Source organism: Cnephaeus nilssonii, assembly GCF_951640355.1.
Source record: "Cnephaeus nilssonii genome assembly, chromosome: 10".
Lineage (NCBI taxonomy): Eukaryota > Metazoa > Chordata > Mammalia > Chiroptera > Vespertilionidae > Cnephaeus > Cnephaeus nilssonii.
Genome location: NC_137081.1, coordinates 10,440,530 through 10,543,208, shown reverse-complemented (window position 1 = coordinate 10,543,208; position 102,679 = coordinate 10,440,530). Strand labels below are relative to the sequence as shown.

Genomic DNA, 102,679 nt, shown 5'->3' with positions numbered 1-102,679 from the left:
ATATTTTATTGATTTCAGAGAGAGAGGGAGAAAGAGATAGAAACATTGATGAGAGAGAATCATTGACTGGCTCCCTCCTGCAAACCCCACACTGGGGATCTAGCCTGCAACGTGGGCATGTACCCTGACTGAAAACGAACCTGACCTCCTGGTTCATAGGTCGATGCCCAACCACTGAGCCACACCAGCCGGGCAAGCACTGGTTTCTAATTTTGAATAGAGTGAAGGTGAGCAACATAGAGTTTCACAGGCATTTCTCTTTACACAGCATTAAAGCTGTAACTTGATGCTTGTGAATGTCTGTATTTGAATAGGCATCTGTATTTGAATAACTGGGAGCTAGTTACTGAACAGACTGGCCTATGGAAGATTTCCTATGAAAAACAATAGGTTTTGTGTATATAATATATTTTATATGTTTATTCATAAAGACCTGCTTGTAATAAAGGTAAGTTTTTAAAAACCTGCCTGTATCAGTCACCTCTTCTGTCCTGCCTCACATTTTCTCAGTCCATTTCCCCCTCAGCGACAGCAAGGCAACAGCCCTGAACTTGAGCTGCACTGGAGTCTTGTGCATTGTGTCCTAAGGCTTTTACATGACGTGGTCGGACACCTGTGAGAAGGGATTATCAGGTGTGGGTGCTCAAAACTGCACATGTGGGGCATTAACACCTCAGTGACAGACCTTGACTTTGTGGAGTGCGGATCATTGAACATTTTTGTGCGTGTATACTGATAACATACACATTCATTTCTCATAGGAATATACATAGAAATGGAATTGCTGGGTCACAGGAGGGACATGTTTTTACACTTAATAGAAACAGGTTTTCACCGTGCTTCTACCAGTCTCCCTTTCATCTTCTCCACAAACTCACTCATATTTGATACTAGAGGCCTGATGCACAAAATTCGTGCAAAATTAGGCTTTCCTTCCCCAGGTGGCCAGCACCGGCTTCCCTCTGGCATCTGAGACCCGGCTTTCCCTCACAGCCCTGGCTTCGTTCAGAAGGATGTCTGGTCTAATTAGCATATTACACTTTTATTATTATAGATTACTAACCCCTTTAATTTTAGCCATTCTTGTGTGGGTATTTTTGGTTATCTAATTGTTGTTTATGGTTTGTATTTTCCTGTCGACCAGTTTAAATTTTTAGCTATTTGCGTGTGCGTGTGTGTTTGAGTGTGTGTGTGTGTGTGTATGTGGTGAGGAAGGATGTCGGTCTTTTTCTTATTGAGTTGAAGTTCTATATAACGTCTGTGTACTAGTCCTTTGCTGAATATATGTATGGTGAATATTTTCTACCAGTCTCTGGTTTACATTTTACTCTCTTAAACTTGTATTGTGATGGGAAGAATTTTTAATGGGATACAATGATTAATATTTTTTGTTATGATGATTGTTATTTACTCCCGTAAATTATTTACTCCTTCTCCAAGGTCATGAGATATTCTCCTTAAACTGTGGTATTCAAACTTGAGTGGAAATCAGCATCATCATGGAGCTGTTTTTTCTTTTTTTTATTCTTTAAAAAGAAATGTTTTTACATATCTCCAGAATGTCTAGTTCTTTAGGTCAGCAAAGAGGCCTAAGAATTTGCATTTTTTAACAACTTTCAGATGATGCTGATTCTGGTGGTCTGAGGATCACACTTTGAAAACCACTTTGTCTTTGAGAAGCTTACTTTTTACATTTAGATTACAATAAGCCTGGACTTTATTTTGGTGTGTGCTATGAAATGGGGATAAAAGTTAATTTTTTCCATGTTAGTCCATTGACTAATAACAATGATATGCGGCACCAATTATGTTGTAATTTAAGTGCCTATATGTATACTGACCTGTTGCTGAACTCCTTATTTTGTTCCATTCTTCTGTGAGTCTATCCTTGTGCCAATGGAATGTTATGGAGTAATCTTAATTACTTTAGATTTAATAAATGTGGATAACCACTACTCTTCCTACTATGTTGTTGTTGTTGTTTTTCAAGTGTATCTTCTAAAAGAAGAGGAAAAATTGTAAGAAAACAATACAGAAGTACAGGCTTTTAGTAAGCTAAGGGTTACTTACTGTCTCTGAAGTCTAAATATCTGTGAGACACCTCTGTTAAAAAGAAAACACACTTGCAAGTCAAGAGGATTTTGAAAAGTAAAGAAGATTTTGAAAAGTGAAACATCCAGTGTATGGGCTGAATTTGTTCTTCCTAAAATCTAATGCTGAAGTCCTAACTCCCAGTATCTCAGAATGGGACTGTATTTTGACAAAAGGCCTTCATGGAAATCATTCAGTTAACACCAGGCCTTTATGATGAGCCCTAATCCATTCGAATACTATCCTTCTAAGAACACATTGGACACACAGACACCAGGACCAGGGATGGGTGTGCACAGCGGAACGGTGATGTGAGCACACAGCAAGGACATGGCCGTCCAAACGCCAGAGAGAGCGGCCTCAGGAGAAACAAACCTGCTGACACCTTGACCTTAAACTCTGTCCCCTCAGACTCTCAGGAATACGTTTGTGGTGTCTGAGTCACTCAGTCTGTGAGTAGCTATGGCAACCCTCACAAACCAGCACCTCTGGCGTTGGCAAAGTTTTCTTCAAGATGATAAGTCATTAAGCAAAGTGGGAACAAGTGTGTACCAGGCATTGCAGGATAATAACTAAATATTTAGGCAGCATTTTCAGAACATATTAGGGAAATATCAAAATCACCTTAAATACATATAACAAATAGTTTCTTCACCTACTTTCTATCTGTTAATAAGAGCCTTGACAAAATAAATTAGAAAAAGAAAAAATTTTAAATGCAATCTCCCAAAACAGGCACCTGGCAGGTATGTGAATTTTTATGTCTCTAGTGATTGCTAGAACAGGTGAGCACTATTAAGCAGTATAACCAATAAATATTCATGGACCAAGAATTCTCATCAGTTTTTATTTGAGGAGTTAGGTTATATCTAACTCACAGGTGTTGTGTATTGTTGCTTGTTGTATAGGTTTAGTTTTAATACTTTAGGTATCTTTATAAATTAAAAACCAGGTGAAATATTTTCATGGATATACGGGTCTCACTGCCCAGGTCTGACATAATCATTGTAGCCAATATTCTGGTGCTCAGATTGAGCAAAGCCACATAAGTAGTGAAAATATACACTGAGTGGCCAGATTATTATGACCACTTGACATTTGTAGGCAAATCTGCTATAATTTCGCGCTGAATTTGCTAGAGGGCCAGACCATTATAAATTGGGAAGCAGGTTGTTTATCACGACAGTAAAAGTGATTTTTTTCTGAAGATATTGGTAAACAAGGTGATTTAACAGCCTTTAACCTGGGATGATTGTTGGTGCTCTGAGCCATGGAGTATCAACAAAACAGCTGAATTCGTTAAATGTTCAAGAGTATCTGTTGTTAAAGTGTTTAAAGAGTGGACTGTCAGCCAAAAATCTAGGTCTGAACATGCCATATGTGGCCATCAGGGACTAGTCAATGTTAGGTCAGAACAGAGAGTGGCAAGACTGGTATAAGACAACAGAAGGGCAAGTGTGCATCAAATTACTGCAGATCTTAATCAGGGATCCTCTCAAATGATCTCTGAAAGCACAATAATAATCTGTCCACTCAGTGTATAGTAGATAAAACAGATTTTTTTAAAATATGTTTTCACTGATTTTTTTTAGAGAAAGAGGAAGCGAGGTGAGAGCAAGATAGAAACATCAATGAGAGAGACTTCGATCAATAGCCTCCGAATGGGGACTGAGGCTGTAACCTGGGCATGTGCCCTGACTAGGAATTGAACCTGAGACCTCTAGGTTCATGGGTCGGTGCTCAACCACTGAGCCACACTGGCTTGGAAAGAGAAAACATTTGAGACTCATTCCATCCCTGTACTTTCCCTCACATGAGAATTATCACAGTCTTCCCAAGTTATGTTTTATTCCAGAAATAAAATCCATAACTGTGATTTACATATAACACACAGGAATTTAAGGGTCAGGCAATAAAACAATGCTTTAGCGTTGAAAGTGAGTGAGGAAGGAGACTGAGATGATAGAGATGATATTGAATGGACAGGGACTGTGAGAGAATGGAGAGGAGGCTGGGACTGTGCTGGAGGCTAAATGGAGAATGCCTGCTAAGACATGCAGAAGGAGAAACAAGGAGGGACCAGGATATGGAACCAAGTTCAGGGCCCATCAACAGAGGAGTGGATGAGAAAGTGGTAGTACAGGTATACGGTGGAATATTACTCAGCCATGAAAAAGAACAAAATGTTACCATTTGTGACAGCATGGGTGGGTCTAGAAGGTATTATGCTAAGTGAAATAGCCAGTCAGAGAAAAATAAAGACCACATGACTTCACTTATACAAGAATCTAAAGAACAAAATGGAAACAAACTCATAGATACAGGGAACTGACTGACAGTTGTCAGAGGGGAGGAGGATTGGATGAGTGGGTGAAAAAAGTAAAGAGATTAAGAAGTAAAATTGATCCCATCTGTCAAGGCTCAGTGATTGAGCAACAACCTATGAACCAGGAGGTCATGGTTCGATTACGGTCAGGGCACATGCCAGGGTTTTGGGCTCGCTCCCCAGTGTGGGGCATACAGGAGGCAGCCGATCCATGATTCTCTCGCATCATAGATGTTTCTATCTTTCTCTCCATCTTCGTAACTCACTGAAATCAATCAATATATATATTTTTAAAAAGAAGTAAAATTGACAGTTACAAAATAGTCACAGGGATGTAAAGCACAACACAGGGAATATAGTTAATAATACTGTAGCAACTATATAGGGTGCCAGGTGGATACTGAAAATACTGGTAGGAATACTTTGTGAGGACATAATTGTCTCATCACTGCTGTACACCTGAAACTAATACTACTAAACAGAAACACCTCATAAGGATATGATGGTCTTACCACTATGTTATACACCTAAAACTAATACTAAATAATATTTAACATAAACTAATTGAAAAGTAAAGTTTACAAAAATGAGGGAAAAGCAAAATGGGGAGGAGGAGCACATGAATGGTTAGAAATGGGAGCCCAGTAGGACGCACAGAATGCTAGAGGGAAAGCTGACAAGATTAGAAAACATTTACTTCTTTGAACCCAGTTATTTTACAGATAAGAAAACTGAGGCCAGAATGCTGATGTGTTTTTTCCAATTCACTGCATCCAGCAGGTGTCTCATCCAGGAATGTATCTTAACTCTCAGTTCTAAGATCCTTTTAGGGCAAGAGACTTGCTGTGAAAGGCAAGAAGCACTCACATCAGATACACAGAGAGGCTGGAAGACAGAAACAGGATAGAAAAACGTGAAGCCAAGCGGGAAGAAAAAGAAGAAGCCCAGTAAAAGGCACATGGTTGTAAGGGGCAGTGGATTTCTCTAGCAGGGAAGTTGAGGTTACTACTGCTGGGGAGTGGGAATTCAGATGAGTGTGGGAGACTGTGTGGGAGGGGAGGTCCGGTCTGGGTTCTGAGGAAAGCTTTAGAGGACAGAGAAATTCCAGAGCTCTGGTGGTGTTTGAGGAAGCACCAGGTAAGAGCTGTTAGAACATGAGCATGCCTGTAGCCTGAGCACCAGTGGATCAAGAGGAGCGATTTCCGGGGAGGTGTGAGGGCACAGGGGAACATGGGCGTCCTGCCCTGGCCAGTGTGGCTCAGTTCATGGTGTGTAATCTCCAGCACCAAACAGGGGGGCGGGACGGTTAACAAGATGATGTGCTCCGTGAGGTGGTCACACCTGAGAGGGGCTGGAAAAGAGTACTTCTGACATTTCAGAGGTGTGTTAACCCAGATGCACAAGAACAACGCACAGAGCTTGCTTAAGGCCAAGATACACCTTTAGACCTGGAGCATGACTGCCCATTGGGACCTGCCTAGTTAGCAAGTTAGGATCAGGCCACCCTGTGAGGTTACTTTCTGTCACTGAACTTGTCAGACTGACCACATGGCACTTTCTGAAACTGAGGTATGAGAGGCAAGTCTGAGGTAAAGATGAGGTAGGGAAGCGTGGGGCTTCAAAGGTTGGTAATAAGAGGTGTGCAGTAACTAGCAGTCTGCCCTGCCCTGTAGATTGGTTTAAAATGTTTCTGCTGAAAGCTTACTATGGGCAAGTCCCCTCATTTAAATTCTTTAAGGGAGAAGTAGAAGTTTCTCATAAGCCTGCAGGGTCTTAATTGTCTTTGGCTCAACATAATTCAAACGCTAAGGCTCAAAATAAGACAAATGCTAAAGTGGCCCATTCTGGGGAGGCCTGTTTTGAACCCCTACAATAGCTAGGAGTAATTTAGCTTATCAGTTTGTTAGCACCAACAGAAGTTTGTTTGTTTTTTGTATTCATGCAATTATCCCATCCTTTTCTCCTAAAATTCCCTTCCTCTCACCCTGTAATCAGAACACTATGTGGTTTCTGCTTGAATCTGTGCTTCCCAAATTGCAATACAAATAAACCCTTATTGCCCCACTATTGGCTTTTTAATTTTAGTTTAAGATAATCTTAACTTTTTTCCAAAATATTTTAAGAATTAGCCTTAGATAATTTGTTTACTTGTATACAAATAAATAACAAAATGGCCAGAGCACATTTATCTAGAAGTTACAAAGGAAAACAACATTTCAAGAGCCTTTAAACACTCTAAGAATGAAAGAACAGGGTCAGCATGGCCAGCAAAGACCAGTGTATGATCAAATAAGCTGGAAGATCCCAGCAGGGCCAATAAGAAGGAAAACTTGGATAAAGAACTCCAGAATATTCTATTAATTTAATTTCCCACAAATTATCACTGTTTTTTAAAAATTATAATAGATTTACAGCATAACCCTCCATGTAAACTTCATGCTTCTTAGCATACATTTTAATCCTAAATAAATCTGTGTAAGATTGTCATTTCACCAAGTAGAAATACAAGCAAAGATTTCTGATACCTTAAACAATAATATTAAAAATCTGTCTAATGAAAAAATAATTGGATGCCTGAACCCAATTATTCAATCATTCAAACCTACTCATTGAGCACCTTGCCAGGAGGCATTCTGCTAGAGTTGGGGACCCAGTACAGCAGAGGTATACGGACCTAACACCCTGAGCAAATCACTGGAGCCAAGATTCTGAGTGGACAACACCAGTTAAGGGTTGGGACTTTGTTTCAAGAGGCTTGTTTTCTCTAGTCTGTACATTAAAATAAAACCCAGCACACCAAGCTTATAGTCCTCAGTTTGTGTGCTTCCTTCTTAAGTAGAACAAAAGCTCCTGAATAAAGTGATTGCCTTTTAGACCACTAGATATTCACGAGTGTTGTAAGATGCTTGTATCCAGGCAGGTGCTGAGTGACTTTTGGGTCAGTATTCATTTGGGTATATAGCAATGCAAGTCAGAGGACATTTTTCTTTTTTTAATATATTTTATTGATTTTTTACAGAGAGGAATGGAGAGGGATAGAGAGAAACATCAATGAGAGAGAAACATCAATCAGCTGTCTCCTGCACACTCTCTACTGGGTAAGTGCCCGCAACCAAGTTGCATGCCCTTGACAGGAATTGAACCTGGAACCCTTGAGTCTACAGACCGATGCTCTATCCACTGGGCCAAACAGGCTAGGGTGAGATTTTTCTTTATGTTTCCAGGTTCCTGTGGTCTCTGTGATGGCTACTGGTACTTCCCTAAGGATAATGGAGTAGTAGTTTATACTGTTACACAGGGCAATCATAGGAGATTCTGAAAATCAAATAAAGCAGCCAAGGAGATGTCAGAGATATGAATGTGGTGGGGTGGGGCTTAGTTAGAAGAAGAGTATTTGAATTTGGCAAGAGAAGGACAGAGTGACAGGGAAGAGCAGGGACAACAGAACATCAGGTAGGAATTGGAAAGCCATTTGGCTTTAAGCTTTCATTGTCTGAGTGAGAAGGAAATGTCCCCAGAGGTAAACTGACTTTTCAATGCCACATAAGACTTAGTCCACAGAGGCTGAGTTAGAGAAAGATGAACAGAATGAAGGCTGGTAACAAGGGGAGAAGTTGAAAGTCAGAAGTGGAGGGAAATGAGAGGCTGAATCAGTGCCTCAAGTTTAGGGAAGGAACACTTTTTTTCCCCCCTGGCCTGTTGGTAGAAGAAGGAAGACAGAATAGAGGTAGTGTGGAGCAGTTTTATTTAAAGCAGAAGCCAAAGACAAACTTTCCTGAGAAAGAAATAACATCTGTAAATGAAATGCTGCTTCTGCACATTCCATTGCTAGCTGTTCTCCTCGCAGCTGGTGACAACGAAGATGGTAAGAACTCTGGCCACTGCCCTCCACATTCATATCTCTGACATCTCATTGGCTGCTTTTTTTGTTGGGTACAAAAGGGTGTGTGTGTGTGTGTGTGTGTGTGTGTGTGTGTGTGTGTGTGTGTGTGTTGTGATTGTGTGTGTGTGTGTGTGTGTGTGTTTCTGTGTGGGGTGGCGTCCTCAGAACACACCTGGAGAGGAGAATGTCAGCACAGACCTGAGTATCCCGTACTCTGGGACCCTGTGCCCTTCTGAAGGTTGTTTGTAGAGCATGGGCCCTGGGCAGCTGAATGCTGCTGAGGTAGCCATGGCTTCCCTTATGTCCAGATTCTGAGTGTTTCCTTCCTGGCACCTTTCTTCATTCTCTCTCCTTCCCGATGCCTTTTCTTCTCCTCATTCTATCTGTTCTGTTGCCACAGCCTTCCAGGAGGAGATCTTCAAAATTATCTACAGTTCATCCTTCTACAACCGTTCCTGGGTGAAAACTCGGCGCTCTGCTTGGTTGGATGACTTGCAGACTCATGGCTGGGACAGCAACTCTAACAGAATTATTTTCCTGCGTCCTTGGTCCAAGGGCAACTTGAGCAAGAAAGAGATAAAAGAACTAGAAGAATTATTCCATGTGTTCTGCATTTACATGCCTCAACTAATTCAAAGGCATGCCAGTCAATGGAAGTTTACATGTAAGTTCAATTCCCAAAATGGGTAGATGCAATGTGCTGGGTGAGGGGTGTGTGTGGGTCTCAATGAGTTCCTTATTCCAATCTCCCCCCACATTCGATCTCTTCAGCATTCTATGTACATTTATTGTAACCTATTGCATTTCATTCACCCTGGGTTATTATAATCACAACTCTTTCACACTAAGTGCTTCCTTATTCTCTTGCTCTCACCATTTATGTCACCTTCTTTCAACAATTTGTTCACTTCTATTTTCAAAAAGTCATTCATTTTTTCCTCCACCTTCAATTACCACCAATTACACTTTTTCTGAACTTCTTATCAAACCAAAGTTTGTTCCATTATCTCAAAGCCCCCAAACTACTTATATTTTATTTTTTTGCTTCCACTAATTCCCTCTTTTCTCTAATTTACAATCCCTCTTTCCTAGATCCCTTTGAGATTCAGCTAACAGTTGGCTGTGAGCTGCACCCTGGAGGAGCCATGGTAGACTTTTATCGATTTGCTTATCAAGGATCAGAGCTCCTGCATTTCCAGAACAATTCATTTCTGCCATCTCCAAAGGGTGGAACAAGAGCTCAGGATGTGTGCAGAGTATCCAATCAATACCATAGCACCAAAATAATAATACAGAGGCTGCTCAGTGACACCTGCCCACGTTTTCTCTTGAGTGTTCTTGATGCATGGAAGGCAGATCTTCAGAGAGGTCAGTCCCATATCCTTCCTCCAAAGAATTTTCTAAAATTATACCTTCCCACCATCCCTTTAAATTGAGGATAAGGGGTCAAGAGGGAGAAGGATAATGCAGGAATTCCCAGCATGGGATAGATGTGTCCGTCTAAGTTGATATGAAGATATGAACCTCCAAGTCGGTGTTAGAGTCCTTATATGAGTATCTTTCCTGTCCTCTGCAGTAAAACCAGAGGCCTGGCTGTCCAATGGTCCCAATCCTGGTCCTGACCGTCAGATGCTGGTTTGCCATGTCTCTGGCTTCCATCCAAAGCCAATTTGGGTAAAGTGGATGCGAGGTGAACAGGTACAGCAGCGCACTCAACAGAGTGATACCTTGCCCAATGCTGATGGGACATGGTACCTTCAGGTTTTCTTGGAGGTGGAAGCCACTGAGACATCTGGCCTATATTGCCGGGTGAGACATAGCAGCCTAGGAGGCCAGGACATCATCCTCTACTTGGGTAAGAAGAAACTGGGGCCCACACTGGGAATGGGAGTGGATGGTCCACAAGCAGAGCAGGAGAGCCAAGTAGAACATTTGGGACTTATGGCCTCCAAACCCCCCACAAATGAAGAGAATTAATCCAATAAATAGAAGAGTTAAAAATGAGAGACCGGAGGAAGTAGGAAGATGTTGAGGGTTAGATGAAAGATTCAACTCTGAAGAGGGAGGAGAGAGGAAACAAGAACAAAGATTAGTGAGGCGAATGCTCTAATAAAGAAGGCCGACCAGGGAAATGCAGTAAACGGGGTGGGTTTGAAATGACACCTGTGTGCACCCAAACCCACAGAACGTCACCGTAGCTCCAGGGGCTGGATCATCGTGGCAGTGATGGTGCCCCTGGTGCTCCTGACAGCTCTTGCATTTTGGCTTAGGAAGCGCTGGTGAGTTTTTGTGCCCCTCTTTCCTGTTCTTTCACCCCCTCCCTGTCTTCCCACCTTTCTTCTCTCTCTCTCTCTCTCTTAGTTCTTCTTTCCTCAGCCCCCTTCCTTTTACCCTTCAATTCTCACCTCCACCTCATGCAGAGTGACTTTCCTCCCTCTTCTTATCAGGTCACACTGTGAGCCTCCTGCCAGTCTTTTTCCTTTGGAGTGAGATGCCAGCAGCCCTGGGGTCCCAGACATATTTAAACGCAGCGTGGTGACAATGTCCGTTCAGCTCTCCATGTACAACGTCGGTTGTTTATGTGTTGTTATTTGTGTGTTTAATGATTAGTTATTAATATAATCTAAAGGTAATTTTGCAGGACTTGCTTTCTGAACTGGTTCTGAGATTATAAAACTCTTATTTTGACTCTGGATAAAATGAGATCCTTGCAACGGCGACATATTGAAAAACTGATGAATCTCAGGCCCATTTCAGCTGTCACTTCTTTATGGGGACCTTCCCTGATTCACAAGTGGAAGCAGTGTCTGATCTCCCACCATACTTTTCAGTGAACTTTGCTGAATCTACTTCTCACTTTTTATCCGTTGTTGTAGTTATGTAGGCCCCTTTTCACCTTCTAATTTTTAAGCTTGAGAACAAAGTCTATGTCTTTTTAAAATTTGTATCACCTACAAAGTGTGTAACTGTATGTAATATGCTTTCATTAAAAGCCTGTGTTAACTGGGTCCCGGGTCTGGATGGGGCTGCGCCCCTGGGTCTGGGGGAGGCCACGCGCCCCTGGGTCCGGGTGAGGCCATGGGCCCCTGGGTCCGGGTGTAGCTGGATCCCGGGTCCAGGTAGGGCCGTACGCCCCTGGATCTGGGTGAGGCTGGGTCATGGGTCCGGGTGAGGCCGCGCCCCTGGGTCCGGGAGAGGCCACGCGCCCGTGGGTCCGGGCGTAGCTGGATCCCGAGTTCGGGTGAGGCCGTTCGCCCCTGGATCCGGGTGAGGCTGGGTCCCGGGTCCGGGTGAGTCCATGCGCCCCTGGATCCGGGTGAGGCTGGGTCCCGGGTCCAGGTGAGGCCGCGCCCCTGGGTCCGGGAGAGGCCACGCGCCCCTGGGTTTGGGTGAGGCCATGCACCCCTGGGTTCAGGTGGGGCCACGCACCCCTGGTCCGGGTGTAGCTGGATCCCGGGTCCGGGTGAGGGGGTGCGCCCCTGGGTTCGGATGAGGCTGGGTCCCAAGTCCGGGTGAGGCTGTGCGCCCCTGGATCTGTGTGGGGCTGGGTCCCGGGTCCGGGTGAGGCCGCGCGCCCCCGGGTCTGGGCGAGGCCGTGTGCTCCTGGGTCTGGGTGAAGCTGGATCCCGGGTCCGGGTGAGGCCGTGCGCCCCTGGATCCGGGTGAGGCTGGGTCCTGGGTCCGGGTGAGGCCGTGCGCCCCTGGATCCAGGTGAGGCTGCATCCTGGGTCCGGGTGAGGCCACGCCCCTGGGTCCGGGAGAGGCCACGTGCCCCTGGGTCCAGGTGTAGCTGGATCCCGGGTCTGGGTGAGGCCGTGCGCCCCTGGATCCGGGTAAGGCTGGGTCCCGGGTCTGGGTGAAGCTGGAGGCCGCGCACCCCTGAGTCTGGGTGAAGCCGCGCCCCTGCGTCCAGTCGTGACCAAACCAGAGGGAGTGGGACCTGCATCACCACCATTTGTCCACCATCCAGAGCTGAAAAGTCAGTGCTGACATATACACATAAGGAACTGGTGGACATTGAAATTGGGTCTCAAAAGAACTGTTGGTCCAGAAAGAAACTCACTACAGACTGATTCATTTGCCTGTCAGCATAACTATTATTGCTCTTCTCACATTCGGTTCTTATAAGTATATTTCTAGTAACACATGATCTCACTCATCTAGGGGAAATGATGAACAACATAGACTGATGAACAAGAACAGACCCAGAAACGAGGAGGCATCGATCAGACTGTCGGGCCTCAGAGGGAGGGTAGGGGAGGGTGGGGGTAGGGGGGAGAGATCAACCAAAGGAATTGTGTGCATGCATACAAGCCTAACCAATGGTTAAGGACAACAGGGGGGTGGGGGCATCCGTGGGGAGTGGTGGGGGATGGGAATGGGAGGATGAGGACAAATATGTGACACCTTAATCAATAAAGAAATTAAAAAAAAAAAGCCTGTGTTAAGTTTTCTTAGCATTTACCACAAAGATCAGGTACCTGAAGCTTTAGAGCAAGGAAGGAGAAAACAAGGAAGTAACAAATGTATTTGGATATGCTGCTCTTAAGAGGATACACTCCTCTAATTTTCCTATCTGACAGTTTGTTTTTTTCTTTTTCTTTTTTTAATCCTCATTAGAGGGTATTTTTCCATTGATTTTTAGAGAGAGAGTGGAAGAGAGAGGGAAAGACAGGAAGGAACATCAATATGAAAGAAACACATTGACTGGTTGCCTCCTGCATGCATGAGCCCTGACCAGGGTCAGGGCAGGGGAAGAGCCTGCAACCAAGATAGTGCCCTTGAGTGGAATCGAACCCAGGACCCTTCAGTCTATAGGCCAATGCTCTATCCACTGAACCAAACCAGGTAGGGCTAGTTTTCTTTTTTAATATTAATTAATTTTTTTACTTTAGAGAGGAAGAAAGAGGGAGAGAGAGACAGAATCATCAATAATGAGAGAGAATCACTGATCAGCTGCCTCCTATATGCACTGTACTGGGGATGGAGCCCGCAACCCAGGCATGTGCCCTGACAAGGATCAAAGGTCGATGCTCAACCAGTGAGTCACACCAGCTGGGTGAGTCCTCGGTTTTTAATTATTTAATTTGTTTGAAGCTATCTTCTTTTAAAATTGTATATATATTTTTAAAAATTGATTTTAAGAATGGTAGTGGGAGAGAGAGAGAAGGAAGGAGAAAGAGGGGGAGAAACATCGATGTGAGGAAGAAACACTGTTTAGTTGCTTTGCACCCTGATCATGGCCTGAACCTGCAACCTGCATGTGCCCTGACCAGAACTGAACCGCCACCTTTTTGGTGTATGGGACGGTGCTCCAACCACTGAGTATAACTGGCTAGGGCGACAGTTATTACTTTTGAAAAGAAATAACTGATGATATAATTACTGGATAGTACTTGGTTTCTTGACAAATTACTCCAAATAAAATATAAGACAAAAATTGCAGTCCGGCCAGGTGGCTCAGGGGTTGAGCATCGACCTGTGAACCAGGAGGTCATGGTTAGGTTCCTGGTCAGGGCACAGGCCTGGGTTGCCGTCTCGATCTTCTGTGGGGGGTACGCAGGAGGTAGCCGATCCATAATTCTCTCTCATCATTGATGTTTCTGTCTCTCTGTCCCTCTCCCTTCCTCTCTGAGACCAATAAAAATATATATTTTTTAAAAATTGCAAAGGCCCTGGCCAGATGACTCAGCTGCTTGGAGCACTGTCCCATACACTGAAAGGATTCAGGTTTGATCACGGTCAGGGCACATACCGAGGCTGCGGGTTCGAAACCCAGTCAGGCCAATGCAGGAGGCAGCAATCAATGTTTCTCTCTCTCTAAAGCCAATAAAAATATATCCTCAGGTGAGGATTTTAAAAACAGAATTGCAAAGACACATCCATATAAAATTATTTATCTGATTGATATTATAAAAAGTATGGCAAGTGCTGGTGAGGATGTGGAGAAAGGAACCCTAGTGCACTGCTGCTGGGAATGCAGACTGTTGCAGCCACTACGGAAAACAACATGGAGTTTCCTCAAAAAATTAAATATGGAACTGCCATTTGACCTAGTGATCCCACTTCTAGGAATATATCCTAAGAAACCAGAAACACCAATCAGAAAGAATAGATGCACCCCTATGTTCACAGGAGGGCAATTTACAATAGCTAACCTCTGGAAACAGCCCACGTGCCATCAGTAGATGAGTGGATAAAAAAGCTGGGGTACATTTACACCATAGAATACCAGGCAGCAGGTCCCTCCATACTGTCTCTTACTCTTTGAGACAGCATGGAGGGACCCAGAGAGTATTATGCTAAGTGAAATAAGCCAGTCAGAGAAAGACAAGTATCACATGATCTCACTCATGTGTGGAATCTAATGAATAAAATAAATTGATGAACAATATAGATCCAGAGATATAGAAGCATAGAACAGACTGCAGAATCTCAGAGGAAGAGATCAACCAAAGAACTTTATGCATATATTGCCAAAACCGGTTTGGCTCAGTGGATAGAGCGTCGGTCTGCGGACTGAAGGGTCCCAGGTTCGATTCCGGTCAAGGGCATGTACATTGGTTGCGAACACATCCCCGGTGGGGGGTGTGCAGGAGGCAGCTGGTCGATGTTTCTCTCTCATCGATGTTTCTAGCTCTCTATCCCTCTCCCTTCCTCTCTGTGGAAATCAATAAAATATATTTAAAAAAAAAAAAAAAAAGAACTTTATGCATATATGCATACCCTGTGGACACAGACAATAGGGTGATGAAGGCCTGGGGTGGGGGGGCGTGGGCGGGAGAAGGGATGGTGGTCTACAAGGGGTCACTGGGGGGAAATGTGGGACATATGTAATACTTTCATTAATAAAGATTTGTTTTTAAAAGTTCCTTAAAACAGAGTTTTAACTGAGGACAGAGGATAACATCTGATTAGGTTGGTATTAATAAAATCCTACATAATAAAAGAGTAATATGCAAATTGACCATACCTTCGTCACACCCATAAGCCACACCCATCGGCCAATCAGGAGCAAGTATGCAAATTAACCCAACCAAGATGGCTGCAGCCACAGAAAGAGCAGGAGGCTTGGAGGAAGAGCAGGTAGCCCCAGGAAATGGAGGAAGCCAAGATTTCTGTCTGCCCTGGCCTGCCTTGGCCTCCGCTTAAGGCTACAAAGTTTCAATTATAGAACATAAATAAATCCCAACAAAAATGGTGGCAGCCACGAAGCTGGAGAGAGCAGGAGGCTTGGGTTGCTCCCGGCAATGGAGGAAGCCAAGCTTTCCACACACCCTGGCCGGCCCAGGCCTCCACTCAAGGCTACAAAGTTTCAATTAGAGAAGATAAATAAATCCCAGATACCAGGGCCTCCGCTTGGGTCGCCGAGGGGCGTGGCTGGCCTGCAAACCACCACAGGCCCCTCGCCCAGGCCGCCCCATGCCCCAAGGGAACCCCCATCCTGATCCGGGACACCCTTCAGGGCAAACCAGCTGGCCCCCACTCATGCACCAGGCCACTATCCTATCTAATCCTATATAATAAAAGTATAATATGCAAATTGACCATCACTCCAACACACTAGATGGCTGCCCCCATGTGGTCAAAGATGACTGCCCCCATGTGGACACAAGATGGCCGCCACAAGATAGCCAGCAGGGGAAGGCAGTTGGGAGGGACCAGGCCTGCAAGGGAGGGCAGTTGTTGGCGATCCGGCCAGCAGGGGAAGGTAGTTGGGAGGGACCAGACATGCAAGGGAGGGCAGTTGGGGGCAATCAAGCCTACAGGGGAGGGAAATTAGGGGTGACCAGGCTGGCAGAGGAGGGAAGTTGGGGGCGACCGGGCCTGCAGGGAAGGGCAATTTGGGGGGACCCAGGCCTGCAGGGGATAGCAGTTAAGGGAGACCAGGTCTGCAGGGGAGGGCAGTTAGGGGCAAACAGGCTGGCAGGGGAGTGGTTAGGGGGTGATCAGGCTGGCAGGCAGAAGCGGTTAGGGGCAATCAGGAAGACAGGCAGGTGAGCAGTTGGGAGCCAGCAGTCCTGGATTGTGAGAGGGGTCCCAGATTGGAGAGGGTGCACGATGGGCTGAGACACACACATCCCCAAGCACAAATTTTGTGCACCGGGCCTCTAGTATGTAATATAATTGTTAAATATCATATATAAAATATAGTGGACAAACATAAATAATAATAAATATTACAATAATTTGTTATTAAAACTCTCCCACAAAGAAAACCTGTGGCTCAGAAAGATTATTGAATTCACACATTTAAAGAAGAAATACCTGCCTTACATTAAAACCTTTCAGAAAACGAAGAAGGCATTCCTAATTTACTTTATGAGGTCAGCATATTTCTACCACTAAAAACTTACAAGATAATTGCAAGAAAATCAAACTATACACCAATATTTCTTATAAACATAGATACAAAATTCCTAACAAAATGTAATAGAATCTAGCAGTGATTATTACATGATGACTATTTGGGTTTATACCAGACAAGGAAGATATTTTTAAATTTAAAAATCAATCATTATAATTCACCATGGTAACAGAATAGAGGGGAATAATCATATTTTATCTCTATAGGTAGAAATAAAACATTGGAAACACTGAGCACCTTCTCATGTCAAAATCTTCCAGTAAACTAGGAATGAAAGGGCACCTTCTCAATTTCATAAAGGGGAAAAAAAAACAACCAGCTAACATCCTACTAAATGGTGACATTTTTGGCTTCTCGTCTAAGGCCATTTGTATTCATCATAGTAGTGAATGGCCCAATCTTATTAATTAAGAATTAATATGACAAAATAAGAAATTAAAGCCATAAGATTATAAACCAAAAAGCTTAACCATCTTCATTTGTAGAGGACATGACAGTCTATATAACAGAGAACACTTACTCCTATCCTATATGCTCTTTCATCAGTTCAGAGTCTGCATAGTTAGTACAGTTTGCAAAGTTTGTTGGAGAACCTAATTAGCAATGTAATAAACTAATCCAAAACAAAGAACTATTTTTGTTTTATCTACATCTTAAAATAAATATAAATAAGCAGCAAAACCAAACAAAGTCAAATACTTAGTGGATACAACTACATATAGTTCTATTTAGATCTATAGAAGTCAATCAGGGGAAACTGAATTTTTGCAGAAAAAAATGTCTAAAAAAGATAACTTTCAAAAGCAAACCTTTTACAGGTAAAATTCAAGATTTGATTTGCCAATTAGTTTTTACCGTGTATAATTTTTATATGAATAAGAACTGATCTGTCTGAAAATACTTTAATTAAAATATAATGCAAGTTGGATCAGTAGAAATTATGTAATTAAAATTATGGGGTTTTAGAATAATGAAATTAAATTGTTCACAGGAATTTACTTGGTATAATTTCTTTTTTAAAAAAATGTTTTATTTATTTATTTATTTATTTATTTTGGTGTTCACTTGTTTTGTTTTGTTTTTGTTTTTTTTTTTCCCATACAATTTCTTATACATACTTAAATTTGGAGATTAGAGGAGATAACTAACAAAAACGGGAGAAATTAAGAGTTTCATGTTACAGTGCAATATAGAGATTTCATGTGAGGCTGTCTGTAACTATGGGGAACATACATGGGGTAAGTACACCAGAGTCAAGTTTCCCACATCAATAGTTTACTTGCAAGGTACCAGACTGAGTGTGCCTTATCTTCTCAAAGTGGTGGGTTAGGGTAACGGTCCCAACAGATGAACAGCTGTTACTGCAGGTGAACAGCGGCACATCAGGCAAAGGGTGTTTTGTTTTGTTTTGTTTTTAACTCACTGTCCTTATTTTTTTTACATATATTTTTATTGGCTGAAACCGGTTTGGCTCAGTGGATAGAGCGTCGGTCTGCGGACTGAAGGGTCCCAGGTTCGATTCCAGTCAAGGGCATGTACCTTGGTTGTGGGCACATCCCCAGTAGGGGGTGTGCAGGAGGCAGCTGGTCGATGTTTCTCTCTCATCGATGTTTCTAGCTCTCTATCCCTCTCCCTTCCTCTCTGTAAAAATCAATAAAATATATTTTATATCTATATATCTATATCTATATCTATATCTATATCTATATCTATATCTATATCTATATCTATATCTATATCTATATCTATATCTATATAGATATTATTGATTTCAGAGAGAGGGAGAGATAGAAACATTGATGAGAGAGAATCATTGACTGGCTGTCTCCTGCAAACCCCACACTGGGATCCAGCCTGCAACCTGGGCATGTGCCCTGACTGAAAACGAACCCGACCTCCTGGTTCATAGGTCGATGCTCAACCACTGAGCCACACCAGCTGGGCAGACATTGGTCTTTAATATCGAATAGAGTGAAGGGGAGAAACAGAGTTTCACAGGAATTTCTCTTTAGACAGCATGAAAGAGCTGTAACTTGATGCTTGTGAATGTCTGTATTTGAATATGCGTCTGTATATGAATAACTGGGAGTTAAACAGTTACTGAACAGACCGGCCTATGGAAGATTTCCTATGAAAAATAATTGGTTTTGTGTATATATTATATTTTATATGTTTATTCATAAAGACCTGCTTGTAATAAAGGTAACATTTTTAAAAAAGCTGCTAGTATCAGTCACCTCTTCTGTCCTGCCTCACATTTTCTCAGTCCATTCCCCCTCAACCCTCGCCCCTGGCAACTGCAAGGCAACAGCCCTGAACTTGAGCTGCACTGGAGTCTTGTGCATTGTGTCCTAAGGTTTTTACATGACGTGGTCGGACACCTGTGAGAAGGGATTATCAGGTGTGGGTGCTCAAAACGGCAGATGTGGGGCATTAACACCTCAAGGACAGTCCTTGACTTTGTGGAGTGTGGATCATAGAACATTTTTGTGCGTGTATACTGATAACATACACATTCATTTCTCATAGGAATATACATAGAAATGGAATTGCTGGGTCACAGGAGGGACATGTTTTTACACTTAATAGAAACAGGTTTTCACCATGCTTATAGCAGTCTCCCTTTCATCTTCTCCACACACTCACTCATATTTGAGACTAGAGGCCCGATGCACGAAATTAGCCTAAGAGTAGGCCTTCCTCCCCCAGGTGGCCAGCACCAGCTTCCCTCTGGCACCTGAGACCTGGGCTTCCCTCACAGCCCTGGCTTCGTCCAGAAGGACATCTGGTCTAATTAGCATATTACACTTTTATTATTATTAACCCCTTTAATTTTAGCCATTCTTATGTGGGTATTTATGGTTATCTAAATGTTTATGGTTTGTATTTTCCTGTTGACTAATGGTACTTAACGTATGCCATTAGCCATTTAGATACACTCTTTTGTGAAGGACCAGTTTAAATTTTTAGCTATTTGTGTGTGCGTGTGTGTTTGAGTGTGTGTGTGTTTGTGTGTGTGTGTGTGGTGAAGAAGGACATCAGTCTTTTTCTTACTGATTTGAAGTTCTATATAATGTCTGTGTACTAGTTCTTTGCTGAATATACGTATTGTGAATATTTTCTACCATTCTTTGGTTTACATTTTATTCTCTTAAACTTTATTGTGATGGAAAGAATTTTTAATGGGATACAATGATTAATATTGTTCTTTATAATGATTGTTATTTACTCCTGTAAATTATTTACTCCTTCTCCAAGGTCATGAGATAGTCTCCTTAAACTGTGGTGCTCAAATGTGAGTAGAAATCAGCATCATCATGGAGCTGTTTTTTCTTTTTTTTTATTCTTTAAAAAGAAATGTTTTTACATTCCTCCAGAATGTCTAGTTCTTTAGGTCAGCAAAGAGGCCTAAGAATTTGCATTTTTTTACAACTTTCAGATGCTGCTGATTATGGTGGTCTGAGGATCACACTTTGAAAACCACTTTATTTTTGAGAAGCTTGATTTTTACATTTAGATATACAATAAGCCTGGACTTGATTTTTGTGTGTGCAATGAAATGGGGATAAAGTTAATTTTTTCCATGTTAGTCAATTGACTAATAACAATGATATGCGGCACCAATTATGTTGTAATTTAAGTGCCTATATGTATACTGACCTGTTGCTGAACTCCTTATTTTGTTCCAATCTTCTGTGAGTCTATCCTTGTGCCAATGGAATGTAATAGAGTAATCTTAATTACTTTAGATTTAATAAATCTTGATAACCACTACTCTTCCTACTATGTTGTTGTTTTTCTTCAAGTGTATCTTGTAAAAGAAGAGTAAATTGTAAGAAAACAATATAGAAGTACAGGCTTTTTGGAAGCTAAGTGTTACTCACTGTCTCTGAAGTCTAAATATCTGTGAGACACCTCTGTTAAAAAGAAAACACACTTGCAAGTCAAGAGGATTTTGAAAAGTAAAGAAGATTTTGAAAAGTGAAACCATCCCGTGTATGGGCTGAATTTGTTCTTCCTAAAACTTAATCCTGAAGTCCTAACCCCAGGATCTCAGAATGGGACTGTGTTTTGACAAAAGGCCTTTATGGAGATCATTCAGTTAACACCGGGCCTTCATGATGAGCCCCAATCCATTCTGAATGCTATCCTTCTGAGAACACATTGGACACACAGACACCAGGACCAGGGATGGGTGTGCACAGCGGAACGGTGATGGGAGCACACAGCAAGGACATGGCCGTCCAAAAGCCAAAGAGAGCGGCCTCAGGAGAAACAAACCTGCTGACACCTTGACCTTAAACTCTGTCCCCTCAGACTCTCAGGAATACGTTTGTGGTGTTTGAGTTGCTCAGTCTGTGAGTAGCTATGGCAACCCTCGCAAACCAGCACCTCTGGTGTTGGCAAAGTTTTCTTCGAGATGATGAGTCATTAAGCAAAGTGGGAACAAGTGTGTACCCGGCATTGCAGGATATTAACTAAATATTTAGGCGGCATTTTCAGAACAGTTTAGGGAAATATCAAAATCGGCTTAAAAACATGTAACAAAGAGTATTTCCACCTACTTTCTATCCTCTCTAATAAAATGGTAATATGCAAATTAACCATCACTCTGCTACATAAGCCACGCCCACCAGCCAAGCCACGCCCACCAGCCAATCAGGGCGGGTATGCAAATTAACCCCAATCCAAGATGGCTACAGCCACAGTGAGCAAGTTTTCCCAGGTAACAGAGCAAGCCAAGCTTTCCATAGCCGTTGCAGGCCTAAGCCTCCACTCAAGCTACAAAGTTTCAATTATAGAAGGTAAACAAATTCAAACAAATGGCGGCAGAATGGAGCTTGAGAGAGCAGGCCAGGGTTGCCGCCGGCAACAGGGGAAGCAAAGCTTTCGCACACCCTGGCTGGGCTCACCCGCTTAAGGCTACAAAGTTTCAATTGTAGAAGGTGAATTAACTGCCACAGAGATGGCTGCCACCCCGGAGGGAACAGCAGGCTTGGCTCCGCCCCAGGCTACAAAGTTTCAATTGTAGAAGGAAAATAAATTCCAGACACCAGGCCTCCTCTTGGGTTGCCAGGGGGCGTGGCCGGCCTGCAAACCACCACAGGCCCCTCGCTCAGGCCGCTCCATGCCCCAAGGGAACCCCACCCTGATCCGGGACACCCTTCAGGGCAAACCAGCTGGCCCCCACCCCTGTACCAGGCCTCTATCCTATCTAATAAAAGAGTAATATACAGATTGGTCATCACTGCAACACACAATATAGCTGCCCCCATGTGGTCAAAGATCCTGCCCCCATGTGGACACAAGATGGCCACCACAAGATGGCCAGCAGGAGAGGGCAGTTGGGAGGCACCCGGCCTGCAAGGGAGGGCAGTTGTGAGGGACCAGGCCTGCAAGGGAGGGCAGTTGAGAGGGAACAGGCTTGCAAGGGAGGGCAGTTGGAGGTGATCAACCCTGCAGGAGAGGGCAGTTAGGGGTGACCAGGCCGGCAGAGGAGGGAAGTTGGGGGCAAACAGGCTGGCAGGGGAGCAGTTAAGCATCAACCAGGCTGGCAGCGGAGTGGTTAGGGGGTGATCAGGCTGGCAGGCAGAAGCGGTTAGGGGCAATCAGGAAGGCAGGCAGGCAAGCAGTTAGGAGCCAGCAGTCCTGGATTGTGAGAGGGATGTCCGACTGCCCGTTTAGGCCCGGTGGGATTGGGCCTAAACGGGCAGTCGGACATCCCTCCAGGAGTCCCAGATTGGAGAGGGTACAGGCTGGGCTGAGGGACAACCCCCCGCCGTGCACGAATTTCATGCACCGGGCTTCTAGTCTGATAATAAGAGCCTTGACAAAATAAATTAGAAAAAGAAAAAATTTTAAATGCAATCTCCCAAAAGAGGTACCTGACAGGTATGTGAATTTTTATCACTCTGTAGTGATTGCTAGAACAGGTGAGCTCTATTAAGCAGTATAACCAATAAATGTTCATGGACCAAGAATTCTCATCCGTTTTTAATTGAGGAGTTAGGTGTTGTGTATTGTTGCTTGTTGTATAGGTTTAGTTCTAATACTTTAGGTATCTTTACAAATTAAGAAACAGGTGAAATATTTTCATGGATATACGGGTCTCACTGCCCAGGTCTGACATAATCATTGTAGCCAATATTCTGGTGCTCAGATTGAGCAAAGCCACATAAGTAGTGCAAATATACACTGAGTGGCCAGATTATTATGACCACCTGACATTTGTAGGCAAATTTGCTATAATTTCGCACTGAATTTGCTAGAGGGCCAGACCATTATAAATAGGGAAGCAGATTGTTTACCACGACAGTAAAAGTAATTTTTTTCTGAAGATAAGGGTAAACAAGGCGATTTAACAGCCTTTAACGTGGGATGATTGTTGGTGCTCTGAGCCATGGAGTATCAACAAAAAGGCTGCATTCATTAAATGTTCAAGAGCATCTGTTGTTACAGTGTTTAAAGCAGGAGTCCTCAAACTTTTTAAACAGGAGGCCAGTTCACTTTCCCTCAGACCATTGGAGGGCCAAACTATAGTTTTAAAAAAACTATGAACAAATTCCTATGCACACTGTACATATCTTATTTTGAAGTAAAAAAAAACAAAACGGCAAAAACACCCGCATGTGGCCCGAGGGCCGTAGTTTGAGGACGCATGGTTTAAAGACTGGACTGTCAGCCGAAAATCTGGGTCTAAACATTCGAATTGTGGCCATCAGCGATTAGTCAATGTTAGGTCAGAACAGAGAGTGGCAAGACTGGTACAAGACAACAGAAGGGCAAGAGTGCATCAAAGTACTGCAGATCTTAATCAGGGATCCTCTCAAATGATCTCTGAAAGCACAATAATAATCTGGCCACTCAGTGTATAGTAGATAAAACAGATTTTAAAAAAAATATGTTTTCACTGACTGTTTTAGAGAGAGAGGAAGGGAGGGGAGAGCAAGATAGAAACATCAATGATAGAGAATTTGATCAACAGCCTCCTGCAGTCCTTCGAATGGGGACTGAGACTGTAACGTGGACATGTGCCCCGACCAGGAATTGAACCTGGGACCTCTAGGTTCATGGGTCGGTGCTCAAACACCCAGCAACACTGGCTGGAAAGAGAAAACATTTGAGACTCATTCCGTCCCTGTACTTTCCCTCACATGAGAATTATCACAGTCTTCCCAAGTTATGTTTTATTCCAGAAATAAAATCTATAACTGTGATTTACATATAACACACAGGAATTTAAGGGTCAGGCAATAAAACAGTGCTTTAGCGTTGAAAGTGAGTGAGGAAGGAGACTGAGATGATAGAGATGATATTGAATGGACAGGGACTATGAGAGAATGGAGAGGAGGCTGGGACTGTGCTGGAGGCTAAATGGAGAATGCCTGCTAAGACATGCAGAAGGAGAAACAAGGAAGGACCAGGATATGGAACCAAGTCCAGGGCCCATCAACAGAGGAGTGGATGAGAAAGTGGTAGTACAGGTATACAGTGGAATATTACTCAGCCATGAAAAAGAACAAAATCTTACCATTTGTGACAGCATGGGTGGGTCTAGAAGGTATTATGCTAAGTGAAATAAGCCAGTCAGAGAAAAATAAATGCCACATGACTTCACTTATCCATGGAATCTAAAGAACAAAATTGAAACAAACTCATAGATACAGGGAACAGACTGACAGTTGCCAGAGGAGAGGAGGACTGGATGAGTGGGGGAAAAAAGTAGAGAGATTAAGAAATAAAATTGATCCCAGCTGGTGAGGCTCATTGATTGAGGAAGGACCTATTAACCAGGAGGTCATGGTTCGATTACGGTTAGGGCACATCCTGGGGTTGTGGTCTCGCTCCCCAGTGTGGGGCATGCAGGAGGCAGCCGATCCATGATTCTCTCACATCATTGATGTTTCTATCTTTCTCTCCATCTCCCTACCTCACTGAAATCAATCAATATATATATATATTTTAAAAAGAAGTAAAATTGACAGTTACAAAATAGTCACAGGGATGTAAAGCACAACACAGGGAATATAGTTAATAATACTGTAGCAACTATATAAGGTGCCAGGTGGATACTGAAAATACTTAGGGAACACTTTGTGAGGACATAATTGTCTCATCACTATGCTGTACACCTGAAACTAATACTAATAAATAGAAACACCTCATAAAGATATGATGGTCTTACCACTATGTTATACACCTAAAACTAATACTAAATAATATTTGACATAAACTAATTGAAAAGTAACGTTTTAAAAAATGAGGGAAAAGCAAAATGAGGAGGAGAAGCACATCAATGGTTAGAAATGGGAGCCCAGTAGGACGCACAGAATGCTAGAGGGAAAGCTGACAAGATTAGAAAACATTTACTTCTTTGAACCCAGTTATTTTACAGATAAGAAAACTGAGGCCAGAATGCTGATGTGCTTTTTCCAATTCACTGCATCCAGCAGGTGTCTCATCCAGGAATGTATCTTAACTCTCAGTCCTAAGATCCTTTTAGGGCAAGAGACTTGCTGTGAAAGGCAAGAAGCACTCACATCAGATACACAGAGAGGCTGGAAGACAGAAACAGGATAGAAAAACGTGAAGCCAAGCGGGAAGGAAAGGAAGAAGCCCAGTAAAAGGCACAGGCCTGTAAGGGGCAGTGGATTTCTCTAGCAGGGAAGTTGAGGTTACTGCTGCCGGGGAGTGTGAATTCAGATGAGTGTGGGAGACTGTGTGGGAGGGGAGGTCCGGTCTGGGTTCTGAGGAAAGCTTTAGAGGACAGAGAAATTCCAGAGCTCTGGTGGTGTTTGAGGAAGCACCAGGTCACAGCTGTTAGAACATGAGCATGCCTGTAGCCTGAGCACCAATCCAGGCGTCCTCAAACTATGGCCCGCGGGCCACATGAGGGTGTTTTTGCCATTTTGTTTTCTTACTTCAAAATAAGATATGTGCAGTGTGCATAGGAATTTGTTCATAGTTTTTTTAAACTATAGTCCGGTCCTCCAACGGTCTGAGGGACAGTGAACTGGCCCCTGTTTAAAAAGTTTGAGGACCCCTGCACCAGTGGATCAAGAGGAGGGATTTCCAGGGAGGTGAGAGGGCACAGGGGAACATGGGCGTCCTGCCCTGGCCAGTGTGGCTCAGTTCATGGAGTGCAGTCCCCAGCACCAAACAGGGGGGCGGGACAGTTAACAAGATGATGTGCTCCGTGAGGTGGTCACACCTGAGAGGGGCTGGAAAAGAGTACCTCTGACATTTCAGAGGTGTGTTAACCCAGATGCACAAGAACAACGCACAGAGCTTGCTTAAGGCCAAGATACACCTTTAGACCTGGAGCATGACTGCCCATTGGGACCTGCCTAGTTAGCAAGTTAGGATCAGGCCACCCTGTGAGGTTACTTTCTGTCACTGAACTTGTCAGATTGACCACATGGCACTTTCTAAAACTGAGGTATGAGAGGCAAGTCTGAGGTAAAGATGAGGTAGGGAAGCGAGGGGCTTCAAAAGCTTGGTAATAAGAGGTATGCAGTAACTAGTAGTCTGCCCTGCCATGTAGATTGGTTTAAAAATGTTTCTGCTGAAAGCTTATTATGGGCAAGTCCCCTCATTTAAATTCTTTAAGGGAGAAGTAAAAGTTTATCATAAGCCTGCAGGGTCTTAATTGTCTTTGGCTCAACATAATTCAAACGCTAAGGCTCAAAATAAGACAAATGCTAAAGTGGCCCATTCTGGGGAGGCCTTTTCTGAACCCCTACAATAGCTATGGAGCAATTTAGCTTATCAGCTTCTTAGCACCAATAGAAGTTTTTGTGTGTTTGTGGGGTTTTTTTGTACGCATGCAATTATCCCATTCTTTTCTCCTAAAATTCCCTTCCTCTCACCCTGTAATCAGAACACAATGTGGTTTCTGCTTGAATCTGTGCTTCCCAAATTGCAATACAAATAAACCCTTATTGCTTCGAGTTTTGGCTTTTTAATTTTAGGTTAATATAATCTTAACATTTTTCCAAAGTATTTTAAGAATTAGGCTTAGATAATTTGTTTACTTGTATACAAATAAATAACAAAATGGCCAGAGCACATTTATCTAGAAGTTCCAAAGGAAAACAACATTTTAAGAGCCTTTTGAACACAATAAGCATGAAAGAGCAGGGTCAGCATGGCCAGCAAATACCCGTGTATGATCAAATAAGCTGGAAGATCCCAGCAGGGCCAATAAGAAGGAAAACTTGGATAAAGAACTCCAGAATATTCTATTAATTTAATTTCCCACAAATTATCACTGTTTTTTAAAACTTATAATAGGAGATTTACAGCATACCCCTCTGTGTAAACTTCATGCTTCTTAGCATATATTTTAATCCTAAATAAAACTGTGTAAGTTTCTCATTTCACCAATTAGAAATACAAGCAAAAATTTCTGATACCTTAAACAATAATGTTAAAAATCTGTGTAATGAAAAAAATAATTGGATGCCTGAACCCAATTATTCAATCATTCAAACTTACTCATTGAGCACCTTGCCCGGAGGCATTCTGCTAGAGTTGGGGATCCAGTACAGCAGAGGTATACGGACCTAACACCCTGAGCAAATCAATGGAGCCAAGATTCTGACTGGGCAACGTCAGTTAACGGCTGGGACTTTGTTTCAAGAAGGCTTGTTTTCTCTAGTCTGTACATTATAATAAAACCCGGCACACCAAGGCTTATAGTCCTCAGTTTGTGTGCTTCCTTCTTAAGTAGAATAAAAGCTCCTGAATAAAGAGATTTCCTTATAGACCACTAGATATTCACGAGTGTCGTAAGATGCTTGTATGCAGGCAGGTGCTGAGTGACTCTTGGGTAAATGAATATATGTCACTGCAAGTCAAACAGAGATTTTTATGTTTCCAGGTTCCTGTGGTCTCTGTGATGGCTACTGGTTCTTCCCTAAGGATAATGGAGTAGTAGTTTATACTGTTACACAGGGCAACCATAGGAGATTCTGAAAATCAAATAAAGCAGCCAGTGAGATGTCAGAGACATGACACAATGGGGTGGCGCTTAGACAGAAGAAGAGACTATTTGAAGAAAAACTATTGGCACGAAAAGTTCAGACTGACAGGGAAGAGCAGGGACAACAAAACATCAGGTAGGAATTGGAAAACCATTTTTTTTATGCTTTCACTAGCATTCCTGTTGCAGGAAGAATCCTGCAATAGGGTTTCCTGCTGCACTCTACCCCGCCCCGCCTGCTCTCCTCCCTTCTCCCCCGCCCCGCCTTCTCCGCCAGCCCCCCTGCTTTTCTCCCTTCTCCGCCAGCCCGCCCGCTCTCCTTCCTTCTCCCCCGGCCCCGCCTCCGCTCCTCCCTTCTCCTCTCCCTGGCTTGCTTGCTTCTCTGTAGCTTTGCTCCCTTCTGCAGCTCTTCGCTTCTTTCTACGCTGTCTTGATATGCAAATTAACCGCCATCTTGGTTGGGGTAATTTGCATAGTCATCCTGATTGGCTGGTGGGCATGGCAAAGGTGCAGTCAATTTGCATATTTGTCTATTATTAGGTTGGATTGTCTGAGTGAGAAGGAAATATCTCCAGAGGTAATATGAGTTTTCAATGCCACATAAGACTTATTTCATAGAGGCTGAATTAGAGAAAGATGAACAGAATGAAGGCTGAACAAGGAAGATGCTGAAAGCCAGGTAAGAGTCAGAAGTGGAGGAGAAATGAGAGGCTGAATTGGTGTCTAGAATTTAGGGAAGGACACTGGGTGAAGTATGGTAGCAACCATACTTAGGTAAAAACTGCTGTTTGAATTTTAACCCTGCTATTCTGGCTTCTGCACGCACTTGCTTGCTTGGACAATAGGGTGGTTACCTCAGCTTCCAGACTGAGACCTGGAGACTCACAGAGGTAATGTTCCTGAGCCTGTGGACCAGGACTACAGGAGATTGATTCCACTGACTCAGTAGCTCTAGGAGTAGAAACTGTAGATAACCTTTAGAGATTACCGAGTCCGCTTGGTTCTGTTCTGTGAAAACCTGCTTTCCCAAGACAGGGCCACATTCCAATAATGTCCAGCAGGAGGTGGCTGGGAGCGGCCCTGCGGGCTGTTCCCAGCCTTTAGAATTTAGAATTTAGAACAAAGGAAAATTTTTGTCGTTTGGACCTTTAAAAAGTCTGGCTAGACCTGAAACGGCGCGGTCGTGAGGGTGGCCACCTGCGTGTGGTGCTCTCGCGGCCGTCCTGGCCAGTTCAAGAAATCCTTGCCTGCTTTTTTTAATCAATCAGCAGCCTCCGGTGGTCTTATTCTGACTCCAGGGTTCGACCCACAACACTGGGTTTTTGTTTTCTTTGGTCTGTTGTTAGACGAAGAAAGACAGAACAGAGGTAGTGTGGAGTAGTTTTATTTAAAACAGAAGCCAAAGACAAACTGTCCTGAGAAAGAAATAACATCTGTAAAGGAAATGCTGTTTCTGCAAATTCCATTGCTAGCTGTTCTCCTCGCACCAGGTGACAATAAAGATGGTAAGAACTCTGGCCACTGTCCTGTTGGGTACAAATGGGTGTGTGTGTGTGTGTGTGTGTGTGTGTGTGTGTGTGTGTGTGTGTTTCTGTGTGGGGTGGCGTCCTCAGAACACACCTGGAGAGGAGAATGTCAGCACAGACCTGAGTATCCCGTACTCTGGGACCCTGTGCCCTTCTGAAGGTTGTTTGTAAAGCATGGGGCCCTGGGCAGCTGAATGCTGCTGAGGTAGCCATGGCTTCCCTTATGTCCAGATTCTGAGTGTTTCCTTCCTGGCACCTTTCTTCATTCTCTCTCCTTCCCGATGCCTTTTCTTCTCCTCATTCTATCTGTTCTGTTGCCACAGCCTTCCAGGAGGAGATCTCCTTCAAAATGATCCACAGCTCATCCTTCTACAACCGTTCCTGCGTGAAAAGTCGGAGCTCTGCTTGGGTGGGTGACTTGCAGACTCTTAGGGTGGACAACTCTGGCAGTATTGTTTTCCTGCGGCCTTGGTCCACGGGCAACTTGACCCAGAAAGAGATAAAAGAGCTGGAGGAGTACCACCACGCGCTCTCCATTGAAATGCCGAACGAACTTCATAGACATGCCCGTCAATGGCAGCTTAAATGTAAGTTCAATTCCCAAAATGGGAGGTGCAATGTGCTGGGTGAGGGGTGTCTTAATGAATTCCTTAACCCAGTTTCCCCCCACATTCAATCTCTTCAGCATTCTCTGCCTGTACAGTTATTGTAACCTATTGCATTTCATTCAACCTGGGTTATTATAATCACGACTCTCACACTACCTGCTTCCTTATTCTCTTGCTCTCACCATTTATGTCACCTTCTTTCAACAATTTGCTCACTTCTATTTCCAAAAAAATAAGTCATTCATTTTTTTCCTTCCACTTTCTACCACCACCGATTACAATTTCTGATCAAACCAAACTTTGTTCCATTACCTCAAATCGCCCAAACTACTTTTATTTCCTTTTTTTGCTTCCACTAATTTCATCTTTTCTCCCTCTTTCCTTTAACTTACAATCCTTCTCCCCTAGATCCCTTTGAGGTACAGGCAACAGGAGGCTGTGAACTGCACCCTGGGGGAGCCATAGTAGCCTTCTATCAATTTGCTTATCAAGGATCAGAGCTCCTGCACTTCCAGAACACTTCCTGGTTGCCATCTGTAAAGGATGAAATTACAGCTCAGCCTATGAGCAGAGTATTCAGTCAGTACCATGTAGCCAACAAAATAACACAGAGGATGCTCAGTGACACCTGCCCACGCTTACTCTTGAGTATCCTTGATGCAGGGAAGGCAGATCTCCAGAGAGAAGGTCAGTCCCATATCCTTCCTCTAAGCATTTTCTATTCTAAAATTGTATCTTCACACCATCCCTTTAAATTGAGGATAAGGGGACAGGAGAGAGAATGATAATGCGTGAATTCCCAGCATGGGATAGATGTGTCCATTTACACTGATGTGAAGATATGAACCTCCAAGTCTGTGTTAGTCCTTATCTGAGTATCTTTCCTGTCCTCTGCAGTAAAACCAGAGGCCTGGCTGTCCACTGGCCCCAATCCCGGTCCTGACCGTCAGATGCTGGTTTGCCATGTCTCTGGCTTCCATCCAAAGCCAATTTGGGTAAAGTGGATGCGAGGTGAACAGGTACAGCAGGGCAAACAACAGAGTGGTATCTTGCCCAATGCTGATGGGACATGGTACCTTCAGGTTTTCTTGGAGGTGGAAGCCACTGAGACATCTGGCCTATATTGCCGCGTGAGACATAGCAGCCTAGGAGGCCAGGACATCATCCTCTACTTGGGTAAGAAGAACCTGGGGCCCACACTGGGAATGGGAGTGGATGGTCCACAAGCAGAGCAGGAGAGCCAAGTAGAACATTTGGGACTTATGGCCTCCAAACCCCAAAATGAAGAGAATTAATCCAATAAATAGAAGAGTTGAAAATGAGAGACCGGAGGAAGTAGGAAGATGTTGAGGGTTAGATGAAAGATTCAACTCTGAATGGGGAGGAGAGAGGAAACAAGAACAAAGATTAGTGAGGCGAACACTCTAATAAAGAAGGCCGACCAGGGAAATGCAGTAAACGGGGTGGGTTTGAAATGACACCTGTGTGCACCCAAACCCACAGAACGTCACCGTAGCTCCAGGGGCTGGATCATCGTGGCAGTGATGGTGCCCCTCGTGCTCCTGACAGCTCTTGCATTTGGGCTTAGGAAGCGCTGGTGAGTTTTTGTGCCCCCCTTTCCTGTTCTTTCACCCCCTCCCTGTCTTCCCACCTTTCTTTCTCCCTCTCTCTCTCTCTTTCTCTCTTAGTTCTTCTTTCCTCAGCCCCTTCCTTTTACTTTCAGTTCTCACCTCCACCTCATGCAGAGTGACTTTCCTCTCTCTTCTTATCAGGTCACACTGTGAGCCTCCTGCCACTCTTCTTCCTTTGGAGTGAGATGCCAGCAGCCCTGGGGTTCCACACATATTTAAACGCAGCGTGGCGATAATGTCCGATCAGCTCTCCATGTACAACTTAGGTTGTTTATGTGTTGTTATTTGTGTGTTTAATGATTAGTTATTAATATAAGCTAAAGGTAATCTTGCAGGACTTGCTTTCTGACCTGGTTCTGAGATTATAAAACTCTTATTTTAACTCTGGATAAATGAGACCCTAGCAACCTGTACATATTGAAAAACTGATGAATCTCAGGCCCATTTCACATGTCACTTCTTTATGGGGGCCTTCCCTGATTCACAAGTGGAAACAGCACCTGAACTCCCACACACTTTTCAGTGAACTTTGCTTAATCTACTTCTCACTTTTTATCCGTTGTTGCAGTTATGTAGGCCCCTTTTCACCTTCTAATTTTTAAGCTTGAGAGCAACGTCTATGTCTTTTTAAATTCTACGAAGTGTGCAACTGTATGTAGTATGCTTTCAATAAAAGCCTGTGTTAAGTTTGCTTAGCATTTACCACAAACATCAGGTACCTGAAGTTCTAGAGAAAGGAAGGAGGAAGCGAGGACGTAACAAGTGACAATCCTATCTAAGAAAGAGAAAACATGCTACTTGACCTTCTCGACACTGCAGACGGCAGCGCGCACAGTCAATAAGGAGGGAAAATGCTAATTGACTGCCAGGTCCTTAAAGATGGCAGTGCCCACAGACACATGCTGGCGGTTCCCAGTCTCCTCAGACCTGCCTTGCCACACGCCTGCCTCCAGAGTACCCCTGTCCCCTCAGCCCCCCAGGGTAGGCCCAAGGGGCCGGCTGGCCTTGGCTATCGGCTGCCCAGCCACCCAGGGCTGGCCCAAGGCACACACAAGCCTTGGATGGCGGCTGCCCAGCAGCCCAGGGCCACCCGAGGCTCAGGTAACCAGGGCCGGCCAATGCTAGTGCTGCCGGCAGTGGCAGCAGCAGAGGTGTGATGGGGGCGTCGCCTTCCCCTGATCGCCGGGTCACCTCCCACCCCTGAGGGCTCCCAGATTGTGAGAGGGGGCAGGCCAGGGGATGGGACCTGCCCCTCCAGTGCATGAATTTTCATGCACTGGGCCTCTAGTATTATATATCCTGCTACTTAACACAAACGCAATTTTCTATCAATTTGTGAAAAAGAATATACTATCTCTAAGTAAATTCAGGCTCGCGATGTATGAAAAGAAAATTTGAGGCTATATTCATAAAAGTACACAGGAAAAAACTCAAGAAGAACAGACTTTATTTTTAACATAAAAGTTCTATTTTCTTGTGAGGCAGCAACAAGTGTTCCGATACAGGGAATACATAAGTACATAGTAACAATATTTATCACCATTGGAAATGCTGTTTTGGGGGAGAATTTTATTAGAAAAACAAAATTTTAAAAAACTGCATTTAAAAAAGATTTAAACAGCTTCAACAGATGAAAAATACAAACTTTAAAAAAAACATAAATTATATTCTTCAACAGGATTGCATAAACAAAATATATTGTTCAGGGCTGCTCTGCCTATCATTAATGTAAGGCAGAGTAAAACTTAAACCTTAAAGTGCGGAGTTAAGTATTCTTAGCTTAATGCAAATTCAGCACTTCCACTGGTCCAGTTCACGCCACTGGTCCAAGCATCAAGGAATGAATCTTAAGTTTAGAATAGTACAGTAAATTCAGTAGTGGCAATTTCCTTTTTCAAAAGAAAATCTTGACAACCCAGTCCTAATCTTGGACATACCCAAGGCTACAAATTCTGCCATTTTTTTTAGTACCTTTGAGTAAAAGCCAACCATTGAAAAGAAAAAGCCTGTCTTGTTGCCAGTTATTCCACAGGTAGCAATAGCACCTTCTAAAAGGCGGATTTGGCTTGTCATAAGTGTAAGAAACATTTTAAACAAAATGAAGAATCTAGAACAAAAATAATTTTGGCATCCAGGCTCACCATATTAACCAAAAAGGAAAACAGATATTTTAAAAAACATAACTGCTCACAAAAAACATGACAAGCAACAGACTCAGTCATGATCAAAACCAGTAAATTCACATGTTGTTATCACAACAATTTCTTTAAGGGAAAAAAAAATAACTTAAGAATGATAAAGTTAATAACCACAGAATAGCTCCAATTGCCAAAATATACATGCCACCTATTTCTTTTACTGCAATGGAAACACATTTACTTAAAATTTAAAAAAAATGTAAATTATATTCCCATTGAAGTTATTCTAATTTACTTACTTCCTGTACAGTTTTCTATAAAATAACAATTATAGAATGTAATTTTATAAAACAATATTGAGACCCATTAAAAAAAATCAACCACTTGTGAACTAAGGTTTAAATAAAGTAGAATGGACCTAAGATTAGTACTTTTTCAAGACTGTGATAAAGTTCCTATGTTTAAAATTAGCCCTTTGGCACTGGCAGTTAAAGTTGTTTGTACCTTGTACCTTTTTCTTCTTCTTCAAATCTCAGGCTCTATTTCTCCCAAATCCACAGAATATGCTTGGTTGTCATACAATTCATTTACCTACAAATTCACATTGTCCTTACAACCAGACAGTACAAGTTCCATTTACAAGACTATGTAAAGAATAAAGTTATCCCATTACTATTTTAAATTACTTAGATTAAGAATATATGAACTCTACAGAAAAATGTGAATTCGACAAACATGCACAACAGAGTAAAAGAAAAAACTTTACAAAGTGGCATTCTAGCTGTAAAATTATAACTTGTAGGGATGGAGACACAAGAAAGTTAAGTGTGAGGCAAAGAAAAGAACGCGGATTTAATAGGACTCAAGTCATCCAAAAACAGGCCTGTGTGTTTTTCAACCTTGTCTCTAACTTCTTCTTCCTGCCTTTTAGACTAACTCACCTGACTTCAGTTTTACCGTTCCTGTACTTCTGATAGAGCAGTTCTCTGGTGAAATGGCAAAGTCAAAGGCAAAGAATCCAAGTTCTCAGTAAACCAACCAGAACATTTAGATCCTGAATAACTGGGCTATTACTGACTTAGAAGCCACATGGACTAATTCCAAGTAAATTAGTTTTGAACAAAAAGGTACCAAAATTCATCCGTCTCACCAACTCACCTGACAGACTTGTTTGAATTTATCTAAATTCCCTAAATACATCTCCATTTTAATTTGAACAGGGCATGCTTTTGATTACTTAGATATTTTAAAGTTGCATGAGTATAAGAAGTCCTTTCAGAAGATGTATTGCTACCACTAGGTCTTCCTTGATGGGATATGTCTGGATAAACTGACATAGTAACCCTCTAAACTGTACCCCTTTAACAAGTATTTAAATTTTTTCTCCCTTTAATATGTATAAGAACATTAAATCATTGCATCGTAAGGTAGTATATGAAGACCTCAGAAGGATGCTTGTTACCAACACAGTTTGCTGAAAGTCACTTTTTAAAAGAGCTGCTCCTTCATTTTACTCCCACATACCCAGACGTGACGTACTGTCGACACATGACATTGGCAGTAACTGTACTAGGATGAGCCTAACTCCAAACTGGATGGATTTTTCAAAGGTTCCTGATGCTCATTCCCCAAAGCTCTCCTCTGCCTGTTTTCCCCGCTGTGTGGAATGTTGAACAGACAACTAGCAAAACCTGTAGGTAACATCTCAGTGCCAACTACATAAAGAAAATGTCAGTCGCAAGATTCTGTGACTACGGATTGTTATTCAATGGATTCTGCTCGTGGCAAACTACTAACCCGGACCAAGTCCACAAGACAACAACATCACAAAAGCAAAGGAGGAAACCCATGCACCGTCGTTTTAGGATCTCTGGGACTATGATACAGTGATGATGAAAGGAAGGATGATACCTGTGGTAAAGGGAGATCATGTGACAAATACTGTGCAGAAAACCAAAGGGCTCCTCACTGCTAGCTAGCAATCAACACTGGGTAGCTTCCTATTGGCTCACTGACTTTCAAACCAACTTCCGATGATGGGTGAGGACTTAGTAAGCACTCCTCTCCAGACTACAATTTTTTCTGAGCACATGGTGGAATGTATACAGGAGTAGTGAAGAAAACAGCAGTTTTACAAATATTTCACTTAAAGCACAAACTTCTGACATCATAAAACATAAATCACATCATGTACTAATATTGCTTTTTATTTCTTTTTTTATATACTTGGTCAATGCATTTACTTATCAATTCTTGTTTGGGAGAAGAATACAGTCATGAGAATAAGATTGCTGGGAAAATGTCAACAATCCCTTTGGTCCCAAAGCTGAAAACAGCTGAGAAAAGCACACATTTAGAAAGGGAGACAAGAAACAGAGGCCACCAAAGAATCTTTTCAACATCTGTTTGCTACGTTTCAGAAAATGTAACATCGGTATTATAAAATAGTCAGTATCATATAAAAGATGGTTCTTGCAGCATCATTCACGTCTCCAGGAATCATTTGCAGGGGTCAGTGTTTTGTTGTGGTTTTGTTTCTAAAGAAGTTTACTTTGAGAACAAAACAACAAAAACAGTGGTATCAGCCACCGAAAGTAAAGAACGAGACCTTTCTGGTTCAGCGGGCGCTTCAGGAGAAAGCAGGCTGAGCACTGGGCGGGCCTTCCCAGCGAGCAGGCCACCAGGGGCGCTCTTCCAGAAGCTGTGCTGGGAGTCACCGTGGCCAGCCCGAGCACGGCACAGCCAACTGGGGCGCACGGTGCCATCACAGTCCAGAGATCCGAGGGAACAGTGGCTGCGCAGCACTGGGACCTACCCTTCAGCCTCCTCAATGGGTTCGGGCGGTGCGAGCAGAGAGGACGACGGCATGACTGTACTTGTTCCTCGGGAGACTCGGTCTTGCTCTGCAGACAGGGAGGCCATAGCGATGGGCTGCAGCAGCGTGGTCGTCATGCCAGTGGTGACTGTCAGACTGTGGCCAGAGCCCTTGAGGGTAAGATCTGGCGTGGGAAGGAGTGGCTTGAGGATGCTGACGAGGCAGAAAGCAGAGCCGCTTTTAGGAATGAAATTCACCTTGTTTTTGTCAGGACAGTAAAAGGCTGGGATTTCGTGAAGTTGCTTTGGCCTAGATATAGAACAGACAACCCAATGCATTTAAGTCACAGAACAATGGAAATAAATTATTTTATTTTTTTAAAAACAAATAGACACATAAAAGGAATACAAAATTCAAGCTATGTCAAAAGCTTCAAATGCTATGGACCAAAGCGGGATTAGACGCATGATTCAAAATATGTATTTCAGAACGCCGGAAGGACACCATTCACATTGCTGCTGTCAGTTCCCTGGCAAGCCCTGTGCACCATAAGCTTTACCAGGCTGCCAAAAGTGTCCATAGCACCAAAAAGGTAAAGAGCTCCTGCCAGAGGGTCTGAGAGATGTGATAAAATGGCTTGTAAAGGTTTACTGGTAGCACGGGGGTGATAACCAGTGGCAAAAAGGAAGAGGGAGAGTTTGGGAAGCAGCAGCCTCCAAAGGAAGTCACATCTGAGCTGGGTTTTAAAGAATAAATAAATAGACCTTGGGAGTGGGTGCAAAATGAAAAGAGTTTCAAGCAGACAATGCTTTGGGTGGCAGATTTTATTAACAGTGAATACTATCCATGAATAGCTTTGACAAATGTAATAATTTACGAATAAAGAAATTACACGAGGGAGTAGGCTCATGAAGACAGACCCAGCTCCAGCTGCCACCTCGTTGGTCCTCTCGTGGCCCACGCCTCCACCTGAGGCCTGGGGCAGCGGACCTTGGTTCCAGCCACTGTGTGACGTCACCCCTCTGAGCCTCAGTTGTCTCAGCTATGAGATGGGTTGAACACCCCCTAACCCCAAGCCTTGTCGTTGGGACTTGATGAGATAAATCCCTGTGCCTGGCACACAGTACGTGTTCAATAGATGGCAATGCCTCTCTCTGGGTGGGACCTATGGCGATACTAGCCCCACACGTCGCCTGGAAGGGTCTAGATCTGCTCTGTCCACCAGAAAAGTCATGAACCCCATGTGACTACTGAACACTGGAAATGTGGCCAGTCAGAATTGAGACGTGCCATCAGTGTGAAATATACACCGCATTCTGGCAACCTGGTACATAACAGGAATGCAAAATACCTCATGAATAATGTTTTATATTGACTACATGTTGAAATGACACATGTCTGGTACACTGGGTTACATGAAACATATTATTACATTTAAAAATTACATCATTTAAGTTGTTTCTTGAATAAAATAGAAACTTAACTCATGGAGTACTTTTAGGCCCACAAATGTATTTGGATATGCTGCTGTTAAGAGGACACACTCCTCTATTTTTACTATCTGAGAGTATGTTTTTCTTTTTCTTTTTTTTTAATCCTCATTCGAGAATATTTTTCCATTGTTTTTCAGAGAGCGAGAGTGGGAGAGAGAGGGAAAGACAGGGAGGAACATCAATATGAGAGAAACACATCAACTGGTTGCCTCCTGCATGCATGAGTCCTGGCCAGGGCCAGGGCAGGGGAGGAGCCTGCATCCAAGGTACGTGCCCTTAACCGGAATCGAACCCAGGACCATTCAGTCCACAGGCCAATGCTCTATACACTGAATCAAACTGGGTAGGGCTAGTTGTTTTTTGTTTGTTTTTTAATATGTATTTTTTTACGTTAGAGAGGAAGGGAGAGGGAGAAAGAGATAGAAACATCAATAATGAGAGAGAATTACTGATCAGCTGCCTCCTACATGCCCTCTACTAGGGATTGAGCCCAAAACCCGGCCATGTGCCCTGACAGAGATCATAGGTCGATGTTCAACCACTGAGTCACACCAGCTGGGTGAGTCCTAGGTTTTTAATTATTTATTTTGTTTGAAGCTATCTTCTTTTAAACTTTAAATTCGGGCCTCAGAGGGAGGATAGGGGAGGGTGGGGGGAGGGGGGAGAGATCAACCAAAGGTCTTGTGTGCATGCATATGAGCCTAACCAATGCTTAAGTTCAACAGAGGGTTGGGGCATCCAAGGGGAGGGGTGTGGGATGGGAATGGGGGGATGAGGACAAATATGTGACACCTTAATCAATAAAGAAATTAAAAAAAAAAAAAACATAAAAAAAATTAATTTTACAGATGGGGGAGAGAGAGAGAGAGAGAGAGAAGGAGAGCGAGGAGAAAGGAAGAAACATCGATGTGAGAAACAAACAGTCTGCTAAGTGAAATAAGCCAGACAGAGACATAAATATCACATGATCTCACTCATTTGTGGAATAAAATGAACAACATAAACTGATGAACAAAAATAGAACCAGAGACAGAGAAGCATTGAATATGTTGTCCAACCTATGAGGGAAGGTGGAAGGTGAGGGGGTAAGAGATCAACCAAAGGACTTGAATGCATGCATCTGAGCATAACCAATGGACACAGATGGGCGGGGGGCCGGCCGGGGAGAGGTCAATGGGGGAAAAAGGAGACTTATGTAATACTTTAAACACCCACTCTAACCTCTAGTTCAAGTCAGTTACTTCCCTTAAACTAAAAGTAAGACTTGGAGAGAATATTCTTTAAAGAATAATTAAAAAAGCAAAACATTTTTAATTGGGGCCAATAATTGACCTTTGCTTTAATGCCAGTGAATCCAGTGCATTTGCTCTAATTTTGACATAGCTAGTGCAAAAAGAGACTAATTTTTAAACTCTGAGTTGTTTATTTTTTAAAGAAATATTTTTATTGATTTTTAGAGAGAGGAAGGGAGAGGGAGAGAAACTTCAATTTGAGAGTGTAACAACAATTACCTGCCGCCTGCACACTCCCTACTGGAGAATGAGCCTACAAACCAAGCATGTGGCCTGACCAACAAGCAATTTAATGTAATCAGCTGAGCCAGCCAACCTGCTCTGACCAGCTGATCCAATCAACTCAATCCAATTCACACTGTCTAAACAGCTTAATCCAACCAATGTGATCTGATCAATCCTCATTCTCTCAATTTTCTCAGACCTCTGGTTTCTCTCCTCATTCACTCATCTCTCATTTCTCATTTCTCTCCTCATTCTCTCATAAAGGAACAAAAGGATACAATATTTCAAAATGATTCCAAGATGTTCTTAATGGAGGAAAAAGATAAATTGTGCGAATCGGACAAGGTTGGATATTATCCACAATGTATTTTAGGTTTCATAGCGAGAACAGCCACAAGAGAGCCTCTTAGACTAGCAGCCATAGTGTGATTGGAAGGTGAGGGCTAAGTACTATCACCAATTCCCAAATAATGTTCATCACCGATTTGCTCAGTCTCATTTACACTTACAACCCCGCAGCCATCACTTATAAAGCAAAGAACATTTCAGCTACTGAAAACCCAAGGCTGTAATACTTTCTGAGCAACTTTTGAGTCTAATTGGAGTACTTGACGAGTGCCAGTCAACAGAATAGGAGCATAGGTGATCACACACCAAAAGTACCAGACACTGTTGAAAATTTTACTTCTTACTGTCTTCCTCACAGTAACATGATTCGGCTAAGTAACAGAATCCTGTTTCCTATATTGGCGGACAAAATGTTTTTTAAAACTGTTTAACAAACTGAAGACCAAGAGTCGATAAAAACCAAAGGGAACTGAAGCCTTGAAAGAGGGAAAGCACACTGGGTAAGATCTATGGTGTATCTTGAATAAATGTTACTGCTAAATTCAAAGTGTGATGTTGACTGCATACAGGTTCAAAAATAACAGCCACAAATGATACAGTAGAAAGAAGTGAGAAAAGGTGAATAACAACTGGATATTAAACATTACCGTTAATTTTCTTTGGTGTGATAATGGTATTGTGGTTATGACGGAGTCCTGTGGTTACTTTTAGGAAACACATATTAAATTGTATTTAAGGTTTACTGTCATGGTGCCTGCAAATTACTTTCAAGCAGTTTAGCAAAAACACTACCACAAACAAAGCAAATACAACAAAATTTTATTATAGAACATAGGGAGTGGTTATATGGGTGATCACTGTACTATTCTTCAATTTTTGTAATAAAAATCTCACAATAAAAGCTTGACTCTGGGGGGAGGGGTGTACTTACGAGCATTCCTCAAAGACTTTGACCCTTTCACAGCCCTCTGGAGGTTCCCTTTTGAACATGTAACTGTTGTTGGGTTTTGGTGAAGTTGCATATTTGGGCAAAGGAGAGTTGTTCCCATTCTCTGCAAAAAACGACATGCTGGATTACTAAGAAATACTACTACATAAATGCTTAGTCATACTGTAATTAATTGTTCTTGCCTTCTCCCTACCCCATGAGCTACTTGAGGGTAGAAATAGTGTTTTACTCATCAACATCATCCCAATATCTAATTCCTGGTAAAGAGAAGATAATGTTTGTTAAATAAATGCATAAACAAATCGAAGATTTTTATGTCTTTTCCACTTATAATCACTGCCTCCGAGGCCTGTCTCTGATTTGTTTTTAATCCATACACAGCACACAGACTCCAATCGCACTACCATTCTTCCCAGTACAAGTAACTGGTTGATTATCATTCTCTCCTGTGCTGCCCTTCAGAATTTCTCACTTGATTTCCCGGCTCCTCCAGTTACCATCTCTGCTCCAGGAAGTCAGAGCCATCTGCACTGTACGCCAAAGACTTCCTTTTGCCTATGAACTTCTCCATGCCTAAGAGATCCTCCTCTGCTGATTTTCCAAAACTGCCTTCAAAGTCTGGCTCAAAGTTTTTAAAATCTTTCCAAATTAATTATATCAAAGGGAACACCTTACTCTGGTATTCCTGTTCAGTGCTGATGTCCTCAGTTTATATATATTAACTTAAAAATTCTTGATATGTTACATAAGTGTTCTGAATTTTCAGCCTGTGTTAGCTAAGCTACAAATTCCTTGCCAAGAGTAGCACGGTGGCTCTGTTTTCTTACAAAAGAAATTCAGAGCAGCTAGTCAGTCACTAATCTCCTAAAATCAAATACAGTAGGACACAAAATTTATGACATGCTGTCAAAGGGCAGATTTTAATGGCCACGATTTTTTAAATATTGGAGTACATGTGATTGAACACTAATCACATGTATTCCTGGTACTAAGTACCAGGAGTAAGCTAAATGGTTTTCATTCACTACCCAATTTAATCCTCATAATAAACATAAGAATTAATTATGCAGATCCCTGACAAGAAACACATGGCCCAATCAAAGGATTTGACTGAGTAGGTGTCAAGCTTGTGTGCACACTGGAATCACGGAGCATCTCCTAGTACCTATTCCTACAACCCCCAGGGGCTGTGACTTAATTGGTCTGGGTGTGGGCCTGGAACAGTCATACTTTATTTAACCTAGAAGTTGGGCATAAAGGGTTCAAATAATAACATTTTACAATGGCCCATAGTTTGAAGTGACTTCTTCAGAAAACTTTACGTTCTCTGCATGTGCTACAGTCTCAGTAACTTAGGTGTTTGGTAGTAACGGTCAGCTGTAACAATGAAACATTTCAGGATGTTCAGCACACTGTGAGTATGAGGTCCTAAATAAATGACTACTGAACTGAGCTGTAGAATCCTATATAATAGAAACCTAATATGCAAATTGCCCCCTCGGACGGTCATTCGACCAAAGAGAGTTTGACGCTCGCTATGATGTGCACTGACCATGAGAGGTAGGCGTGAACATGGCGGGGTCAGCAATGCAGCGCTGCCGACCCCAATGGGCCCTGACAAGAATGGGACTGCGACGGGACGGTGGAGCAGGTGAGCAGGCGGCGCCAGGCCAAGGCAGGGTGCCGGGCAGACTGCGAGGCTGCAAGCTTGGGGGCACGAGCTGGGGCCCTACCTCGGCAGGCCACCCCGAGGGACCCCACCCATGCACGAGCATCGGGCCTCTAGTTTACAAATAAATATCTTGCTATTGCTCTGAAGCACATTCAGTAACTAAGGTTAGGCTAACAAAATATTGCCCTGATACAGACATATGAAAGGTCCTATTTGTTTTAAAAGGTAAGAATACTAGTAATTAATATTCAAACTGCTGAGGTCACCACGTTATTTTTCAAGTTGCATTAAGTAGTTTAATACTGTAAGTAGCCCTCCAGTCTTCCCTTGAATAGTAATTTTGCATGATATAAATCAGCTCTATTCTTTCTAGAAATATCACAAGTATAGATCCTAAAAACGTTTCACATTTAATTAAAAAGTAGTGGGTAGTAAAAACATGACTACTAAATGACAGAATAAAGTGCTCTTCAGGACCAATGTTCATCTCATTTATACCCAAAAGAATGTTTCTCGCTAATAAGACACTTGTATTAACAAGCACAAAAAAGAAGGAAAAAAAAAGGAACAAATAAAAACCCATAAACCCACCCAACGTGACCATCACCCGAGCACACCACAATAAAACCTACTGTTCTGTACTCCAATTTTTAAAAATCTGTTTTTGAAACACCTCAAACTAATTACCTTAGTGCAGCTTTAAGTGTGTGTGTTCTGCTAGAAAATAAATAGAATAAATGATAACATAGGTGGTATTCCCTTATCATCTGGTAACCAATTCCTCCTGCACTGTACCTTTATCCCTGGGATCAACGAGCAGGTCATCAGCTGAACAAGGGCTCTCTTCGCTACCTTCATTGGAGATGGTGAGGAAGGACGCGGGGGACACAGACTGAGAGCGGCTGCTGTTGTTGCTCCCCCTGTCCGCCCCACCAGGGGTCTGTGTGTCAATGCTGCGTGTGCTGCTACTTCTCTGTACAAGGGGAGGAGGTGCACGATGGCCGTCTGGAATGTCTTGTGGCTGTTATAAAAGTTTTAAACATACGCATATTTATCACTGATTTTGAAACTCACCCAGAAATGCACCCAATGTTGACCTTGCCCTGTTGTTTTCTCAGAAGACTCCTAAATCAGAAATCCCCTACTTATAAGCTTAATGAGAAAGAAGCCTTTGTGTTGCTCCATTAGTGACATCCCTGCCTAATCTGACTGCCCCACTGGACATCAAGCAGCCTGGGCAAAGACTCTCTCTTTCTAGGGACTGGCACCTGACAGGTGGTCAATGCTTACTGAATGATAAATTGCACTGAATTACTTATCATGTGCCAGATAGTACTTTAAAATTTATAAAGAAGGGCCATGGTAAAATGAGAATTCTATTATTCATGGTAAAACTCGATTCCATTATTAGAAGAAAAGGTTACCATTGTGGGAACTTGAGGTACGTGATGTTAGGCCCTGTTACCTTCTCCCCCTGCCAATTCTGAGTTTTTTCAAAGAAACTTTGCTACATGAGGAAAAAGTTAACCACAACAGTGCTACTTACAGGGGGGAATCAAGGGAAACAATTTGAAAAAAGCTTGTGGGGCTCACTTACCAGGGAAACCAGGAACCTGTTTACCTGTGCTTCATTTACATTCATTACATGAGGGAAAGATTCCCTATCACGCAGTATGGAGGAGAGAGTGTGGGGAGTTGGGTTTTCTCTAATCTAAGCAAACCTTTAATCTTAAGCATCAATGAAATACTACTTAAAACTCCTCAATTTGTTCACTGAAGAAAAAAAGCTTAGTATACTGTGACATGGTTTTAAATACAAACAGGAAATTTTCTCACTGTGTCTTACGTATGAATCATTCTTATGTGTATTAAAGTTAGCAGAACAGTACACAGTCTTATGTGCACGATAGGTAAGAACTGCACTTCATGATGTTATCATTAATTTTTGAAAAGGTAAGTGACAAACAATAAGGGACAGATAGCCCTGGCCGGATGGCTTGGATGGAGCATTGTCTAGTGCCGTAGTCGGCAAACTGAGGCTCTCGAGCCACATGCGGCTCTTTGGCCCCTTGAGTGTGGCTCTTCCACAAAATACCACGGCCTGGGCAAGTCTATTTTGAAGAAGTGGCATTAGAAGAAGTTTAAGTTTAAAAAATTTGGCTCTCAAAAGAAATTTCAATCGTTGTACTGTTGATATTTGGCTCTGTTGACTGAGTTTGCCGACTACTGGTCTAGTGCATCAAAAGTTTATGTATTGGATCGATTACAGGTCAGGGCACACACCTAGGTTGTGGGTTTGATTCCCAGTCCATGGGAGGCAACTGATCAATGTCAGTCTTTCCTTCTCTGTCTCTCTCTCTCTCTTTCTCAATATATCCTAGAGTATTTAGAAAAAAGAAGAAGAAACAGTTCCCGCTTAGAATTTGATGTCATATCCCTCTCTCCCCAACAAATTAGTAGCCTAATCTTTTCTTAAATGGAGTTATAATAATTAGAAGTATATTACCTGTCTGGTGCTTTTCAAATACAGATAAATAAATAAAAAATAGTTTCTGTTCAAAGATCCAAATTTAAGTCACATCAGTTGTCTCTATGACATGCAAAGAAATGAAAACTTTTCACTCACTTGCTAAGGTTAAAGTTTTTCAAAAGATAAAAATTATAATTGTCTCTCAACAAGAAGGAAGAAACCTAAGTAAATATGAAAAACAAAACTGTAAATGTTTTAATAGGTAGAAGACTTAATGAGTAAGGTTTACTTACTATAAGTTGTTCTTCCTTTTCCCCTGTCTCTTTAATTATTATTTCAATCTCCTGATTCAAACCTTCCACACTGTTCCGGAACCGGGAGCCTGTTGATTTGGTGATGGGAATTACTGGAATAAGAGTACTCTTTGGAATAGGAGCCTTGAGGAAATAAAGCAGGGAGAAGAGAGGTTTAACACTCATTTGAAACATACTTTTAGTTGACATGAGTAACTCTAAAATAAACAAAAAAGTCTATAGGCCTCGTAAAAACTGTGAGTGACCAAACCTTCTTCTCGGTATACTGTACATGAAATGCAATCTATATAATAAAGAGGTGATATGCAAATTGACCGTCACGCCATCACACAAGATGGCCACCCCCATGTGGTCACAAGATGGCCGCCCCCATGTCGTCACAAGATGACCAGCAGGGGAGGGCAGTTAGGGGCGACCAGGCCAGCAGGGGAGGGTAGTTGGGGGTGACCAGGCCAGCAGGGGAGGGCAGTTGGGGGTGACCAGGCCTGCAGGGGAGGGAGGGCAGTTGGGAGGGGCCAGGTCTGCAGGGGAGGGCAGTTAGGGGCAACCAGACAGGCAGGGGAGGGCAGTTAGGGGCAACCGAGCCAGCAGGGGAGGGCAGTTGGGGATGACTGGGCCAGCAGGGGAGGGCAGTTGGGGGCAATCAGGCCGACAGGGGAGGGCAGTTGGGGGCAATCGGGCTGGCAGGGGAGCTGTTAGGTATCAATCAGGCTGGCAGGGGAGTGGTTAGGGGTGATCAGGCTGGCAGGCAGAAGCAGTTAGGGGATATCAGACAGACAGGCAGGTGAGCGGTTGGGAGCCAGCAGTCCCGGATTGTGAGAGGGATGTCCGACTCCCGGTATAGGCCCCGATCCCTGTGGGCCTAAACTGGCATTCGGACATCCCCCGAGGGGTCCCAGATTGAAGAGGATGCCGGCTGGGCTGAGGGACACCCCCCCCCCCCGTGCATGAATTTCATGCACCGGGCCTCTAGTTTAAAGATAAAAATCCAGACAAGCAAGATAGACTTGCAGAAGCATATTCACATCTCTGAGGAACTCTAAAGGGAAAACGGATAAAAGAATACTAAAAGAATTTCAATCTCAGAAATTATTTTATGATTATAACAGAATTCTAATTTCAGACATAACTTTAAAGTCCTCTAGTGACACAATTAATTATATTTATAGCAAGAATGAGATGAGAATAAGGTCCTGTAAAATTTAATTACTTATACTTCCATTGTAATGATTTTAATGTTTTGTTCAGGAATGAAAATGATATGATTCATTTTCTTTTTTTTCAAAGCCTATATCTAACTTTAGAAAACATTTTTTTTCACTGACAGTTATTACTTATGAAAAGAAATAACTGATAACATAATTACAGGATATTACTTTGTTTCTTGACAAAATACTCAAAATAAAATATGAAACAAGAATTGCGAAGGCCCTGACTGGATAGCTCAGCTGCTTGGAGTGTTGTCCCATACACTGAAAAGTTGTGGGTTCGATTCCCAGTCAGGGAACATATTTAGGTTGCGGGTTCAAAACCCAGTGGGGGAGAGTACAGGAGGCAACCAATCAATGTTCCTCGCTCTCTAAAATCAACAAAAACATATCCTTGGGTGAGGATTAAAAAAAAAAAAAAAAAGAAGAATTGCAAAAATATCCTCCAAAGTTAATGGCAACAGTGTATCTGAGATCTCTTGTACATTGTCCTGCTGCCTGGTAAAGAAATGTGATTAACCCACCATTCATTGGAGGTTTCTTTGAAAAACTTGTCTTTCCGAGGAAGGTGGGTAAGCAAAAAGGTAACAGGGCCTTTGATCGATTATCACTAGTTTCATTCAATGAAAAACCCTGTCCTCTGACATAGAACTTAGTGTTAAACCTGTATTCCTCCTCTTTTATTCCTGCTCACCGTTATATTTGATATATTTTTTAAATTAAGCGTAACACGCCGAAACCGGTTTGGCTCAGTGGATAGAGCGTCGGTCTGCGGACTCAAGGGTCCCAGGTTCGATTCCGGTCAAGGGCATGTACCTTGGTTGCGGGCACATCCCCAGTAGGGGGTGTGCAAGAGGCAGCTGATCAATGTTTCTCTCTCATCGATGTTTCTAACTCTCTATGCCTCTCTCTTCCTCTCTGTAGAAAATCAATAAAATATATTTTTAAAAAAATTAAGCGTAACACAATAACAATCCTTGGAACAGGCAAGGAACCGGGAGAAAGATCCAAGGGGAAGCTTCAATCTGGAGTGCTGGGGCTGCATTTCTCCGCTGCTTACTGCTGGGCCCCTGATTGTAACGTGTTTATTTTTTTTCATTTCCTCTATCTCTAACATCTTTCTATGCTTTCAAATTATTATTTACCAAATAACACTCATAGCTGAATGGTATTTTGTTGTATAAATGTATTAAGAAATAAATGCTTTGCTATTGGACAAATAGTTTCCAACTTTTCACTACTCAAAAAAAAAATGCCACTATGAACATCCTCTTAAATAAATATTGCATACAAATATAAATATTTCCTTAGGATAAATTCTTGGGACAGAGGGACTACTGACTCAATGTAGAGGAAAGATTTTCAGGACTTTGATTCATACTGCTAAATTAATTAGCAAAAACATTTTTTACTCCTCACAGTATCTGCACTTCGTGTTCACTGTAGCATTATTTCTGCCAGCCAAGACATGTTAACAACCTAAGTGTCCGCTAACAAATAAATGGATAAAAAATAGGATTATACACACAAACAGTGAAATATTATTCAACCATGAAAGAGGAAATCCTGCCAATTGCAACAACATGGATGAACCTAGAGGACATTAGGCTTAGTGAAATAAGCTGGAGAAAGACAAATACTATGTGATGTTACTTATATGTGGAATCTTAAAAAAAAAACGAAAAAAAAAAACACCTCATAGAAACAGGAGTAGATGGATGGTTGCCAGGAACAGATAGGTAGAAGAAATGGGTGAACATGGTCAAAGAATACAAACTTCTAGTTATAAGGTGAACATGCTTTGGGGATCTACTGTATAGCATGGTGATGATAGTTAATAATGTATTGTATACTTGGAACTTGCTGAGACAGTAGATCTTAAAAGTTCTCACCAGAAAAGAAAAAAAAAGGTAACTGTGAAATGATGGATGCCTTAATAACCTTATTGTGGTAATATTTTCACAATATTATACATATATCAAGTCATCAAAATGAATAGCTTAAATGAACAATGTTAAATATCAATTATATCGCTATAAATCTGAGGTGGGGTGGGGGGAATGATACACTGGACTTCTTCAAAATTATTTGAAAATAATTTTTTCTCTGTGAAAGACCCTGTTAAGAGAATGAAAAACTAATTCAGACTGGGAGAAAATATTTAGAATTCACAAAGGCAACAAAGGACTTATATCCAAAATATACAACGATCTCTCAAATCCTACCTAATAAAATAGTAATATGCAAATTGACCGCACCTTCGCTATGCCCAAGCCACGCCCACCAGCCAAAGCCACACCCACCAGCCAATCAGGGCGAGTATGCAAGTTACCCAACAAAGATGGCGATTAATTTGCATATGCTGAGAGGGAGGAGTGAAGACTGAAGACAACTTAGAAGGAAGAGGGAGGAAAAGCGGAAAGCAAGGTGGCTGCCAGAGGGAAAGCCCGGGCAGGGTGGAGCGGGGTGGAACGGGGCAGGCGGCAGTGGCGAGCGGGTGCAGGCGTGGTGGCCGCAAAGGTGGCGACAGCGGCAGCGCACGCGACCGCAACAGCCGCTTGCAGGATTTTCCTGCAAATGGGCTACTAGTATATAATAATAAAACAAACAGCCCAATTTAAATATGGGCAAAAAACTTGAACATACATTCATTAAAGAGGATTTACATATGGCAAATAGTCTTAGAAAAATGTAGTGCAAATTTATATCAAGTATAATACCACTACACATCTATTCGAATGGCTAAAATAAAAAATATAAGAGGCAGAGGAGGTGGAAGTTACACTCATCCTCCTCCCAGGTCCAAATTGGAATTACAACTAAATTACAGAACATTCAACCTGAATAGCCAACTGAAGACTAGCTGAACAGAAGTCTTGTAACCAAGGATTTATAGAAGAAGCCACATTGAGACTGGTAGGAAGGGCAGAGACTTGAAAAGGGCTGGCCCCACATCCATGTATATCAGCTGGGAACCTGGAGGGACATCTCAGCTGCAAAAGTTACCCCGAGGAGCAAGGGGCCTCAATCAAACGCACGTGCATGTGGGAAGAAAAGCCCATATAACATCTGGCTGTGAAAATTAATGGGGATTCTATCTGCCAGGGAGAGACAGTACTCTGCTCAAAACCCAGGTGCCCTCTTAAAGGAACAGCACACAAAATCTCATTCGTGGCCACTTAGCCTGGGCTCCATCCAGCACAGAGAGGGAAGATAAGAGCAAACTGGAGATGTGGGAAGACAAACATGGTTGTGAGGCTCCAGGGAAAGAGCGGAAGGGATAGCTGCCAGGGCCTCTATGCCAAGTTCCTCTCAGACAACACTCACAGATGACATCTTTCCTGGGTCAAGCACTCCCCTCCATACTGCATCAGCCTTGATAAATGCACTAGCACAGTGGTCGGCAAACTCATTAGTCAACAGAGCCAAATATCAACAGTACAACGACTGAAATTTCTTTTGAGAGCCAAATTTTTTAAACTTAAATTATATAGGTAGGTACATTGTTATGAACTTAATTAGGGTACTCCTAAGCTGGCCTTTGCTAAAAACTCAAGGGGACAAAGAGCCGCATGTGGCTCCGTGAGCCGCAGTTTGCCAACCACTGCACTAGCCCCACCCTCATGACTCCGTCACCCTGCCCTGCTGAGCTGTTGGAAATTACAACCAAACTTTAAATTTATGAAATCAAATTTGACCCATGTACCAATATTTTAGGACAAAATTAGTTTGAAAAAATATATACCTATACCCATACTTTCTCTTGAAAACAATCCGAATATACTGGACAATCACCAGAAGGTATCAACCTATAAAAGGTGTTGGCAAACGTTTTCTTGTTTCTCCTTGCCAAGGGACCCCATCCAACTTCAATTCAGTTAAAGAGAAATGCTCCCAGTGTGAGCCATCAATAATAGTTTATAGGATCCTATTAAGGAATCAGAGCAGCTAAACGTTTTCCCCTAGTAAATGACTTTATGAGACAGGTATCATTATTATCCTCAATCTTCAGATGAGGAAACTGAGACTTAGAGCAGGTTACCTGTCCAGGGTCTGATTCCATAGCCAGTGCATGTCTCTATTATTCTGCCTCCAACATACTAAATTGATCGATACAAAAGTACGGTAAGTCAAAAATGAAAAATTAGCTATGTCTCTTAGAAGTCATATCACAGATCACCAAAGGAAAATATTATTTTGCCAATTTAATATTCTGGGTTTTTTTCGGTTTATTTTTATGAAGGTTATGATTCAGTATTAATCAGTTTCAAATGTGCTTTTGGCTATTTTGTCCCACAGTCACCTATAAAATAACAAAACACCTGCAAAATAAAAAATCTCTTGTCTGCATTTTGTGTTATCTGTGCTCCTACCTGACACTGGTTAATGGCTGAATGGTTGCCATGGAATGGTGACTGTCTTTCTTTATCTCGATGATGTCGACTGCTATGCTTACTTCTCTGCAATTGCTGGCGTAATTTTGCAATCTGCAAAGGGAAAAAATAACACATGCATCAGTGTTTCCCATACTACATAAAGCATCCTTGTTTAATAAGAACCAGAAAAATTCAGTCTTAATAAAAGTTTTTAATTTTTAAACTGTATCACAAAATCCTGTTGTATATACACAAGCATATATAAAGAGATATTCCAAGTACTAAACATGTGAAGTTTTCAGCATTTAGAATAAATTATATTTCAGCATTTAGAATAAATTATATTTAATTCTCACAAAGAATTAAAAATTAAGTTATTCTCTCATTGCCCTCATAAATCACATTTTATTTAGATTTCTTTATCAAACTTGTGACCTTCAACAGCTCCAAAAATTAAACTATTTGAATATCAATTCAAGCCACAAAATGCACTCAGAGATATAATCTTTAAAAATACCAAATAAGAACGGACAACCAAGATGGTGTCATAGGTAAACACCTGAACTTGCTGCCACACACAACCACATTAAAACTACAACTAAAAGACAAAACGAATATCATCCAGAACCATGGGAAGGCTGGCTGAGTGGAAATTCTACAACTAGAAGGAAAGAGAAAAGCGCATTGAGTCCGATAGGAGGTGTGGAGCTGTGGAAGTGTGGAGGTACGGAGGCGCACGCGAAAGGGGCTGGCAACTGGGTCCGCTATTGTCTTTTTCAATCGGGAGGGAGATACAAGCCACAGACTGCTCTGAAGTTCAGTTCCAGGAGAGACTCTGAGGACCCAGACTCATACGGAGAGAAACTGGACTGTCTGAAGTTGGGCCGGAACACGAGGGCGGCTTTCTCTCAGAGGTGCTTGCAGCGATCATTGTTCCAGCACGGTTCTGTGGGACAGAGACCTGGGGGCCTCTTCGGGGCAGGGCTGACGGGCAGCCATTGCTGTTTGCTCTGCCCTGGTGATTCCCTGAGACCCCGCCCCACCCAATTTACAACCCCACCCAAGCTGTACGCAGAGGCTTTTGCATATGAATGGACTGGCCTTTTGCAATCTAAAACCTAACAAACTGCAGCTGCGTCAGAGAGTGCCAGAGCTTCCAAAAGAAGGCCCATGGCTGGACAGAAGCTTGCACTGCTTCACAGCTGGGTCTCATCTGGGCACCTCCAAACCTCAAACAAAGAAGAGGAATCTGCAGATCTCCCTGTAGCTCCTGCTGGGTGGCCTCAGGCAGTGGCTGACTTTGCACCTCCTTGGAGATCCAAGAGCCAATGTACCCAGTGGTCAGAGTGAGACCATCCAGATTACAACTCTTCACATCCATAAGAGACACACTCAGGGGGCAGACTCAGTGAGCGCCAAAGCCCCACTGAAGTAAGTCCTGCCCCATAAGGGTGTCTCCAGCACAGAAGTTCTCCCATTGTAGACACAACTGGTCCTCACAGCCAACTAGCCTGGAGGTCAATTCCTCCCAGTGATACCAACAGCAATCAAAGCTTAACTACAACAAGACTGTGCACACAGCCCACAAAGGGGTGTACCAAGAGTGTCCACCTCAGGTAATTAGGGAGGCTGAGCCACTGGGCCCTATAGGACACCTAGCACATAAAGCCACTCTATCAACACAGGGAAGCAGCCAAAATGTGGAGACAAAGAAACAGATCACAAATGAAAGAAATGGAGGAAAACAAACGACTGGATAAAGAGTTCAAAACCATGGTTATAAGGTTACTCAAGAATCTTCTAGAAACCTTCGAGAAATATAGTGAGACCCTCAAAGATATGAAAAATATCTTTGATCGCACACTACCCCAAACAAAAGGAATCCAAAGAGGACCACACCAAGACACATCATAATTAAAATGCCAAGGGCAAAAGACAAAGAGAGAATATTAAAAGCAGCAAGAGAAAAACAGTTACCTACAAGGGAGTACCCATACGAATGTCAGGTGATTTCTCAACAGAAACTATGCAGGCCAGAAGGGAGTGGCAAGAAATATTCAAAGTGATGAATAGCAAGAACCTACAACCAAGACTACTCTACCCGGCAAAGCTATCATTCAGAATTGAAGGTCAGATAAAGAGTTTCACAGATAAGAAAAAGCTAAAGGAGTTCATCACCGCCAAACCAGTATTATATGAAATGCTGAAGGGTATTCTTTAAGAAGAGGAAGAAGAAAAAGGTAAAGATAAAAATTATGAACAGCAAAGTGACAACAAATACATATCTATCAACAAGTGAATCTAAAAATAAAGTGAATAAAAAATCTGGTGAACAGAATAAACTGGTGAATAGAATAGAATCAGGGGCATAGAAAGGGAGTGGATTGACAATTCTCGGGAGGAAGGAGGCAAAGGGGTGCAAGAAGAGACTGGATAAAAATCGTACACCTATGGACTAGGACAGTGGAGGGGGGCGGTAAGAGCATCGGGGGGATGGGAACCGGGTGGAGGGGAGCTGTGGAGGGAAAAAGAGGAACAACTGTAATAATCTGAACAATAAAGATTAATTTTAAAAAATACCAAATAAAATTTTAATCAATATCCCATGTTATTTCTGCACTGAATTTTCCTGGGTTTTTCTTCTACATTACATGTAAAATAAGAATGTTATAATTGTAGACAGAAAATGGTAATCAGGTAATCATAGCATAGCACAGGGGCAAAATCAACTTAGTTATACTGGGCTACTAAATAGCAGAATCACTACCATAATATACAGAAATAATATATTTAAATTTGTTATATCACTAAAATTTATATATCTGATATTTGTATTATATTAATAGGTATAGACTCATTTTTTTAGAAAAGAAGGAAAAACACACTATCAGATAAGTAATGTGTACATTTCTCCATTCAAATCTTCATTCAATTAACATAACTGTTTTTCTGTTGTTAATTCTCAAGTAAACAGAACTAAGATAAAAACAAACACACAAACCCCAAACACAATGTAAACTGACAAATCTCTACTGCCCACAATTTCAAGGAACTAGCCAATGAAGGAATCAAGTTTCCACACCCACTTTCTTGGAATCATTTTCCTGACCTCCTTAAGTTGATCTGTACTTCCCCAGGATGCTGAACGCTTGTGAGACCCTTTCTTCTTTTCATAATATTCTTCGGCCCATGCACTTTCTGTCTATAATGAGAAAAAGGGGGAAGGGAAATTTTAATAAAAGAATCATTTAACAATAATGTATACCACATTTGCCACAACATGGATGGACCTTCAGGTCATTATGCTAAATGAAAAAAGTGAGACAGAGAAGGACAAATACTGTATGTGGATTCTAAAAAAACAACAACACGTACATAAGAGATCAGATTCGTAGTTTCAGATCAGAGCCAGGGGATAGGTTGGTAGGGGACTTGGATGAAGGTGCACAAAAGGTACAAACATACATTTATAAGAGAAATAAGTACTGGAGATGTAACATACAACATGAAGGTTATAATTCCCACAGGTGTATAGTATATTTGAAAGTTGATGTTTCTTTCTCTCCTTCTCCCTTCCTCTCTAAAGTCAGAACAAATATATATTTTTAAAAATCAATAAGGAAATAGAAGTTTTGAACACTATAACCAATATGACCCAATATATACTTATTGAACATTACACCTTATAAATTCTGAACATATGGTTTCTTTATCCCAGCATGCATGAAAAATTTATCATCACAGACCATATGCTAGACAATAGAGATGTCTCAGTAAATATCAGAGGATTCAAATCACTGAGTATATTCTATGATCACAATGGAATAGAATTTGAGCTCAATAATAGTAAGACATCAAGAAAATATCCAAATATTTAAAAAGTAATCAACACAATTCTAAAGAAATTAACTCATCAGTCAGTGAAAGATTCAAAAGATGAGAAAATATTTTGAACCTAATGATAATGAAAACATAGCATATTAAACTATGTGAGATACTTCAAAATGTACAAAGAGAAACCTCAAAGTTCAAATGTTTACATCAAATAACAACAAGGAATGTTTAAATCAGTAGTAATCTAAGCTTCCACCTTAAAAGGTGAGAACAAAAAGAGTGTATAAAAAGGTTATTATATGGTGACTATGTGGGTTTATCACAGATAATGAAGATTTATTTCAAATTTAAAAATCTAGCATTATAATTCACCATGGTAACAGAATATAGGAGAATAACCATATTTATCTCTATAGGTAGAAATAAAACATTTGAAACATTCAGCACCTTTTTGAGGCAAAAACTTCCAATAAATTAGGAATGAAAGGGCACCTTCTTAATTTCATAAAGAGAATTTAAAAACAACTGCTAACACCCTACTAAATGGTGACATTTTTTTGCTTTTCTTCTAAGGCTGGGAAGAAGGCAAGATGTCTGTCTGTGTTCACCATTTGTATTACTCATTGTAGTGAATGTTCCAATCTTATTAAGAATTAATATGACAAAATAAGAAATTAAAGTTATAAAGATTATAAAACAAGAAGCTTGAAATAACAAAACAAACAAACAAATAAATAACAAGAAGCTTAACTATCTTTATTTGTAGGGGACATGATAGCCTATATAACAGAAAACATTTCTATATGCTCTTTTATCAGTTCAGAGCCTGCAGAGTTAATTTGTAGTTTGCTGGAGAACCAAATTAGCAATATAATAAATTACTTTAAGACAAAGGACAATGAGCTAAACTATTTCTGCTTTATACAAATTTTAAACTAAATATGAATAGCAGCAAAACCAAAACAAAATAAAATACTTAGGGAGAGATCAACCAAAGGACTTGTGTGCATGCATATGAGCGTAACCAGTGGTTAAGGACAACAGAGGGGTGGGGGCATGCGTGGGGAGGGGTGTGGGATGGGAATGGGAGGATGAGGACAAATATGTGATACCTTAATCAATAAAGAAATTTAAAAAAAAATAGCATCCAAGAAATGTAAAATGATAACTTGACAGTATACTCATGTCCTAGTTTCATTAGACTGATGCTTTGACACCACAAACTACTGATTAAAACAGTTTCCTTTTTAAAGTCTAAAAAAAATAAAAATACTTAGTGGATACAATTGCATACAGTAATATTTAGATCTATACAAGTCAATCAGGGAAAATTGCATTTTTGTAGAAATAATAGCTACAAAAGATAACTTTCAAAAGCAAATCTTTTACAGGTAAAATTCAACATTTGATTTCCAATTAGTTTTTACCATGTATAATTTTTTATATGAAAAAGGACTGATTCATCTGAATATACTTTTAATAAAATAAGCAGAAATTATGTAACTGAGGTTTTAGAATAATGAAATTAAATTGGTTACAGGAATTTACTTGGTATAATTTCTTATACATACTTTAAAATTTGGAGATTAAAGGAGAGTAACTAACAAAAACTGGAGAAATTAAGACTTTCAGATTACAATGCAATATAGAGATTTCACGTGAGGTTGACTTTAAATATGGGGAAGATGCATGGGTAAGTACACCAGAGTGGAGCTTCCCACATCAATAGTTTACTTGCAAGGTACCAGACTGAGTGTGCCTTATCTTCTCAAAGTGGTGGGTTAGGGTAACGGTCCCAACAGATGAACAGCTGTTACTGCAGGTGAACAGCGGCACATCAGATACTGGGTTTTTAATTCAGAATAGAGTGAAGGTGAGCAACATAGAATTTCACAGGAATTTCTCTTTAGACAGCATCAAAGAGTTGAAACTTGATGCTTGTGAATGTCTGTATTTGAATAGTTTTCGGTATTTGAACTGTGTGTTAAACAATTACTGAACACACTGGCATATCAGAGATTTTCTATGAAAAAAAAGTGATTTTGTGTACATATATTTATGTGTTTACTCATAAGATAAATTTAAAAACCTGCTTTTATCAGTCACCTCTTCTGTCCTGTCTCACATTTTCTCAGTCCACTTTCTCACCCACCTTCCCCGCCCCCCCACAGCACTGCATGTGTTTCACACTGTTTTACTAAGGCTTTTACATGACGTGGTTGGGACGCCTGTGAGAAGCTGATGATCATTTGTGGGTGCTCAAAACTGCAAATATGGGGGAATTAACACCCCATGGGTCAATCCTTGACTTTGAGGGATATTATGCTCAGTGAAATAAGTCAATCAGAGAAAGATAAATACCATATGATTTCACTTATATATGGAATCTAAAGAATAAAACAAACAAAATTGAAACAACTCATAGAGAACAGACTAATGGTTGCCAGGGGGCAGCGGATTGGAGGAGTGGGTGAGAAAAGTGAAGATATTAAGAATTACAAATCAAATGAACTCTCCAAAAATGTATCTGGAATAAATAAAAAGACCCTGATAGCTGCAGTAACCCTGAGAAAGAAGAACCAAGTAGGAGGGATCTCAATACCAGATATCAAGCTCTATTACAAAGCCACTGATCTCAAAACTGCCTGGTATCAGCACAAGAACAGACATATATATCAATGCAACAGGACTGAGAACCCAGAAATCGACCCAAACCATTATGCTCAATTAGTATTTAACAAAGGCGGCAAGAGCAGACAATGGAGTCAAGACAGTGTCTTCAATAAATGGTGTTGGGAAAATTGCACAGATACATGCAAAAAAAATGAAACTAGACCACCAACATACACCATACAGAAAAATAAACTCAAAATGGATAAAGGACTTAAATGTAAGATGGGAAACCATAAAAATCTTAGAGGAATCCACAGGCAGCAAAATCTCAGACATATGCCGATGTAATATCTTCACCAATAGAGCTCCTAGGGCAATGGAAACTAAACAGAAACTAAACAAATGGGACTACATCAAAATAAAAAGCTTCAGCACAGCAAAAGAAACCATCAACAAGCCCACTGCATGGGAGAACATATCTGCCAATGCTATCTCCGATAAGGGTTTAATCTCCAACATTTTTAGGGAACTCATACAACTTAACAAAAGGAAGATAAACAATCCAATCAAAAAATGGGCAAACAACCTAGATACTTTTCAAAAGAGGACATACAGAAGGCCAAGATAGATATGAATACAAGTCACTAACCATCCGAGAGATGCAAATCAAAACGACAATGAGGTACCATCTCACACCTGTCAGAATAGCTATCATCAACAAATCAACAAATGACAAGTGCTAGAGAGGATGTGGAGAAAAAGGAACCCTTGTGCACTGCTGGTGGGAATGCAGACTGGTGCAGCCACTGTAGAGAACAGTATGGAGTTTCCTCAAAAAACTAAAAATGAAACTCCCATTTGACCCAGTAATCCCACTCCTAGGAATATATCCTAAGAAACTGGAAACACCAATAAGAAAGGATGTATGCACCCCTATCATGGCAGCACAATTTACAATAACAAAGATTTGGAAACATCCTAAATGCCCACCAGCAGATGAGTGAATTAGAAAACTGTGGTATATCTACACAATGGAATACTATGCTGCTGTAAAAAGGAAGGAACTCCTACCATTTGCAACAGCATGGATGAACCAGGAGAGCATTATGCTAAGCCAGTGGTCAGCAAACTGCGGCTCGCGAGCCACATGTGGCTCTTTGGCCCCTTGAGTTTTTAGCAAAGGCCAGCTTAGGAGTACCCTAATTAAGTTAGTAACAATGTACCTACCTATATAGTTTAAGTTTAAAAAATTTGGCTCTCAAAAGAAATTTCAATCGTTATACTGTTGATATTTGGCTCTGTTGACTAAAGAGTTTGCCGACCACTGTGCTAAGCGAAATATGTCAGTCAGAGAAAGATAAATATCACATGAATCTCACTCATTTGTGGAATATAATGAATACATAAACTGATGAACAAAAACAGATCCAAAGACAGGGAAGCATCGATAAGACCGTCAAACCTCAGAGGGAAGGTAGGGGAGGGTGAGGGTAAGGGGGAGAGATCAACCAAAGAACTTGTATGCATGCATATAAGCCTAACCAATGGACACAGACACTAAGGGAGTGAGGACATGAGCGGTGAGGTGGGCAATGGGGGGAATAAGGACACATATGTAATACCTTAAACAATAAAGAAAAAATATATATATATTTAAAAAGGAACAATTAAAAGGAAAGAATTACCAATCAGTCCTGGCTGGTTTGGCTCAGTGGATAGAGCGCAGGCCTGCGGACTGAGCAGTCCCTGGTTCGATTCCTGGTCAAGGGCACATGCCCGGGTTGTGGGCTCGATCCCCAGTAGGGGGCGTACAGAAGATAGCCGATCCATGACTCTCTCTCATCATGGATGTTTCTATCTCTTTCTCCCGCTCCAAAATCAATAAACCCTTATCTTAAAAAAAAGAATTACAAATCAATAGTTACAAAATAGTCACAGGGATGTAAAGCATAGAGAATCCTCTCTAATAAAATGGTAATGTGCAAATTAACCATCACTCCACTACATAAGCCACGCCCACCAGCCACAGCCACGCCCACCAGCCAATCAGGGCTAGTATGCAAATTAACCATATCCAAGATGGCTACAGCCACAGAGAGCAAGGTTTCCCAGGTAACAGAGCAAGCCAAGCTTTCCATAGCCGTTGCAGGCCTAAGCCTCCACTCAAGCTACAAAGTTTCAATTATAGAAGGTAAACAAATTCAAACAAATGGCGGCAGAATGGAGCTTGAGAGAGCAGGCCAGGGTTGCCGGCAGCAACAGGGGAAGCAAAGCTTTCCACACACCCTGGCCAGGCTCACCCGCTTAAGGTTACAAAGTTTCAATTGTAGAAGGTGAATTAACTGCCACAGAAATGGCTGCCGCCCCGGAGAGAGCATTAGGCTTGGCTCCGCTCCAGGCTACAAAGTTTCAATTGTAGAAGGAAAATAAATTCCAGATACCAGGGCCTCCGCTTGGGTTGCCAGGGGGCATGGCCAGCCTGCAAACCACCACAGGCCCCTCGCTCAGGCCGCCCCACACCCCAAGGGAACCCCCACCTGATCCGGGACACCCTTCAGGGCAAACCAGCTGGCCCCCACCCGTGCACCAGGCCTCTATCCTATCTAATAAAAGAGTAATATACAGATTGATCATCACTGCAACACACAATATAGCTGCCCCCATGTGGTAAAGATCCTGCCCCCATGTGGACACAAGATGGCCACTACAAGATGGCCAGCAGGAGAGGGCAGTTGGGAGGCACCCGGCCTGCAAGGGAGGGCAGTTGAGAGGGACCAAGCCTGCAAGGGAGGGCAGTTGGAGGTGATCAACCCTGCAGGAGAGGTCAGTTAGGGGTGACCAGGCTGGCAGAGGAGGGAAGTTGGGGGCAAACAGGCTGGCAGGGGAGCAGTTAAGCATCAACCAGGCTGGCAGCGGAGTGGTTAGGGGGTGATGAGGCTGGCAGGCAGAAGCGGTTAGGGGCAATCAGGAAGGCAGGCAGGTGAGCAGTTGGGAGCCAGCAGTCCTGGATTGTCAGAGGGATGTCCGACTGCCCGTTTAGGCCCGATCCCAGATTGGAGAGGGTACAGGCTGGGCTGAGGGACAACCCCCTGCCGTGCACGAATTTCGTGCACCGGGCTTCTAGTATAGTCAATAATATTGTAGTACCTATGTATGGTGCCAGGTGGGTACTAAAAATATTGGAGGAACTACTTTGTAAGGATATGATTATCTCACCACTATGCTATACACCTAAAACTAATACTAAATAATACTGAATGTAAGCTGTAATTGAAAAATAAAGTTTAAAAAAAGGAGGGAAAAGTAGACTGGGAAGAAAGAGGGCATGGATGGGGAGAAAAGGGAGCCCAGTAAGACGCACAGAATGCTAGAGGGAAAGCTGACAAGATTAGAAAACATTTACTGCTTTAAACCCAGTTATTTTACAGATAAGAAATGTATCTTGACTCTCAGTCCTAAGATCCTTTTAGGGCAAGAGATTTGCTGTGAAAGGCAAGAAGCACTCACATCAGATACACAGAGAGGCTGAATGCCAGAAAGAGGATAGAGAACCTTGAAGCCAAGTGGGAAGGAAAAGAAGAAGCTGAGTAAAAGGCACATGGTTGTAAGAGGCAGTGGATTTCTCTAGCAGGGAAGTTGAGGTTACTGCTGCTGGGGAGTGGGAATTCAGATGAGTGTGTGAGACTGTGTGGGAGGGGAGCTCCCCATCTGGGTTCTGAGGAGAGCTTTAGAGGACAGAGAAATTCCAGAGCTCTGGTGGTGTTTGAGGAAGCACCAGGTAAGAGCTGTTAGAACATGAGCATGCCTGTAGCCTAAGCACCAGTGCAGTGGACCAAAAGGAAGGATCCCCAGGAAGGTCTGAAGACACAGCGGGGAATGATGGACTTCCCTAGGGTAGCTGGGTACCCTGCCTGGTTGAGTTCTAATCAGGATATATCCCACTTATCTCAGTTCTCTCCTCTGGGGCTTTCTGTGTCCAGGGAGCACACAATTAGTAGTGACCTGAATATACAACTCCTTCTCTACCAATTCTTTTTTTCTTTTTCTTTTACTGGTTCTGGTTGCCTTTCTTCACCCCTGTTTTTATCACTTAATTTTGGCCTTTTAGTACTGATTGCATTTTATCTTTTCTCTTTTTCTAATTTATTTTGTCATGGCTCTTATTATCAGACTAGCGGCCCGGTGCACTAATTTGTGCACAGGGACGGGGCGGGGGGATCGTGGGAGGTTGGCCAGTGGCACCGAGGAGGGAGCTGACCATTGGCCCCCCCTGGGGAAGGGGCTGCATCTGCCGCCACACACCCCTGGTTCCCCGTCTCAGCCTGTGGCCTGAAGGCCCCAGCAGACTTGGGAGAGGAGGCGACGGTCGCCGGGCCAGGCGCAGAAGAAAAAGACGCTGGATGCTGACGCCGCCCTGCCACTTCTCCTTCCCTCACTGCCAAGGCCCCTTGGGGAAGGGAGAGGACGGGAGCAAGACAAACCCTTGTGTTGAGGGCAGACTTTCAATAGATCACAGCGAGGGAGCTGCTCTGCTACGTACAAAACCCCAACTCAGAAGCAGGTCGTCTACGAATGATTTAGCACCAGGGGCCAATGGGAGCTAGCCGGCAGGGGGGAGGGACCACGGGTGGTTGGCCAGCCAAAGGAGGTTGGCTGTGGGAGCACAATGACCACCAGGGGGCAGCGTTGAGCTCCGGTGTTGAGCGTCTGCCCCCAGTGGACAGTGTGTATCATAGCAACTGGTCAACCGGTCATTCTGGTCATTTGGTCGTAACGGTCACTTAGGCTTTTATATATACTAGAGGCCCAGTGCACGAAATTCATTCACTGGTAGGGTCTCTCTAGGACTGGCCGGTGATCAGGGCCGATCAAGTTCCCCACCTCTCCGCCTCCTCCTTCCCTTGCCGCCCACGCGCTCCCTGGCGTCCTCCTTCCCTTACTCCCTCCCTCAGCACCCCACGGCTGCTGCTGGTCGCCCGCCATGTTCTCACTGCCCCTTGGTGGTCAGTGTACTAGTCATAGCAAGCCATCAAATTCCCGGTCTCCCGGTCGAACTCGCAAGGAGACACTTTTCATATTAGCCTTTTATATATATAAAATAGTGGGTCAAGAAACTCTTTGCTATGTGTTTACTCAAATTTCTCATTTTTAGGCAGGTGCTTTGATTTTTTATTTTTGGGATTAAGTCTTCTAAGGGGTCCCGCCTTTCTCTCAGCAGTATGAAACCACATATAGTCTAGGACAGGGTGTTTTACTGTCCTTTCCCCTTTTCCTAGCTGCAGTGCATCTTTACCTGTACCCTGAAAGCTATAGAGCTTTCTGTCCTATTCCGACCAGGTTAAGATTTTTTTTTTTTTTTTGGTTGGGAGATAAGGTAGAAAGATCTGGTGGAAAGTTTTTGCCGTTCTCATGCAGTTGCTGGTCTCATGCCTCAGGTTTGCATCAGGAGAAAAGTTTTTCTGGTCTCTATTCTTGACTCCCATCTTTCAGGGGTCTCTGGTGAGGGCTATGGAAGAATTCTAGAAATATAAGTGAATTACCCATGTTTTTAATTCTCAGGTGTTCTATATACTCCTATTAGCCTTTAGTAATGTGTTAATGTTGTAGAGTAGGTGAGAATTCTCCCAATCTACCCTTCTTTACTTCTTATGGATATGGACTGGACAAAATTAACAAGAGGAAAAAGTACTCTAATACATGCACATGGGAGAATTATAAAATGATAGATCATAATGTGAGGCTCAAAGAAGAGAATGAACTAGGTACCATTTTGTACCTTTTAGGTGAACAAACAATAAATTTGTCAGAAATTTACAGGAAAAATAAAGCTAGTGCTCATTCTAAGCAGGTTTAGGTATTTGTTTTTAAGGAATCTACACAAAATTTGAGCTCAGGTAGTAAATTAGTAAAGGCATTACAAGGTTTGTTTATACACACTTTTTTACTCTGGATTTTATAACTCTTGTGAAAAAGTTCTCTCTCGATGCTTCAGGAATGGGGAGGGTACCTATCATGGAAATTTATTTCCTTCAAGTGGATAGAGGAGGGTCACAGAGCTCTTCCTGCTCTTGCTGCTACTCAGGTGATTTTTAGTTCAAAATAATATGTCACTGGAAGATCTTGGGGCAGCCAACTCTGAGCCCCAGCATTAATTTTAGCTGAGTTATTCTTACTAGCTTATATAGCACCTGGCATCTGGCATCTGGCATAAGTAAGCAAGCATCTGCATCCCCTAGTTCCTTGAAGATGTCTGTTTGTCCTTATATTTTGAGTTGATTGCCTTGACACTTCAGTTCTCCAATGGTTCAAGAAAATTTGTAATTTTCATTATCCAGTTTATTTTATAATTGTAAGTAAAGAGTGAATCTCTTTCCAGCTATCTATGTTGTAATTGTGAAAAGTTGTCTAAGTGGAGCTATCCTATATAATAAAGAGCTAATATGCAAATGGTCATCACACCCTCACGCAGTCCTGGCTCAGACACTCAACATTGGGGAGAAAGGAACCAGCCAGGCACAAATGAGCTCGCGAGAGAGGAATGGGGACCAGCCAGGCTGTGGCCCAGGAGAGGGATAAGCTGCCCGCCCCACGGTCCTGGGCGCCAGCGGCTGCACCTGCACCTGTGGCCCAGGAGAGGGACAAGCCGCCCACCCCGTGGTCCCGGGCGCCAGTGGCTGTGCCTGCGCCTGTGCTTGTGGCCTGGAAGAGAGACAAGCCGCACACCCTACGGTCCCGGGCATCAGCGGCTGGGGCTGTGGCCCGGGAAAGGGACAAGCTGCCTGCCCCGTGATCCCAGGAGCCAGCAGCTGTGCCTGCGCCTGTGGCCTGGGAGAGGGACAAGCCACCACCTGCCCCACGATCCTGGGCACCAGGGGCTGGGACTGTGGCCCGGGAGAGGGAATAGCCGCCTGCCCCATGGTCCTGGGCACTAGTGGCTGCGCCTGTGGCCCGGAAGAGGGACAATTCGCATACTCCACGGTCCCCTCGGTCCCAGGAGCCAGTGGCTGCACCTGCGGCGCAGGAGAGGGACAAGCCACCTGCCCTGCAGTCCCGGGCACCAGCGGCTGTGTCTGCATCTGCAGCCCGGGAGAAGGACAAGCTGCCCACCCCGGGTCCTGGGCGCCAATGGCTGCGCCTGCGGCCCAGGAGAGGGACAAGCCACCCGCCCCACGGTCCCAGACGCCTGCAACTGCAGCCTGGGTGAAGCTGCCTGCCCATGGTCCCCTGCAGCTGCAGCCAGCCCAGGCGAAGCCAGCCCGGGTCCTGGGTAGGCCTGCGGCTGGCCAGAGGGAAGGAATCCTGGGTCCCAGGTGCAGGGCGAGGCAGAGGTGGTTAGGGACGATCAGGCCAGCAGGGGAGCAGTTAGGGGCAATCAGGCTGGTTGGGGAGCAGTTAGGGGCAATCAGGCAGGCAGGCAGAGGTGGTTAGGGGCGATCAGGCAGGCAGGCAGAGGTGGTTAGGGGCAATCAGGCAGGCAGGCAGAGGTGGTTATGGGCAATCAGGCAGGCAGGCAGGCAGAGGTGGTTAGGGGTGACCAGGCAGGCAGAGGTGGTTAGGGGTGATCAGGCAAGCAGGCAGGTGAGCGGTTAGGAGCCAGCAGTCCCGGATTGTGAGAGGCAGTCGGACATCCCCCAAGGGGTCCCGGACTGGACAGGGTGCAGGCTGGGCTGAGGGACCCCCAACCCCCATACACAAATTTTGTGCACTGGGCCTCTACTTTTAAAATGAAACCAGAGTACCCATTCCAAAGGAACTACATTTCACATTTTACTCCTTAAAACTTTAGAATGCTTGAACTGGGCCAGATCTTTGGACTGGCCAAACCAGTATTGTCTTTCAAACAACTGTTTGCAAAGCTAACAAGAAAGCAGACATTTTGACCACAAGGACTAATTATTATAGACTCTGTCAATGTAAGAATGTCCAAACCTATAAGGAATTTTTATAAAAGTATGAGTGAAACCAAATGACTTGTATGCATGCATATAAGCCTAACCAGTGGTCATGGACAACGGGGGTTGGGGGCATGTGTGGGGAGGGGTTTGGGATGGGAATGGGGGGATGAGGACAAATATGTGGTACCTTAATCAATAAAGAAATTAAAAAAAAAAGTATGAGTGAAACTGATGACATATATTAGGGAGCAAGATCTCAAATACTTCAAAGAATAACAGTTCTGCAGCTTCTTTTAAGCATTAAAATTAGAAGGAAACATAAGGAAGATTACATGGAGGTGGGAGAAACCAAGGTGAGGACTGGAATATAGGATAATTAACATGATCGTATGCTCTCTTGAGGGTGGTTACAGCTTGTTTCAAAGGTGCATTAACCTAGATGTACAGAAACAATAGACAGGGCTTACCTAGGCAAAGATAAACTTTTTACTAAAGAGATTATATGCCTGGGAAATAACTATCAACCAGGACCTGCTCAACTAAGAATTTATGATCAGATCAGCCTTTGAGGTTACTTTGCATAGACCTTTTTTGTTGTCCAAAACTTTCTTTCTGAAGACAGAATTAGTAACCATCCATGTGTAGTGTAGGGGAAGAAGAAACTTTCCTCTACCCTCCTAGGTTCTTTCCGCTGGTCTAATAATTAAATTAACATGAGTCAGATTAACAAGAGAAAATCATCAAATTTAGTAAATATGTACACATGGGTACCACACATACATGAAAGAGTCAGAGAACCCACATACATGAGAGATTCAAGGAAAGTTATGTTGATATAAGAACATCCAAACCTGTAGAGGATTTTTATGAGTTTATTTAAGTCAAACTGATGACATTCTGGGAAGCAAACTCTCAAATGCTCCAGAGAATGACAGTTTTGGAGTTCTTTTTATAAATTTCAAATCAAGGGAAAGTCGCTGTCGCGAAGGCTGGGCGGGCGGCTGGGAATGGAATGGGACTAACTGTGGAGAAGTTACCCCAGGATTTCGCGCTGAGCCCCCTGGACCGGAAAGCCCGCTGGGTAGGAGAATCCCAGAGGTTATTCAGTAGAAGTCTTGGGGTGCATTTTCATTGATTAAAAATGACTACTCTTGGGAGTTTAGAAACTAAAGTCACCCTGACTTCAACCCCAATCCGAAGAGCAGGAGATGGAATGGAAACAGAGGATCCACCTAAGTCTGTTGAAGTCACCTCTGCAGTCCAGCCTGTAAAGCCCCACGTCCTTCCGAGTCCAAGAAGGAGGAAAGCAGTCGCACCAGAGAGCCCAGGAGTCCTGCAGCTGGGCAAGATCTTCACTGAGAAAGTGGTGGAAGTCGAAGCTGTAAGAATATTGGTTCCCAAAGCTGCTATCACCCACGTTGTCCCCAACAAAAATGCCAAGGGTAAGCCTCTCGGACATCAGAAAGGGGAGCTCTCTGGTCAGTCCCAGGGAGCTGCCGAGCCCCGGAAGGAGCTCACAGAGGTGAAAAGCACCCTGGAGAAGCTCAGGAACTCGGAAAGGAGGCTGCTGCAGGACCGAGAGGGCCTTTCCAACCAGCTCCGCGTGCAGACGGAGGTCAATTGTGAGTTAAAAAAGCTACTGGTGGCTTCTGTTGGTGATGATCTTCAGTATCACTTTGAACGTCTAGCCCGTGAGAAAAATCAGCTTATTTTAGAAAATGAAGTTCTAGGTCAGAACACAGCTCAGCTTGCCGAGGAGTTAGAACGAATGTCAATACAGTGTGACGTGTGGTGAAGCAAATTCCTCGTGAGCAGGGTTATGGCAGACGAGTTAACCAATTCCAGGGCAGTTCTGCAGCATCAGTTCAGCACCGGGACACGCAGGGTGCTCTCCAGGAACTCCTGAGTGAGTGGGAGCAGCTTCGCCAGGGAATGAAAGCCACCCACACTTTACTGAAGGAGCTCCTGGTCTCCTTGCAGTGGGGAAGAGAGCAGACGTACTATCCTAGCACCCAGCCTCACAGCACAGCAGAACTAGCGTTAACCAATCACAAGTTGGCAAAAGCAGTAAATGCTCATCTTCTGGGAAATGTTGGAACTAACAGTCAAAATAAGAGTCCACCAACAGTTGAATTCTGCAACATCCCAGCGGAAAAAATGGCTGAAACGGTGTTACACATTTTGGACCCAGCTACCAGTACAGAAAGCTCACCTGATAATCCGTTTTCTGAGTACTCACCAACCACCTTACTTGCTACAAAGAAAAATATTGGGCGATTTCATCCCTATACTAGATATGAAAACATCACCTTCAACTGCTGCAACAACTGCCAGGAGGAACTTACTGCCCTTTAAAGTGTCACATTGGGGCATGCTGCAGGCACGAGCCTGCTACCTAGGAATCATTCTTATTGGGGAGCTGGTGTTCCTATAATGCTAGAAGTAATCTCACTTTCTACTTAAATAATGTGTATCCCCAAAGATGTTTCATGTACTAGACTCCAAGTTACCCTTTCTTAATAAATGTCTCAGGGTAAGAAAAGAATGAGGCAGTGCAAATATATATCAAGTGGAGAATGCTTCCCAGGCATTACATGATGCTTTTCCTAATGGGCTTTAAAAGAGAAAAATTATATACCTTCTTTTAGGCCCCAAATTATTGTTTATCTTGCTATATATTTTATATGAGCAGATTTAATTTTGGTAATCAAAATCAATAAACTAAAGCCATGGGCCTTAGGCAGCCACACCCATCATTTACTGCTGTCTGCGGTGGGCTCTTATAGTACCACAGCAGAGCTCCACAGAGGAAACAGGCTGCAAAGCCTAAAATATTTCCTATTCGTCCCATTACTGACCCCTACTCTAAAGTAATCAGCAGAGGGAATGGGGGAGGAAATGTTTTTTCCCTTTTCGGTGAATTTGGGGGATGGGGGGGCTACAAAGGAGGCTTAGGAAATACAGTAGGTGAAGGGATAAATCTTTTAAAAATAAATGCTGTAAATTAGGAAAATTAGGAATTGATAGCCACATTAAGAAGAGCTTCAGCAAAATGTGTTTGTGCAGAGGATTCCATATTTTGAGTGGATGCCACTATATATATATATATATATATATATATATATATATATATATATATGAAATAGGTTCTAACTATTTGCTCCATTTGGCAAAGCAACAAAATACCCAATTTGATATTTATAAAATAAGGTGGAGAAAGTAGGATCTTTCTAGGATACGCTACAAACTCAAATATGTAACCTATCAATTAATTTACATTATGTAATATCCGTTACTGTTTATAATGGATAATCACAAAACACCCTTTTATAGGCCTTTAAAACTATCCATAAAATGTTTATACCAAAATATACTAATTAGTTACAGAAGTGCCTGTCAATAGAGAAGCCTTCAAGAAACAAATCTGGTCAGAGTACATTGTATTTTAATATCAACCTAGTGATTTTTTTTGGTCTGATTCATCTGAATTATATTTATAATTTCATGTGGCAATAAATTTCTCTATCTTCTTTAAAAAAAATTTTTTTAATTCAAATCAAGGAGGAAACTTACGGAAGATTACGTGAAAGTGGGACAGGATATTAACAAAATTATGTGCTCTCTTGATGGTGGTTACCTCTTAGAGAGGGGCCTGGAAAAGATTACTTCTAACATTTCAATGATGCACATTGTTCTAGATGCACAAGAACAATGGACAGAGCTTCCTTAAGGCAAATATAAACCTTTTATATAGACTAGGAGTATGACTACCTATTATGGTCTGCCTAGTTAGAAATTTATGATCAGGTCACCATGTGAGCTTACTTTCTGTCACTGAACTTGTCAGATTTATTACATAGCCCTTTTGTTGTTCACAGTTAAAGTGAGGTATATAAGGCAATTCTGAGGTAAAGATAAGGTAAGGCAGCTTGGGGCTTCAAAAGATCATCCTATATAATAAAAGTATAGTATGCAAATTGTTCCCCCGACCATGAGTTCGACCAGGGGGCCGGGCCAGCCTGGGGAAGGGAGGGAGTACCTGGCCGGTAGCCGGCAGCTGGCAGCTGCTAGGGATCCTACCAGTGCACAGATTTCATGCACTGGGCCTCTAGTTGCAGGCTAATAAGAGAAATTCAGTAATTAACAGTTTGTCCTGCCATGTATATTTGTTAAAAAAAAAAAGTTATTTCTGGTGATAGCTTATTATGGGCAAGACCTCTAATTTAAATTTTTAGAGAGAGAGATAAAGTTTCTCATAAGCCTGCAGGATCTTAATTGCCTTCAGCTCAAAGTAATTTAAATGCTAAAGTGGTACATTTTGGGGAGACATGTTCTGAACCCCTACAATAGCTAAAGAGTAATTTAGCTTATCAGCTTGTTAGCACCAATAGAAACACCTTTTTTGTATTCATGAAATTATCCCATTCTTTTCTCATAAAATCCCCTTGCTCTCACCCTATAATCAGGACATTATGTTGGTTTCTGCTTGAATCTGTGCTTCCCCCAATTGTAATTCTTTGATCCCAAATAAACCCTTATTGCCTCTCATTTTGTTTTTTAAGTTGCAGATTAAGATAATCTTAACTTTTTCCAAAATATTTTGTTTCTTAAATTAGCCTTAATTTGTTTATTTGCGCAAAAATAAACCTATAATAAAAGCATAATATGCTAATCAGACCGGACAGCTGAACAACCTTCCGAGCGTCATTCCGGACGTCCTTCCGAACTAAGCCGCGGGAGCAGATGCAGTTAGGGGCAATCAGGCAGGCAGACAGAGTGGTTAGGGGCGATCAGGCAGGCAGGCAGGTGAGTGGTTAGGAGCCAGCAGTTCCAGATTACGAGAGGGATGTCCGACTGCCTGTGGAATCGGGCCTACACCGACAGTCAGACATCCCCCCCAAGGGGTCCCGGATTGTGAGAGTGCAGGCCAGGCTGAGGGACCCCCTCACCCCGGTGCACAAATTTTGTGCACTGGGCCTCTAGTAACAAAATAATAGCCAAAGCACATTTATCTAGAAGTTACAAAGAAAAACAAAATTTTAGAGCCTTTTAACCATTATAAACAGCATCAAAGAGGAGGGTCAGCATGCCCAGCAAAGAATAGTTTATGTATGATAAGACAATCATGGAATATCCAAGCATGGCCAATAAGAACGATATATTGGACAAATAACTCCAGAATATTCTATTAATTTCATTTCCCATAAATTATCACTGTTTTTTTTTTAATATATTTTTATTGATTTCAGAGAGGAAGGGAGGGGGAGAGAGGGATAGAGACATCAATGATGAGAATCACCGACCGGCTGCCTCCTGAACGCCCACCACTGGGGATTAAGCTTGCAAACCGGGCATGTGCCCCTGACGGGAATCACACCCGGGACCCTTCAGTCCGCAGGCCAACTCTATCCGCTGAGCCAAACGAGCTACGGCTTATTACTGGTTTTTAAAAAGTGTTACTAATGGGAGATTTACAGCATAACCCTCTATGTAAATATAATGTTTATTTGCATATATTTTAATTCAAAATAAAACTTTATAAGATTCTCACTTCACCAAGTAGAAATACAAGTAATGATTTCTGATGTCTTAAAAATTTGTTAAAAATATGCGTAATTAAAAATATTGGATGCCTGAACCAAATTATTTAATCATTCAAAATTATTCATTGAGCACCTTGCCAGGAGGCCTCTGTTAAGAGTTGGAGATCCTGTACAGCAGAGGAAGATAGATCCAACACCCTGAGCAAACCATTGAAGTCAAGATTTTAAGTGGGCAACATCAGTTATGGGTTGTCACTTTACAAAATATTGTTTTGAGAAGGCTTTTGTCTAGACTCTCTACATTATAATAAAATCTAGCATGCCAAGATTTATAATTCTTGTTTTATGTGTTTTCTTAAGTAGAGTAAAAGTTCCTTGAATAAAGTGATTGTATTGTAGACCACTATATTATTCATGAGTGCTGCAAGATGCTTGTATCCAGGCAGGTGCTAAGTGACTTTTGGGTAAGTATTCATTTGGGTATATATCAATGCAAGTCAGAGGAGATTTTTCTTTATGTTTCCAGGTTCCTGTGGTCTCTGTGATAGCTACTGGTTCTTCCCTAAGGATAATAGAGTAGTAGTTTATACTGTTACACAGGGCAACCATAGGAGATTCTGAAAACCAAATGGAAGCCACCAATGAGATGTCAGAGATATGAATGAGGCAGGTTGTGGTTTAGATAGAAGAAGAAATTATTCGGGGAATATTTAAATTTAGCAAGAAAAGGACAGAGTGACAGAAAAGAGCAGGGACATAAGAATATCAGGTAGGGATAGGAAAGCCAATTAGTTTTATGCTTTTATTGTATGAATGAAAAAAAAATGTCCCCAAAGGTAAATTGACTTTTCAATGCCACATAAGACTTATTTATTCTATAGAGGCTGAATTAGAGAAAGATGAACAGAATGAAGGCTGATAATGAGGGGAGATGCTGAAAGCCAAAGAGAGTCAGAACTGAAGGGGAAATGAGAGGCTGAATTGGTGTCTAGGGTTTAGGGAAGGAGCACTGTTTTTTTTTTTTGTGTGTGTGTGTTTTTGGTGGTTTGTTGGTAGAAGGAAGTCAGAATAGGGGTAGTGTGGGGTAGGTTTATTTAAAACACAAACTGAAGACAAACTTTCTGAAAGAAAGAAGTAACATCTGTAACTGAAATGCTGTTTCTGCAGATTACACTGCTAGCAGTTCTCCTCGCAGCTGGTGGCAATGGAGATGGTAAGAATTCTAGAACTGCCCAGTTCAGGGTTGGGGGTGGGGGGAACGTGGTGTGTGTGTGTGTGTGTGTGTGTGTGTGTGTGTGTGTGTGTGTGTGTGTGCATTGTCCTCACGGCATACCAGGAGAGTGAGACTATGTCAGCACAGTTCCATTCTGAATATACTATACTCTAGGACCCTGTGCTCTTCTGAAGGTTGTAGATAAAGCCTTGGGCAGGTGAATGTTGGCTGAGGTAACAATGGCTTCCCTTATCTCCAGATTCTGAGTTTTCCCTTTCTGACACCTTTCTTCATTTTCCCTCCTTCCCAATATCTTTTTTTCTCTCCATTCTGTTTGTTCTTTTGACACAGCCTTCCAGGAGCAGATCTCCTTCCACATGATCCATATCTCATCCTTCTACAATCATTCCTGGACACAAAATTGGGGCTCTGGTTGGTTGGGTGAGTTGCAGGTTCTTGGCTGGAACAGTAACCCTGGCAGTCTTATTTTCCTGCGGCCTTGGTCCGAGGGCAACTTCAGCAACAAGGAAATGACAGAAATTGAAAAGTTCTTCCGAAGGTTACACACAGATTTGCCGCCTTTAATTCGCAACCATGCCAGTGAATGGAAGTTTGAGTGTAAGTTCAATTCCCAAAATGGAGAGGGGTGCAATGTGGGTGGGATGTGCGTGTCTCAGTGAGTTTCCTATTCCAATTTTTCCCTGCATTCAATCACTTCAGCAATCTGTGTCTGTACATTCATTGTAACCTACGGTATTACATTCACTCTAGACCAGCGGTCGCCAACCTTTCGGACCTCACAGACCACTTGTGGTCCACGGACCACTGGTTGACAACCGCTGCTCCAAAGGTTTCCTTAAACCAGTGGTCACCAACCTTTTGGACCTCATGGACCACCAGTGGTCCACAGACCAATGGTTGGTGACCGCTGCCCTAGATTATAATCATAACTCTCTCACACCAAAGCCTTTTTTATTCTCTTGCTCTCATCATTTGTCACCTTCTTTCAATTTGCTCCCTGCCATTTCCAAAAAAATATGTCCTTTTTTTTCCCCACCTTCAACTACCACCAATTATGTATGCTTTTCCTGAACTTCTGATCAAACTAAACTTTGTTCCATTACCTCTAATACCCCAAAATTCTCACTTCTACTTCCTTTTTTCCCTTCCACTAATTTCATCTTTACTCCCTCTTTCCTCTAATTTACAACTCTTCTCCCCTAGATCCCTTTGAGGTACAGATAACAGGAGGCTGTGAGCTGCACCCTGGGGAAGGCAAGGTAGTCTTCCTGCAATTTGCTTATCAAGGAGTAGAGCTCCTGAACTTCCAGAACAATTCATGGCTGCCATCTTCAAAGGGTGACAGTAGAGCTCAGGATATGTGTGGACTATTCAATCAGCGCCATGTCGCCAACAAAAAAACAGAGAGGCTGCTCAGGGACACCTGCCCACGTTACCTTTTGGGCCTCTTTGATGCAGGGAAGGCAGATATCCAGAGAAAAGGTCAGTCTCACATCCTTCCTCCAAGAATTTTCTATTCTAAAACTTACCTTCCTACCTCCCCTTTACATTGAGGTGGTTTTTATCTTCACATAAGTTTAAACAGACACATCTATCCATTCCCAGCATGTGATAGATGTGTCCGTCTACACTGATGTGAAGATATGAACCTCCAAGTCTGTGTTAGAGTCCTTATCTGAATATCTCTCCTGGTCTCTGCAGTAAAACCAGAGGCCTGGCTGTCCACTGGCCCCAATCCCGGTCCTGACCGTCAGATGCTGGTTTGTCATGTCTCTGGCTTCCATCCAAAGCCAATTTGGGTAAAGTGGATGCGAGGTGAACAGGTACAGCAGCGCACTCAACAGAGTGGTATCTTGCCCAATGCTGATGGGACATGGTACCTTCAGGTTTTCTTGGAGGTGGAAGCCACTGAGACATCTGGCCTATATTGCCGGGTGAGACATAGCAGCCTCGGAGGCCAGGACATCATCCTCTACTTGGGTAAGAAGACACTGGGGCCCACACTGGGAATGGGAGTGGATAACGGTCTACAAGCAGAGCAGTAGAGCCAAACATAATTTGGAATTTATGGCCTCCAAACCCAAAATAATGAAAATAATTCAATAAATAGAAGAGTTAAAAATGAGAGACCTGCAGATGTAGGAAGATGTTGAGGTGAAAGATTCAACTCTGAAGAGGGAGGAGAGAGGAAACAAGAAGAAAGATTAGTGAGGCGAACACTCTAATAAAAAAGGCAGACCAGGGAAATGCAGTAAACGGGGTGGGTTTGAAATGACACCTGTGTGCACCCAAACCCACAGAACGTCACCGTAGCTCCAGGGGCTGGATCATCGTGGCAGTGATGGTGCCCCTGGTGCTCCTGACAGCTCTTGCATTTGGGCTTAGGAAGCGCTGGTGAGTTTTTGTGCCCCTCTTTCCTGTTCTTTCATCCCCTCCCTGTCTTCCCACCTTTCTTCTCTCTCTCTCTCTCTCTCTCTCTCTCTCTCTCTCTCTCTCTCTCTCTCTCTCTCTCTCTCTCTATCTCTCTCGTTAGTTCTTCTTTCCTCAGTCCCCTTTCTTTTACTCTTCACTTTTCACCTCCACCTCATGCAGAGTGACTTTCCTCTCTCTTCTTATCAGGTCACACTGTGAGCCTCCTGCCACTCTTCTTCCTTTGGAATGAGATGCCAGCAGACCAAGGACTCGGGACATATTTGACGCACATGGTGATAATATGCTTTCAACTCTCCTGGTACAACTGTTACTGTTTATTTATGTTTGTTTAATGATCTGTTATTAATATAAGCTAAATGTAATTTTGCAGGACTTGCTTTCTGACCTGGCTTAGAGATAAAAAGTCTTACTTTAACTCTGGATAAAATGAGATCCTAGCAACCTCTACATGTTGAAAAATTAATGAATCTCAGGCCCATTTCACATGTCACTTCTTTATGGGGGCCTTCCCTGATTCACAAGTGGAAGCAGTGTCTGAACTCCCACCATACTTCTTAGTGTACTTTGCTGAATCAATCTACTTCTCACTTTTTATCCTTTTTTGCAGTTTATGTAGGCCCTTTTCCCCCTTCGGATTTTTAAACTTAAGAACAAAGTCTATGTCTTTTTTAAAGTTTGTATCATTTACAAAGTGTATTAATTGAATGTAATACGTTTTCAATAAAAGCCTGTGTTAAATTTACGCCAAATATATAGGCTTTTCTTATTCTTTATCTTCCTGACATATTTGTTGTAATTGAGACATTTTATGCTCTTTTTGTTGTCTTTACCCTTTACTAGTTCCTTAGTAACTTACTTCTCTGAGTTCCTGAGGAGAAACACAATTTTGCCTCTGACCATTCTTTTTTTATTTTTATTTTTTGTTAATCCTCACCAGAGGATATTTTTTCCATTGATTTTTAGAGAGAGGAGGGGTAGAGACAGAGAGAGAAACACTGATGTGAGAGACACATCGATTGGTTACCTACTGCATGCGCCCCAACCTGGGCTGGGGATTGAGCCTGCAACTGAGGTACATGCCCTTGACCGAAATCAAACCTGAAACCCTTAAGTTCACGGGCTGATCCTCCAGCCACTGAGCTAAACGGGCTAGGGCACCTCTGACCATTCTTATAATTTAACTATAGAGACCTACGGTGTGAAAATTTTGCTCCAAGTATTTTAAACAAAAAGAGGAAGGAAGGATGTTCTTGCTATTTAGTGTGGTTCAGGGACAAACAGCAGAGTTATCACCTTGGAATTTGTTAGAAACCTGTATTCTTGCACCTCACCTCAGACTTACTGAATCATAACTACATTTTATCAAAATCAAAAGGGATTCATAGGTACATTAAAATTTGAGAAGCACTGATATTGGTGTAGTCTGAGAGGTAGCAGTATAAGTGTGTCACAGAAGCAAAAAGAAGATGGTCAAGAAAAGAGAACAGAATGCTGACAGTCAGGACTGAAATGAGACCAAAGCAAGAAGAGTACATACAGTACATTCTTGCTATTTAAGGTGGTTGTGTTAAAGACACTGTGATCACTGAGTTAATGAATGCTCAGCCACTGCTCCTAGGGAAAATACAAGGTTATGCTCCTGTAAATTTCTGGTTAAAACATTTTGATCAGCTAAAGAATACACACACAGCTCTGTTTTATGTGTGTTTCTGTTTAAAGACACCCTTGTTTTACCATAGATATAATTTCAAATATTTCTTGCATGTAGTATTTTTTAATGTTTTTATTAATTTGAGAGAAAGGAAGGGAGAGGAAGAGAGAGAAAGAAACATTAATGTGAGAGAGAAACAGCAATCTGCCACCTCCTGCAAGCACCCCAACTGGGGATCGAACCCACAAGGAATAGAACTGGTGACCTTTTGGTGCATGGCATGGCACTCAATCAACTGAACCACAAGGGTTAGGGTTGCATTTTTTAAATAATAAAACAACAGCCAAGAGTGTTTCACATTTTCCTGACCCTGGGCAATGTAATTATAAGTATTTCTTACTTTTAGCCATACAGCTGTGCTATTATGCTTTAAAAAAAACAAAAATAGTCATTTTATCATGAATTCACAAATCCAGTTCCTTCTCCATCTGTTCCATAGCTTAATCATAGCATTGTAAATGTTACTTCAGCACGTTGTGAGCAGCTCCACATACAGATCAGCGAATTCCTTTGCTTTTTTCCAGTCCTACTGACTGTATTGTAGATTTATTAACACTGAACTCATGGCCCACACACTGTAACTGATGCCGGAACAAAGCATATCTACCTATGCATTTCCTCTGTAAGGCATATTACAGTCTATTTGTGCTTAGGAACACTAGAGAGCTCATCTGCACTGTTTCAGGGATATTTTAAATTCTCATCTGCACTGTTTCAGGGATATTTTAAACATCTAAATTATCAACACAAAGCAAAAAAAAAAAAAATGTGGAAAATGTGGCACTAAATAGACCATGAAAGGGATGCCTCTTTATAGTGTGAGAACTAAAATAAGGCAGAGTGTACTTTGTTCAACTTCAGCACAAAGTGCAGTGTACGTTGATATATCCATGACTAGACTTCAATTACTTCATTAATTAATTTCAAAAATAATTCTTAAGCACTTTTTATGCAGCAGGGACATACACAGAATAAAGTAGTGGGGGAGAGAAAGATCATCACTGCCTTCTGAGCTTGAAAATTTTGCCTTCCTAATGTGATTCCACAAGTTTACCCTTGTCATTGTTAGATCTTAAGTTTCTTAGTACAGCAACTTATTGGATTAAACTAGGGAAAAAGGACTGAGTTCTAGTTTGTTTAGAGAGCTGAGATGGGGGGAAGGGGGCGGACTGGCAAAGAGAACATCCTTATGAACTTAGTGCACCTGCACATGTCAAAATTTTTGCAAAATAAAGTTGAGATGGGAGAGGGAGGAAAAGGTCAAAATAATGGGAGGAGGGAGAGTAAACAGTGGAACCGCTGCACTCTTCCTACTGAATTAAACTGGTTGGTTGCTTCTCTAGGTGCCCATCTACCTTGTCACTCATCCAGAGCAGCCATCTGGTTTTGGTTGGTTGATTCCATTCTCATCTGTACTCTGAACCTGATCAGCCTAAGGCAAATATGAGAAAGCATCCCTGACAATGTAATAGGCTAAAGGATGGCCTGGTAACATATAATTGAAGCCAAAGCATCATTCAGACCTCACTTGTCCTAGCTCAGAGTGGTGGTACAGGGCTAGGTATTGCTCTAAGGTGATATAAGTAGGATGGTAAGGAAAGAGATGCTCCTTCTTGTCCTGGATGTTACGGTGTGAGGTATAAAGTTTGAAACAACTGAAGCTAGCCCAGCCTGTGTGGCTCTGTGACTGAGCATCAACCTAGGAACCAGGAGATCAAGGTTTGATTCCCAGTCAGGGCACATGCCTGGGTTGCGGGGACATGCAGGAGGCAGTTGATCGATGATGCTCTCTTATCATTAATGTTTCTCTCTCTCTCCCTCTCCCTTCCTCTCTGAAATCAATAAAAATATATTTTTTAAAAAAGAAATAATTAAAGCTACTTTTTCAATACCAGAGAAGCAAGCTGTTGATAAAATTATATATGCAAGAAGGCAGAGAAATTTGAAATTTGTTAAGAGGGCAGATCTTAAGTATTCTCCACACTAAAAAAGAATAAAACAAGTAACAATGTGAGTTAATGGACATGTTAATTAACTTGTCATGATCATTTCACAACATACACATAACTCATAAAACACTAAGTTGTAGACTTGAGATATATAAAATTGTCATTTGTTGCCCTGGCTGGGTTTCTCAGTGGTTAGAGCATTGGCCAGCGGATAAAAGGATTACAGGTTCAATTCCCAGTCAAGGGCACGTACCTCGGTCGCAGGCTAGACCCCTGGTCTGGTCAGGGTCCATGCAGGAGGCAACCAATAGAAGTCTCTCTCTCACATTGATTTTTCTCTCTCTCTCCTCACCACTCTCTCCCTTCCACAAATCGTTGCATTATAACATTTATAAATATTTATGTTTATGCCTTATAATTATTTAATTGAATTCTTTATTAATTATTTTGATCGTTTCTGATGATATTTTTAACAATCCTTTTCTTATTCAATCATGAAAGGAAGTTTAACTGATCAAGTCCACAGTAAACTGCAAGTTTATAGGAAATTTCTCATTTCTAGAAAAAAAGATTAAAAGAAAACTTGTGACATTTTTTAGTAGGCACAATTTCAATAAAGAACAATGGGAGGAAAATTTCTTCTTATAACAGACCTGGCCACACCTACACACAAACTATGTTTTATCACAGGCAGGAATAAGGGATTCAGAGAAACTTTAGCAAGATTAAAGGAAAAATTAATTCATATCATGTGTCATAAAAATTACTATTAGCCACTCTAACTATTGAAGTTCATTTTCTGTGTAACTTTAATTTGGGGTTAGAAACATTTATTGGTGAATGTAAAAAATAGTGTGGTCTATAAGTTTCCAAAATGGTTTGTTTATGCTTAAATTCAATTTTTTGTGGTGATCTGTATATTCAGTACCTCAGTATCTAAAGGGAGATGCAGACATGGACTATGACCAAAGTATGCATCTGCATTCAGACATTACTGCTTTTGCTTTTGTTAAATTTTAAATAATCTGATATTTTAAAATAATGGTCACTAAAGATTAATTTTTGCAATCTTACTACCATGCATTGTTTTTACATAGGTGAGCACAAATTCCTTTTTTCAGGTTCATAAGAAATTCTAAAGTGACACATATAGGGAGGTGATTTTACAGCTTCAAAAGCATTTATCTGTAAAGAAGACAGACTAAAAACATATAAACTAAGATTCTAATTGAGGAAGCTAAAAAAATAAAACAATATTAAAAATTAAAAGGTAGAAAATTTTAAAGCACTAAAAGTTAAAAAGCAAAACAAAAAGTTGATAAAGGTGGGTCAAGATGGTGAAGTAGCTGTACTCACCTCCTCCCATGACCACTCAAAGTTACAACTACATTTACAGAACCATCATTGAGTACCGCCTGAAGTCTAGTTGAACAGAAGTCCTATAACTAAAAATACACAGAAGAAACCAAGTCAAGACTAGTAAAAGGTAAAGACGAAGAATGGGCTGGTCTCACCCACATGAAGCAGTTCAAAATCAAGATAGCAAGGCTGGGGAGGAGTGTAGGGGAGGAGGGGGAAAAGATCAACCAAAGGACTTGTATGCATGCATATAAGCACAACCAATGGACACAAGACACTGAGGGGGGGTGGGATGAGGGCATGTGACAAGGGGTAGGGGAGGCTGGGGGAAGGTCAATAGGGGGGAAAAGGGAGATATATGTACTACTATATGTAATACTTTAAACAATTTAAAAAATAAATAAATAAAAATCAAGATAGCCCCCTGGCTGGTTTGGCTCAGTGGATAGAGCATCGGCCTGCGGACCGAAGGGTCTTGGGTTTGACTCCGGTCAAGGGCAATGCTGGGGTTGCAGGCTCGATCCCTAGTGTGGGGTGTGCAGGAGACAGTCAATCAATGATTCTCTCTCATCATTGATGTTTCTCTCCCTCTCCCTCTCCATTCCTCTCTGAAATCAATAAAAATAAAAAATAAATTTAAAAAATCAGAAGGGTTATCCTGGGGGCAGAGGTTCCCCCTTAAGGAGTGAGGGCTCCCAACCCCCCATCAGGTCCTCCAGCCCATGGGTTTTAGTGCCAGGAAGAGAAGTTCCCATAAGTTCTGGCTGTGAAAATCAGCAGAGATTGTGGCTGCAATGGAGGGCTTCTGGAGTCCCAGGCATTCCTCTTAAAGGGCCTGCACAAACTTATTTGCTGACAGGCTCACTCATTTTGAGCTCCAGTGCTAAGTTGGCAGCTCAAAAGGCACCAGGGATATAAGAGAAGGTACTAAATTGTCTGTCTTTACATCAAGGGCTAGAGGTGCAGCTTTCTCTTAGAAGTGCTAACAAAGGCCATTATTCCTTAGCTAAGTTCTCCCCCTACAGGTGCAGGCAGGCACTATTTCTGAGTATCCATCGCCCTGGCTAACACCATCGATCCTGTCCTGGTGATTCCGTGAGACCCTGACCCACCCAAACTTGTGGGCCCAAGCAAGCCTCTTCCAGTGGTTTTCCATACAAATGGCCTGTGTTGGCTCATACAGCAGACTTTCCTAAAATCACTTCACAGCTCACAAACCCTAAACATATGGAATTTGGTCTCAATGTGCCCTGTATCGCTTGATAAGTGGCCTCATAGACACTTGTGGCAGCCAGATTTGGTTCACAGCTTGGCCTCTCTCAAGCACCACCAAGTCCAGCACAAGGGACAACCATCGGCAGATCACTTTATAGCTCAGAGCAGGTGGCCCCCAAGCAGGGCACAGGCAGTGGCTGACCTTGGCCTGCACCTCCCAAGAGGCCTGAGAACCAACATACCCAGTGCCCAACTTCAGACTCCACCAGAGCACCATTTCCACAAACACACTCAAAAGGCAGACTGGGCAGGCACCAGAACCCCAATAAAGTGAATCCTGCTCCATAGGATTAGCCTTTGCACAGTATCTCCTCCACAATAGTCACAACCAGTCCACAAATCAATCAGACTGAGGGTCAATTCCCTCCCATTGACATGCCAACAGCAATCAAGGCTCAACTACACTGGAGGGCACATAGGACCCACACGAGGAACACACCTTGAGTGCCTGGCTCAGGTGAACAGAAAGCATGTGCCACTGAGCCACACAGGACACTTGCTATATAAAAACACTCTTACCAAAAGCAGAGAGGCAGCCAAAATGAGGAGACAAAAGACCATGTCCCAAATGAAAGAACAGAACTCAAAAAAAGAATTAAACAAATTGGAGACAAGCAATGTATCTGATGTAGAGGTCAAACCTCTGGTAATAAGGATGCTCAATGATCTCAGTGAGAACTTCAACAAAAAGATAGGAAACAGAACCTCCTTTCCCCCAGGAGCGTGGGGTCTTAACCCACAGAAGGATCCCCAACACAGAGCAACAGTGATGGAAAGAGGAACCTGCATAGATGAGCATCTGCTGGTGAAAATGGGTGGGGATTTAGTCTGCCTGGGAGACAAGTGAGTCTGCTAAAGACACAAACACCTTTCCAGGTAAGAGCACTCCTGTTGTTATAGCACCAGCCTGGGGAATACACTGCCGGGTCCCCAACTGCTGGCCAGACCACTCTGCTGTGCTGGGGTCCTGTGGAGGGTCTGCTGGCTGCACCCGGCAGTGACGTTCAGGGCCCCCTTTTTCTGAGGAGGTTCTTGACGGAGACTTAGACAGTGACTAAACTGAGTGCCTTTGGAAAGGGGACCAATGTCCCCCACCTTGAGCGCAGAGCCAGTGCCCCCCAACCCTACCTGTTGAATTACTTGGCCAGCTTTGTCCTGCTGAGTTCAGCTGTGCAGGGGGATCAGAGTGTTGTGCAGAGCTGGCACTTCATAGTGTGCCTCCCGGTGAAGCTTTTTAAAAATTATTTACTTATTTATTTTTTTATGTAATCCCCACTCCAGGATATGTTTATTGATTTTATAGGGAGGGCAGGGGGAAAAGAAAGAGAGACATCAATTGATTGCCTCCTATACACACCATGACCAGGGATTGAACCCACAACCTTCCAGTGTACAAGACAACGCTCCGACAAACTAAGCCACCAGGCCAGGGCTCCCAGGGAAGCGTTTGACTAAGAATTAGAAGGTTGGGTGCTGGTTTGTGGGGCTTTATCACCAGGAAGCCCCGCACATCTCTGCAAGCTCACCACACCCTACCCAGGAAGGGGAAGAAGTGCCTGCTCCCCTACTACAGGCTTGCAGGCACCACCCCAATGGGAGTCTGTCTGGACCTGCCCTTCCAAGTCCCAGACACCCAACCTAGCTGAGCTCAGTTCTGCAGGGGGAAGGGAGCGCTGCTCAGAGCTGGGATATTAGAGTGTGAGTCCCTCAGAGGCTATTGTCTGCGACCAGGAGAAAGTGCTTAGGCCACTCCTGCGAGCTGGGCCAGCATCAATCCCAACAGGAGACTTTTTTTTTTTAATATATTTTATTGATTTTTTTTACAGAGAGGAAGGGAGAGGGATAGAGAGTTAGAAACATCAATGAGAGAGAAACATCGATCAGCTGCCTCCTGCACACTCCCTACTGGGTATGTGCCCGCAACCAAGGTACATGCCCTTGACCGCAATCAAACCTGGGACCCTTGAGTCTGCAGGCTGACGCTCTATCCACTGAGCCAAACTGGTCAGGGCCCAACAGGAGACTCTTGATCTGTCCTCCTGAGTCCAGTGGCTCTGCCCAGCAGAGCTGACTCATGCAGAGAGAATGGCTGGCTGCACCCAACTTAAAATGACGGCGTGCCCGTCCTGGGTGAACCTCAGTTGTAGACTCTGGCAGAGACTGAGTGGTTTGGCTCTGGCGTAGGGGCCACTTTCCTCTCATTGAGTGCCTCACCACATGACCTCCAATTAGGGACTCACTAGCTCCATCCTCCCAACCCTGGTTACCCACCTCTACCAAGCTTGCAACCTGTGGAAGGGGCTGTGGGTTGCGGCCCGCCTGGGCACACTCTCCAATCGTTCTTCAGAAGGCTCTGGAGGAAGACCAGGCAACCCCAGGGAGAAGTGGAGTAGCTGACAAGGAGAAGTGGAACTCAAAGAACCTCAGTCCTCTTACAGGCCCCCAGCTTGAAGTTGGAGGAAACTGACCCTTACACACAGACTAGAGGCCTGGTGCACAAAATTCGTGCATGGGTAGGGTCCCTAGGCCTGGCCGGCAATCAGGGCCAGTCGGGGCCTTCTGCCGGCTGGAGCCTCCCTTCCCCAGCTGCCAGCTGCCGGCCAGGCCTTCCTTGATTCTGTGCCACCCCCTGGTGGTCAGCACATGTCATAGCAAGCAATTGGTCTCCCAGGTTAAACTCCCATGGGGAAAATTTGCATATTAGGTTTATATATATATTGGCCTCTCCCACACACACCCAAGCCAAGGAGATGCAGCCACTAAGGTGAAGAACATAGTAGCTCCAGACAGGTAGCCCAACACTGGTTAAGCATAACATCTGACATGAACCTCACCCAAGTGGGCCCAGAACCAACACAACCAGTGGTGGACTTCAGACCACACCAGAGCTCAACCCAACTAGCCAAACAATTGGCATACCCAAAAGGGAATTCTGGTAGGCACAGGCCCTGCTAAAAACAACTTCACCTTAGGGGGCAGCCCCTGCACAGCACCTCACACAGTGATTGAGGTTCATCCTTATGGTCAGCCAGCCTGAAGGGTTAAGTCCACCCACAAAAGGCTAAACAGCATTCAAAACTAAACTATAACAGGAGGGTTCACATAACACACAATAAACATTCCTGGAGCACAGAGCTCAGGTGCTCTGGAAGATTTTGCCACTGAGCCCAACACCTTCATCATAAAGCCACCATAACAAGTTTGGGAGTTGAACCAGATCTACCTAATACACAGAGACAAAATGGAGAAACAAATAAATATGCCCCAAGTTAAAGAATAAGAGAAATAACCAAAGAATTAAATTAAATGAAGCAATCAAAATACCAGAGGCAGAATTTAAGACAATGGTTTTAAAGATGCTCAAGAACCCTAAGGGAAAAATGGATAGCTCAGTAAGACCTTAAACAAAGAGATATACACATCAAAAAAGGACATAGAAACCACATAAAAGAACCACTCAGAAATGAAAAATAAGTAATACAATTCAGTCAAACCTTGGTTCTCAAATGTTTCCCATCTAGAACAATTCCGTTCTCGACCAAGTTGTTCACAGAAAAAACATCTCGGTTGTGGAACAAAATTTCGGTTTTCAACCTGACAGCCCATTCATGCATGACAAAAAGCATCTCGCAGGCAACAAAGGAGAGAATGCTTTTAAAACATAGAGGCCATAGAGAGTGCTCACAAAACAACAACCATAGGCAATTGAAAGGATAGAAAAACTGTTGTTGATTTGGGTAAACAAAAAGCAGTTAGCCAGTGATAGTATTTCAGAGGTAGTGATATATGAAAAATTCTATTTAAGGATAGTAGGGGGAAATGTTTAAAATGTACATTCTCAAGCCTCAACCAAAATCTACTACAGAATATCTGGAGATTAGGCCTGGGAATCTGCTTTTTTGATAAGCTTCAAATTATTCTAAGATACACAGATGTTTTAAGAATCTGATCACAGACAAGAACAAATATAATTATGAGAAACAAAAATAAAAATTATGAGAAACGGACTCAGAATAAAACACTTCAGGATAAGACCTGTAATACACCTACCTGTGTAGCTTTATCCTTCATGCAAGGAGCAGTTTGACCATGATTATCACGAGGCCAGTGCCCAGCAAGGTATGGAGCAGCAAGTGTATCCAGAGAGGAAGTGCGGCGAATAATAGTAGAGGGGCTTGAGGAAGGCGGTCGTGTTTTGTCACCTAAATTTAAGGCAAATATATTTATTTTAAAAATAGATGATAGAAGAAAAAAAGTAGAACCTAAGTTTTAAATTGGTCAGGAGTTTTCTAAATAAAATACAAAATATATATAACAAAAAGAAATTATAAACTACTAGAGGCCTGGTGCACGAAACTCATGCACGGGTAGGGTCCCCAGGCCTGGCCGGCAATCAGGGCCGGCCAGGGCCTCCCTTCCCTGGCTGCTGGCTGGGGCCTTCCTTCGCTCCATGCCACCTCCTGGTGATCAGTGCACATCATAGCAAGTGATCAGTCTCCTGGAAAACTCCCATGGGGGCAATGTGCATATTAGGCTTTTATATATAGACTGACTCACACAACATTGGATGAATATCCAGGGAATTATACTAAGTGAAAACAGTCAATCTTAAGTGATTTCATTTATTTAACGTTTTTGAAATGACAACATTTTAGAAATGATGAAAGATTAGTGGTTGCCAGGGGTTAGAGATAAAGGAGGAAAAATAAAAGTATTGGGAGAGAAGCAGAGACCCTTGTGATAAGGAAGTATTCAGTATCTTGACTGAAGTGGCAGATATAGAAACATACAAACAAGAGTAAAAGTATAGAATTACATACACACAAAAAAGAGTACAAGTAAAATTGAAGACATCTGAATAAAGCAGTGAATTGCACAATGTCAATATTCTGGATATAATGTTGTAGAGTAATAGTTCTACAAAATGTCATTGGGGGAACCCAGGCAAAAGTGTACAAAAGATCTCTTTGTTTTATTTCTTCCAACTGCAATTATCCCTACAAAAAAACACCACCACCACACACACACACACAGAAAAGACAAATGTATATCTATCAATTTAAAAAGTGTTCATCTTGGTTTTAAAATTAAATTGGTATGATATGTAAAATACTCATTCATCATTATACCATCCATACTCAAAAGGATATAAGGCAGTTAAGATAAAGTTAAAGTTACATTTTAACCTATTTCTATAAAAACCATATCTTAGTGAGATTTTGTTACAGATTTTGTTACTTTGTTATGCAAGAAACCATATTAACCAGGCTACAGGAGTTATAATTAAAGCCACATATGCAAAAAATATTGCATTTCAAGATACAGTTAGTTATATACTTAGATGTAAACCAAAAATAAAACTCTAGAGGTAATAGGAAGTTAGAGGTGATGCAGAAAAAACACCCTCGTATCTCTTTTTTTTTCTTTGATGTGGGTTAGGAGTAGGCTCAGCTAATTTATGCTGCAAATTTTTATAAAAGTAAGAAGCTTAAATATATTAAACATAAATATATGCATAAGTAAAATTATATTATAACTAGCGTTCCCGTTGCAGGAAAAATCCTGCAATAGGGTTTCCTGCTGCACTCTACCCCACCCTGCCTGCTCTCCTCCCTTGTCCCCCGCCCCGCGATCTCCGCCAGCCCCCCATGCTTTTCTAACTTCTCCGCCAGCCAGCTCTCCTTCCTTCTTCCCTGGCCAGCCTTCTCTGCCAGCCCGCTTGCTTTTCCCTTCTCCCCCGGCCCCGCCTCCGCTCCTCCCTTCTCCCCCGCCCCGCCTTCTCCGCCAGCCCCCCTGCTTTTCTAACTTCTCCGCCAGCCCGCTCTCCTTCCTTCTTCCCTGGCCCCGCCTCCGCTCCTCCCTTCTCCCCTGGCCCCGCCTCCGCTCCTCCCTTCTCCCCTGGCCCCGCCTCCGCTCCTCCCTTCTCCCCCGGCCCCGCCCCTTCTCCCCCGGCCGCTTGCTCAACTTCCTTCTCCCCCGGCCCCGCCTCCGCTCCTCCCTTCTCCTCCCCCCGGCTTGCTTGCTTCTCTGCAGCTTTGCTCCCTTCTGCAGCTCTTGGCTTCTTTCTACACTGTCGCGATATGCAAATTAGCCGCCATCTTTGTTGGGATAATTTGCATATTCATCCTGATTGGTTGGTGGGCGTGCTTGGCTGGTGGGCGTGGCTTGGGCATAGCGAAGGTGCGGTCAATTTGCATATTTGTCTATTATTAGATTAGATACTACTAGTGGCCCGGTGCACAGATCCGTGCACATTGAAAGGAAATTAATTAGAAGAAATATTTTAATATCGCTATTCGCCCTTTCTCTATACTAGAAGTGTCAACCAAATTCACAATTGACAATGACAGGTCGAAACACACGCATGCGATTGGCACCAGCAAAAACTTTATATGTATTGTGCATGCGCAAATCAACTTAGCCTTTTATCTATGTACCAAAGCCCAGGGCACAAATTCATGCACCTTGAAAGGAACTGAGTAGTGAGGCTGTGGTGGGCACAGGGGCAGGTCTTGGCCCATCCTCCACGCCCCTGCCCGGCCCCTCCCACCATGGCCCCCAGTCCCCTGTCTGCAGGCAGCCCTGCTCCTGCCGCCACCGCAGGCCCCACTTGCACCCACTGATGGAGTGGAGCCATTGGGGCCGGCGCCAGCAGCGGGTGCAAATGGGGCCGGTGCCATCAGCAGGTGCAAACAGCGGCTGCTGCCCTGATCGCCGCTCAGGAGCAGGGGGAGGTAGAGAAGCCTTCAGGGGCGATTGGGGCCACCAGCCACTGCTCACACCAAAGGAGCAAAGAATTTTCAGGAACCACCAGAGGCTCATCCTTATGACAGCGACCAGTGCCCTGCCCTGGTCTGGTATCCCCACTCACCTGCTCCACAATCCTGCCACAGCCAATGCCCACCATGTTTCGTGCTCTGCTTCTAACGCCCACCCCTGGTGGTCAGCGCTCGTCATAGCGACTGGTTGTTCGGTTGTTCCGCCGTCCGGTCTATTTGCATATTAGGGTTTTATATATCTACTAGAAGCCCAGTGCATGAAAATTCATGCACTGGAGGGGGGGAATCCTTCAGCACGGCCTGCCCCCTCTCACAGTCCAGGAGCCCTCAGGGGCAGGAGGCGACCTGGCGATCTGGGGAAGGCGATACCCACATCACACCTCTGCTGCTGCCACTGCCAGCAGCGCGAGCCTCAGCTGGCCCCGGTTACCTGAGCCTGGGGCGGCCATGAGCAGCTGGGAAGCCGCCATCCAAGGCTTGCCTGTGCCTCAGGCCGGCCCTGGGAGGCTGGGAAGCCACCATCCGAGGCTTGCCTGCGCTTCAGGCTGGCCCTGGGCGACTGGGGGGGGCTGAAGGAACTGGGGGACTCCAGAGGCAGGTGCGTAGAGCGGCCGGGCCCTCTGGCCACCCTGGCGGGGCTGAGGGAACTGGGTGCCGCCATCTTTGAGGGTGGGGTAGTCAATTAGCATATTCCCTCCTTATTGGCTGTGGGCCTCACCATCTTTGCAATGGTGTGAGGATAAATTAGCATATTCCCTCTTTATTAGATAGGATACTAATAAAAGGGTAATATGCAAATTGGTCAGGATGCCCTCACAGTAACAACCAAACAGCAGGCTGCATGGGGCGACCAGGCCAGCGGGGAGGCCGTGAGGGGCGACCAGGCCAGCGGGGGGGGGGGGGGACAGTTGGGGGCGATTGGGCCAGCAGACAGGTGAGCAATTAGGAGCCAGCGGTCCAGGATTGTGAGAGGGATGTCTGACTGCCAATTTAGGCCCAATACCTGGGATCGGGCCTAAACCGGCAGTCAGACATCTCCCAAGGGGACCCAGATTGGAACCAGGGTGAGCTGAGGGGATCTCCCCCCCCCGGTGCACAAATTTCGTGCACTGGGCCTCTAGTCTACACTAATAAAAGAATAAGATGCAAATTGACTGTACCTTCGTGACGCCCACCAGCCAATCAGGAATGAGTATGCAAATTAACCCAACAAATATGGTGGGTTAATTTGCATACGCAGGCGTTGAGCAGCCGGGGGCAGGCGTTCTGCACCCCCCCCCCCCCCGCCAGCCGCTCTGAGCCTCTGGGCAGCATGGGAAGGCGGAAAGGCAGCTCCGGGCCGGAGTAAAGGCAGTGCCGGCAGCCAGGGTAAGGAAGGCCCATTCTTGCACAAATATAAAAGGCTTTATCTACCGGTCGCTATGACACACACTGACCACCAGGGAGCAGACACTCAATGCAGGTGTTGCCGTGATGTGCACTTACCATTTACAAAGAAACGGCAGTGCAGACCTGGCACCAACAAAGCAACACTCGGCTTCCCCCAAATGGGACACAGGCCCCACCACTACCCCAGAGCAACAGCCCACTAAATTGCAGCCGACGCTGCTGAGACCCCATGGCACAAAATGCGGCCCACAGCCCAGCCCAGCCTGAAAATGGTGGCTGTGGGTACCAGGTAATGATGTCATGTAGCAATGCCTGGCTTCCTCTCAACAGGCCATCTATAATAATCTATAATAATAAAAGGGTAAGATACTAATTAGACCGTACGAAGCTGGAGCTGGAGGGAAGCCAGCCTGGGTCCCGAGTGCTGGAGGGTGGCCTGAAGGAAGCCAGCCCAGGTCCTGGGTGCCAGAGGGAAGCCAGTGCTGGCAGCCAGGGGAAGGAAGGCCTACTCTTGCCCGAATTTTCGTGTATCAGGCCTCTAGTCTACATATATAAAAGGCTAATATGCTAAGTGTACGTCCAGGTAACAACATCACGTAGCAACACACGGCTTCCTCTTCCTAACAACAACTAGCCTCCTTGCAGTTTCTTCGGCCCAGGAATACCACTTACTTCATAGCCAGGTGCAAACATTTCACAGTTTAACCAAATGTCTGTGAAGCGTTTTCCTGTGCCTCATCTCATTTGATCCTCACAGAAGTCCTGGGGTAAGTAGATAGGAGACTTGGTGGAATCCTATTTTCTTTTCATTAGCCAGAAAACGGAGATTTAGAAAGTTTAGAAACTTGACCCGATTGAAAAGAAATAAGAAATGGTGGACCTTGAAAATGACTTCAGGTTTTCTCACTGTGCAGAATATAGTCAAATACTACTACAGTTACATATTTTACCATTTGTTCTCCATGATCTACAATAATGTGCTTCATGTTGATATTTACTGCTGTGTTGCTGACAATTACCTGAAAGAGAAATCTACATATATAAAAGGCTAATATGCTAAGTGTCCCTCCCACCATCCAACCAGTCACTATGATGCACACTGATCACCAGGGGGCAGACACTCAACGCAGGAGCTGCTGAGACACACATGGGCCATTTACAGAGAAATAGCAGCTCGGTCCTGGCACCGACAAAGCAACACTCGGCTTCCCCCAAGTGGGACACAGGCACCACCACCACCTTGGAGCCATAGCCCACCAAATCACAGCAGACACTGCTGGGACCCCATAGCGTAAAATGCAGCCCACAGCCCAGCCCGGAAACAATAGCTAGTTGCTAGGGAGAGGAAGCAGGGCATTGCTATGTGACATCATTACCCATCGCCCACAGCAACCATTTCTCACAATCGGGGACCGCTGGCTCCTAACTGCTCACCTGCCTGCCTGATCGCCCCTAACCACTCTGCCTGCCGGCCTGATCGCCCCAAACTGCCCCTCCACCAGCCAGCTCCCTCCCAACTGTCCCCCCTCCCGGCCTGCTTGCCCCCAACTGCCCCCCCCTGCCAGCCTGATCAGCCCCAACTGCCCTCCCCTCCTGGTCTGATTGCCCCTAACCACCTCTGCCTCAGCCCCACCACCAAGGCTTTGTCCGGAAGGACATCCAGAAGGTCTGCCAGTCTAATTAGCATATTACCCTTTTATTAGTATAGATGTGACCAATAAGATGCAACTCTATTGTATGACCTATATATTTATGGTTTAAGACAGGGCATTCATATATGACAACCACTATTGTGTTGGCTATTGTAATTTTTTAATTTGACAATCTAAGGGAAAAGAGGTCAGTGTCCCTGATTAAATAGTCAGGTACTGCATGTTTTAAAATTCAACATGGCGCTGACCGACATGGCTCAGTGGATGAGCATCGACCTATGAACCAGGAAGTTAGTTTGATTCCCGGTCAGGCACATTCATGGGGTACAAGCTCAATCACCAGTGGGGGCTTGCAGGAGGCAACCAATCAATGATTCTCTCTCATCACTGATTTTTCTATCCCTATCTCCCTCTCCCTGCCTCTCTGAAGTCAATTTAAAAATATATTACAAATATATAAAATTTTTAAAAAAATAAAAATTCAACACAGCACACCAGTTAAAAATCATGAATCTAAGGGTTGACCTTTTAACTAGGCCTCCTACGACTATTAGGGTTTTCTATAATGAAATGGAGATTTAGAAAAGTTATACATGTTCACATGTAAAAATACCACACATTTTCTCTTTCTAGCTCCCGTCCTATAAACCCATTCATTTAAACATTTTCTAAGGGTCTGGGAGCCAGCACTAGGCCCTAAAAATTTAAAAAAAAAAAAAAAAACTAAGTTAAAGTCTGCTCTAAAGAGAACACAGTCTCCACCTAGCTTGTCATTATTCCATTTCAATCCAGGTTCCCAAAACTGACAGGATTTGGTGCCTAATTATGAGGGAGTTAAAAGGGGGAAACGAAACTTCAAGAATCAAAGATAACTCAAAGATTCCCAGCCTACATGAACAAAAGTTGTATTTATAAAGAAGCCCAGAGGAAGAGATTCTCTGATAGCTGACAAGACCCTTTATCATCTGGCTCTCCAGCCTCACTTTCTTGGCTGTACTACCTCAATCCCTACCATGCTGATCAACTTTCAGTTCCCAACATGTGCCATGCTCTTCATGCCTCTGGGCCTCCGGGCCTTTGTCTCTATTAGATTACCTTCATGTCCTTTCTTTGGTTTGGCTAATGCATGTTTAGGAAACACATCAACTTCTAGGTCAAAAGCCCTCTTATTTGCTGCCATAGCATGGTTCACTCAAATGGTCTCTTGACAATTCTAGTGCTCCACGAGATAGTGAGATATTGGAGAGCAGGTGTTTTACTTTTCCTCATCCCAATGACTAAGACAGCACTTAACATATAGACAGAGAAGAAAATGACTTCTAATGTTACCATCCCCCTCAAACAAGGGCAAGTGCATGCATTAAATTCAGATACTATTCCAAAGTAAATTGACAAATATTGCAACGGTATCACTTACATGTGAAATAAGAAGAAAAAAAAAAGTCAAACTCATAGAAACATAAAGAGGTTGCCAGGAGGGTGCAAAAGGGGGCGAGGTGATAGGGAGAGGTTGATGAAAGGTACAAACTTTCAGCCATAAATACGTAAGGTCTGAGATCTTATGTATAATACTAGTGGCCCGGTACATGAAATTTGTGCACATTAAAAGGGGATTAATTAGCCCTAACCAGTTTGGCTCAGTGGATAGAGCATTGGCCTGTGGACTGAAGGGTCCCAGGTTCGATTCCAGTCAAGGGCATGTACTTCGGTTGCGGGCACATCCCCAGTAGGGGATGTACAGGAGGCAGCTGATCGATGTTTCTCTCTCATCGATGTTTCTAACTCTCTATCCCTCTCCCTTTCTCTCTGTAAAAAAAATCAATAAAATATTTTTTTTTATAAAAGGGGGGGATTAATTAGAGGAAATAATTTAATATTGCTATTTGCCCTTTCTCTATAATAGAAGTGTCAGAGATGAAAGAAAATTAGTAAAATGTATATGAAAACCTTCCTCCTGTCAGAGTCTGGGGCGCACCACGGGACCCAGAGTCAAGTCCCCGCCCACACACATGCACCTCAAAATCGCGTGAGACCCAGACCCAGCCGCCCCCCCGCCCCCAATTGGGCTAGATCCAGACCCAGCCAGTCCCACCCTTGTCAGTGCCAGGAAGGGGGGTGTGGCCTTGAGGTACTCCGTCAAGCCCCACTGGGTGGGGGGCATAGCCTAAGGTCCACCATCAAGCCCCACCGGCAAGGGGGCGCAGCCTCAAGTCCCCCGTCAAGCCCCGCTGGGCGGAGGATGCGGCCTGAGGTCCCCTGTCAAGCCCAGCCAGGCAGGGGGGCGCAGCCTGAGGTCCCCCGTCAAGCCCCACCAGGCAGGGGGTGCAGTCTGAGGTCCCCCGGCCTGGAGCTGGGATGGGGGGTGTGAAGTCCCCTGTCAAGCCCAGCCAGGCAGGCGGCACAGCCTGAAGTCCCCTGTCAAGCCCAGCCAGGCAGGGGGCACAGCCTGAAGTCCCCTGTCAAGCCCCACCAGGTGTGGAGCATGGTCTGAGGTACCCCAGCCTGGCGCTGGGGCAGGGGGAGCAGCCTGAGGTCCCCTAGCCCAGCACCAGGATGGGAAGCACACCTTTTGAGGTTCCCCGTCAAGCCCCGCCAGGTGGGGGGCGTGGCCTGAGATCCCCTATCAAGCCCCACAGAGTTGGGGAGGGCATAGCCTCAGGTCCCTGCTGATTGCTCATTAAGGCTCCTTATGGGAAATTGGCCTCAACTGTGGGTGCAGCCATCTTTGTGATGGAGTGATGGTCAATTAGCATATTCCCTCTTTATTAGATAGGATGGTGACTATAGTTGACAACACTGTTGTATAATTGAAATATGCTAAGAAATAGAACTTAAATGTTCTCACAAAAGGAGGAGGAGAAGGAGAAAAATATGTGAGGTGACGAATAAACTAGATGGGAGCAATCCTTTTACAATGGATATCAAATCACGATGTACACTTTAAATGTCTTGCAATTTTATTTGTTAATTATATCTCAATTAAAAAAAACACACAAGAAAATCAAATCTTTACAGAAGTTAACTACAATAGGGTGTGGCATTAAAAATTTCCGTCAAAGGAGTTCGGAACGCCTAAACCACCTGTACTAGTTCAACTGGTTCCTGTGTTGCTTCAATGACAGTGGAGCATCCCAAACCATGGCCCTAGGTATTACATTATAAAGGTTCTAAAACCTGATCAGCTACTGACTTAAAGGCTGTAGTTCCTGTTATCCACAAAATCATTTAACAAGAAGAAGGGATATACTAAACATAATTATTTGTTCAAAAAGGGGGGAAACCCTAGCAAGTGTGGCTCAATGGTTGAACCATGAAGCAGGAGGTTATGGTTCGATTCCCGGTCAGGACACATGCCCAGGTTGTGGGCTCAATCTCCAGTGTGGGGCGTGCAGGAGGCAGCCCATCAATGATTCTCTCATCATTGATGTTTCTTTTTCTCTCTCCCTCTCTCTCTAGAAAGAAAAAAAAAAATCAATAAAAACCTATTTTTTAAAAAATCTATAGAAAAAATATCCTCAGGTGAGGATTAACAACAAAAGTACAGTACAAGTCTAAGATGCTGCAAATATTAAGTTCTGATACCCTGATTATTAGTCTAGAGACCTCTATCTCTTGTTGTTGCTCTTGCCACTTCCTCCACTCTAATAAACAACCAAATTCATACACAACATAATACATCCAGAAATTAGCAAAAACACAACTTGCTGTCTACGTATCAGCCACACTGCAAAAAATAACTTTTACATTTTTTCTAATGAGGACTTTTTAGATTTTCTTTTGTGCTTCTAGTCACTTTTTTTGTTTTAGAGGACAGCAAAATCGCAGTGGGTGGAGATGAGGCTTTCAAGGTCTGCACTAGGGTCTGGTAACCTGAATTTTTATCAAGGACCCTAAGTGATTCTGATAAAGATGAACTAGACCACACTTTGAGAAACAGTTCTGGATGTTCACAGGCAATATTCTCTCCAACATGAAATTTCATACAACCATGAAAACTAAGCCTACATTGGCAATTTATATTACATTCACTAAAACTAGAAGCAAACTAATGAGATACACAATAGCCAACTTTTATGATGAGGTACAGTACTATTTTAAAATTTTCTCTCATGTAATCCTTACCACCAGATGAAAGTGATATCCATCATTACCTTTTTCATACAGATGAGAAAGTTAAGGGTCAGAAAGTTATTCACTTTCCAATATCACATAGTTTCTAGGTGGCAATACACAGGTATTAAACCCAGACTGTCTACCCAAAGCCTATGCTCCTAACCTCCATGTTATGCTACCTCTCCATTTCAAATATATATATTTGACATTTTATTAAGACAAATGAGGTAAAAAGAGGGAAGGCACAAAAACAAACCTCACCTTCTTCATTATTTTATCTATAGTTAACACTGTTGCCAATTTACCTTTCTCTAAGCCAGTGGTTCTCAACCTTTCTAATGCCGCAACCCTTTAATACTGTTCCTCATGTTGTGGTGACCCCCAACCATAAAATTATTTTCATTGCTACTTAATTTTAACTGTAATTTTGCTACTGTTATTAATCGTAATGCAAATATCTGTGTTTTCCGATGGTCTTAGGCTCTACAGCAGCGGTTCTCAACCTGTGGGTCCCGACCCACAGGTAGAGAAGCTGCTAGCAGGATCGCCTAAGACCATCGGAAAACAAAAGTAGCAATGAAAATAATTTTATGATTGGGGGTCACCACAACATGAGGAACTGTATTAAAGGGTGGCGGCATTAGAAAGGTTGAGAACCACTGCTCTAAGCCGTTCTCAGTTCCTAATGACAAAACCACATTGCCATGGACACAGCAGGCACTGAAGGTGAGAATACAGATTGGTGCAGCCATTATGGAAAACACTGAGGAGGTTCATCAAAAAATTAAAAATGGGCCCTGGCCAGTGTGGGGAAGTGGTATGAGTGTCATCGAAAGGTCCCGGATTTGACTGCCATTTAGGACACATGCCTAGGTTATGGGTTTGATCCCTGGGCCTTGTTGAGGCTCATGAAGGAGGCAACCGATCAATGTTTCTCTCTCTCCCTCTCTTTGTCTCTCTCTTCCCCCCTCTAAAAATTAGTAAAAATCCTCAGGTGAGGATTTTAAGAAAATATTAAAAATGAAATTTCCTTATGACCCAGTGATTCCACTCTGTGAATATATCCAAAGGAACCTGAAACATATATAATTCAAATAATATATGCACCCCTATGTTCACTACATTATTTACAACTAGGGGCCTCATGCACGAAATTTGTGCAAGGGGCTCAGCCCTCACAGCCGCTGCGGCTTGCCTTGCCCCTCAGAGCCCGGCTTCATCCAGAAGGACGTCAGGAAGGTAGTTCAACTGTCCAGTCTAATTAGCATATTACACTTTTATTATTATTGACTAGAGGCCCAGTGCACGAAATTCATGCATGGGGGGGGAGGGGGTCCCCCTCAGCCCAGGCTGCCTAAACCGGCAGTCGGACATCCCTCTCACAATCCAGGACTGCTGGCTCCTAAATGCCCACCTGCCTGCCTGCCTGCCTGCCTGATCACCCCTAACAGCCTCTGCCTGCTGGCCTAATCGTCCCTAACTGTCCCCCCTGCCAGCCTGGTCGCCCCAAACTGCCCCCCCCAATGGCCTGGTCACCCCCAACTGCCCCCCGCAACGGCCTGGTCGCCCCTAACTGACCCCCCTGCCGGCCTGGTTGCCCCACACAGACTGTTGTTCGGTCGTCCGTCCAGTTGTTTTGGTCATGAGGGCCCCTGGCTTTTTATATATTAGGATAGTCAAGCTATGGAAGCAACTCAAGTGCCCATCCAAAGATGAATGGATAAAACGGCTGTGGTACATTTACACAATGGAATACCAACCGGCCTTAAAAAAAGAATGAAATCTTACCTTTTGTGACAGCATGGATGGACCTAAGAGTACTATGCTAAGTGAAATAACTCAGAAAGAGAAAGAGAAATACCATATGATTTCACTTATATGTGAAATCTAATGAACAAAATAAAAAAAAACAAAATAGAAACAGATTCATAGATGCAGAGAACAGAATGACAGTTATCAGAGGGAAGAGGGGTTGGAGAGCTGGGTGAAAAAGTAGAAATTGGTAGTTACAGTACAGTCACAGAGATGTAGATTACAGCATAGGGAATATAGTCAGTAATATCAATAACTGTATGGGGCCAGGTGGGTACTTGAAGCAGTGGTACATGATTTTCAAACCACTTTGCTGTACATCTGAAACAAATACAGAAAAATATCGGATGTAATTTGAAAAAAATTAATTATCTGTCAGAGATGGGTGCTTGGATTACCTTATTGCAGCGATTTTCAACCCTTTTCATCTCATGGCACATAAACTAATTATTAAAATAATATATTTTATGCTGATCTGACAAAAAAAATAGGTATAATTTTGATTCATTTACACCAGATGGCTATTGTTGTGTTGGCTATTGTCATTTTTTTATTTCACAATCTAAGGGCCCCTGACTAGTCAGGTATTGCATGTTGTAAAAATTCTTGAGGCACACTGGTTGAAAATCACTGCCAAATAGTAGTCAAGAAAAGGGGAGTTCTCAAAGAGCCAATGAGTAGCTCTACACTTGGAGGAATAAGGCAACTGTGCAGGAATCCAGCAGAATAGGAACAACCCTCTAAGGATCCTGAGATCTTCAACTCAGACTTTTAGATCCTGGATCCTTATTAAAGGTTATGGCATCCAGTTCATCTCAGAGACACCCAGAAAGTGGTAGCCTGATCTACATGGACCCTGGAATTTGAGTCAGATGAGGTTTACAAAACTATGTAAGGTGGACACTTCCCCTCTACCAGTAAAGATTTCTAAATTTCACTGAGGCTGTAAACTGACCTCTAATCTAAAAGACTCTTCCTTAGGCCCTGGGTTTTTAGCTCAGAGATCAGAGCATCATCCCAAAAAGCTAAGGTTGGGGGTCTGATCTCAAGTCAGGGCACATACATGAAACAACCAACAAATGCATAAATAAGTGGAATAACAAAGAAATGTTTCTCTCTCTCTTTCTCTCTGTCTCCCTTCCTCTCTCTAAAGTCAATCAGTAAGTAAAATAGCCGTACCCGGTTTGGCTCAGTGGATAGAGCATTGGCCTTCAGACTAAGAGTCCCAGGCTCGATTCCAGTCACGGGCACATGCCCGGGTTGCAGGCTCGATCCCCAGTAGGGGTCATGCAGGAGGCAGCCAATCAGTGATTATCTCTCATCATTTTTAAAAATATATTTTTATTGATTTCAGAGAGGAAGGGAGAGGGGAGAGAGAGAGAGAAACATCAATGATGAGAATCATTAATCAGCTGCCTCCTGCACAGCCCCTACTGGGGATCGAGCCCACAACCCAGGCATGTACCCTTGACCCAGGCATGTACCCTTGACTCAGGCATGTGCCCTTGACTGGCATCGAACCTGGGACCCTTCAATCTGCAGGCCGGCGCTCTATCTACGGAGACAAACCAGCTAGGGCCTCTCTCATCATTGATGTTCTATCTCTCCCTCTCCCTCTCCCTTCCTGAAATCAATAAAAATCCTATATAATAAAAGGCTAATATGCAAATCAACCAAACGGCAGAACGACCGGTTGCTATGACATGCACTGACCACCAGGATGCAAATGCTCAACACAGGAGCTGCCCCCTGGTGGTCAGTGCGCTCCCACGGGGGAGCGCTGCTCAGCCAGAAGCTGGACTCACAGCTGGCAAGTACAGCGGTGGTGGTGGGAGCCTCTCCTGCCTCCACAGCAGCACCAAGGACCCTGGGGGATGTCCACCTGCCCGGAGGGAGTAGGCCTAAGCCGGCAGGCAGACATCCCCCAAGGGGTCCTGGACTGTGAGAGGGTGCAGGCCAGGCTGAGGGAACCCCCTTCCCCTAGTGCATGAATGTCGTGCACAGGGCCTCTAGTAAATAAATAAATAAATACATATATACATACATACATACTCTTTTTCCTTTTCTCGCTTTACAGTTTTAGTCTGAGAAAAAAAGCAAAATGCAAATGGTCTAGTTTGTGCTACGAAGACTTGAAATCTGAAAATTGTTTGTTCTACTCTGCATGGAAGTTCACTAGAGTGAAACAAGAACACAATCCTGGAAAGGAAGCTATCAGACATCCACTTCAGTATAACTTAGTAACAGATGGTATCCCTTTTCAGTTGAGAGTGCTGCATTAGAGGAAAAAGAGTTTTTTACTTTTGGGGGTTTTCTTTGGAGGGTGGGTAATGAGAGGGTTAATTTAACAGCATGAATATTCTATGGAATAACAGATCTGAGGGAAGGGAGCCATGGGAAGAATGGGCACATCAGGAGCCTGGGATCCCTGGAAATCCAACAACTCCGTTCTAGAGATCAGAAGAAAAGAGCACCTTTCTCCACACATTGCCAATACCTAATTTTACCCTCTCCCTAGACTGCTGCTCTGCTTCAAGGGTCAAACAGTTAGGAGGGTAGCCAGAGTCTATTATCAGAATGCAGTCACCACCTCCTACCTCCATCCCTACTGCCCACGTCAGCAGCTCTCCTTCCCTTCTGCCACACACTATGCCAGCTCCAGAGGTCTGAAAGTAAACTGGAGCAATTATGTTCACCAGATACCTCAAAGAGTTACTTCAAAAACTAAGCACATGCAACCTTGGTGTGCAATGTATTTCCCAGGTTCTATCTTACACATCATAAAGTTATCTCCTTGATATAAGGTAAAAGATAGTTTTGAAGTATCACCCAGCAGAGTTTAAATATCAACTCTAATCCTGTTACTTAAGCTCTCTAAAACCTACTGTGAAAATTAAAATGAGAACTTGTAGGTAAATCACCCACCATTATGGCGGAAGCTCAGTAAAGTGGTAGCTATTATTTGAAGAAGAGGATGTTCTAGTACTTTTAACAATCAGTTTTTAAAAAGCACTTTGCATTTTCAAAATACTTAAATCAGTACTCTGGCTCTAATTAGAAAACACTATTGATCATTTTTCAGGGCAATTCTCTCCCAAAAATCTGATAAAATAAAATCTGATAAAATAAATAGGAAAGATTCACCCTACTCCCTGCATTTCTGAATGAACCTTTGAAATCACTTCATCTGCTTTATTTGGTTAGGAAGTACTGTACAGTTTCCTGAAATTCCCACCCATTCTGCCTGAGAGATTTTAACAGAAATTCCCCAGAAAAAGGGAAGACAACGGTGTATGTTGACAGTATTCACACACAAGCTTAAAAACCACCCGTATCTTTCTTCACTAGATTCTAACAGGAAGGCAATCAGATAATAAATGTTGCCTCTATTTCCCCAATCTGAATTTCTCTACTGAGTTCCTCTTTATGAATGGCTCTACTAGAATCCAACTACTCCGTTCAGGACCTTTCCAGGGACCTTTCTCAGGTATAGAGAAAAACAACAATTTTTAGGTCCCTAAAATAATAGAAAAACCCTGGATTTCCTTTTTTTTAGAAAAAAACAAATGAATGGTTTCACATCCTACACACAAAATCAGTCGGTGTGTCAGAAATACAGGCAGACCCTCAGACAAAGCCCATCAACCTTCCCCAGGAACCTTCTGCCTTCCCTTCTCTCCCAGCCTCCCGACTCTGCAGGGACCCGACTCTGCTGTGCTGACGTCTTCAGTCCCGCAAACCCGGGGCCGTTTTGAGAGAAATGCCTGGCAGCAGGGGGCTGCACTCACGGGAACCAGGGCACCAACACACAGTGGCCGCCCACTCCCACCTCGCCACCCAAGGGGGGTGAGCAGGACAGCAGGAACCAGCGGGCGGCCAGAACCCCAGGGTTAGCATCCACACCCGTGGTCGGCAAACTCGTTAGCCCACAGAGCCAAGTATCAACAGGACAACGATCGAAATTTCCTTTGAGAGCCACATTTTTTGAACGTAAACTTCTTCTAACGCCACTTCTTCAACATAGACTCGCCCAGGCCGTGGTCTTTTGTGGCAGAGCCACACTCCAGGGGCCAAAGAGCCGCAGTTTGCCGACCACGGATCCGCACACGGTTAGCGGCGGCCCCTCCGCGGTCGGGGACAAGCGTGGACTGGCTGAGGTGAGGGATGAATGAGGCGGGCGGGGACCTGCGGGGGGGGGGGGGAGGGAAGGGCCACGGGATGGGGAGGGGGCCCCCGCGGGGCAGGCGGGTCCGCCCCACTCGGGCCCCGCCCCCGGCCGCCCGGGCCCCGCCGCAGCGCCGCAGTCCCCGCGCGGTAGCGACGCGCGCCCCGGCCCCTTCCCCGCGCCGCCCGGCCCCCCAGCACGTACCTGCTTTGCAAACGGGGGCGCTGGGGCTCCGCCTCTCCGGGGAGCAGCGGCTCTGCTCCGGGGACCGCCTCCGGTGGCGGACGCGGGCCGGGGGTGGGGCCGCGCTCACCTCGCCCGTCCACAGGTGGGTGGGCGACGAGCACGGCGACGAGACGGTGCCCAGCAGCGGCGGCGGGGGCTGCGGCCGTGGGGGGCTCCCGCGGGCTCCGGGCGCGGCGCCGCGCGTGGGGCTGGTGCCTCGCGTGGAGGTGGCAGACGCGCCCGTCTGCGTGGCCACGGTGGGGCTGGTGCGCGCGGCCGCACTCCCGCCGCCGCCGCCGCGAGTGGGGCTGGTGCTGCGCGAGGCCGTGCGCAGGCCCCCGCCGCCCGAGGGGCCTGAGGCGCCACCACAGCAGCCACCGTTGTTGTTGCCGCCGCCGCCGCCGCCGCCGCTCCGCGTGGGGCTGCCATGTTGCTGCTGCTGCTGCTTCAGCTGGAACGGAACCGTCGCCCTCATGGGCTGCAGGCGGCTCCCGGCTCCCCCGGCCGTGGCGACCGCACCGCCCCCGAGGGAGCCGGCCGGCGTGGGGGACCCATTGCGCCTCATCCGCTGGGACATGGGTCCACGCTCCCCGGTGACTGGGCGAGACGGGGGGCGGGGGTGGTGGTTGGGTTGAAGGGGAAAGGTTCTCGAGGCCGAAGAGGAGGCCCCGCGACGGGGTGACGAGGCCGGAATCCGGGGTGCGGGGGGCGCCCGGGCCGCGGCCGGCAGCGAGGAGGTGGTGCAGCCGCCGCCGCCGCTTCTCCTCATCAACAATAGTGTCTCCGCCGCTGCCCCCGCCCCCCGCGCACGCCCATTGGTGCAGCGTCAGCCGCGCTCGAGCCGCTCCGCCGCGCCCATTGGCTGCCGGCAGCTCGGGCCCTGGCCCCCGGGGCCTAACAGAGCCTGGGTTTGCGCGGAGACCGTCCGCTCTTTAACGAGAGCAGCCCGCCCCCGTGGGGGGGGTGGGGGGTGAGGGGAGCGGGGAGGAGGCCTTATGTGTGTGTGTGCGTGTGTGTGTGTGTGTGTGTGTGTGTGTGTGTGTGTGTGTGTGTGAGTGTGAGTGTGTGTGAGTGAGTGTGTGTGTGTGTGTAGCGTGTGTGTGTGTGCGTGTGTGTGTGTGAGTGTGTGTGAGTGAGTGTGTGTGTGTGTGTAGCGTGTGCGCGCGCCGGTGTGTGTACATGAGTGTGTGAGTGTGTGTGTGAGTGTGAGTGTGTGTGAGTGTGTGTGTGTGTGTGTGTGTGTAGCGTGCGCGCGCGCCGGTGTGTGTACACGAGTGTGTGTGTGTGTGTGTGTGTAGCGTGTGCGCGCGCGCCGGTGTGTGTACACGAGTGTGTGTGTGTGTACACGAGTGTGTGTGTGTGTGTGTGTAGTGTGTGCGCGCGCGCCGGTGTGTGTACACGTGTGTGTGTGTGTGTGTGTGTGTGTGTGTGTGTAGTGTGTGCGCGCGCGCCGGTGTGTGTACACGAGTGCGCGTGCGCGCGCCTGGCCACGCGCGCCTGCCGTCCCCGGAGGGCAGCCCTGGCGCTCCGGCTGGAAGGATGCCCACGGGAATGTCCCGCGGCAGAGCCGGCCCCAGGGATGTCTCCAGTCTTCCATCGCTCGCTTCCTTTCCCCTCCGCGGGCCCGGACCGAGGCCGTGGCCGTGGCCTTTTTTCTTGATTTTTTCTGTTCTGTCCTAATTCCATCAACGTTTGGGCAGGGCTCACAGGAGAAGAAATTTAGTTCATCTGAATGGCATTTTACCACCTCGTGTCCTTTTTAATTCCGCTTCACAAAGAGCCCCGTCTCCGGGAGATCGGACTTGCTTGTTAGAGGGCACTTCTATCTCTCCCTTCCTATATGAAATCAATAAAAATATATGTATTTTAAAAGTATTACATATGTCCCCACGAAGTCCAGTTATCAGAGGCTGTTACCGCCCCCCTGTATCTCCTCATCAAGGACTTATTTTCATCAGCTGCTTCCCAGGCCCCTGGTTCC

The 102,679-nt window shown here is 43.8% G+C and overlaps 4 protein-coding genes and 1 pseudogene across 5 annotated transcripts; 4 read left to right on the top strand and 1 right to left on the bottom strand.

The window, feature by feature from the left end:
• Positions 1-8,221: 8,221 nt before the first annotated feature.
• On the top strand, positions 8,222-10,848 carry LOC307106530 (T-cell surface glycoprotein CD1a-like; the record flags this gene model as incomplete). The annotated part of the gene is made up of 6 exons (XM_079783095.1): positions 8,222-8,282; positions 8,701-8,964; positions 9,393-9,668; positions 9,877-10,155; positions 10,486-10,579; positions 10,748-10,848. The coding sequence occupies 6 exons, from the start codon at positions 8,222-8,224 to the stop codon at positions 10,788-10,790; spliced, it is 1,017 nt and encodes a 338-aa protein (XP_079639221.1). The 3' UTR covers positions 10,791-10,848.
• An 18,105-nt stretch (positions 10,849-28,953) lies between these two features.
• On the top strand, positions 28,954-32,092 carry LOC307106529 (T-cell surface glycoprotein CD1a-like). Its single transcript, XM_079783094.1, has 6 exons — positions 28,954-29,157; positions 29,502-29,765; positions 30,195-30,473; positions 30,684-30,962; positions 31,290-31,383; positions 31,559-32,092. The coding sequence occupies exons 1-6, from the start codon at positions 29,097-29,099 to the stop codon at positions 31,599-31,601; spliced, it is 1,020 nt and encodes a 339-aa protein (XP_079639220.1). The 5' UTR covers positions 28,954-29,096; the 3' UTR covers positions 31,602-32,092.
• A 765-nt stretch (positions 32,093-32,857) lies between these two features.
• On the bottom strand, positions 32,858-101,472 carry FAM117B (family with sequence similarity 117 member B). Its single transcript, XM_079782311.1, has 8 exons — positions 100,678-101,472; positions 84,614-84,765; positions 53,827-53,919; positions 50,715-50,828; positions 45,113-45,256; positions 43,145-43,370; positions 40,660-40,780; positions 32,858-36,679 (listed from the first exon to the last, which is right to left on the bottom strand). Exons 1-8 carry the CDS (start codon positions 101,465-101,467, stop codon positions 36,367-36,369), a joined length of 1,953 nt encoding a protein of 650 aa, XP_079638437.1. The 5' UTR covers positions 101,468-101,472; the 3' UTR covers positions 32,858-36,366.
• Positions 66,008-67,414, top strand: LOC307105878 (golgin-45-like; annotated as a pseudogene). Its single transcript has one exon. The product of its transcript is annotated as a golgin-45-like (transcript).
• On the top strand, positions 71,755-74,748 carry LOC307106490 (T-cell surface glycoprotein CD1a-like; the record flags this gene model as incomplete). The annotated part of the gene is made up of 6 exons (XM_079783077.1): positions 71,755-71,815; positions 72,167-72,433; positions 73,040-73,318; positions 73,538-73,816; positions 74,137-74,230; positions 74,456-74,748. The coding sequence occupies 6 exons, from the start codon at positions 71,755-71,757 to the stop codon at positions 74,496-74,498; spliced, it is 1,023 nt and encodes a 340-aa protein (XP_079639203.1). The 3' UTR covers positions 74,499-74,748.
• Positions 101,473-102,679: the final 1,207 nt, after the last annotated feature.

Bases quoted from the DNA above. Each gene is read 5' to 3' on its own strand.
- LOC307106529 (XM_079783094.1), top strand. From the start codon at position 29,097: ATGCTGTTTCTGCAAATTCCATTGCTAGCTGTTCTCCTCGCACCAGGT. The intron at 29,766-30,194 runs GTAAGTTCAATT...CTTCTCCCCTAG, and splicing joins CCGTCAATGGCAGCTTAAAT to ATCCCTTTGAGGTACAGGCA. The intron at 30,474-30,683 runs GTCAGTCCCATA...TGTCCTCTGCAG, and splicing joins GGCAGATCTCCAGAGAGAAG to TAAAACCAGAGGCCTGGCTG.
- FAM117B (XM_079782311.1), bottom strand. From the start codon at position 101,467: ATGAGGAGAAGCGGCGGCGGCGGCTGCACCACCTCCTCGCTGCCGGCC. The intron at 45,257-50,714 runs GTAGGAGCACAG...TATTTCCTCAAG, and splicing joins CAGCCATTAACCAGTGTCAG to GCTCCTATTCCAAAGAGTAC. The intron at 36,680-40,659 runs GTAAGTACACCC...TTCTATATCTAG, and splicing joins AAAGTCTTTGAGGAATGCTC to GCCAAAGCAACTTCACGAAA.